The 126,305-nt window shown below is 37.3% G+C and overlaps 4 protein-coding genes, 2 long non-coding RNA genes and 1 pseudogene across 14 annotated transcripts; 4 read left to right on the forward strand and 3 right to left on the reverse strand.

Annotated features, from left to right (window-relative positions):
- Window positions 1–18,306: 18,306 nt before the first annotated feature.
- Window positions 18,307–19,234, forward strand: LOC126623359 (uncharacterized). The gene is made up of 5 exons (XR_007623737.1): window positions 18,307–18,336; window positions 18,473–18,504; window positions 18,598–18,700; window positions 18,843–18,951; window positions 19,068–19,234. It is a non-coding gene; the product is annotated as an uncharacterized LOC126623359 (long non-coding RNA).
- A 9,232-nt stretch (window positions 19,235–28,466) lies between these two features.
- LOC126622666 (uncharacterized mitochondrial protein AtMg00810-like) lies at window positions 28,467–28,916 on the reverse strand. The gene has a single exon (XM_050291416.1). The coding sequence runs from the start codon at window positions 28,914–28,916 to the stop codon at window positions 28,467–28,469; it is 450 nt and encodes a 149-aa protein (XP_050147373.1).
- A 17,979-nt stretch (window positions 28,917–46,895) lies between these two features.
- Window positions 46,896–54,863, reverse strand: LOC126623355 (beta-glucosidase 12-like; annotated as a pseudogene).
- A 15,186-nt stretch (window positions 54,864–70,049) lies between these two features.
- LOC126623360 (uncharacterized) lies at window positions 70,050–71,589 on the forward strand. Its single transcript, XR_007623738.1, has 4 exons — window positions 70,050–70,530; window positions 70,614–70,711; window positions 70,795–70,892; window positions 71,068–71,589. It is a non-coding gene; the product is annotated as an uncharacterized LOC126623360 (long non-coding RNA).
- A 2,245-nt stretch (window positions 71,590–73,834) lies between these two features.
- LOC126623356 (uncharacterized) lies at window positions 73,835–74,842 on the forward strand. Its single transcript, XM_050292224.1, has 2 exons — window positions 73,835–73,848; window positions 73,929–74,842. The coding sequence occupies exon 2, from the start codon at window positions 73,932–73,934 to the stop codon at window positions 74,580–74,582; it is 651 nt and encodes a 216-aa protein (XP_050148181.1). The 5' UTR covers window positions 73,835–73,848; window positions 73,929–73,931; the 3' UTR covers window positions 74,583–74,842.
- Window positions 74,843–84,333: 9,491 nt separating this feature from the next.
- Window positions 84,334–86,998, forward strand: LOC126623357 (uncharacterized). 7 transcript variants are annotated; one of them, XM_050292225.1, is made up of 5 exons: window positions 84,334–84,574; window positions 84,647–84,743; window positions 85,542–85,815; window positions 85,914–85,961; window positions 86,660–86,998. In XM_050292225.1, the coding sequence occupies exons 2-5, from the start codon at window positions 84,655–84,657 to the stop codon at window positions 86,885–86,887; spliced, it is 639 nt and encodes a 212-aa protein (XP_050148182.1). In that variant the 5' UTR covers window positions 84,334–84,574; window positions 84,647–84,654; the 3' UTR covers window positions 86,888–86,998. The 7 variants fall into 7 exon arrangements, with proteins under 7 accessions (XP_050148182.1, XP_050148186.1, XP_050148184.1 ...); XM_050292229.1 differs by having other exon boundaries at window positions 85,741–85,815; XM_050292227.1 differs by having other exon boundaries at window positions 84,661–84,743.
- A 3,160-nt stretch (window positions 86,999–90,158) lies between these two features.
- LOC126623354 (beta-glucosidase 12-like) lies at window positions 90,159–93,582 on the reverse strand. 3 transcript variants are annotated; one of them, XM_050292221.1, is made up of 13 exons: window positions 93,381–93,582; window positions 93,164–93,233; window positions 92,840–92,898; window positions 92,602–92,677; window positions 92,350–92,427; window positions 92,168–92,255; window positions 91,831–92,086; window positions 91,531–91,646; window positions 91,209–91,426; window positions 91,041–91,072; window positions 90,843–90,945; window positions 90,591–90,699; window positions 90,159–90,474 (listed from the first exon to the last, which is right to left on the reverse strand). In XM_050292221.1, exons 1-13 carry the CDS (start codon window positions 93,549–93,551, stop codon window positions 90,276–90,278), a joined length of 1,575 nt encoding a protein of 524 aa, XP_050148178.1. In that variant the 5' UTR covers window positions 93,552–93,582; the 3' UTR covers window positions 90,159–90,275. The 3 variants fall into 3 exon arrangements, with proteins under 3 accessions (XP_050148178.1, XP_050148180.1, XP_050148179.1); XM_050292223.1 differs by lacking the exon at window positions 92,840–92,898 and having other exon boundaries at window positions 93,398–93,521; XM_050292222.1 differs by lacking the exon at window positions 92,840–92,898 and having other exon boundaries at window positions 93,381–93,520.
- Window positions 93,583–126,305: the final 32,723 nt, after the last annotated feature.

Consider the following 126,305-nt stretch of genomic DNA (forward strand, 5'->3'; position numbering starts at 1 on the left):
GGTTACGGTTTTCGAATTGAGAATATTGGGTGGTGGTTTTCGATTGCTTATAGTTTCTTCTAATATCTGGTCACCTTCACACACACATACGCAAACACGTTCTTTTTTAGTTTTTCAATTGCTTATACTGCAAAGTGTTTTTACTGCTTAAAGACATTTTCTTTATATTTCATGTTGTTGTTTCTGTTTGCATATCTTAGACCATCTTCTAATTGTCTAAATAAATGGAAGCAGTGTCTGTCCAGCGCACCCATGTTTACTTTGGTTCTCTGGATGGATATGGTTTTGTTTACTTAGGATATATTTTCTATAGTTCTAGTATGGTAGTTATCTGCTTGGATATATTTTGGTTTACTTTGGTTCTTTGCTTGATTTCCAGTTCAGATAGATTGGTATTGTTTTGTTACTTTCTAGATTTTCTACATGCATACTACTTATGTTGAGGACCTAATTTTGTCAACGATGAAGTAAGACTAAGCTCATGAGCTTATTACAAGTTGATAGGATCTCCTTTTTTACACCCCCATGTTGATTGGTATGAATTTATCACAAATGCAATTTGTTCAGTTAGTATAGCTTCTTTCGCATCCTTATATCATCTTTTTACATAAAACTGTTCATTCATCTTTCCAATATTTGAATTTATTTAATTCATTTGTTAACAGCATTCCTAATAAAATTCAAATTTTGGGGGTGGAAGTCTTACTTTGGAAGTTGCAAAGTTTAGGCACTGAAATTTACATCACAACTAAAACTTATCACAAAACCTCTTAAAGCAACACTTGTTCTACTACTTTGATAGAGATTAGAGACGCAAGTTCAAAAGTTAAGGCCGAAAAGCAGTTCATTGGAAACTGCTCAAGTCACTATTTACAAATTAAATAATAAAATAGGAAATACTAAAGAAATCTGGAGCTAGTTTCATGGCAAGTATACAACAAATAGTACACTAATCTGTTCAACACTTTAACAATCAACAAATATATTATTTCCTACCAAACTGACTTCCATCTTTTTATTTCAAAAAGATGAGTGGTTTGAGAGAGAAAGAATGGAGATTGAGAGTGAAATGAAGCAGCAATCCAAGTTTAGGAGGATTTGTGTGTTTTGTGAGAGCAGCCAAGGGAAGAAAAGCAACTATCAGGATGTTGCCATTGAACTTGGCAAGGAACTGGTATAAAACAATGGCTTCTTATTTTCTTCTTTTAACAAACAATAGGATATCCATCTAAACTACGGGGGATGGGGATTCGACTTGTGTACAGAGCGAGAGCACATTTGGGTTCAAATATAGTTTTTTGGTGATTTTTTGACAGTTGGGTTCTTGGAAAAATTTTAAATTTTTGTTGTCCTTTGGATTTGAATGTGATTTTTTAGGATGTTTTTGTTTTTGTTTCTTGTTTGTATGGGATGGGTTTTGTTAGGAATTAGTTGGAGTTGCTAAAACTTGATCATCTTTATGTTTTTTATATTTTTCATGTTATGTGGCACTGCATTAAGAATTTCACCAAAATGACTTCCATCTTTTAATTTCAAAGGAAATTTGGTACACTGTGAGTAGCATTGCAAAAATATAGTCTTGTTAGAATTTTATGAAGGCCATATAATCTAATATAACCTCATATCATGTTTAGACTTTTTAGTTCTTTTATCTCAGGGTGTTACTTTTTCTTTATGATAACTTGTGCTAATGCATTTTGGTAATTCCTACGGTTGCCCATCTACCCTTGGTGCAAGTCGCAAGTCTCAAGGTACCTGCTCGAGAAAAGCATGTGAGGTCCCTTTTCCCTGAGAGAGAGAGAGAGAGAGAGAGAGAGAGAGAGAGAGAGAGAGAGAGAGAGAGAGAGAGAGAGAGAGAGAGAGAGAGAGAGAGAGAGAGAGAGAGAGAGAGAGAGAGAGAGAGAGAGAGAGAGAGAGAGAGAGAGAGAGAGAGAGAGCATTTTGCTTCAAGGTTAGGATATTTTTTTAGTATATCCAAACCAGATTAATTAGTTAATGCTAATCATTACGACTTCCTATTCATGATGTCTGCTACTTTTCTTAGCCATAATCTGTTCTCTCTAGCTTCCTGGCTATTAATAGGTCAAAGTAGTGGAATGTAACTTTTTTATTTATTATTTTTGTAGATGTTGAACTTAATTTCAAACCGCCAGACAGCTAGTAAGGTCAGTCAGACACCTACTCCAGCAAGTAATGCTGCCACCTCCCCACTTGATATGGGCAAAACAGGTGTACCTCCGGCCATGCCTATCGGTCCAACGGTGTCTACAGCTCCTGCGTCATCGACTTCTTCGGTGACGCATTCTGTACTAAGCGCCCGATAGACTCATCAACAACCCCGGAGTTCTAAGGAGGCTGAGTAGTCTGGTGAGGCTTCCTTTGCCCATGGAGAGGGGTCCTAAACAGGTAATGCATCTTTGTCATAGTATAATCGAAATTTTGAAAGTTTTTTTGGTTGTTGTGAAAATCGAAAGGCATGTCATACTCTGGAAACTTGGAGGACTAAGTTGAAAATGTATAATTCTGTAAAACCCTTGAAGGGTTTTGGGTACAGGGCAATTGGGGAAGAGGGTTTTGGTTGGAACATTGGATTGATGGGGAGGTAGGAGTAAACTTTTGAGAAACTTACTATATCCTCTTAGGTCCTTCTTTTGGTCCAGTCATATCCGACCCAATTGTTAAGGTGTGTTGTGTTGGACATTTCGTTATGTAAATGGCATGATTGATAAGGTTGCTTCTGGTTTCATGATGGTCAAAGCAACATTGACATTAGTTTTTAGGCATGCTTGAATCTTCAAAGCTGTCACATTCCCATTAATTAGAATGAACTTACTGAGAACTTCGCTTTGAGTGCTTTGCGCTAATTGTTGTGACTTCGTGTAATCCCACAAACATATACTCTTTATATTAGTAGAACCACTATTGTAGCCGATTTAAGTTGGCACACCTGGCCTTGGAAGTCAAAACTTGTTGCAGACTCGCAGTGTGAAGTCATATCAACAAGTTGTAAATTTTTTTTTAACGTCCCCAATTGGTATAAACTGCTTGAATTGTTGGGTGGATGTGTTGTTTTTGTTGTTATATTGTCTGCATGTTTTAGGAAATGTTATAGTATTAGGGGAGTTTCTGCTGAATTTTTGGTAGAAAATAGAATTTGTCTAATGTTTACTTTGTTTATTTGGTAGTTCAAAAAAAAAAAAAAAACTAGGGGACCATGCAGACTTCTGAAGACGTCACATACCACTCGCACCACGACCAATAAGATCACCATTATGTGGGATCCTCGAAATCGTGCGGCTGCAACAAAGGAGCAACATTATGCGTTAGCCAGCGACATTGGCTCAATTATCAGGAATCATTGCCCCTTCTTGTAAGAGTCATGGAAAGTTGTCCCACATGAAGTCAAGGAAGCCGTTCTTCATGAGTTATCAGTAAGTATTTTCAACCTCAAATACTAAATTTTTATTAAAGTATACAAATATTATAAATTTTAACTACTATTTTTTTTGTTGAGTTTTGCAGCATCATTATGAGCTCACGAACGTCAATGCCAATCGAAACCAGTATGGTGGAGAGGGGGCAGACGGTTCTAGAGGAGGTGGCTTCCCAGCTTCCCTCAGAAACCCCGATCGATGAGGTGTTTCCCTTTGAGGATGCCGGTTTTCAAATCATGACAGACACACTCGATCAAACCCTCGATTGTAAGCATGGGAATGTTCACCGGGGGCTTGGGAAAGCCCGCATTCGGACCCGTCTACCTTATCCTTCAAGCAGAGAACATAAGAGGTCGAATCGCTGACATCTAAAGTGGTGGATCTAAGAGCAAGTCCACCAGTGGTGGATTAGGCCAGCACCCAGCACAAAAAACAGGCTGGGACCCTGTCCATTCACTCTAGCCCACAAAACAGACTGGCACCCAGCCCAAGCTAGTCGCTGGGCCATTTGCTAACATTGGCCACGTGGCCGATCTTGGGCTCTTGGATTTGAATATTTTTTAAATCCAACGGTCCAGATTAATTAACTACATTTAAATTAATTAAAAATATAAAACAATACAGAATTTTTTTTAAATACAGTAAAATTTTAAAAAAGTTATTTTTTTTTCTATAAATACCTAACCCTCATCTTCCACCTTACACCACATTTCAATATTTTCTACACCTTCTACCAAAGCTTTCATATACTTTTTGTGTGAAAAAAAATACCAAAAAGCTGATCCTTAATTTATTTGATGAGTTTATGTAATTTTATTTTAGTGTGTTTTTTTTAAGTTTATTTGATGAATATGTAATTTTATTTTAGTATGTATTTTTTTTAAGTTTATTTGAAATTTTATCCGAAATTGGTTAAAAATCTTATCCGAAATAAACTTAAAAAAAAAAATACCAAATAAATGCGCTGCGTGCTAGCGCATTTTTTTAGGGGTGGAGATGCATTGGCCTATTACTGTTCACTCCAGTCTATTACTATTCACTTTAGTGGATAAATGCGCTGGGTGCTGGCACAAAGTCCTTAGGGGTGGACTTGCTCTAAAGGCGCAGATTGACGCCCAGCTTGCAACCCAAAGTAGTTTGATGAACCAAATTCGTCTCACCCTTCAAATCTCTGGTATTTGGTTCCTGGACGTTAAACCATTACCAAGAACGACCTCCCAACCCTTAGCCGTAGCAGCTACGACCTCTCAGCCCCTCGCCGCAGTAGCTACAACCTCCCAGCCGCCCAACACAACATCAACAACACCAACAGGCAATTGTGACATGGAAGACTACCAAATTTACTTTTTTTTTTTAAATTGTTTTCAAATTTAAAAATATTTTTTCCCATGTATGTACATTTTCAATAATTTTTAAATTCCATATTCTTCTTTACATTTTCTGTTTTTAATTTCATTAAATTAATTTATACATAAAACAATATTATCAACATTTAAAAGAAAAAACTAAATAATAAATAAATAAAATTTATTTAAAAAAATTATTTTAAAATCTTACTGCAACGGCCTCTATGTCCGTCACGCAAGGGTTTGGGGGTTGAACTCCGGTTTCGTCATGCGGAGTATCACACGCAATGAACATTGCTTTGTCGCTCTTCGTTTTGTGCAACGACCACCAATTCCATCACGCAACATTCATTTCGAGCGACGAAGCACTTTCCTCCGTTGTGCAATGTTTGAAGTCACGAGCTTTGCACGACATTGTGTTCGCCTCCCAAGGTTTCCCGCAACTGTATTTACCTTTGCGCGATAGTTTTCCCTTCGTAGCCTAAGCAATTATGCTTACTAGTGTTATATGCGTGCACATTGATGCAGTATATACATATATTGTACATATATCACATGACCACGTACTATTCGTCTCCCAACAAAGTGCATGGTTAGTAAAGAGGTTGGAGTTTAGGTATAGTTGTCCTCACGAAGAAAAGAATGAGGTGCTATTTGTACTTCTTTGAAATGAAGTAGCTAAAGTTTTCATATTACCAATCGATTAAATCACAGACCTGGATATTTGTGGGTGTAGGTATCCCATATGCTTGGTCCTCTTCCATCTTCTTTTACTGCACCTTCATACTGAAATATACACACATGCATGCACGTAAGAGTACTACTCCACACGCAAGGAAGATGTCAACATTATAATTCATGTATGGATGCTAACTGCATGTTTAAAATACACCACAATGGTAAAATAATCCCAGAAGATAATATATATATATATATATCTATACTTGCATCATTAATTTTAATTCATTAAATTCATTATGAATAATATTTTCATAAGTACTGATTTTGAATGGCACAAAATTCTTACTCACAGTTAGTTCATAGATTATCTCATATTCAAGGTAAATACCGAATTTTCCTTATTTGTTTATCATAATTGGTTTCAAATTTGCTATGGTTTTGATGATAATTATCCAATTCCATACTCATCTTATCAGTATGATCATTATTGTCCTCATTCTTACTGTCCTCATCAAACATTCCATCATTAGATAATTGCTTATAAGCCTTCTGCATCCACTTGGTATCAGAGCCAAGCGAGTGGTGATTGCATTAGCGTCTTTATAATCTACAAGTCAGCTTCATATTCAAGCTTTCAATTTACAGTTTATCTTATCTGTCGGTCCTCATAGTCATTTTTTCAACTCCCCAACCAACCAAACAGTAAGGCGTGTTCCAAACAATAAGACCCAGGAGAGGCATGAGCGGATCGCATGAGTGGGGAAAGGGTTTAGCTAGCGCACGAGGAAGGTGAATCAATATAAGTTTTCTGTATTTTGGTTGTTTGATTTGTGAACTTTATGAGTAGATTATTTAGATCTAATTCAATGGCCAGCACTAGCTCTAGGTCCAGTTTAAGCGCTATACCAAATATTGTTAATGAGGAACAAAAGCTTGATTTTCAAACTGATGAAAGTGTAGACTTTGGAGATTGGAATATCCCCAAGGTTTCAAGTAAAAATATTTACAAAAAGAAATGGTCAGTAGCCTCATTCAGAAGTGAACATCATGTCAAGACAGTTGAAAAGGCTTATGCTCTTAGTAAAGAACATGAGACTTGTCAATTGTTTTCCCCAGAACAAATAAAATCCCATAGGAAAGATGGTCATAACTACATTCACATTGGCTTAGTTCAAATAGCCGTAAAACCATTAACACGTAGAGGTCTTAACACCTCTATTCTGTTATGTCTCCGAGATGCTAGATTCACTAACTTTAGTGATAGCATACTTGGTATGATTGAGTCAAGTTTATACAATGGAGCTATCCATTTTGATTGCTTTCTAGATCTTACCATAAGTCTTTCAGACCCCCACATGCTGAAAGCACTCACATTAAACATCAAAACTTCAGGATATCAAGTCCTTGAAGGAACACAGCCCTTGGCCTTAATTTATCGAGTCTATTACAAAGTCACTGGCACAAATATGAACTTTCAGGCTTTAACCAAAAGTCCGAGAGATCATACATTTTTAATTCAAACTAATCAAGAAAATGCAAACATTAAAGTTCCTAGAACTATTAGGTGGTCAAATATTAGTCTACATTCAGACTGGTGTTTGATTAATGAAAGTCAGCCAGTAGTCATCCAAAACAGTCTAGTTAATTTAGACAACATAGAATAATACTTTGACGGGACTGTCAAAATCAATTTTGATCGACCGGCCAGAAGATCCTGTGAGTCAGTCCACTCACAAAAATCATTTGTTCCTAACAGAAATTCTTTTTCTGGATCCATGCCAACCGATAGGATAGGTCAAGATCAAGAGTTCATCAATTCATCTAGGAAATTAAAATCAATAGACACTAGTTCTTTTGTCACTCAACAAAAATTAATCAATGATTTGATTAATATTAAATTAAAATCAGTAGAAACAACTTCACAGGTTACACATCCAGTTTACCAACCTCAAACCCAAGATTAAGGAGGACATACTTCTCCTACAGAATTTGACTTTGACGCATGACATATTCATCATCAATTTCTAGTTTTAAACAAACCATTTAAAAAGAATCGCAAACGGCTCAATGCTGATATTGAAGCTAAAGAGAATATTCCACGGAAGAATATTTTTCGAAATAAATATAGACAAGAAGAAAAATCGATAATTTATAAAAAATGGAATGAATTTATGGAAACCCATACATTTGAAGTATTTTTCTTCGATTATGTTGAGAAGTACTACGAGTCTGATAAAAAACTCGAGGTAATAACCAAAGAAAATTGGCTTAAAGAAGACTAAACTATTGTCTCCTCCAACCATCCTCCCTAAGAAACAATCCTAATTACAAAGGGTACTACCCAAATTCTTGCAACTCCTTTCAAAATCCCCAAGGAAGATTTAGGAGTCAAACCTGTCATTGAACAAAACAATTTTACCAATCAAAGTCTTCACACTATTGGTAAACAATTAGATAAAATTGAAACTAAAATTGATAAACTTTCTCAGCCAAAGTCATTAATTAGGGAAAAATCCCTAATTAACTTCCCATAATCCTCTTCAAAGGCAATAGCCTTGAAATCAACTTCAACAAATCATAAAATAGATCAAATGTTATTAGAGTTAAAAAAGGAAAAAATAGTCCAGACCAAAAATCATCCTGAACAATCCCAATCAGAAATATCTCCTACATTGTCTGAGTCTGAAAGTAGTTCAGATTCCATTTGAAAAGTTGAGAAAGCTTTTCAAAACCTTGAACTCAAAAGGATTAATAACAAACGAGTTAATCCAACATCCCTCACTAAAAACCTGTGTTCTAAAAGTCGGTCTGGGCGGCCGCCTAGGCGCCGCCTAGGCGCTGGACGTTCGGTTGCCGTCGCGATTAGCTTCTAATCGGGCACAAAATCGGAAATATATTAGGCGGACGCTTGGGCGGGATTAGGCGGGACTAGGCGGAGTTATGACGGTCTGGGCGGTGTTGGGCAGAGGCTAGGCGGGCGTACGTAGAGCACGCTGGAATCTGGAAAAATTTGTTGCAGAGGCGCCGTGCAACTCAGCACGAGGAAGATGAAGATGATGCTTTAATTTATTTTATTTCTCCTTGGTTCATATGCTAGTTAATTAGTTTATCTATTTTTTCTCCTTGTTTCCTGTGCTTTTTAACTTGTTTATTTGTTTTTTATCTTGGTTTCTGCATAAGGCTAATTTGTTTATTACGATTATAACATATTTATTTTGTTTTTAATATTGTTTCTGTTTTTGTCTGGTTGTAAACATGGATCATTATTCAGTTTGCATGATTCAATTAAGATGGTCCCACCATCTTTTATCTAGGAAAAACATCTATTGCAGCCTGCACGTTTTCTTTGAATGGTCCTCACCATTTTTTTACTACTTTTTATAGCCTTTTCTTTTTCCACTTTAATCCCGTTATTACTTTCCATTCTTTTTTTATTTTTTTGTTGTAATGTTTTATTATTTTTTAAGACCATACCATATGTATTTTGATTATGTACTTAAAATGCTAAAGCTCTCGCTTAAAAAAGGAACATATTATTTAATGTTTAAAATTGATTATCTTATGATTCTAAATGAAATTATGTATATTTTAGATATGAACAAATACTTATTTATACGATATATAATAAATTTACTTAAATCCGTTAAATATGTGGTTTTAAATTGTGAGCTTGTTGTACATGTGTCATCTTACAATACTCCTCACTATGGTTATATGGCATTAAGCTTAATGTGTTTTTAAATTTTGGACTTGTTGGATACTCTTTTTGCATTTTATCATTTTTTTAGTATCTTATCCATGAATTTCATACAAGTATAATTTTTTATAAGTGTCAATATGCATTTATTTACAAGATATACAAGAAATTTACTTAAATCCGCCTCGGCCGCCTAGGCGCCCGCCTAGACCCCGCGTAGCCGCCTAGGCGCTAGGCGCTAGCTGACCGCCCGACTAGCGCCTAGCGTTTTTTAGAACCTTGCTAAAAACTGGTATCCCTCACCAACTCCTCCAGATATTCAATTTGCAGAAAGAAATATCCAAAATCAATTCTCAGTCTCATTTGATCAACTCTATGGATGGAATATAGATGGTTTGTCAGAACAAGAGCTTCTCAATAAACTCTAACATATCTCTATGGTTGCTAATAGTTATATTACCAATCATAATCTTAGCCAAACAACAGTTGTCGACCTTTTAGTCACTGGATTCACCGTAATGCTTCATTCCTGGTAGGAGAAACATCTCACTGAAGAATCCAGAAATGAAATTAAAAAATGCTGTTAAAAGAGATGAAGAAGGAATAGCCATCTTTGATGAACACATTGGACAAGGTGTCCCTGATGCAGTTAACACATTACTTTTCACAATCATAGAACATTTCATAGGAACACCTAGTAATGTCACCTCTAGAATTCACGACCAACTAAGTAGCTTAAGATGTCCAACCTTAAGTGACTTCAGATGGTATAAAGATGTTTTCATGTCTAGAGTCATGCTCCGAGAAGATAGTAATCAACCATTTTGGAAAGAAAAATTTATAAATGGATTACCAAATCTTTTTGCACACAAAATCAGAAATATTTTAGTAAACGAAAAAGGTATCATACCATATCATACCCTTACTTATGGAAACATAATTAATATTATTCAGAATGAAGGATTAAAAATGTGTATCGATATGAAAATTTCAAAACAAGTTAATAAAGATAAATCCATTGCCAAATATGAATTAGGGACATTATGTGAACAATATGGATTACCTCCTATTGCTCCCTCAAATAAAAGAAAAAGACAGATACCTACAACAAGTATCCAACCAAACACTTCAGTAGAAGACATCCTAAATACAACAAATATAAGAACAAAAATTTTGAAGCAAATAAATTTTATGAAAAACCAAGAAATTCTAAATGGAAGAAGAAATCTTCTAAGCAATTCAAAGACCAAACCCAAAAGGGTAAATGCTACAAGTGTGGCAAATTTGGTCATTATGCCAATAAATGTCGTGTTAAGAAAACTATTAATCAATTAAAGATCTCTGATGAAGAAAAACTTCAATTAATTCAAGTTTTGGAATTAAAAGACATAGACCATAGTCAGTCAGAAGGTGATTTAGAATTATCCTCTTCTGATAACAACTCGTCGAGCAATAGCTCATCTCTAGACATTAAGGTCGGATGTATCGATGCTTGTTGTAACAACAAAATCTCAGTCCTTAATAAGCAAGAAGAACAAGAGAATCTTCTCATCGAATTAATTAGCAAGGTCGATGACCCAGGACTAAAAACCTTTTACCTCCAGAAACTTAAGAAATTAGTTTCTTCAGAAGAACTAGGCACTAGCCGAACCCAATCAACCCCAAAAATCTCTCTTAGCACAACCTTGGAAAGGTTCTATAAGTTTAAGAAAGAAATCACAATTAAAGATCTTCAATTTGAAGTAAATAAAATTAAAGAAGAAATTAAACTTCTAAAATCTGAAAACTTAGAAGTCAGAACACTGCTCAGTTGAGTTTCAACACAATTATTAGTAAACTCTCATGAAGAAGAACTTGCCAGTTCTTCCTCCAGCTCTGAGTCAGGTTCTCAATCCACATAGAATCTAGTTTTAAGTCTTTTAGACAAGATAAGAATCCAAAAATGTTATTCTAAAATTAAGATAATTATTGAAGATTTTCACTTAGAAACAATTTCTTTAATAGATTCAGGTGCAGACTTGAATTGTATTCAAGAAGGGTTAATACCTACTAAGTATTTCCATAAGTCAACTGGAATACTTAGTGCTGCAAACCAATCGCCAATGCAATTAAAATATGAAATACATAAAGCACATGTTTGTCAAAACAATATTTGTTTTAAAACTCCATTTGTTTTAATAAAAAATATTTCTCATCCAGTTATATTAGGTCTCCCTTTTTTGGCACTCATATATCCTTTTAAGGTTCATCATAATCAGATTAATACCAGAGTCTTAGGACAAAAAGTCACGTTTGAGTTCTGCCTGGAAACAGACCTCAAAAAACTAAGACATTTGCAGAAAAACAATATTTCAAAAACTATTAGTATTATCACTAATAAGTCACAACACATTAATTTCTTAAAAGAAGAAATTAACCATAAACGAATTGAAGAACAGCTAACAAATAAATCTTTATTAGAAACTATTAATAATTTTCAAAAGAAACTTATTAATGATGTATGTTCTGTAATTCCCAATGCTTTTTGGCACCGAAAACAACATATTGTTAAACTTCTTTACATAAAAGAATTTAATGAGTCTAAGATACCTACTAAGGCTAGACCAATCCAAATGAGTCAAGAAGTCATGGAATTCTGCAAAATAGAAATCCAAGAACTTCTTAATAAAGGAATTATTAGGAAAAGTAAGTCACCATGGTCATGCCTTACATTTTATGTCCAGAAGAACGCAGAATTAGAACGAGGAACTCCCATATTAATTATTAACTATAAACCTTTGAATGAAGTTTTGGAATGGATTAGGTATCCAATCCCCAATAAAAGAGATTTGATAAAGAGACTTTCTCAAGCAGTTATTTTTTTTCAAAGTTTGATATGAAATCAGGTTTTTGGCAAATTCAAATACATGAATCTAACAAATACAAAACAGATTTTGTAACTCCTTTCAGACATTATGAATGGAATGTAATGCCTTTCGGCCTAAAAAATGCACCAAGTGAATTTCAAAATATTATGAATGAGATTTTTAATCAATATAGTCATTTTTCGATTGTTTATATTGATGATGTTCTTATTTATTCAAAGTTAATAGACGAACGTTGGAAACATTTACAGTTGTTTGCTAGAATTATTAAATCTAATGGATTAGTTGTTTCTGCTTCTAAGATCAATCTGTTTCAGACTAATGTTAGATTTTTAGGATACAATATCCACCAATCTACGATTCAACCCATAGATCGAGTCATTCAATTTGCTGATAAATTCTCAGATTAGATTACTGATAAAACCCAACTTCAAAGATTCCTTTTATCATTAAATTATGTTTCAGAATTTTATCCTCATCTTCGTCAACAGTGCAAACCATTGTTTGATCGTCTTAAAGACAATCCTCCAACATGGTCTACCATTCATACTTCCATTGTCAAACAGATTAAAACTCATGTTAAGACATTGCCCTGTCTTGGCATTCCAACTCCGAACTCTTTTAAGATAGTTGAAACTGATGCATCTAACGTTGGTTATGGAGGTATCCTCAAGCAAAATATTTCTTCCGATGCTCCTGAACAAATTGTTCGTTTCCATTCAAGAGTTTGGAATCCTGCACAAACTAATTATAGTACTATTAAAAAAGAGATATTATCTATCGTATTATGCATTAGTAAATTTCAAGATGATTTATTAAATCAAAAGTTTTTGGTCAGAGTCGATTGCAAATCTACAAAACATGTTTTACAAAAAGATGTTCAAAACATTGCATCCAAACAGATTTTTGCACGATGGCAAGCCGTATTAAGTATTTTTGATTTTGAAATTGAATACATTAAGGGCAGCCATAACTGCATTCCAGTTTTTTTTAACAAGAGAATTTCTGCAGAGGAAGAATGTCATGAAACAACAGTAGTCCAAGAAGGCTTTCAGTCTCTCTTCCACCTCCACCACTAGTAAAACAGGAATATATTCCCGATTCCTCATCGGCCTTAGCCATTATCAACAGATTCACTCCCTTAGGATCAATTGTTGGTCAATTCAGACCAAACTACCAAACGGCCTTAGCCAGTCCTTATGACCCATATTCATCAATGTCATCACCTTCAACCCAAATACCACCTAGCTTTGCTAAGACATCCCTCTATGTCAAGAAAAATCCTTTGGAATACCTTTTCTGCATCCCTAACTATAGTAATAAAATAGCCAAATCAATTTTACCCCTAAATTTCCATCATGTACCAACTGAATCTTTCAAAACCCTTCAGTATTACCAGGTAATTCTCCATGAGACCGAAAGCATTGCTATCAAACCCATCTACAACACTACCCATCAAAACAAAATCCTTTACCATTCCCTCCATATTGGAAGATTTCTTATCGAACAAGAATGGGGAATCCCCCTTTATCATACCAAACAACTTCATACCAAAAATGATATCATCCCAAACAACAAGTATAGTTATTTTGACTACATTTAAGCATGGACTAACATATTTCTTCACCAAACACCTGACTTTAGTCACTCTTGGTTCGTTACATTTGATAAAAGTTTTAGGTTAAACTTCCTAGCTTGATTTCCAAATTGGTGGTCAGCACACGGCCCAACAGCTAGTTTACTACCAGAAGATCTCATGCAATTTATTTCATCTGGTTTCCAGAAGCATTTTGACAGAAGCCATTTCGACGACAGAATCACTCTTCTTTCATTGTTCATGGAAAAATACAAGGTCCCTTGGATTTTTAAATGGAACTATGAATATGAAACAAGTCAAATTTATAGAGCCTGGTGGGTTAAATGGTGGGACAAATTCGATTACGGAAAAATTATCAGTTTAGTCTCATCGGAATTTCCAATTGAATATGTTCCAATGGTATCTCAACCAACAACATCAACACAGGCATTGCCAGAAATCTCATAAAATACCCAGTCTCTATCAGACATTAGTCCTTCATCGTCTTTCAAAGGAAAACAACATAAATCATCCAAGTCTTCCAAGACATCAAGTTTAAAGAAGAAAGGGAAATCTTTACAATTATTGAAAATGGCAGATAAGCTTATAGCAGAAGCGGCTTTACTGTGCAGTGAAGATGAAGATTCAAGTTTAGACTCATCGGACGCTTCGTCTCAACTAGCCAAGTGGACAGATTACCAAGATACCCAAGATCTGTTTAATTTGTAAAAATTCAAAATGTAATGATTTGTAATCATTTTGAGTTTTTACCCATGTAAATCCTACAGTAGAAGCCATGTGATTTTCACAGAAAAAGCAGCATCAGCAGTAGCAACAATCATTCCGATAGAACACTATTCATGAATAGTAAAAATCATTTTTTACTATTCACCCATCATTCTAGACAGCAGCAGCGTGAATCCACAGTAAAGGCATAATCATTCGCCAAAATTTACAGCCTTTGGCACATGCAAACGACAGACAGGAGCAGGATTCCCGAATCTCAATTATCAGATCTCTTCCTACAAAAGAAGAGCTAATTCACAGAAGAAGGGGACTCTAGTCAAATAGCTGAGACTTCTGTGAATTCTTTGAAAAACAAAAGTTATTTTTCAGCTCCATCCCACATCCAGCAAAATATCAAACACTTGTATTTTAATTTTCAATCAAGGATGTCTGTGCGCACCACTGTTTTCTCTATCAATCGTCAATAAATGAAATTGTAAGTTGGTTTTCAATTTGAAATAAAATTATTTTCAAATCTATACTTGCATCATTAATTTTAATTCATTAAATTCATTATGAAGAATTTTTTCATAACTACTGATTTTGAATGGCACAAAATTCTTACTCACAATCAGTTCATTGATTATCTCATATTCAAGGTAAATACCGATCAATCATTCATTGAATTTTTCTTATTTGTTTATCATAATTGGTTTCAAATTTGCTATGGTTCTGATGATAATAATCCAATTCCATACTATATATATATATATATATATATATATATATATATATATATATATATATATATATATATACTGACTTGGTAAGACCATTGTTCTAAAAAAACGGCCTAGGCGGCGCCTATGCGCTAGGCGGTGGTGAGCCGATGCATTTTCTTGCAAATCGGTTGGAAAAATCGGATCGGCTCTAGGCAGGGCTAGGCAGTTTTTTTTTTAATGAAATTAAAAAATAAAATAAAATAATCCTATCTAAGTCTAAGTGGTTTAAAATTGTGAACTTGTTGTACATTTAATACTCCTCACTATGGTTATATGGCATATATGCTTAATGTGTTTTTAAATTTTGGACTTGTTGGATACTCTTTTTGCATTTTATCATTTTTTTATTATTTTATCCATGGATTTCATACAAGTATAATTTTTTGTAAGTGTCAATATGCACTTATTTACAAGATATACAAGAAAATTACCTAAATCCGCCTAGCCGCCTAGGCGCTAGGCGCCAGCCCACCGCCCAACTAGAGCCTAGCGTTTTTTAGAACCTTGGGTAAGACGCATCACTTGTGCCAAATATGAACCCTGGTTCAAAACTGCTGCGATTGAGAAATTTGTAATGAACAGGTGGATCCATATTAGCATCTTTGCTATTTGTCAATGCAAAGCCAATGCGTAGCAGCACACTAGAGAGCAAAGATCGTGAATATTTCATTGCCATAACTTGGGAGTTTTGATATCGATCGAGATAATTAAGTTGTTTCTTCCTGGAATATATATTGCATGGGGTTTATATATATATATATATATATAGTGGAATATATAATGCATGGGGTTTATATATATATATATATATAGAGAGGAAGGGAGGAAGGGATATGGTGTCTACATACTTGCTCATGAGAATAGTAAAGGGTTAAAATTTGAAAAGAAAATTGGCTTTGAACATCCTAGTTTAAAGTCCAAGTCATGGTCTGTAGTTTAAAAGAAGGGAAAACTAAACAAAAGCCCCAAAAAAAGTTTCCTTTTAATCATTAGGACAAAATTTTTCAAAAATGACGATGCTACCCTTCAAAAATCTATACAAAATTGGCCCAGTCTTCTGCAAAGTTCATGTGGTCTTCACCAAAGAATACATCCAAAAGAGGAAAAAGGAGGATTGACACTTTCAAATAACATTTAAATGCAAAAGATAAGGTGGCAAAGCATGCAGCAGCCAAGCCAACATGGATTCACATGACCTTCATTAAAGCAAGGACAAGTCAATCAGCTTTTCGAAATAGTGTTGACAGCTTTCGGAAACAGTGTATTTGCACTATTCAAAAAAGTTGTAAATAGTTGAAAAATTATTTTGTTGTTTAGGGACTAGGTTTTGTATATAAGAGAGCTTTTCCTCCCATGCAGAACACGGAAAAACAACACAGCAGAGAAACACCATACCATCCTCTCAACCCCTCAACATACCAACACCTGAACACCATACTAAGCAGAGATAAAAGAACTTATTGACCTCATAGATAGTAAGCCTAAGCAAGTAGAACTTAGATCACTAGAAATAGTTGAGCAGTTAAAATTAGAAGTTCAAAAAATTCAATTAATGCAAAAAGAGTTGAGTGAACAAATAGATAAGTTGCATAATAAAATAGATAAGTTATTAGTTTAATGACCGATTCTAGAACTAGCAGAAAATATATCCAAGCTTTGAAAGAAATTAGTAAGCTAGATAAAGAACTAGTAGATTTAACAGATTTTTCAACACAAGTAGCCATTAGTAATATTCCCATTAGGAAAAATAATTTAATTATTCAATTAGTTTTAAGTTTGGCTGAAAAATTAGATCAAGTTGAAAAACAAATAGCAGAAATAAACCAAGTTTTACATAACATATCTTCATCATTTCCACCATCTTTGCTAGATAAATTAGAAATTTTAACTTTAAGTGCAAATAGTAATATTAGAAGACCTAAGCTAAATCCTTTTGATAATAGAAAATGGAACTCTTTAGGAAAATAAGGAAAAGAAGTAGTTAGAGCTAAAGATATTTATCCAAATGAAGAAGCACAAGAATTTATTCGAAGAGGTTTTAAGAGAACACAGAAAAATAAATATAACTTGTATCAATTAGGTTTATTTGAAAACATAAGTAGAATTATAAGTAGCATCAGTCAACATGAAGTTAGTTGTATTGATAAAGAAGTTACACTTAATTTAATTAGTAAAGAAGTAGTTACTCATTTGAGAAAATCACATTTTAGTCAGATACATATAGGAACAATATTAATTGGAATAACATGATTGACCAGAGCACAAGTAGGCACAAAAGTATTAGTATACATATATGATGATAGATGGGATAATCACCAACAAGCAACAATAGCAACAGCTGAAGTAGATTTAAGTTCAAACTTAGCAGTCATAGGTTGTATTCCAAATTATGTTATGACAATTAATGAATTTAGTAAATATATTAAAGTGAGCATAAGAACAAAAAATTACAATATGAAAGGAGAGTATAAAAATTTGTGTATTAGCTTAATGTATATTGGTAAAGTGTCTAATAAATATAATCATAAATTTAATTTAGAGTTTCAAAATTTAGTTCAAACATTTGATAGTAAACATGTAAATATGATAAAAGCAGAACCGGTAGATAATAGCTTTTTAGAATGAACTTAGTGGACGTTACGCAATTTACAAGTAGCAAGAAATAGACAACCAGATAAAGTACAAATATACGAAACTAGTATAGGTCAAGCAACAATTAGGTTTAGTAATTACAAGAAGCTAAAAAAAAATAGAAGAGAATGAGAGTGAAATCGAAAATGATGGTATACATATGGCTTTTGATGATTTAGATATTAATTTAGTTGAGAAATTTTTTGATCATATTGTAGATAAGCTTATAGAAGATATGGATCATTTAGATGATAAACAATATTTAGAAAAATATAAAACATATGATTTAGGACTACATAGAATTTCAGATGAAGAAATGAAAATTTTAATTTTAGAAATAGGAGTAGAACATATTTTAGGATCAAAAGAATATAATAATTTATTAGAATAAAGATGCTGCCTTACGATCTTTGGATTTTATGTTTGGATGGCAAGTGTCTTATTAAATTATATATCAACCCAATTACATGTTTTCTTATGAATTGAAACATTGATCCTACCTAGCTAGCAGTACTCTTTATTGTATAGCTTAAGTAGTGCACCTAAGAACAATTCACTACCGGCAAGCTACGTAACAGATCCTCTAGCTGATCTTACAAGTTAGTGCAAAAGGAAACTTAGTTTGAATAGCTTAAGTTCTTTGTACTTCTTGCCCTAGTTTAACTTCTTAATTACTTTAATTATATTCTAATATTTACACCAATTGTATTCTAATGCTTTTAAATATTGTGGCAGCTGAGCTTAATAGAGTACTTATTGGTCCACAGGTAAATATCAAATTTATCATTTTGAGCAATTTGCATTAGGAGGAGTAGTTTTTTTCCCCAACATTTACGTATTATGTTCAAATGGTGTTGCAGGCTGCTTCAGATTGGTTATATGTATATCCAAAAGGAATTCACGATCTTGTGCTCTACACAAAGGAAAAATAAAATGATCCACTCATTTATATTACTGAGAGTGGTATGTAATACATACTTTTAAGCCTTGATTAATTGCAAAAGTTTCGCATATTTATAGTGGTGTAAAATGAAACTACACGTTTTCTTTTAGTTTTAGAGGAAGAAACTAAATTTAATTTTTTTGTGGAATAATATGTACGTAGGTGTATCAGAGTTGAATAATCCAAAACTATCACTTGAAGAGGCCCTTCATGATACCAATAGAATTGACTACTACCATCGTCACCTGTGTTACCTTCAAGTGGCGATCAAGTAAGTAGTTATTAACAAAATGATTAAGGCCATATACTACCTAGCCTTCTTATGTTATGGTTATTTAATCATTATATTGACCTAACTCATTTGAACATTTGTGTGTGTGTGTGCAGAAATGGCGCGAAAGTGAAGGGATAGTTTCCATGGACATTGTTAGACGACTTTGAATGGAGTTCTGGATACACTGTCCGATTTGGTTTAAACTACGTGGATTATAACGATGGGCTGAAAAGACACCCAAAACTCTCAGCACACTGGTTCAAAAATTTGCTTAAGAAGAAATGAAGAAATTCAAAGAAAGCTACTGTTCCTTATAAACATTTAAGAGGATAATTTTTTTTTTATGTATTTATATTTCAATTCCTTTTGCATTTGTATTTCCTTGCAATAATGTAAACATTCTTTGAGATTCAATAATTCAATAAAAAGCTATAAGAGCTGTGAATACTACAATAAAACCCTTGTCTATAAAGGAAGGGTTGTTATGCAAAATAGTCCATGAGATCTGCATGATCAACATAAATGGTCTCTGAGATTGAAAATCAATAGAAATGGTCCTTGAGATTGTCCACCATCAATGATTTTGGTCATTCCGTTAAAAACTCTTTGGGCAAATTTCAAAGCTTTGTAACTCATTCGTTTCTTAACCCAATTCGACCCATAATATATCAAAATGAAGATAAGAAAGTGTACAATAAGATTATACCTATTTGGAAGCCCAATGGTTGCTGGCGATGACCGGAAAATAGCCTGAAAGGTGACTCGTTCGTTGGAAAACTGGAAAACTCGCCGGAAACTGGGTAAACTTTAAACGTTCATAACTTCTTCAATACTTAACCAAATTGAGTGATTCAAAAACGAAAATCATACTTCTTGACGAGATGAAGAGAATGGTACCTTTTTTGAAGGCTAACTCGCCTTGGTTTGGTCGAAAAATGGCTCGCAATTACCTAACCATTTTCGAGTTAGCCACTTTCGAGCCTTTTCCGGCCAAACCACGACCATTTAGCAGTAAAAGAAGATTCCATTCTCTTCATCTCATCAGGAAGTATTATTTTTGTTTTTGAATCACTCGATTTCGTTGAGTATTGAAGAAATTATGAACATTTAAAGTTTACCCAGTTTCCGGCGAGTTTTCCAGTTTTCCTGCGGACCAGTCACCTTTTAGGCTATTTTCCGGTCATCTCTGGCAATCATTGGGCTTCTACATAGGTATAACCTTGTTCTACACTTATCTTCATTTTGATATATTATGGGTCAAATTTGGTTAATAATCAATTGAGTTATGAAGCTTTGAAAATTGCCCAAAGAGTTTTTAACGGAATGACCAAAATCATGGATGGTGGGCAATCTCAGGGACCATTTCTATTGATTTTCAATCTCAGGGACCATTTCTATTGATCATGCAAATCTCATGGACTATTTTGTATAATAAGCCATAAAGGAATAACTTATTTGTAGTCATAAAAAGTTTAGGTCCTTGTTTGGGTTTAGGAATAAATTTCACATTGTAATAAGTTATCATTTTAATAGGTCCTTTTGTAAGAAAACTCAGTTCGACATAGTAGTAATTTTTAGTAGGGAACTTTAACGAAAAACTCTCGGTACTGTTCATTTTAACCAAAAACCACAATTTTACACTAAAATGTACCTGGTTCACCTTAAGTTGGGTTACAACCACGAGGGTAGATGAGTTCTTATTAATAATGAAGAGTTTACACAATACACACGTTCAAGCATGAAATTGGTTCCAAGTGGAATATCCTATAATTAAAATTCTATATATGCTTGACTGGCTAGTCATCTACACTAGTCAACTAAGATCACGTTTGTCAGTTAACCAGCAGCGGAAATAATCAATTTAAAAAACTAGGTTTACAGAAATGTCCCTAGTTAACTCAGGTCCAGTCTAGTATAAATGCAAACCTTGATGAGCTTAGATGCATGGACAAGTCTATATGCAAGTCAAGATGATCATGTATCACCTCTAGGGTTAAAAACAGGGGACTCTCCATTGAGTCCAATCCACTAGTGAAATCAAGATTCTTACAATGTATTCCTAATCTATGGAGCAACTTGTACATTTGTGCAACCTTCGCTTTCACGAGATGGATTCCTTCGGTCTTCATGAAGTGGCAGCTCCTCCTGAGCTCTTCATCTTATGACACCGAAATCAAATCAACTTATGCAAATGATGTTATGATGAAGTTGATGGCCAGTCAATTTCAGCAGTTAAACACTTGAAAGATGAAACTAATGTGTATCCAAAAAGCGGTCAGCTCAAAATTTGAAACTAGAAAAGCTTGACCTAAAACAAAGATCAAAATCACGAAAACTATGCTACCCTAATATGCAATGATCTGAATAATCAGAAAAATATAAATCTCCTAGCCAAGTTGAAAAGAACCCTAGATTAAATTTTTATAGTGGGCTTTGTTTTAGACAAGACAGAGGACAAGAAAAACCACGTTTCGTGTGTAAAAGCAAACTGGAAAGATCTAAGGCTGAAAAACCATTTTTGGTAAAAAGTAGTCAGATGGCTCATGTGGGTTGTCTTAAAGTGTGTGCCCAGCTCGCGTGATAGCAACAAGAAGTTTTGACGACACAGAACCACTAGACATAATGAACTGGAAATAATGACATGAAATACATATGAATGAACAAACCTTTGATGAGAGAAGTTAAGCTCTTAAAGTGATATTTCCAGCAGCATGATCCCAAAAGTTGCAATTTAACCCTAAATCTAAGTAGAACATGTGTGGTACAATTGATTACATTTAACAAGGGAAGCTAAACAATAAAACTAGACTTCACAAAGCACAGTCATTATGAGTGAGTTCTAATGACGAGTTTAAGTTCCACATATTATATCACCAAGGAGATTGTGATTTTATCTTTGCAAGTGAACAAATGTATTGTGATTTTAAATGGTTCAGACTTGATGCATTGAAAAAAAAGGCCCAACAGGAGGAAAGAAGGAAAGGGGGAAAATAAAAAAAGAATAAGAAAAAAGAGGGGGATTTTACAAAAAAAAAAAAAAAAAAAAAAAAAGAGAAAGTAGAAAAGAATAAAGACAAAAACGTTGGTTTTTTGTTTGAAGGCCCACACGGGCAGAAAGAAATATATAGTCTATTTGGTTGGATTTTTTTATTGTTTGTTTGGAAGTTGGTATTGGCATCAGCATTGGCATCGGCATCGGTATTGGTATTGGCATCGGCATCGGCATCGGCATCGGCATCGGCATCTGTATTGGCAGCGGCATCGGTATTGGCATCGGCATCGGCATCGGCATTGGTATTGACATCGGCATTAGCACTGGAATTTGGAGTTTTGCATCCACATCTACTTTGGCAAACCCATGTCGTGTACCGCCATGAGTTTGATGGGGGGTGTCGGAAAATATTTGTATTTTGGTTTATTTGAATGTTTGATTTTCTAGACTTAGCCCGTTAGCATTAGAGTTTCGGTTTCTTATCTTTTAGGGTTATAAATAGAGCACTCTGATATTCAACTGCATCAAGCATGAAGGTCGCCAATAAACAAATATTACTCCATTGTCGAGGAAATATATATCGCATCTGCTATTGAGCCTTGACATATATTATTGTGGGTTATGAAATAAGCTTTGATTAGGGAATCTAGTGTGTTCAACTACATTGGCCAATGCAAGAGTGACTTTCTTGTCAACTTTGTATGCTAGGTTTGAAGTATTGACAAAGTAGATTGTACGAAGGTTTAGTTAAGGGGGTACCGCTAAATTGTTATACATACTTTTATTCATTTTTATGTTTGATGTTTTCGGCCATTCCAGGCCACATAATAGGATCACTCATTCGATTCACCCTACCAGATCGAGCAAAGTTCATGCCATTACACTCAACAAAGGACTAAAGGCACCGCAGAAAGATGCAATAATTTACAGCGAATAATGGGAACAGGGAAAAATACTTGAATGAACAAATTACGGAACACTCACAGGAATGTGTTGAATTATAAGTCTTGTAGCTACAGGAAGAATGAAGAAATAGGATGTCTGGAATTTCAAGTTTCAGTTCTTAGAAATTAGAATTGGTGGTTTTTCAACTGAAAATGGCCCTCTACTACAGTGGGAGAGAAGAGTATTGCCCTTGCACCACGACGTGAGTTCTGTTGTAATTTGTGATTGGGTATTTCAAAATACATGTCCTCATTGATCATGTTTGTTGAAATGTCCCACATCAACCGTATCAATGAGAAAATAAGAGTTTAAATATCCTAACCCCACTCCAACTATTACCGAGACATTTTGTAATAAAACCCCACACTTAATGGATTGTGCAGGTGGTAATTACCATGTTGGGGACAATATCGGTGTTGTTGGAAGTGGATCGTATGGCCCGTCTCTCTGATAATTCTACATGGTATCAGAGCGGGTTCGATCCTTAGGGTTCAATCCGCTCTCGTTGGTATCAATTTGTTTGTATTAGTTTTGTTTCCATCATCTTCCGTTGTTTGTGTTTTCGTTTTAGATTTGTTAGTTGGTATTGATTGTTTGCAAGAAAAAAAAAAGGGAAAATAGAAAGGATCTTGCTGCTGCTGTTTGTTTGCACAGAAGAAAAAAAAAGGAAAACAGAAAGGTTCTGTTGTTTGTTCGCATAAAAGAAAAAAGAAAGAAAAATGGGAAGTAAGGAAAGGATAGAAAAAAAAAAGCAAAAAGAGAAGGAAAAAGAAAAACAATTGTTTGCTGTTTGTTTAAGGCCCACATGAGCAACAAAAAAAAATGGTTATCCTATTGTGAGGTCTTTGTTTTGAAGTTTGGGTATCTGCCGTTGCCGTTCGCAATGAATTCTCGAGTTGCTAGAATATTTTAACGTTGTTCGTTTGTTAGTACAATTGATATATGGAAATCTCGTTCGTTCAGTGACAGGTTCTCTCCATACTCTCAACACTAGCCAGTTTCAACCAGAACCAGTTTGCCAGTCAAGTCAAGAATCAAGTCAAGTTTGCCATTCAAGTCAAGTCAAGTCAAGTTTGCATGCCTGTCAGTCCGCCTAACGGAGCTAGTCCGCATCTGCTTGTTTACAAACTCATGTCGTATACCGCCATGAGTTTGACAGGGGGTGTTGGAATATATTAGTATTTTAGGTATTATTTTGTTTGAGTTTTCTTATAAGTTTGGTTTGGGCCTAGCCTATTAGCATTAGGGTTAGGGTTATAAATAGAGTGTTTTGTTATTTATTAGAAAACAAGCTAGTCACAATGTAGCTTATTAGGGTTTTGTAGCCGTTCCGACATTTTCGTTTGTTTAATAATATTCTTATTATTTTGTTAGGCTCTAATACTATGTACTGCCACGTGATGGGTGGGTCCCCTTGGCCCGCGTGATGATGGTGGGTCCCTTGGCCCCGCGTGTATGGTGAGTCCCCTTGGCTCCACGTGGTTGTGATTGTCGAAGTGTGGATCTCCCACATGTGACCCACTAATTGGGTCCCACATGAGGGGGCATGTTGAAATGTCCCACATCGACCGTATCAATGAGAAAATAAGAGTTTAAATATTCTAACCCCACTCCAACTATTATCGAGGCCTTTTGTAATAAAATCTCACACCTGACGGATTGTGCAGGTGGTAATTACCAAGTTGGGGACAGTATCGGTGTTATTGGAAGTGGGCCGTATGGCCCGTCTTTCTGATAATTGTACAATGTTAATATCATTCTTAATGATTTCTTTTAATCTTGATTTCAATTTTGTTTGCAAACCAAAAACTGATGCATTAAAGATGTTATAATATTGGTGCTATAAATTACATTTTCTCTTTGAATATGCCATCTTGATTAACCCATTAATTACGCAATTATATTGTGTAACGTTTTTAGACCATGCTTAATCATGTTTACCTTTCTCATGTTCTATATAAAAACAACTCTTCAAGCCGTAAGGATTATGTTGATCTTTACCTAGACTGCTCCTTTGCTATTGGACTTCAAATATTTTCTTTCCTACAAACCACACCTAATTAAAGGAGTCTCACCTTCCTCACATCTCTTGATTTATTGTATTCTCTCAAATGCTATTATAATTTCACCTCTCATATGCCAAAGGAAAATCGAGTTGTTCATACAATCCAAGTATTGCGAGTGTACGCTTACGATGATTATAGGTTGTTGCATCCTGTAGGGTAGGGTGCCATAACCTGTTATACTGAGAGATTATCTTAGAGGGGTGAAATCTACTCTTAAGGACAGTGACTACACGCCTCAACCTAAAATCTTGTTCTAATTGAGGATCGACGAAGAGCGTTCTCTACCTACAAAAGGTAAGTATTTTATCTTATTTGGTTTATTTTATTTAATAAATTGAGGTGATAAAATTGTGATATACTAATATTATTTTATGTGATTTTTTGTAGGAGAAGTAGCATCCGTATCGCAAATATTTCCAACAAGTTCAAACCCTGTCGGCTCCCTAATATAAAAAATCTAACGCAAGATTTTTTTGAACTTTAAGTTTGCAAAGTTTCTAATGGATGGTCACGATTATAACATCTAAATGGTGTAGATTTTGCCACATGTCTAGTTTTATAACTGATTTAATTTGCTCATGTGCAACTCATGTGCCCTTGTTATTGAGGTGTGATGCCTAGAAACAACTATATCACACGCTCTTCATGCTTTCTTTGTAACAGATTTTAGGAAGAGAGAGAATCCAATGTTAATATATTCTTGAGAGATTACATTGGTGACCTTCTTTCTTCCATTTCTCTGCAATCCAGCGATCACATTCTCAATGATTTCATTAGTTAAATCCTACTGGAAATTGAGTTCATCACCCCTAAACACACTAACATGGCCTCAGAGCTTGGTTCAAATTGAATCAAATGGCGTGATTTGTGAAATGTTCTTTGAGCTTTCAACCAAGAGCTCAAGTAAATTGAAGAACAAAATGTCTGGATCTGGAGCTGATCTTTGAGCTCCAGCCTTCATTGGTGTCAACTATGAGTTTTTGTGCATCAATGAAGACTATCTTCAATTCTCACAATCTGTTAGGTTGTGCTGAAAATGGCTATGAACTTCCCTCATATGAGAAGCAAATGGATGGGAAGCAATTGCTTGTAGCTCAGGATCTTATTTGCAGAGATGCAAAAGCCCTGAGATTAATTCAAAGTACAGTGAATGACAAATTTTTTTTCAAGATTGCAAATCAGAAGACATTTAACTAAGCTTGGGATGTGTTGAAGCAGGAATACAAAGGCGATTCTCAGGTGATGGTAGTGAAATTACAAGGTATTCGTCATGATTTTGAGTATGCTAGAATGAGTAATGTTGAATCTCTGTTTGATTATTTGACTAGGTTGTTGCTTTGGGCATATTACCAAAGATTGTAGGAGTAAAATGGTCCAGCTGGTTCATTATATCAAGGAGGGGGGAGAAGGCACTAGTATGTTCTTTGTTTGCGATTCCGCAACACCTGTCAAGAATGAACATGTTTGGTATATAGATAATGGATACAGCAATCACAGGACTTTACATGAGTCAATGTTGATTGATGAAGACAGAAATGTGACTACATGGTTTTTTTTTTTGTTTTTTTGAACAAGCGATATTATCTATACACTAAGGTGGAGGGAAGGTGTGCTTATCTTCACAATGGGCTAACAAAAATGATGTTCAAATTCACCATTGGCAAGAATCAAATCTAAGACCTCTCACTTACAAGCAAGGTTCTAAAAACGTTAGGCTCTAGTCGAGCAGCAAGCTGGAGCCTAGGGCCTAGGCGCCTAGGCAGGGTCTAAGCACCTTGGTGGACGAGGTGGATTTAAGTAATTGTATTTTGTCATAAAATATACAATTACTTAGATAAGCGCCTTAGTGGACTAGGTGGATTTTCATAATTTATGCGCCTTGGTGGACTTGGTGGACAATAATTGTATTTCGTCATAAATAAGTGTCCCGTTTACACTTAAAATATATATAATTTCATCATAAACTACAAAATAGAATGAAATATATATTATGAAGTATTGGAACATAGTGTAAACATAGGGAACAAGTATATAATGTGTTTTCATTTGACTATTAAGCAAGTCTCTTACAATTTATTGAAAAAAATAAAATACAAAATGAAAGTTATTTATTTTATGGAATTGTCATATTTTGTAGGTTTTTGGTCCCATTAACAAGTGGTGACTATCCACACACCATGCGATCAATTGTTGGGAAAACATTGCCCAAATTCACAAAAGAACAATCCAAGTTGCAAACGGATCATTTGATTTTCTTGGTACTTCTTGCCCTAGTTTAACTTCTTAATTACATTAATTATATTCCAATATTTACACCAATTGTATTCTAATGTTTGTAAATATTATGGCAGCTAAGCTTAATGGAGCACTTATTGGTCCACAGGTAAATATCACATTTATCATTTTGAGCTATTTGCATTTGAAGGATTAGTTTTTTTCCCCAACATTTACGTATTATCTTCAAATGGTGTTGCAGGCTGCTTCAGATTGGTTATATGTATATCCAAAAGGAATTCACGATCTTGTGCTCTACACAAAGGAAAAATATTATGATCCACTCATTTATATTACTAAGAATGGTATGTAATATATACTTTTAACCCTGATTAATTGCAAAAGTTTCACATATTTTTAGTGGTGTAAAATGAAACTACATGTTTTCTTTTAGTTTTAGAGGAAGAAACTATTTTTTTTTGTATAATAATATGTGCATAGGTGTATTAGAGTTTAATAATCCAGAACTATCACTTGAAGAGGCCCTTCATGATACTCATAACTCAGAGGAAGTTATGAAGGTATGAAGATATCTGAGATCGAGAGAAAAGAGAGAGAGAGAGAGAGAGAGAGAGAGAGAGAGAGAGAAAGCTAATCCAATATTGTGCAAGTCAGAATTACAAGCTCCTATCTAACTACCTAACTAATTCCTCTTTATAGTAGGCTTCCTAGTACTAGAATTACAACATTACCCTTTATCATAATCCCACTTATTTCTAACTAACTTGATCCATTTTTCCACCTTATAACACCTAATATCACATATATGCTATTGCCATTACTCCCTCCTCAAACTAAGCATGGCATTGCCAGGCTTAGGTTGCTGCCCTAATGTTGATGATGTCAAACCAAGATGTCTGCAATGCTTGATAAACACAGGACTGTGCAAACCTTTGGTAAACACATCTGCAACTTGATCTTGTTAGAATATAATGCACACTAATATCTCCCTTTTGCACTTTCTCACGCACATAATGATAATATGTGTCAAGATGCTTAATCTTTGAGTGAAATACAGGATTGGAACTCAAAGCTAAGGCTGACAGATTGTCACAATGCAGTGCAGGTGGCTTTGATAAAACTTGATAAGTATCTTTGAGCACAGATCGAACCCAAAACACATCTGCTGCACAATGAGCTAATGCTTTGTACTCGGCCTCTGTGGAGCTTCTTAAAATGGTTGATTGGTTCTTAGATTGCCATGAGATCAGATTAGACCCCAGATATACAACAAATCATGATATAGATCTTCTGGTATTGATATATGCAGCCCAATCAGAGTCTGAATATGCAACAATCTGAAAATCGGAGCTCTTTATATAGTGTAGGCCATGATCAATAGTCCCCTCATATCTGAGTATTCTTTTCACTAGATAATAATGACCATCTGTGGGTTGAGTCATATATTGACATACCATGTTGACAGAGTGTGCAGGATCAGGTCTAGTAAAAGTAAGGTACTCGAGAGCACCATCAATGCTCCTATAATGACTTGGATCAGACATCAAACTGCCTTCATCTGCAAGTAACTGAGTATGAGGTTTGGAAGGAGTTGAAGTTGGCTTGCAATTTTCCATTCCAGCTTTCTTTAACATATCCTTGGCATATTTAGATTGATGTATGAACAAAGAACCATCACTATTGTATTGTACATGCAGCCCCAAGAAATAAGAGAGTGGTCCCATGTCTTTAAGATCAAATACCTATGCCACGTTATTAATTACTTCATGGACTTTAACTGAACTGGATCCAGTGAGGATTATATCATCTACATAGAACAAAAGTAGAATAATGTCATCATTATCAACTTTGACAAACAAACTGGTATCTGAAAGTGATGTTTGAAAACCAAGAGCTGGAAGATAACTGGTAAACTTTGAATTCCATGCCCTTGCAGCTTGTTTCAACCCATATAGTGATTTGATCAGCTTGCAAACATGATCTGGATGTTCAAGATCGACAAAACCTTGGGGCTGTTTCATAAACACTTCATCTTCAAGATCACCATGCAAAAATGCATTCTTAATGTCTAGCTGTCTCAATGACTAACTAAATTATGCTGCCAATGCCAATATAAGTCGAACTGTGGTATGTCTAACCACTGGACTAAACGTCTCAGAATAATCGGGACCTCGTTCTTGAGTATACCCCTGTGCAACCAAGCGAGCTTTAAACCTTGATACAGACCCATCTGGATTCTTTTTTCACCTTATACACCCACTTACTCCCAATAATAGCTCTATTTGATGGAGGTGGTACCAAGACCCATGTTCCCTGTGCTTTTAAAGCATCAAATTCCTCCTGCATAGCTTGTTGCCATTCCACTTTATTGGAAGCACATTTAAAAGTCTTAGGCTCTTCTATATCAGTAATATTAGCCAAGAAGGAAAAACCAACAGAAGACTGATCTAATATTTGATTGTCAAAGATTGAATCCATGAGTTGTAGTGATGATAACTCAGGTAGTAATGCTAGAAAATTGGCATGGTTCTTCCTTTGGATTGCACCTGTTTGAAGTCTAGTTTGTACACCATGATGTCTTAGCTCAGATGAAATTGAACTAGAAGAATTAGAAAAGGGAAGAACTACCTGTAGTTGTGCAGGATCTAGGACAAGAAGCAAGGGAGGTGTATCATGATGAATGGAAAGAGTATAGCCAGGAGGTGATTCTGAATCTGGTGTTGAAGATTGATATGTTGATGAACTGTTATGAACCTGAGTACTTGATGTTGGTGAACTGATGGCATCCTGAGAGCAATGTTGAAACTGACCATTTACTCCAGATACTTGTGGTCCAGACTATGTTGAACCATGCATTGCTTCTGTACTTGTGGTCGATTGATTCTGTGACACTGGAGTGGAACAATAACTGGTGTGAAATGATGAGATTCTTTACTATGAGATACTGTCACTTATTGTGGTTTATACAATTTACTAGGAAATCTAGACTCATCAAATACCACATGTATAGAAATTATATATTTCCTTGTATGTAAGTTGAAACATATCACACCCTTATATGCCATTGAATATCCTAGAAACACACACATAGCAGACCTGGGCTAGAGCTTATTTGCATTATAGGGTCTTAACCAAGGAAAACTGCAGACCCAAAAATCTTCAATAACTTCAAATCTGGAGCCTTTTTATACAACAAGAAATAAGGTGAACTTATGGACAATGTTTTGCAATGCATTCAGTTAATCAGAAACACTGAATGTGCACAAGCAAAATACCAGAATTCAGATTGTAAACCAGCAGCATTAAGCAAAGTGATTGTAGTTTCAACTATGTGTCTATGTTTTCTCTCAGCCAATCCATTCTGTTGTGGAGTGTAAGGGCATGAAATTAGCTGGTTAACACCCTTACTTGCAAGAAAAGAAGTAAAACTCTTGCTAGTATATTCCCCTCCCACATCTGTTTGTAAAGCTTTAATGTGTATCCCAAACTGTATAAGAACAAAATTGTAGAATTTCACAAAAATTGCAAAGACATCTAATTTATTGCACATGGGAAAAATCCACACATATCTAGTATATTCATCAATCAGTGTTACATAATATCTATATCCCTTTATGGATTTTACAGGAGCTGGACCCCAAATATCAGTATGGATCTTGTCAAAAGGAGATGTACATTTAGCTGATCTAGATGGAAATGGAACTCTAGATATCTTTCCTTGAATACACGGGATACAGACACTATCACTACTGTGTACAGAAACTGAAATATTGGATTGTTGTAACATTGATGACAATATCTCAGAGGAATGAAGCCCCAACCTCTGATGCCAAACATCAAACTTTATTGTTTTACCTACTTATGCCACTGGATTCCTTGAACTACATTTCAACCCTTTTCCATACTTGACCACTGGAATCTAGAACAATTCTTCAGGCTTACTCTTTCCTTAATACACTATTTCCCTTGTCCTCTTGTCCTGCACAAAAAAAAAAAATCAATCTCATCACATATAAACCAGCTTTTATTATCAACACATAATTCCTTCACAGATAATAAACTTCTAGCAATGTGTGGAATATGTAAAACTTTATTAAGAATAAGAGAATGAGTATCAGTTTGCAATGTAGTCGAACCAATACTCTATATTGACAAACCAGTACCATTTTCGATTGTTATCTTCTCAAGACCATCAAATGGTGTAGCTTGAGACAAGGAACCAATATCAGCCGTCATGTGGTGCGATGCACCAGAATCAACAATCCATGAGTCTTGAGGAATGAATTGTGCAGTCTGTTGAGGAATGAATTGTACAGTCTGTTGAGCATTCATAACAGTCATTAAAGGCTTCTATCTTTAAATATTTCAACTTTATCATCTCTAAACATTAAGAAATATTCATGTTGTAGCATTTGACCTACACTTAGCAAGTTTTTATCTAAATCAGGAACAAGCATAACCTCTTTGATATGCCTTGTACTATTTTTAGTTTCAATCACCAAGGTTTCCATCCCTCGACAATATGTCCCTAGCCTCTGACCGAAAGTGTGGTCGAATGTCTCGGTAAGGATGTGAAAGCCTGCATCTTCGGGGGGATCCATATACTTGGTGTGTCCAAGTGAAGCTGGGAGGCGGACTCCTGAAGCAACGACTAACCCTTCTCCACCATAGTCTCCTGTGAAAAAACATGGATTATTAATAAAAAAAACAATTTGAAATAATTAGTATAAATCTTTAATGCCTAGGAAATCACTTACATGAAAGGACTCGGTCAACTCATCCCAGGCTAAACATAAACGTCAGCAAAGACGTCGATCTCCGGGAATTTTGAACCCTCATGAAATAGAAAAAGATAAGCAAAATGTTAGTACGAAAACATAAACAAAAATTATTAGCGACATTTTAAAATTTGAAATGAAAGTTGTAATATATACCTTCCGCGCATCTCCATCCTATATGAGAAAGGCTTTGAAACCGAATGGTGAAGAAGAGTCTTCTTCCAGATTGCCCTTATTTGTCTTCGCCTTCTTCTGTTATACGCAAAGTAAACATATTAGTTGTAATATTTAAAGAACATAAAAAAAATCATAATAAACATTAGTAAAAAATTTAAGAAGTAACATGAAATAAGTCCTAATTAAAAACGCACCACATAGCCCGGCTCCTGAAAATAACCGCAAAGCCAAACCCAACTATCTTGTCGGTCTTCAAGCTCATTTGGGCAACCTTCCTCGAGAGTGACCTGCGGATCACCAAACATCTCGAAATACTGGTGCAAGTCACTCTTCCACTGCTAGTAGCGTTCGGAGTAAAGCCAATTGAGGTACGCCAACATGTCCTCGTTGATGTCATCCAAATTGTAGTTTCTCTACAATGTAACAAATATTATGAAAGTATTAGTAATAAAAGACATTAATAAATATAAATATATAAATTTTACATGAAAAGCATTAAAAAGGCAAAAATACTTACCGACAAATGATTGCGCACCGTGTTCTTCACCTTCTCCGGCATCGCCTTCCAAGACTTCCACCGCATAGGGCAAAAGGTATGCACGACGTTCCCAATGTCGTGGGCCAATGCACTATGCTACTCCACTGTTGGTAATGGCCGATGTCGCTCATCATATCCAATTGTGATACGACCGTTAGTCACTCGGGTGACCTTCGTTGTCTTCAATTGCCGACAAGGTTCCCCCAGTGTTTTTCTTGGCTGCAAGGAAATGAAAAATTAACGTTAACCCAAAACTAATAACAAATCATACTAAATTTTGGCATAACCTCCCTATAATTAAAATATTTCCCAAAACATTGAAAATAATATAAACAATATACGTATCCAACACAATGATCACAATAGTTTAATAATAGATTCGGAACGATGACAACAATAAACAATATATATATATATGATAACTTTTTAATCCTTAAAGGACATAACTTAACAAAATGAACCTAAAATAACAAAACTAAGTTAACATGGGAATGAGGGAGTAAATTAGGATAGTATACTTGGCTGTGTACCCGAGGCATTGGTTGTGGATCCCGATTGCGACATCTGGTCTGGAGTGTGGGGGCACCGGTGAGTAGGCCTGGCAAACGGGTCGTGACTATCGTGTTCGTGTCGTTTTTGTGTAACACCTGTTTATCTTAACGGGTCGTGTCGTGTCACACCTGTTATCTTAACAGGTCCTTAACAGGTCAGGTCACTTTAGGGTCGTGTCGTGTCACACCTGTTATCTTAACAGGTCCTTGACAGGTCGGGTCACTTTAAAGTGACCTGACCCGTTATGACCCGTTAAAAAAAAAAAAAATTTCTAAAATTTGCACACTTTGGCACATAAATATTACTTCAAAACATTAAAACACATAATTTAATATATATATATATATATATATATATATATATATTATAATTATTTTAGTTTTTAGGGGTATAAAATTGTTAAATTAATATATATAATTATTATAGTTTATTCATATTATCAGTAAGTATAACATAAGATTTTGTGGTATCCACTAGTGTAATTTTTTAAATTGAAGATCGAATTCATTCATTGTATTCATATAGGGTCAAGGAGTGTAGCTGTAAAAAATCATCAAAATCGGAATTAAAATAACCATTAAATCATGATTTTTCGTTTTATAACCGTCGAAACGTTTTGTTCGGTTACTTAATCTCTGAATGTTTGTTTTTTGCAATTTTTGGCGTATACAATCTCGAAGTATATACAAACATGTTTGACGTTTGGATCGTTGAAACTAGTTTCGTAGAATGCGTATCCCATCAAAACAATAGATTCACTAACACTTAAGAGTGTATTCATACTTTCATTAAGTATAACATAAGATTTTGTGGTACCTACTAGTGTAAATATTTTAAATTGAAGATCGAATTCATTCATTGTATTCATATAGGGTCAAGGAGTGTAGCTTTAAAAAATCATCAAAATCGGAGTTATAATAACCGTTAAATCGTGATTTTTCGTTTTATAACCGTCGAAAAGTTTTGTTCGGTTACTTGATCTCTGAATGTTTTTTTTTTTTTTGCGATTCTTTAATGATGCGATCTCGAAGCATATACAAGCAAGTTTGACGGTTGGATCGTTGAAATTAGTTTCGAATAATTCGTATCACATCAAGTTCAATGGTATATATATATATATATATATTAAGTAGATTTAAATCTATTTATTTTGTACGTATAATTATTATAGTTTTTAGGGGTATAAAATTTAATTTAAAATTATATATATATATAATTTAATTTATATAATGCATTAACCATTTAATGTGTTTTACAAAAAAAGTTACAAATAAATTGCATTCATCTCGATCCGAACTATAATAGCTTTCACTTTCGTCACTATTATCATTTTTAGTGTCTCATTCTTCATCATCAATAGGTACGTCACCATTGTCGTTTATGCGCATTAGACCATCGTATCGTGGAAGATTACCGAGGTCAATTGTGATCAAATGAATTGGTATTTCGATTGAAGATACTCATTCTATCTGAAATGGTTCTTGGATAAGATTAGTATATCGGAGTGTTTTGAACACCAATTTCCATCGAAGATTCTAGACATTGGTCAGCAACATTGTCGATGTCGTTATCAATAAGGTTTTCTTCTGGTATAGCATACGCGTTCCTAAGATCCATCTTCTGAACAACTCTCCTACCCCTCTGGGCTTTAGGGTCATCTAGATACACAATTTGTTTTGCCATATTTGCTAAGATGTAAAGGTCGTCATCGTACCAAGTTTTGGTAGTGTTCACTGATAGTAATCCATGATCTCTTTTCACACTTCCCTGTCTATTTGGGTTTGTATCAGACCATCGACACTTAAATAGGATCACTTGACACCGGTCTTTGTAAAGCAATTGCACAACACTTGTTAGTTTGCCATAGAATTCAATGTTTGTACTTTCGCCTCCACTTGGGACATGAACACCGCTGCTTTGCATACACAACTTGTCATCTCATGCACCCGCTAAGAACTTGACACCGTTGACATGGCAACCCGAGTACAATTCAACTTGAATTGGTCATATAATTCTTCACTATAAGCCGGGGAATTCGATGCTTTCAATTGATTCACCTAATATTAGACAAACATTTAAATTTGTTAGTTCCAACAAAATAATTGGTACTATATATATGTCCAATACAAAACACTTGAAACTTAAATATTTGAGAAACCACCGCGAAAACAATTCACGGTGTTTCTTGACATACAAATGTGAAGGATGTGCCTGCTTTATCATATCTTCATGCTCGTCTACGTATAACAATGTCTTGTTAAAATTGTTGAGTATGAACCAATGTGCTACCTCCATGTCTCGTCATAATTGTCGAGCGATTTGGGCAAAAACTGAAAGTTTCTCCCTTCTCACACCCTCATCATTATTGCGAGAAGGACGATTGAAAGTTGTCTCAACATCCTTTAAATACATTCCACAAAATGTAAGCACCTCATGGTTGGGTTAAAACTTGAACTTTGGCTCAAGAAGGAGTTGGCCCAAAAGAAGCTCTGGAAAAGGGAAAAGCTCGAAGCCCAACCAAAGCCCAGAAGGCAGAAAAGGCCTTTCCCGACTAGGTGCAGATCATTTGCACCACTTGCTCACCTGCCTAGAGACCAAGTGGTACAGACCAGCCAACTAATCAGCCCAAAAGCACTTTACAATGGCAATACAAGTAAATAGCTGATGAGTCATTACCCTTCAAGCTGCATTCAGGCAAGATTACTGTTACAGGAGGCCAAGCCGAAGTGTCTATAAAAGAAGAAAGAGAAATCAGAACTAAAGACACTCAATCAAACAAACAAATACAAGCACAAACTCTGCTCAAAACCAGATTTGCCTTCAAATGAAGCTGTAGTCAGCCCAAGCCTTCATCCCTTTTGGGATAAACCTTCACCTAAAGCCTTTGTAATAGCTCTGCTACCTTGTCCTAAGCTTGCTGTAGTATCGATTTCTTTCTGTAAACTCATCTCCCTACCCCCCCTTTCTAAAGCTCTCAAACCCCTTGATAAACCATAAAGATAGGAAGTTGCAAGACGATCAGCCTTGCCCGACCCTCTTTGTTTTTGTCTTTTCATTCATTAGCCTAGCACTATGTTGTATACTTCCAGTTGTATTCAAGTTATTTCTAGAAGATGATGATTAAAAGACTCTCTCAGTTATTGAATCCAATTTGAATATGTCTTCACAGTTCAAACCAGATCTAAGTTCTAAGCTCTCGGGCATATAAGATTGATCATTCAAAAGTCCTTGGCCTCAAGGCATAAAAAAGAACCTTATGTGGACTTCACCCATCCACGACAAGCTTTGATAACAAGAAGTCCGAAGTTACTTAGGGCGCAAGTAATCGACCTATCTCTTAGTTTTATTTCTATTATATTATGATTATAGTAGAACGTTTGAATATAGAAGGAATTCTGATGGGAAGCCTTAAGGCCTATATCTAAGGCCCTACAAAGGCACATATTTGAGTTCATTCTGCTCTGCGAGCTTGGATAATCAGAAGTATAATGGTTATAACACTTCTACAAACAATAAAACAGACATCGTATATTTGAGTACTGGGTTAGTTCTTGATCGGAAGCCTCAAGGCTTACACCTAAGGCCCCACAAAGGCACCTGTCATAACTAACACAGCCTCTCGAGTACATGTACAACTAAAATTCAACATCCATTTTACATCTGCCATGCTAAAGATGGCAGTGGCACGCCTGAGCACTTAAAAAGTTAATCTTGATTGTGAGCCTCAAAGCCTATACCTAAGGCCCCACAAAGGCATCTTTCAAAGTTAACTCTGTCCTTCTCTTTCTGCCTTGCCCGACAAGCCCGCCAGTAAAGCAGAAGCCCGACAGAAAGCATCAACCGGCGCCAACCTCTCGGGGAGCTATGTGCTCGTCGGCTAGGAGACATCCCCGACAGAAATTCCAGCCACGAACACCTCATATGCCACCCAAGCTTGTATAATTGATCATTTGGGCTTCGCTTTGTTTCGTACACTTTCCTTCAAGTCTCCGAGAAGCCTGCCAAAATAAAACGATACGATACAAATTTTACTAATCGTAAGATATTGATTAAAAAATATGACGAGGAATAAATACCTTTCTATTGGATACATCCATCGAAAGTTGTCTAGTCCAACAAGCAATGCCTCATCCAGTAAGTGAACCATCGCGTAGATCATACTTGTGAAGAAAGCCGGAGGAAATATAATCTCAAACTTGCATAGAACTTGCACAATGTCATGGCGCAACTGATTAACATCCGTCTTTCGCAATGTTCTTGATGTCAATTGAGAAAAAAAACTGGACAACAACATAATTGGTTTCACCACATCATCTGCCAAGAGATGTCTAATACCAACAGGAAGTAGGCATTGCAGAACCACATGGCAGTCATAACTTTTTAGGCCAGCTAATTTACCCATGTCAATGTTCACGTAATGCGCGATATTTGAAGCATACCCATCGAGAAACTTTACAGACAACAAAAACTTTAAAAATTATTTTTTGTCATTCAGTTTCACAAAAAAAAAAAAAAAAAAAAAAAAAACTCAAGATCCCTTATGGCTTTATCATTGTCCCTATTCATCCATAAACCTCGTTGTATTCCCAATTGTTCCAAATCAAGACGAGCTTTGATCGTGTCCTTCGTCTTGCCCTCAATATCTAGAATTGTGCTAACCAATGTGTCAAATACATTTTTCTCAACATGCATAACATCAAGGTTGTGACTCAATTTTAGTTTTGACCAATACGGGAGCTCAAAAAACATAGACTTGTATGCCCAGTTCATAAGTGTAGAAGGTATGGTCCTACTGACATTTGTCCCGAACAGAGCAAAATCCTACCAGTTAAGCTATTCCAAAATCTAATCACCCGACCAGGATCCTCAGTTATCAATAGAGTCATCATCATTAATCTTTTTTTTCATACATTTCCATGGCGGCAAATTATACAAAAATACAAAAATCGGCCAAGTATTGTGGTGTTGGTTTAGAACCCCGAACGAATTGAATTCGTCAGTGGCAAGTCCCAATCTAATGTTCCAAGGATTAGCAACAAAACCAGGGAACATTCGATCAAACTCTTTCCATGCTTCTTCATCAGCAGGATGCCTCAGGACATCGTCATCTACCCACTTTTCGTTATGCCATCTCATGTCGGTGGCAGTATGTGTTGACATATATAACCGCTGCAACCTACGCTTCAAAGGTAAATAATGCATGACTTTTTGTGGAATCTTCATCAATCTATTCTGAGATGACATTTTGAACCTCGACTCATTGCATATAGGACATTTATCCAATGCTTCATTCTCCTTATAGAATAGTACACAATTGTTTTTGCAAGCGTGAATTTTTTTCATAACCCAATCAGAGACCATTCAACACCTTTTGAGCGTTTCTATGGTCTTTCAGCAAACAATTGTCCTTTGGTAGCATTCTCTTGATAAACCCCCAAAAAATAATCAAAACACTGGTTCAACATACGATACTTTATTTTTCCGTGCATTAGTTCCACAATAGTTGTGAGAATGGAAAATCCCTCACACCTTGGGTATAACTCTTGGTTGGCATTTTTTTAATAATTTTTCATATTCTTCAATTCTCCCTATCCATTGGTGTAGGCACGTCATCTTCCACTTCCTGATTGGTATTTGTCGACGCAAATGGAAAAACGTCATTTAAGATTTCCATGACTTGTTCATTAGGATCCATATTAGGTTCAACATGGCCCACTGTTGTCACGTTTGAAGACGAAGCATTGTGTAATTGTTTCCTGTGATGGTTCCAAATATTATAGGTCTTCACCATTCGATTCCTTACTAAATGAAATCGAACATTTTCAAAAGTTTCCCTTAACGTGTTGTTACACCCCTACAAGGATACCGGATTCTAGTTGCACCCATGTTGTGTGTACGTGCAAAGAATAAAATCCTCAATTCGTCCAAGTATTTGTTGGCGCATCAGTTCGGGTTATGCATCCACGTTTTGTCCATCATTCCTGCCACCACAATAACAGTGCAACAATCACAACAACATCTACATGATTTTCTCACCTTATGCCTCCGGTAAGGGCCCCATCCCATTCAGGAATGCAAAATTATGTCTTCGAATTAGATTTTAATGTGGAGAAATTTTGACAACATCTTTGTACAGTTCTTCAAGTGCACGACATAAATATGAAATACCTATGTGCCACCCGAAGAACGTACGGAGATGACACCAAAATTCCCATGATCGAAACCTAATCCTAACCGTAAACTACGCCGCGTAACTTTGCATTCCCAAACTGTCCAAATAATGGAACAATTCAAGCACGACATCCAACTAATCCTCAAACGGGAAACTAAGCCCCAGTTTGGGGTTGAGGTGATTTTAAAAAAAGCTCCTATGAAAAAAAGCTGGGAGTGTTTTTGGTGTTTAGTAAACTTAAAAAAAAAGGCTTATTTTGGAAGCTGCTGTGAGAATAAGCTGAAATCAAAGGAAAAAGCTGAAGCTGTAATTTGTAGCTTTGGAAAACTGGCTTTTTTTCAAAGCACATAGAACTACAGTGCTCCTTTAATGAAAAGATCCACTATCAGACTGCTTTTTTTTCCAAAAGCACTTTTACAAAAAAGTTTACCAAACACTGCTGATTTATTTCACAACCGCTTATTCTCACAGAACAGCCGCTTATTCTCATAGCAGCTTTTTTTCAAAGCACAGCAATACCAAACCAGCCCTAAGTTTTACTAAATAAAACAAGTACAAAGTTAATTACAATTAACTTTGTACATCACAACACATATTTGTATGTCAAATACAAATTTGTACATATACAATTCAACATTAAACATAATAATAACATAAAAATCAATATAATTTAGCAACTTAATATAAAAAAATTTCACAACATAATTTCAATATACTTTAACTAATTCATATATTTTTTAAATAAAATTAAAAGAATACCTTCCAAATCGTTATCCACCGAATGCTAGTCACACACAATATCCCTATACACAACGAATTTCACGGTGCTAGTATGAAGTGATATTGATAATTTTAAATGAAAATAAGAAAAAATAAAACCCTTACCAAACACAACGAAATACGTCGATCAACCTAGAGATTTAGATGGACAAAGTTTTAGAGGAAGAAATTGAGAGAAAATGGGACCGACGAATCCCAAATTGAAGAAAAACGAAGGGAAAAATTGCAGGGGAGAAATCTACATAAAACTGCAGTTTTCTCCTTCTGCAACTAACGTCAGGTTATCAAGATTACTTTTGGAAGAACCACTTTGTGCGACAAACACATAATTCGTTGCTGAAGTTTCCTTGGGCAAGTATCCTTTTTTTTTTTTTTGCAAAATTCTCTTTTTCATTTTTTTTATAATTTAATAATGTAATCTATTTGCGCGACGAACACTATATTCGTCTCGCAAGTTACTTTTTTTTTTCTGTTTTCTTTCTTAATGTAAATTTGTTTTTATCCAATTAAAATTATCAAACCAAATTATATATTACCAAAACATTTATTAAAACTAATTTATTAACTAAAATATATATTATAACTAATGTCAACTTGTGCGTGCTCTGCAGCCCTCTGTACATCTAACTTCCACTCCTGAAACTACTTCTTGAAAAGCTTGTCGACATACTTCCGTTGCTTCTCATCAGTTTCATCAACATCCCAAACAAAATGTAATTGCAATAAAATTAAATTAAATATTGCAAAAATGTTATTTTTAAACAAAACAATTACACATTCTTTAATATAAACTTATCGATAACTGCTGCACCATGAAGTTCTTCACGTCCACAGACACCATTTTCCAACATTTAAACTCGACACAACATTTCTCCCGCACCAATCCCCCTATATCGCAAATAAGTTCGCCGTAAGCTTCAGCTGAACTTTTGTTAGCAAACGAGCGCAAACGCTTACGTCAGTACCTCTATAATGTCACCACAGCTTTCTTCATTTTGTTTCCTACCACAAAAATTTAAAATGTAATAGCCTATTAAAACAATAATTTCAACCATATCAAATGTAAAACAATTAACTCAACAATAATTTTTTTTTTACCTTTCTCTTCACGAGAACCTTCTCCTTCCCAACCTTTCGTTGACTCTAAAGCCGAATAGGCCATCGTTTGATATAAAACCTTTGCAAAATAAGGTTCTAAAATTGGGTTTATATAAAACTCGACACATTTTGAGCGACGAATACTTGGTTGCGCTAGGTTGTTATAACTGCCCGCTGTAAATGCAAGCATTTAATGTGTGACTGACAGTCTGACCGTGTTAAGAACCCTTTGCGTGACGAATAGTAGTAGTCGTCATGCTAAGTGGTCTTGCGCGACGACAGACGATTACAGTTCTCCATCAACTTCATCAACTCTTCGTTCATATCATCATCAAGAGTATACTAACACTGTTACACATATATGCAAATAATTAATTCCAACATATAACAAAACAAAATTCACAAAATTAATTATTGATCCATCAACAACATACTTACTAATAATTCATCCATCACCACCTTCTTGACATTGTCGGGCACATATGTCCAAGAACGCCACTTAGCAGTAGGACAATTATTCCCCATGGCTACTACAATCGCATGCGCGAACTCCACATGTTGTCTCAAATCATACGGGTTGACGGGCACGCTCTCATCCCATTTTTTATCCTCCATCACAGCACGAACATAACTGTGAAGAATAAGGTTAGCATAAGGGCATATTTATAGGAAGGTTAGGGACTTTGCACGACGAATGCTGTGTCACACAAACATCTACACTAAATACAACATTGATTCCTCTAACAGTGACTTGCGTGACGAATCCTTCGTCACGTAAAGATTCACCCTTCGTCATGCATGTTTTTTGCACCAAAAATTTACCCGCGGTTTTTCTAATAGACGCGACAAGTGTATTGTTTTCGTCTAGCAAAGTTTATTTACGCAACAAAGTTATGCGTCGCGCAAAGCTGACATTTCTTGTGCGACTAAAATCCTCTTCCATCACGCAAAACTATCTTGCGCAACGATTTTTTCGTTGTCGCGCAAACGTTTGTCGTGCAAGTAGTTTTTTCTACTAGTGAGGTATATTGATGTGGCCATTTCCATCATAACTGCTTACATATTTTGTAGTAAACTTTTCTCTCCATTGTATGTCTCTACAGGTTTTTTATCTACATGCAATTGGCTTGCGACAAGCCTTTTCAACACCAGTCTTCAGAGGGAACTTAACCTCAAGGTAATAACGATGCTGAAAAATGCTTGGACTCGGAAGTTATTTGATCAGTTTATATAACTGATATAGCTTCCAAATGATTTCCTTAATTTCTGATCTGTATGAGAGACCGCTGCTACTTATGATAGAGATTTGCATTATCATTATCGCTAATTTCTTTATAATTGATAGAATCACAAATTTGTTACAATAGGATTCGCAGTTCTCCGCGTACACTTCAGGTTGGCAAACTGTACTGGTGACTCTAATGTCCCCACAGTATAAAGCATCAATGGTTGCAAAGGATGCTACCGTTAAAGGTATGGAGGTAATCTTTTAACTAAACCACGCCGTTGCTTTCTTCGTAGCATATTAGATCTTGGTATCCCTGCTTTTTCATGCGAATGTTAATGGACTGTCACCTATTTGCATATTTGAAATATGATCTATTGTATAAATAACATGGTAAATTGGTATGGTGATATGGATAATCATGACAGTGCTCTTATATTTTGCAGTCGTCGTTACGTTGGAACATTAAAGAAGGGAGGGACGTTGAATTAAGAAAAATGATTAAAGAATTGTTATTTTACAGGTTCATAGGTTATTTATCACTGTCATATTCCCCAAAGTTCATGTTTTGGACTGTTTAAATTGTTCGAGTTAACTGTAGTTGTGATCTTGTCAAATTTGGCCCATATTATATGGATTCAAAGGGAACAACAAGATTTACAAAAGTAAATGACCATAATCGAGACTAGGCAAAGTAATCTCGTCTGAATAGATAAAATCGAGATTTAAGAGCTTTATGAAAATTTGATATTTGTTGTTTGTACCATACTTCATCACTCACGAAACTAGCGAGCACCAGTTAGAAGCACACGAGTTCCTCTCCAAGAGACCAATCACAACGTAAAACGTGTCAACACCAGAATAAAACTCCTAGAGTCCCATATCAATCGCGAAAGGGAGCCGAAGACTCTCCTCAACTATACAAGGAGGTTATTCTCCTACAATTAATTCCTAATGTCATTATTGTACTTCAACTCGTAATTAGAACTCACTCATAATGATTGTGCTTTGTGAAGTCTAGTTTTATTGTTTGGCTTCCCTTGTTAAATGTAATCAATTGTACCACACATGTTCTCCTTAGATTTAGGGTTAAATTGCAACTTTTAGGATCATGCTGCTGGAAATATCACTTCAAGAGCTTAACTTCTCTCATCAAAGGTTTGTTCATTCATATGTATTTCATGTCATTATTTCCAGTTCATTCTGTCTAGTGGTTCTGTGTCGTCAAAACTTGTCGTTGCTATCACGCGAGCTGAGCACACACTTTAAGACAACCCACATGAGCCATCTGACTGCTTTTTACCGAAAATGGTTTTTCAGCCTTAGATCTTTCTAGTTTTCTTTTACACATGACACGTGCTTTTTCTTCTCCCTCGTCTTGTCTAAAACAAAGCCCACTATAAAAATTTAATCTAGGGTTTTTTCAACTTGGCTAGGAGATTTATATTTTCTGATTATCCAGATCATTGCATATTAGGGTAGCATTGTTTTCATGATTTTGATCTTTGTTTTAGGGAATTTTCTAGTTTTAAATCTTTGAGCTGACCGATTTTTGGATTCACATTAGTTTCATCTTTCAAGTGTTTGACTGCTAAAACTGACTAGCCATCAACTTCATCATAACATCATTTCCATAAGTTGATTTGATTTCGGTGCCATAAGATGAAGAGCTCAAAAGGAGCTGCCACTTCGTGAAGACCGAAGGAATCCATCTCGTGAAAGGGAAGGTTGCACAAAGGTACAAGTTGCTCCATAGATTAGGAACTAGGAATTGAGCTTGTGTGGTTATATTGTAAGAATCTTGATTTCACTAGTGGATTGGACTCAGTGGAGAGTCCCCTACTTTTAACCCTAGAGGTGATTTTTCTCCGGCCAAAAACATCTTGTGTGTACTATTGCCTTCCCTGGATTTATTTCTTACATCTTGTATATGATACATGATCATCTTGACTTGCATATAGACTTGTCCATGTATCTAAGCTTATCAAGGTTTGCATTTATACTAGACTGGACCTCAGTTAACTAGGGACATTTCTATAAACCTAGTTTTTAAATTGATTATTTCCGCTGATGGTTAACTGACAAGCGTGATCTTAGTTGACAAGGGTTGATGACTAGCCAGTCAAGCATATATAGAATTTTAATTATAGGATATTCCATTTGGAACCAATTTCATGCTTGAACGTGTGTATTGTGTAAACTCTTCACCATTAATAAGAACTCATTTACCCTCGTGGCTGTAACCCAACTTACGGTGAACCAGGTACATCTTCTGTTTACTTTCCTGTCTCTATATCTTTACATATTAGCCTCACTAGGTGACTGGAGTAACTTTGCCAAGGTGACGAATTTGACACTTTACGTCGTTTAAAAGTCTCACTTATTTTGTGCATCAACATTTTTTGTAAATAGTCTCTTACAAGCAATTGAGCCCACGTGATGCCATGAGTTTTAAAACTGTGTTAAACAGGTGGAATATATTAAAATCTATTAGCATCTTTATGTTCAACAAAGAATTAAAAATAGGTGTTTATAATACATAGCTAAAGTTTTAAAACTCTTAAATTCTTCTTTCTAAGTAAATTTGACAAATATGTACAATACAATCTTTGACCAATTCAAGCGTACACTTTTTCTTTTCTTCTATCAGAATTGTCATGTAACCCAAAGTCATATGCAAAGTCAACTAACTGAAAACATTTGTGTTCAGTTGTGCAAAAAGTTGAGTACGCTTTAATTGAAAAAATAATCATTAATACAATTAAGATGGGAAAGATGATTCTCCTGAGGAGTAAGAAATATTTTGAATTCAACAAGAAGATATTGACAAGGTTTTACATACATACCTGCAAGCTCAAAGCTATAGTATCATCTCCAATGTGGTTTTTATTTGTGGTCTAGCTTATTATTGTCCTTATTAACAAAGGAAAACTAATGAAAATGACTTGAAAACTTTGAGCTTTAAAGATAAGGACAAAATAACGGTAAAATGAATAGTACCAGGATTGACTTTTTAGTGTAAAATTGTGGTTTTTTTGTTAAAGTGAACAGTATCAGGAGTTTTTTGTTAAAGTTCCCTATTAACAATTACTACTATGTCGAACTGAGTTTCCTTACAGTAGGACCTATTAAAATGATAACTTATTACAATGTGAAATTTATTCCTAAACCCAAATAGGGACCAAAACTTTTTATGACTACAAATAAGTTATTCCTTTATGGCTTATTATACAAAATAGTCTCTGAGATTTGCATGATCAATAGAAATGGTCCCTGAGATTGAAAATCGATAGAAATGGTCTTTGAGATGGTCCACCATCCATGATTTTGGTCATTCCGTTAAAAACTCTTTGGGCAATTTTCAAAGCTTCATAACTCAATCGATGTTAAGCAAATTCGACCCATAATATATCAAAATGAAGATAAGAAAGTGCAGAAAAAGATTATACCTATGTCGAAGCCCAATGATTGCCGGAGATGGCCGGAAAATAGCTTGAAAGGTGACTAGTCCGCGGAAAAACTGAAAAACTCGCTGAAAACTAGGTAAACTTTAAACGTTCCTAACTTCTTCAATACTCAACGAAATCGAGTGATTCAAAAACAAAAAGCATACGTCCCAATGAGACGAAGAGAATGGAATCTTTCTTGATTGCTAAATGGCAGTGGTTTGGCCGAAAAACTGCTCAAAAGTGGCTAACTCGAAAATGGTTAGCCAATTTTGAGCCATTGTCCGACCAAAACACGGTCATTTAGCCTTCAAAAAAGGTAACATTCTCTTTATCTCATCAATAAGTATGATTTGGATTTTTGAATCACTCAATTTCGTTGAGTATTGAAGAAGTTATGAACGTTTAAAGTTTGCCCAGTTTCCGGCGAGTTTTCCAGTTTTCTCGCAGACGAGTCACCTTGCAGGCTATTTTCCAGCCATCTCCGGCAACCATTGGGCTTCCAAATAGGTATAATATTATTCTACACTTTCCTATCTTCATTTTTATATATTATGGGTCACATTTGGTTAAGAAACGATTGAGTTACAAAGCTTTGAACATTGCCCAAAGAGTTTTTAAAGGAAGGACCAAAAGCATGGATGATAGACAATCTCAGAGACTATTTCTATTGATTTTCAATCTCAGTGATCATTTCTATTGATTTTCAATCTCAGAGACCATTTCTATTGATCATGCAAATCTCATGGACTATTTTGTATAAGAACCCTTCCTTTATAGAGAGGGTTTTATTCTAACATTCACAGCTCTTCTAGCTTTTTATTGAATTATTGAATCTCAAAGAATGTTTACATTATTGCAAGGAAATACAAACGCATAAAGAATTGAAATATAAAAAAAAAATAAAAATAATCCACTTAAATGTTTATAATGAACATTAGCTTTCTTTGAATTTCTTCAATTCTTCTTAAGCATATTTTTGAACCAATGTGCTGAGAGTTTTGGGTGTCTTTTCAGCCCATCGTTATAATCCACGTAGTTTAAACCAAATCGGATAGTGTATCCAGAACTCCAATCAAAGTTGTCTAACAATGTCCATGGAAAGTATCCCTTCACTTTCGCACCATTTCTGCACACACACACAAATGTTCAAATGGGTTAGGTCAATATAATGATTAAATAACCATAACATAAGAACGCTAGGCAATATATAGCCTTAATCATTTTGTTAATAACTACTTACTTGATCACCACTTGAAGGTAACACATGTGACGATAGTAGTAGTCAATTCTACTGGTATCATGAAGGGCCTTTTCAAGTGATAGTTCTGGATTATTCAACTCTGATACACCTACGTACATATTATTACACAAAAAAGAAAACGTGTTGTTTCATTTTACACCACTATAAATATGTGAAACTTTTGCAATTAGTCAAGGCTTAAAAGTATGTATTACATACCATTCTCAGTAATATAAATGAGTGGATCATTCTATTTTTCCTTTGTGTAGGGCACAAGATCGTGAATTCCTTTTGGATATACATATAACCAATCTGAAGCAGCTTGCAACACCATTTGAAGATAATATGTAAATGTTGGAGAAAAAAACTACTCCTCCAAATGCAAATAGCTCAAAATGATATATTTGATATTTACCTGTGGACCAATAAGTACTCCATTAAGCTCAGCTGCCACAATATTTACAAACACTAGAATACAATTGGTGTAAATATTAGAATATAATTAAAGTAATTAAGAAGTTAAACTAGGGAAAGAAGTACAAAGAACTTAAGCTATTCAAACTAAGTTTCCTTTTGCACTCACTTGTAAGATCAGCCCGAGGATCTGTTACGTAGCTTGCCGGTAGTCAAATGTTCTTAGGTGCACTACTTGTGTATCTAGCGGTATAATAATTTATTCCAAGAAAGTCAAATGATCCGTTTAGCAACTTGGATTGTTCATTTGTGAATTTGGGTAATCTTTTCCCAGCAATTGATCGCATGGTGTGTGGATAGTCACCACTTGTTAATGGGTCCAAAAACCTACAAAACATGACAATTCCAGATATTTGCCCAATTATATTATTATATATAAAGAGTACTGCTAGCTAGGTAGTATCAATGTTTCAATTCATAAGTAAACATGTAATTGGATTGATATATAATTTAATAAGACACTTGCCATCCAAACATAAAATCCAAAGATCGTAAGGCACCAATGTTATCCCTATCAAGCCTTTTTGAGTTGCCTACACAAAAATATGAATTTTAGTTGAACAAATAGGAGCTATAGAAAAAGATACAACCTTTAGATTATCTCACTACAGAGAGTATTCCCTCGTATTACAACTCAAACATAATGATTCATATAGAATTCTCAATTAGGAGCCAATAATCTGACCCGAAAATAAAAAAGATAAAAAGTTATTGAACCTGATATCTATTTTTGTACAATTCTACAGCTGCTCCATGAGCAAGAAGAATGTGGTGTGTCACCAAGTATGGTTCAATGGCTGAATCTCCACCGGTGCAGTTTAGGTTTTGCCAAGAAGAGCATCGTCCCGGTGCATGAGCACCAACAGCATAACCCATGTTACTAAAAGTATATGGCTCATTTACCGTGAACCAGTGCTTGACTGGATCACCAAATTCCTTATAACAAAGTTCCGCATAGTCTTTAAAATGATCGTTGTAGATACACATTTATGTTACGAATATCAATATGTATTTTATCAAATTATCACTAAGAGAATAAATGTTGTTCACTTACACAATACGATGGCTTAAGAAACCACCATATTCATCTTCTAAAGCTTGGGGAACATCCCAATGAAAGAGTGTCACGAATGGCTTTAATCCTACATATTCATGATCAGTAAAATCAAATTAAAAGTCTGATTGAATGATGTTCTAAAAATTCATGTAATAATTGTTTAAGGTAGGATGATTAACCATTGCGTAGGAGTTCATCGATGAGATTGTTGTAATAATCAATTCTTTTTCTGTTAACACCACCACTAAACGTTCCATCTAATTAGAACAAAAATAACAAGAAAAATAAGGGTTATATAGTAGATAACTCGATCACATTAATTTAGTTAAAAGTATATAAAGAGAATAATTTTCTCGTAGGAAAAATAATTCTTATGCACAATTTATATGGCCATTATTGCACTTAAACTCGTCATTAGAACTCACTCATAATGATTGTGCTTTGTGAAGTCTAGTTCTATTGTTTGGCTTCCCTTGTTAAATGTAATCAATTGTACCACACATGTTCTCGTTAGATTTAGGGTTAAATTGCAACTTTTGGGATCATGCTGCTGGAAATATCACTTCAAGAGCTTAACTTCTCTCATCAAATATTTGTTCATTCATATATATTTCATGTCATTATGTCCAGTTCATTTTTCTACTGGTTCTGTGTTGTCAAAACTTCTCGTTGCTATCACGCGAGCTGGGCACACACTTTAAGACAACCCAAATGAGCCATATGACTACTTTTTATCGAAAATGGTTTTTCAGCCTTAGATCTTTCCAGTTTGCTTTTACACATGACGCGCGGTTTTTCTTGTCCCCCGTCTTGTCTAAAACAAAGCCCAACTATAAAAATTTAATGTAGGGTTTTTTCAACTTGGCTAGGAGATTTATATTTTCTGATTATCCAGATCATTGCATATTAATGTGGCATTGTTTTCGTGATTTTGATCTTTGTTTTGGGTCAAGCTTTTCTAGTTTCAAATCTTTGAGCTGACTACTTTTTGGATTCACGTTAGTTTCATCTTTCAAGTGTTTGACTGTTGAAACTGACTAGCCATCAACTTCATCATAACATCATTTGCATAAGTTGATTTGATTTCGGTGCCATAAGATGAAGAGCTCAGGAAGAGCTGCCACTTCCTGAAGACCGAAGGAATCCCTCTTGTGAAAGGGAAGGTTGCACAAGGGTACAAGTTGCTCCATAGATTAGGAACTAGGAATTGAACTTGTGTGGTTACATTGTAAGAATGTTGATTTCACTAGTGGATTGGACTCAGTGGAAAGTCCCCAGTTTTTAACCCTAGAGGTGACTTTTTTCCGGCCAAAAACATCCTGTGTGTATTATTGCTTTCCCTGGATTTATTTCTTTCATCTTGTGAATGATGATAGATGATCATCTTGACTTGCATATAGACTTGTCCATGCATCCAAGCTTATCAAGGTTTGCATTTATATTAGACTGGACCTCAGTTAACTAGGGACATTTCTGTAAACCTAGTTTTTAAATTGATTATTTCCGTTGCTGGTTAATTGACAAACGTGATCTTTGTTGACTAGTGTTGATGACTAGCCAGTCAAGCATATATAGAATTTTAATTACAGGATATTTCACTTGGAACCAATTTCATGCTTGAACGTGTGTATTGTGTAAATTCTTCACTATTAATTAGAACTCATCTCCCTCTATATCTTTACATATTATCCTCACTAGGTGACGGGACTAACTTTGAGAAGGTGACAAACTTGACACTTTACGTCGTTCCATAGTCTCACTTATTTTGTGCATCAACATTATTTGTAAATAGTCTCTTACAAGCAATTGAGCCCGCGTGATGCCATATGTTTTAAAACTGTGTTAAACAGGTGGAACATATTCAAATCTATTAGCATCCTTATGTTCAACAAAGAATTAAAAATAGGTGTTTATAATACATAGCAAAAGTTTTAAAACTCTTTAATTCTTCTTTCTAAGTAAATTTGATAAATATGTACAATACAATCTTCGACCAATTCAAGCGTACACTTTTTCTTTTCTTCTATCAAAATTGTCATGTAACCCAAAGTCATATGCAAAGTCAGCTAACTAAAAACATTTGTGTTCAGTTGTGTAAAAAGTAGAGTACGCTTTAATTGAAAAAATAATCATTAATACAATTAGGCAAGAAGGGAAAGATGATTCTCCTGAGGAGTTAGAAATATTTTGACTTCAACAAGAAGATATTGACAAGGTTTTACTTACGTACCTGTAAGCTCAAAGCTGCAGTATTATCTCAAAAAAAATTAATAAATAAATAAAATAAAATTATTCCATCTTAATATTTTATTTGTGGCGTAGCTTATTATTGTCCTTATTAACAAAGGAAAACTAATGAAAAAAGCTTGAAAACTTTGAGCTTTAACGATAACGACAAAATAAAAGGTAAAGTGAATAGCACCAGGATTGACATTTTAGTGTAAAATTGTGGTTTTTTGTTAAAGTGAACAGTACCAAGAGTTTTTCGTTAAAGTTCCCTATTAACAATTACTACTATGTCGAACTGAGTTTCCTTACAACAGGACCAATTAAAATGATAACTTATTACAATGTGAAATTTATTCCTAAACCCAAACAGGGACCAAAACTTTTTATGACTACAAATAAGTTATTCGTTTATAGAGAAAGGTTTTATTGTAGCATTCACAACACTTATAGCTTTATTGAATTATTGAATCTCAAAGAATGTTTACATTATTGCAAGGAAATACAAATGCATAAGGAATTGAAATATAAATACATCAAAAAAAAAAATTATCCACTCAAATGTTTATAATGAAATGTAGCTTTCTTTGAATTTATTCTTCTTAAGCAAATTTTTAAACCAGTGTGCTGAGAGTTTTGGGTATCTTTTCAGCCCATCTTTATAATCCACGTAGTTTAAACCAAATCGGACAGTGTATCCAGAAGTCCATTCAAAGTTGTCTAACAATGTCCATGCAAAGTATCCCTTCACTTTCGCGCCATTTCTGCACACACACACACACAAATGTACAAATGGGTTTGGTCAATATAATGATTAAATAACCATAACATAAGAAGGCTAGGCAGTATATAGCCTTAATCATTTTGTTAATAACTACTTACTTCATTGCCACTTGAAGGTAACACAGGTGACGATAGTAGTAATCAATTCTACTGGTATCATGAAGGGCCTCTTCAAGTGATAGTTCTGGATTATTCAACTCTGATACACCTATGTGCATATTATTACACAAAAAAAAATTAAATTTGGTTTCTTCCTCTAAAACTAAAAGAAAACGTGTAGTTTCATTTTACACCACTATAAATATGTGAAACTTTTGCAATTAATCAAGGCTTAAAAGTTTGTATTACATACCATTCTCAGTAATATAAATGAGTGGATCATTATATTTTTCCTTTGTGTAAAGCACAAGATCGTGAATTCCTTTTGGATATACATATAACCAATCCGAAGCAGCCTGCAACACCATTTGAAGATAATACATAAATGTTGGCGAAAAAAAACTACTCCTCCAAATGCAAATAGCTCAAAATGATAAATTTGATATTTACCTGTGGACCAATGAGTACTCAATTAAGCTCAGCTGCCACAATATTTACAAACATTAGAATACAATTGGTGTAAATATTAGAATATAATTAAAGTAAACAAGAAGTTAAACTAGGCAAAGAAGTACAAAGAACTTAAGCTATTCAAACTAAGTTTCCTTTTGCACTCACTTGTAAGATCAGCACGAGAATCTGTTACGTAGCTTGCCGGTAGTGAATTGTTCTTGGGTGCACTACTTGTGTATCTGGCAGTATAATAATTTATTCCAAGAAAATCAAATGATCCGTTTAGCAACTTGGATTGTTCTTTTGTGAATTTGGGCAATCGTTTCCCAACAATTGATCGCATGGTGTGTGGATAGTCACCACTTGTTAATGGGTCCAAAAACCTACAAAACATGACAATTCCGGATATTAGCCTAATTATGTTATTATATATAAAGAGTACTGCTAGCTAGGTAGTATCAATGTTTCAATTCATAAGTAAACATGTAATTGGGTTGATATGTAATTTAATAAGACACTTGCCATCCAAACATAAAATCCAAAGATCGTAAGGCAGCATCTTTATCTTGCTTTGAATCCGAAGCAGGCTCAAACCAGTCTGACATCAATGTTATCCCTATCAAGCCTTTTTGAGTTGCTTACACAAAAATATGAATTTTGGTTGAACAAATAGGAGTTGTGGAAAAAGATACAACCTATAGATTATCTCACTACCGAGAGTATTCCCTCTTGTATTACAACTCAATAATAATGATTCATATAGAATTCTCAATTAGGAGCCAATAATCTGACCCCAAAAAAAAAGAACAAAAGTTATAGAACCTGATATCTATTCTTGTACAATTCTACAGCTGCTCCATCAGCAAGAATAAGGTGGTGTGCCACCAAGTATGGTTCAATGGCTGAATCTCCACCGGTGCAGTTTAGGTTTTGCCAAGAAGAGCAGCGTCCCGGTACTTGAGTACCAACAGCATAACCCATGTAACTAAAAGTATATGGCTCATTTTCCGTGAACAAGTGCTTGACTCGATCACCAAATTCCTTATAACATAGTCTTTAAAATGATCGCTGTAGATACACATTTATGTTACGAATATCAGTATGTATTTTATCAAATTATCACTGAGAGAATAAATTGTGTTCACTTACACAATACGAGGGCTTAAGAAACCACCATATTCATCTTCTAAAGCTTGGGGAACATCCCCATGAAAGAGTGTCACAAATGGCTTTAATCCTATATATACATGATCAGTAAAATCAAATTAAAAGCCTGATTGAATGATGTTCTAAAAATTCATGTAATAATTGTTTAAGGTAGGATGATTAACCATTGCGTAGGAGTTCATCGATGAGATTGTTGTAATAATCAATTCCTTTTATGTTAACGCCACCACTTAACGTTCCATCTAATTCGAACAAAAATAACAAGAAAAATAAGGGTTATACAGTAGATAACTCGATCACATTAATTTAGTTAAAAGTATATAAAGAGAATAATTTTCTCGTAGGACAAATAATTCTTATGCACAATATATATTGACATTGGTCCCAACCAAATATGAGGATGTGGAGCAACTTACTTGGTAATAATCTGGACCATGAAATAGAGAATCGGTAAGCATCCAACTCCATATCCTTCATAATCCCCACATCTTCCTAGAATGACAAAAGGATATATATCATAATAAGAAAAAAGTTTAAAATTAAATATTGAGGATCTCATTATATTGTGCTTTTTATAAAGGCTCCAATTTAATATGTTAACATGTGCCCTTCAAGTATAAACGGTCAAGAGAACAAAGTGATGAGATTCTAGACCTTATAGCGGTGATATTGATCAATAGCAACGTCTCCGTTACTACCATCGGCGATTTTTTCTGCACGTATTCAAAAACATAATGGTGAAATCCATATCATATGCAAAGTACTTTATGTGCATGCGTATTGATGAAGTATATACATATATTGTACATATCATATGACCACGTACTATTTGTCTCCCAACAAATTGCATGGTTATCAGAGGGGTTGGAGTTTTTTAGGTATACTTGTCCTCATCAAGAAAAGAATGAGGTGCTAATTATACTCCTTTGAAATGAAGTAGCTAAAGTTTTCATATTACCAATTGATTAAAACACAGACCTGGATGTTTGTGGGTGTAGGTATCCCATATGCATGGTCCTCTTCCATCTTTTTTTACTGCACCTTCATACCGAAATATACATACATGCATATTCGTAAGTGTACTACCACACACGCAAGGAAGATGTCAACATTATAATTCATGCATGGATGCTAACTGCATGTATAAAATATACCAATAAAATGGTAAATAATCCCAGAAGATATATATATATAATACATATATATATTGACCTGGTAAGATGCAGAACCTGTGCCAAATATGAACCCTGTTTCAAAACTGTTGCGATTGAGAAATTCGCAATGAACAGGTGGATCCGTATTAGCAGCTTTGCTATTTGTCAATGCAAAGCCAATGAGTAGCAGCACACCAAAGAGCAAAGATCTTGAAGATTTCATTGCCATAACTTGGGAATTTTGATATCGATCGAGATAATTAAGTTGTCCCTTCCTGGAATATTGCATGGGGTTTATATAGAGGAAGGGAAGAAGGGATATGGTGTCTACGTACTTGCTCATGAGAATAGTAAAAAAGGTCGTACCCAATGCACAAGGCTCCCGCTTTACGTAGGGTCTGGGAGAGGTGAATGTCGGCTAGCCTTACCCCCATTTATGAGGAGGCTGCTCCCAAGTCTCGAACCCGAGACCTACCGCTCATGGGCGAAGGCACTTGTCATCGCACCAAATGTGACCTCTTGCTCATGAGAATAGTAAAGGGTTAAAATTCGAATTGAATTTTGAAGTCCTAGTTTAAAGACCAGGTCATGGTCTGCAGTTTAAAAGAAAGCACGTTTCATGGGAAAGGGATCCTCTCTGGTTCCCTTCCACCAAATTCACCAATCAGAACCCTTAAAATTTGATCCAACGGTTAAAGTTATTATAACTTTTAAAGGGGGCCCTGTTTTTAGTCGTTTGATCAAATTTCAAGAGTCCGGATTGGTGGAATTGGTGGAAGGGATCCGGAGAGAATCCCTTTCCCGTTTCATGAAACCAAAAGTTGCGTATGTACGTAAAAGAATGGATAATCCTTGCATTCCACCAACGAGGAATGCACATGTTCTACAAATTTTACATTGGGATGGTTCAGTTTCTTAATATTTATTTGAAGATCATCTAAACAAAAAGAATTAATCGAATTTAAGATCGTTTAGTCATCTAAATATATGAATCATATTCACGGTGTAGACACCAAGTAAAAGATTTATAATGAACTATTCATTATATTGATACATTTAGATGACTAAACAGTCTTCAATTTGAACAGTGTTTTGTCTATATGATATCCAAATTGAGATTCAGAATAGGTAGGACTTGTGATTATGTGAAAAGTAAGATAAAGTAGACAACTCTTCGATCGATCTCATCTTAATCTGAAATGATCAAATACCCTTGAGTTTTCCAACAAGAGAAAAATATTATCTGCGTTCGGAAACAAAGAGTCATTTATCTGCATTTTTATATTATGTCTGCCAACTGTTGAAAGCTTCAATACCCAATACCCATTCTGAAGGTCGATATAAAAAAGTTGAGTATGGACGAGTTTAATAATGTACTATGAGTCAACTTGAAGCCATAACTTCTGAAGGTCAATATGGACGATCAGTGATGAGATTTTTCGTATGCGCCAGGCTCCAGCTACAGAGACTTGTTCAACCAATAGAAAATTATTTGACCCAATAAAAAAGTAGAAATTTATGACCCGAATTCTTTACGTAAGTACATAACCGATAAGGTTGAAGAATTTAATCTTTGAATTAAATCCTGATCTTTTTCTTCTTGTTAGAGTTTTAATATTGAATGCGTCCTGTTATCAAGGGCGAACCTATTATGGCGCAAAGAGGACGGCCGCCCCTCTTCTAGCCGGAAAAGAAGCCCAGGAGTCTGATTTTCTGTGCTGCCACACCTCTGGTTCTATCGGAAATGAGGTATGGTTTGCTGAAGGAGGAGGAGCCTCCTTGTCCCAACGAAGAAGATGATGCAGAGAGACTCATTTTCTCTCTCCCTCGTGGCAAAGTAACATTTTTGTCTTCTTTGGTTGTCATCCTATGAGCTTCTGCCACCTTCAATACTATTCACTAAAGGCCTTATGAATTGGGAGATGATATATATATATATATATATGCCGACAAAAAAATCGGGAGGTGTGGCGCCAGATATATTACATCAGTTACCACTTGCATGTATACATCACTTAGCCTATGCTTTTTAGCTTTGGTCTGGAATTGTGATGTTTTTTTTTAAAAAAATATAGCTTATTAAAAAATTTAAAATATTAAATGTGTTTGACAAAACAAAAAAGAAATATTTTTTTATAAAAAATCTGTTTGGCAATGATTGTGAAAAAGTATAGAAAGGGAAAGTCTACCATGTTTCTAAAAGCAATGTCTTTTTTCAAAATATAGTGAGCTACTGCTTGAATTTTCATCTCATACAATCAAATTACTAAGACACTAATTAAAGCAAAAATTCTAACATTTTTATGTGTTGTATGTTAAATAAACCCAAACTCCTAATTTAAGTATAATTTTTTCATTGTAATTAGACACTTATTTATATAATATATAATAATTTATTTAAATCTGCCTAGTCCGCCTCCTCACCTAAGCGCTAATGCCCAATCAGGTGTCCAACTAGCACCTAACTTTGTTGTTGTTGCGCTCGACGTTTCTCTTTTATTCCCTGGAAAACCAACAAAACAACGCCATTTAGGTGTTTAATTAAAAACAAATAAATTATACCTCTTCACCCGTTTTCGTCTTTTAAACTCCACAAATTAGCGCACACCATGTGGTATGACTGTGACATGCAGGACGTTACTTTCAATTCATGCGTTTCGAAGAGGTAATACGAATTTATAGTCCTATGCCTTTCTAGAAATTAGTAGCAGGAAAACTATATTGCTAGCATACTCACTCAGGATTTCGGTTATTGTATGCGTTGTTATTCAATTTTGGTTTTGATAAATTGGAATTGGTGTAATAGGAATCATTATGTGATGATGTGCTTGATTATTGTGGATGCAAATTTCCGCTGTATGTTAATTTGACAAAAATGCACCTGCAAAATTATAACACCTTCGATTAAGGCCAAAAGCCTCACCCGCCCATGATGAACGGCAGGGCTTTGGCCGAAGAATCTCTCATACCAAAGTTATTATTTTTAAAAGAATGTATTTTTAGGAGTTTTTGGGCAGCAAAATGGTTTAGCATTTTAGTGGGATACGTGGGGTATTTATAGGAGGGTGACCGGCCATACACCTTCTTCATGGGATTATTTTTGTTCCTTCTCATTCAGGTTCAAATTCACTGAAAATGTCATGGCAATTGCATTTTCAGCTTTCTAGTCCCATACACCTTCTTCATCAAATATAACACTGTTTGACACAAAAACCTTCTTGATTGCTAAGTTACAAACTCTGTAACCTTTCACAACTTCACATAACCAACAGAGATCTCTTCACAGAAGTTTTATCCAGTTTTATCTCAGTTGTCCAGGAACATGATTGTAACAAATGCAGCCAAACACTCTGAGATGTTTTATTCTTGGCTTTCTACCACTAAATGCATCAAATGGATTCTTGTCCTACAAAGCTTTAGTTGACATTTATTTAGAAGATATACTGCAGTGTTAGAAGCTTTTCCCCAAAAATCAAAAGGTAGATTCTTATGAAGTAACATGCCTTTAGCCATTTCAATAATGGTCATGTTCTTCCTCTCAGCAACACCATTTTGTTTAGGGGAATAAGCCACTGTCAGTTGCCTTTCAAGGCCTAGATCATCACAGAAGCTTTGAAACTCTAGAGAAGTATATTCTCATCCTCAGTCACGTCTCGATTTGTGAATTTGATAACCACTTTCAAGCTAAACCATAGCTTTATAGCTTTTAAATACACATAATACGCCTGACTTAGGCTTCAAGAAATATAGTCAGCACATTCTGGTATGGTCATCAATAAATATCAGAAAGTGTCTATTTCCACCAAGTGTAGCGACCTGCATAGGACTACATACATCAGAGTGTATCAACTCCAATGGCTTATTTGCTCTCCAAGTCATTTCCTTATTGAATGCCTCTCAGTGATGTTTTCCTACAATGCATCCTTTAGAGACAACATTTGATTTCTTCAATTTAGATAGGCATAATACCATTTCCTTATTAGCCAACATATGCAAACTCTGAAAATTCAAGTGACCAAATCTTTTGTGCCACTCTCAAGAGTCTTCTTCAGCTATTGCTTTCAATGCAGATGGCATTATATCCTTCATGATGAGAGGAAAACATATGTTTCTTGTGATTTGTACGGCGACCACATGTCTTTCAAGGCTTCTATCTTTAAATATTTCAACTTTATCATCTCTAAACAATAAGAAATATTCATGCTCTAGCATTTGGCCTACACTTAGCAAGTTTTTATCTAAATCAGGAACAAGCATAACCTCTTTGATATGCCTCGTACTATTTTTGGTTTCAATCACCAAGGTTCCTTTTGCAATAGCTTGTAATATCTGTATGTTTCCCATCTTAAGCCATGCAGTGCCACTTAGTACTACAGTCTAGTGGTATTTCTCTTCACTTTTAACCATTATTCTTAAAATCCTCGCCTAGCGCCGCCTAGGCACTAGGCTGCTGGCCACCGCCCTGATTAATGCCTAAGCATTTGAAAATTAAGAAAGGGTGCCTAGACTTGATGAGGCACCCACCTAGACTACCTAGGCACCTACCAAGGTTGCGACTACTTAAACAGAAAATAGATAACTTTCATTTTCTATTTTACTTTTTTCAATAAATTGGAAGAGACTTGTTGAATAGTTAAATGAACAAACACTACATGCTTGTTTCCCATGTTTTCATTATGTTCTAATACTTCATAATTATATGTCATTCTATTTTGTAGTTTATGATGAAATTATATATATTTTAAGTGAAAACGGGACACTTATTTACACGAAATATAATAGATTTACTTAAATCCACCTAGGCACCTAGACAGCCTAGCCGCCTAGGCGCTAGACTCCAGCCCGACGCCCGACTAGAGCCTAACGTTTTTTAGAACCTTGCTTGTAAGTGAGAGGTCCTAGATTTGATTCTCGTCAAAGGTGAATTTGAACCTCATTATTGTTTGCCCATTCTGAAGATAAGAACATCTCATCCCCCTTAGTGTATAAATAATATCGGTTGTTTAAAAAAAAAAAAGTCATGTAGTCACATTTCTGTTTTCATCAATCAACATCGACTCATGTAAATTCATGTGATTGCTATATCCATTATCTATATACCAGACATGTTCATTCTTGACAGTTGTTACGGAATCGCAAGCAAAGAACATACTAGTGCCTTTTTCCCCCTCCTTGACATAATGAACCAGTTTGACCATTTTACTCCTACAATCTTTGGCAATATGCCCAAACTTATCACATTTGTGACACTTTGGATTTAAACCAGCAATCACCAAAATGTAAATTGGCACAAATCTTGCAATCTCCTTTACTACCATTGTTCTTTACAATCACATTTGGCTTCTCATTTTGTTTCACATAGTGTTTCTTCTACTACTTATTCTTCCAAGGCTTCTTGCCTTTATAACCACCAACTTGTGAGTTCTCTTTTGGTTGAATACTTAGGCTACTAAATGCTCTTTCATTCACTTTTCCATCTTTAGCATGTCTCATTCATCTTTGCTCAAAACCTTTGGGTGTTGTTGTAGACTCAGTTGGATCAATCTCACTGATTTTCTTTGTACCCTCAATAAAAGATACAATAGTAACATAAGTAGGAGTTAGGCTAATGTACAGCTTCTCTACCATAATTTTATTTAACAAATCCCCTCCGTGCATTTTCATTTGACTCACCCAAGCAAGCAATCTAGTCAAATAATCAAACAGAGATTCACCATTACTCATTCTAGCATTCTCAAAATCAAGACGAATACCTTGTAATTTCATTGCCATGACCTGATAATCGCCTTTGTATTCCTGCTTCAACATATCCCAAGCTTTGTTAAATGTCTCCTGATTTGCAATCCTGAAAAAAATCCCGTCACTCATTGTACTTTGAATTAACCTCAGGGCTTTTGCATATCTGGAAATAAGATCATGAGCAACAATCAGCTACTTCCCATCCATTTGCTTCTCATATGAGGGAAGTTCATAGCCATTTTCAGCATAACCCAAAAGATTGTGAGACTTGAATATAGTCATCATTCGACACACAAAAGTTATTGAAGATCAGATCCAGATCCAGACATTTTGTTCTTCAATTTACTTGAGCTCTTAGTTGAAAGCTCAAAGAACATTTCTCAGATCATGCCCCTTGATTCAATTCGAACCTAGCTCTGAGGCCATGTTAGTGTGTTTAGGGGTGATGAACTCGATTTTTAGTAGGATTTAACTCATGAAATCACTAAGAATGTGATCGCTGAATTGTAGAGAAATGGAAGAAAGAAGGTCACCAATGTAATCTATCAAGAATATATCTACATTGGATTCTCTCGTTCTCTAAAATCTGTTCAAAAGAGAGCATGAGGAGCGTGTGATATAGCTGTTTCTAGGCATCACACCTCAATAACAACGGCACACATGAGTTGCACATGATCAAATTAAATCAGTTATAAAACAAGACATGCGGCACAATCTACACCATTCAGATGTTATAATCGTGGCCATCCATTAGAAACTTTGCGAACTTAAACTTCAAAAAAAATCCTGAGATTTTTTTTTTGGTCAAACTATAGATTTGTTAGATTAGATGTTAGATTAAGGAGCCGACAGGGTTTGAACTTGTTGTAAATATTTGCGATAAGGATGCTACTTCTCCTACAACAAATCACATAAAATAATATTAGTATATCACAATTTTATCACCTCAATTTATTAAATAAAATAAACCAAATAAAATAAAATACTTAACTTTTGTAGGTAGAGAACGTTCTTTGTCGATCCTCAATTAGAATAAGATTTTAGGTTGAGGTGTGTAGTCACTGTCCTTAAGAGTAGATTTTGCCCCTCTAAGACAATGTCTCGGTGTAGCAGGTTATGACACCCTACCATCCACGATACAACAACCTATAATCATCGTAAGCGTACACTCGCAATACTTGGATCGTACGAACAACTTGATTTTCCTTTGGCATATGAGAGATGAAATTATAATAGCATTTGAGAGAATACAATAAATCAAGAAAGCAGAGGAAGGTGGGATTCCTTTAACTAGGTGAGGTTTGTAGGAAAGAAAATATTTGAAGTCCAATAGCAAAAGGAGTAGTCTAGGTAAAGATCAACATAATCCTTACAGCATGAAGAGTTGTTTTTATATAGAACATGAGAAAGGTAAACATGATCCTTGCGCAAAGGTCGTGAAAAAAGATCTCGTGTGACGAAGAAGTGCACATTCGTTGCATGAAAGGTATACGGACAAAGGCTTTCGTCGCATGATATAAAAGGGTACAAGCGTGCTTTGTGACGAGAATTTCTAGAGACGTCTAAAATTCGTCTCAAAAATCTTTGCGCGACGAAACATGTAACACGCGCATGGTTTTGCACGTCGACATGTCTGCGTCGCGCAAGTGTAATTTTTAATAAAAAATAATAATAATAAGTAGAATAAAAGGAATATTATTAAAAATATATATTTCATACAATTGACAAAAAAAAAAAACAAATTAATGAATAAAAAACAATTTTTTTATAATATAAATAAAAATATACATACAAATACAAAGTTTAAAAAGAAAGAGGGAACAAAAACTATGAAAAAAAATAAGGAATAATCTATAAGCAAGTCATTTAGAGGTGCTTGGTAATCTTGCTACTAGAAGAAGGTGGGGTAAGGGACGGGGTCGGAGGTCGACAGGCCTGATTGCTGTGTATGCACGGTGTGGAGGGGCTCTGATGGTGGTGGTGCAGAAAAAATGGGGAGACAGATCCCGGAGGAACTGAGGGCTGTACAAGCAATGACATTTAAGACATGTACGATGCAAGCTCACTCCTCATGCTAGCGACTTCCTGCGACAAATCCGTAACCTAGCCCTTCGACTGCGAGGATGAAGATTCTCTACTCCCCCGCCACCTAGCATTTCCCATCCCCCGACAATATGTCCCTTGCGTCCGACCAAAAGTGTGGTTAAACATCTCTGTAAGGATGTGAAACCCCACATCTTCAGGGGGATCCAGAGACTCGATTGGCCTGTCCAGGGGAAGCTAGGAGGTGAACTCCTGAAGCGACTAACCCTTCTCCACCATAGTCGCCTGTGAAAAAAACATGGATTATTAATAGAAAAATATTTGAAATAATTAGTATAAATCTTTAATGCATAAGAAATTGCATACATGAAGTGACTCGGTCAACTTATCCCAGGCCGAACATAAATGTTAGCAAAGACGTCGATCTCCAGGAATTTTGAACCTTCCTTAAATAGAAAAAGATAAGGAAAATTTTAGTACGAAAACAAACAAAAAAAATTATTAGCGACATCTTAAAATTGGAAATAAATGCTGTAATATATACCTTCCGCCACGCCTCCATCCTATATGAGAACGGCCTTGAACCCGAATGGTGGAAAATAGTCTTCTTCTCCCGATTGCCCTTGTTTGCCTTCGCCTTCTTCTATTATACACAAAATAAACATATTAGTTGTAATATTTAAAGAACATAAAAAATTTAAAAACAATCATAATAAACATTAGTAAAACATTTTAAAAGTAACATGAAAGAAGTCCTAATTAAAAATGCACCACATAGCCCGGCTCCTGAAAATAACCGCAAAGCCATCCCAATTATCTTGTCGGTCTTCAAGCTCGTTAAAGCAACCCTCCTCGAGAGTGACCTACGGATCACTAAACATCTCGAAATACTGGTGCAAGTCACTCTTCACTGCTTATAGCGTTCAGAGTATAGCCGATTGAGGTACGCCAACATGTCCTCGTTGATGTCATCCAAATTGTAGTTTGTCTACATGTAACAAATATTATGAAAGTATTAGTAATAAAAGACATTAATAAATACAAAATATATAAATTTTAGATGAAAAGCATTAAAAAGGCAAAAATACTTACTAACAATTGATTGCGCACCGTGTTCTTCACCTTCTCCAGCATTGCCTTCCAAGACTTCCATCGCATAGGGCAAAAGGTCCGCACGACGTGCCCAATGTCATGGGCCAATGCACTATGCTACTCCGTCGTTGGTGCTGTCCGATGTCGCTCATCATATCTGATTGTGATACGATCGTTGGTCAACCGGGTGACCTTCGCCGTCTTCATTTGCCGACAAGGTCCTCGGGTGTTTTTCTTGGCTGCGAAGAAATGAAAAATTAACGTCAACCCAAAACTAATAACAAATCATACTAAAATTTCTGCATAACCTCCCTATAATGAAAACATTTCCAAAACCCCGAAAATGACATAAACAATATACATATCCAACACAATGATCACAACAATTTAATAATAGGTTCGAAACGATGACAACAATAAACAATATATATATATAAGATAACTTTTTAATCCTTAAATGACATAAGATAACTTCGGATGGTCCCAATATATATATATATAAGATAACTTCGGATGGTCCCAATATAAAAGCTCCAAATAAAAAAAACAAGTGCTAATTGCCTAGTCTATAAGACTATAAAACTCCATGTGCCTCTATCCATTTGAACTGTAGAATAGTTAAAATTCAAGTAAAAATTGGAACTAGGCTGAAAGCATGCTATTCATATGCAGCATCACTGATGCAGCATCAGTAGGTGTAGCATCATTGATGCACCATCAGTAGGTGCATCATCAATAAATGCAGCATCAGTAAATGCAGCATCATAACAGGATGGCAAAATTATTTAATGGACAGAGTCAAAGAGAGTACAAACTACAAACCTCTTCGACCAAGAAGAAGAGGACCAGCGGCCAGCCTCCAGAGTATAGACCAGAGCTTTACACGAAGAAAAAAATGTAGATTTTCATCAGAGATATCGTCGACTCGTCGGCCCGCCCTTCGGTACAATAGTGAACAGAAACTAAAGTGCACCAGAGAGTTGATCGATGCTGTAAGGAAAAAGAGTGGGCCGAGCGGCAGACGATTAGGTATTATTGTTAAAGTGAAGATTCTGAATGCTGAAGGAGTTAATTGCTCTATCATGTGAGGGTTCTCATGTGACTCGTGAGTGAGGTTTTAAATTTTTTTAATGACTTGGCTCAAAACGAAGTCGTTTTGGACAAGTCATTTTGAAAAAAAATTGGCTTTCTTCTTTCTCCTCCTGAAATGCACAGCCTAATTGAGTTAATCTATTCAATTATTTAAAAACTCAAACAGGAATTAAAGCGTAATTGAGTCCGAATACATAACTTATAAAAAAAAACCTTAAATTTAAATAGTGTCCTCAAAAACAGAAATTTAAAACTACAATTTCGATGGTGCTCCATTCTGCTCGATGTCATAGCGCCATCAGTTGTAACCTCCCTCCAACGCCGCCTCCATCAACTTCACCAACTCTTCATTCGTATCGTCATCAAGAGTATACTTACACTGTTACACATATATGCAAACAATTCATTCCAACATATAACAAAAAAAATTCACAAAATTAATTATTGATCCATCAACAGTATAATTACTAATAATTCATCCATCACCACCTTCTGGACACTGTCGGGCACATATTTCCAAGAACGCCACTCAGCAGTAGGACAATTATTCCCCATGGCTACAACAATCGCATGCGTGAACTCCACATGTTGTCTCAAATCCTACGGGTTGGCGGGCATGCTCTCATCCTAGTTTTTATCCTCCATCACAACATGAACATAATTGTGAAGAATAAGGATAGTAGAATGGCATATATAAAGGAAGGTTAGGGACTTTGCACGACAAATGGCATATATATAGAAAGGTTAGGGACTTTGCACGACAAATGCTTTGTCGCACAAACATCGACACTAAATACAGTATTGATTCCTCTTATTCACATGCACTGAATTGTTAGGAAAAACTGACAGTGACTTACATGACGAGTCCTTCGTCACGTAAAGATTCACCCTTCATTTGCGCATGTTTTTCGCACCAAAAAATTGCTCGAGATTTTTCTTACTGACTTTGCACGACAATTGTATTGTTTTCGTCGGGCAAAGTTTGTTTGCGCGACAAAGTTTTACGTCGCGCAAAGCTGACCTTTCTTGTGTGACTAATATCCTCTTCCATCGCGCAAAACTATCTTGCGCGATGATTTTTTCATTGTCGCACAAGTAGTTTTTTCTACTAGCGAAGTATATTGATGTGGCCATTTCCATCATAACTACTTACATATTTTGTAGTAAACTTTTCTCTCTGTTGTATGTCTCTACAGGTTTTTAATCTACACACTAGTACAAAAACATGTTTGCACGACCGCAACTTGCGCGACGCAGCAAATTTTGTCGCGCAAAGTATGTTTGTGCGACGCTAAACAGAAAACGTTGCGCAACACCACTTTGCGCGATGAAGACTGGCGTCGCGCAAAGCAGTTTTGCACAACATAGGTGCACATTCATCGCGCAAAACTACTTTAAGCGACGCCAGTCTTCGTCGCACAAAGTGGCGTTGCGCAAAGGCCTTTTGCGCGACATTTTCTACGTCGCGCAAGATTTTAGCGCCAAACCAAGATGCTTTACCGTTTTTTTCCCAACTTTGCACGATGTAGGTGCATCTACGTCGCGCAAAATTTTTTCTTTTTTTTCTTTTGCTTTTAATTTTGGGGTTCTTGCATTGCCTTTTTCTTTTGTGATATCCACTTGTGTAAATGTTTTAAATTGACGATCAAATTAGTTCAATGTATTCATATAGGGTTAAGAAGTGTAACTGTAAAAAATCATCAAAATCGGAGTTAAAATAACCGTTAAATCGTGATTTTTCGTGTATCGTCGTCGAAAAGGTTTGTCCCGTTACTTGATATCTGAATGTTTGTTTTTTGCGATTTTTGGCGTATGCGATCTCGAAGCATATACAAACAAGTTTGACGGTTGGATCGTTGAAACTAGTTTCGTACAATGCGTATTGTTGATGCACAAAATCTGTGAGGACTTTGGACCAACAGAAAGTGTCAGGTTTTGTGACCTTCGCTTGGTTGCTTCGGTCACTAGTGAGGATAAGTACGTAAATGAATAGAGACAGAGAAGCAAACACAGGATGTACGTGGTTCGCCCAAATTAGCTACGTCCACGGAGTAGAGGAGTTCTTATTAGTAGTGAAGGGCTTACACAAGTACAAAGGATCAAGCTCTCAATTTAGTGAGTTCTTGTGAATGATTTAACACAAATGGCATTAGGCAATATTGTGGGGGAATGACCCCTATTTATAGAAAAACTTGTAGCTTTGTCACATTGACATGTGTCATGTTATGATTGGTTCTTGATGTCGACACGTGCTGCGCTCTGATTGGCTTCTAATCTTGACACGTGTCGAGTAATGATTGGCCTCCTGGTCGGAGGGGAACTCTTCTGGGTCCTTGACAGTATAGCGTTGGCCGGTGCTCGGTAGTTTCGGGATTGGTCAAGTATGGTACAAACAGTGCTCCCCTAAGTTCCCGAGTGAGGGAAACTCCTCGGTTGGGGACTTGCAAGATCCAATCCCTTGAGTAATCACGAAACTTCTAAGTACCGAAGTGTGGTCTGATCTTCATCTGCCCTTCTCTGGAAGTACCTTTCCTCCATCCGGGAATGGTGTATTTAGCTTATAGTAGGAGTCCCCCAAGTCGCCGAGCTAGGAGATCTGCCGAAAGAGGTGACAGACAAGGTAAGCAGTCAAACTTCCAAGTAAGCAACCCAGGATCAGAGGTTTGACTTCGGCTTCCGGTTGATTGTTCTCCTTCTCCTTGTCCCTCATTCAACTGCCAGGATAAGGAGAAGCAAATGGATAAGAGATGATATGAGATACTTTTGCTTTTGAAGAAGTAACTTTCCACAGGCTTATTCTTGAACTGTGCTGGAGGGTTTTCTGGTGCCCTTCAGAGTATAAGGCCGATTCAAAAATTTGAGGGTCAAAACAAGTCCATCAAATCTAGAGTACGTTCGACCTTGATGATATGGGATACTTTTGCTGTTGACGGAATAATGAATGTGGTATGGAAAGGTGTCGTGCTGTAGTGATCTGTTTCAGCTCACCGTTGAACCTTCTGCTTCAATCTTTTACATGGCAGAAGTGGTGTGCAACCTTTGCATTTAAATGGTCCTTCAGAACATTCCTTCATAGTGACTCATCCACGCTTGGTAGCTTCAGTGTAAAGAGCCAATATCTGATCAACTGTCATGAGGTATTTGCCGGTGGAATTCGTGACCTTGACAGCAGTTGAGGATGAGTACTCGAGAGCAATGCTAAGTAAGCAACCAGGCAAAGGCTCCAGGCAGTCAGTTCCAAATTGGAGGTTTGATTTCAGGTTCCGACTGACTGCTCTCTTTCTCCTTGTCCTGCAGGTGTGGACAAGGACAAAGACAAAGACAGGGAGAAAGCATGATATGGGATACTCTTGCTTTCGATCCTGATGATATGAGATACTCTTGTTCTTGGTGTGGCTTATTTGCTGAGGTATTATCGGGGGGAAATAAAGCTGAGTATTTCGAGAGGTTATGTTGAGGGTGCCTTTTCGAATGCGAGAAAGGGTTGAGCATTTTTGCAGGTTTGCCTGTCCGTTGAGGAGGGAGGTCAATGTATATAGGGATTTCCCAATAACAAGTAGTAATGCTATTCCTTTACCCTTCTTGGTCACAGCAATGTAGTGGGAGCTGCCAGCTTCACGTGTTTTAATTTTGTCAGAGCACTTTGAAAAAGTGGTATGTGGTATCTGGAAAGCTGATGTTACGTGTGAAGATTACAGACAAGCTTTATCTAAGGAAATCTGGCTCTCGAAGTTCTGAGAGTTGTGCCTCTTCGGTTTTCGAACAAGCAATCCCGTCGAGGATCTGACTCTCGAGATTCGGAAAGCGGTGCTACTCCGGTTTTTGAGAAAGTAATTATGTTGGGAGTCTTTTCTCGAATGTGAGTAAAGGTTGGACGTTCTTGCCAACCTGTCTTGCCGCAAAACACGGAGGTTGACACACATAGGGACTTTCCAGTTGTCAAGCAGTGGTGCTATTCCTTTACCCTTATGGGTAATAGTAGGGTAGCTGGAACTTCGAAATTCTCGTGCCTAAACTTTGTCAGAGATCTTTGACAAAGTTATATGTGGTACCCGAGGAGTTGATGGTGCATATGGAGAGCGGTGATTGAACAGTGAGATTCACGTGCTTTCTACTTCACCAAAAATCTTCGACAGATTGCCCGTAATTTCCGCAAAGCTGAGTGTGCATGTGACAGGTGCTGACGAGGCTGAAAAAACAGGTGCTTCTTCGATTTCTGAGATCGGCCCTCGTGGTCTCTGAGCAGCCCAGCTTTTGAGAAAGCAAACGCCTCTTCGATTTCTGAAGCTCCGTCGAGTGCAGATTTTTATAGAGGCTGGCATTAAGTTCCACAGCACACTTGAATCTCTACCAGTAGAAGCTCATTTCTTGCACTTCTAAGATCTTGATTTGTCTGACCTCTTCCCTCTTCAACACATTTGAAAATGTCTGGACCCTCCGACCGTCGTTTTGACTTGAACCTTGGAGAAGAGACAGCCACGCCTTCTCCAGACAACATATGGCGCCCATCCTTCATATCCCCTACTGGTCCTCTTACCGTTGGGGATTCTGTGATGAAGAATGATATGACCGCTGCAGTGGTGGCCAGGAACCTTCTCACTCCCAAAGATAACAGACTACTTTCCAAACGGTCTGATGAGTTGGCTGTTAAGGACTCTCTGGCTCTTAGTGTTCAGTGTGCAGGTTCTGTGTCTAATATGGCCCAACGCCTATTTGCTAGAACCCGCCAAGTTGAATCATTGGCTGCTGAAGTGATGAGTCTCAAACAGGAGATTAGAGGGCTCAAGCATGAGAATAAGCAGTTGCACCGGCTCGCCCATGACTATGCTACAAACATGAAGAGGAAGCTTGACCAGATGAAGGAATCTGATGGTAAAGTTTTACTTGATCATCAGCGGTTTGTGGGTTTGTTCCAAAGGCATTTATTGCCTTCGTCCTCTGGGGCTGTACCTGGTAATGAAGCTTCAAATGATGAACTTCCAATGCCTCCTCCTTCTGGGGTTTTGTCAAGTACTGAGGCTCCGGATAACCACCCTCCGGTGCTTTCTCTTTCTGGGGCTCCACCGACTGCTGAGACTTCCCCTAAGCAACCTTTGTGAAGGCTCCCTTTTGTTTGTTTATTTTGACTCATGTATATGTACATATTTGTGGCTTATCGAAAATATTAATAAATAAGCTTTGCTTCATTTCAACATATTGTGTTAAATACACCGAAGCCTTCTTCATAAAGTTCTTTGAATTTTTGCTTTTGTTGAAACCTGTATTGTTGAAGCTTTGTGAGTGAAGCATGTAGTTTGAGGTAGTGTTCCCTTAATTTCCCGAGTAAGGAAAACTTCTCGATTGGGGACTTGAAAAATCCAAGTCGATGAATAGTCACGAAACTCTTGAGTACCGAGGCTTAGTAGCATATGGCGGGAGTCCCCCAAGTCTCCAGTCGAGGGAGTTGACGAATGAGGTGTGTAATGTTTGTACAGATATCTATAATGTGGCCTTTGTCATGATTTTGGAGGATGGGTGTATTCGAATCCAATGAGGGGTAGGGTATGACTCATTATCATGTGCCATGATTTTGTCTTCCTTTAGCTTTTCTTTTGCTTTGCTTTACCATTTTTGCTGAAAAGGTTGTCATGGCCATTAACAATCAATATAACACCATTTTCTGTGGCTCAAATCGCAAAACCATCTTCATGAAAGTTGTTCCTTACCTCGTGAACTACAACATATCCGAATTGGAGATCCATCGGAGCAGTACAACTCCAGAAATTCAGGTATGATGAGTGATTGTTCGTCATTTGTATATCAACGCGTCAGACTTGTTGTGAGCTTCAAAAACTCCATTTTCTCTTGCTCAGATCAACATACTTTCTTCATCGAAGTTGTTCCTTAACTTGTGAACTACAACATATCCAAATTTGAGGTCCCTCGGAGCAGTATAACTCCAGAAATCCAGGTATGATGAGTGACTGTTTATCATTTGTCTGTCAACCCGTCAGATTTGTTGTGAGCTTTGAAACTCTATTTTCTCTTCCTCAGATCAGCATGCTTTCTTCATTGAAGTTGTTCCTCAGCTTGTGAACTACAAGATATCCAAATTTGAGATCCCTCGGAGCAGTATAACTCCAGAAATCCAGGTATGATGAATGACTGGTTATTATTTTTCTGTCAACCCGTCAGATTTGTTGTGAGCTTCGAAACTCCATTTTCTCTTGTTCAGATCGGTATGCTTTCTTCATTGAAGTTGTTCCTCAGCTCGTGAACTACAACATATTCAAAATTGAGATCCCTCGGAGCTGTATAACTCAAGAAATTCAGGTATGATGAATGACTGGTTATTATTTTTCTGTCAACCCGTCAGATTTGTTGTGAGCTTCGAAACTCCATTTTCTATTGTTTAGATCGGCATGCTTTCTTCATTGAAGTTGTTCCTCATCGACTGTTTCATAACATATCAAAAATTCAGGATGAACTAACGGTTAAATATTTCCAGATCTTCGAAACATCACAACAGCTTCGAAATCGACAAGAAGCCGACTATCATGTTTGGAGCTTCAACACTTTAATTTCCATCGCTCAAACAGAAACGATTCCTTCTTGAAAGTTGTTCATCTGCTCAAGAACTAGAGGGTGTCCAAAATTCAGCTCCATTGGAGAAAAGCAGCAGCTGCAAAAATTTGATAGAGGAAAGGAGGCGAAGCTTTGTTGGATTTCTAGTCTGGGGAAGATTCCAGTTTTTGTAGCAACTTCAGTACTGGTGAATTGCTTGTATTTTTGTCCATAACTAAATTTTGGACTTTGAATTATTATTTGATCTATTAGAATATGTTTGGAAACATATATATAATTGGAAGTCCGTTTATGGGAGGGACGTGGTTGATGTAAAACAAAAAATGTTTGTGTTTACCCACGTGTTTTTGTATACGTTTAAGAGTGGTTTTTGTGAACAAAATCCATTTCTTTGCCGCAAGGTTTTGTATTTGGAAAACTTGAATGGGTAAGGTTTTGTTTTAAATGAAGCTTTCTAGGTGAAGCTTTGATGGTGAAAGTATGTAGAGGGAGCTTTCTAGGTGAAGCTTTTTTAGGTGAAGCTTTGTAGGTGAAGCTTTTTTAAGTGAAGCTTTTCGGGTGAAGTTTTTTGGGTGAAGCTTTGTGGGTGAAGCTTTTTAGGTGAAGCTTTGTGGGTGAAGCTTTTTTAGGTGAAGCTTTTTGGGTGAAGCTTTTTAGGTGAAGCTTTGTGGGTGAAGTTTTTTTAGGTGAAGCTTTTTGGGTGAAGCTTTTTGGAGGTGAAGTTTTTTTTTTTTTGGTGAAGCTTTTTTAGGTGAAGCTTTTTGGGTGAAACTTTTTGGATGAAGCTTTTTGGGTGAAGTTTTGGAGGTGAAGCTTTTCAGGTGAAGCTTTTTGGAGGTGAAGTTTTTTTTTGGGTGAAGCTTTTTTAGGTGAAGCTTTTTGGGTGAAACTTTTTGGATGAAGCTTTTTGGGTGAAGTTTTGGAGGTGAAGCTTTTCGGGTGAAGCTTTTTGGATGAAGCTTTTTTTTTTTTTTTTTGGCGCTTGACACGATCTTCATTTGCTTGTTTTGTAGTGACTGTGGAAGACGGATTGCTTTCTGATTGAGAAGGGTTCCGGCATCGCTTTGCACCATCTTCATGTGGGTAATATAGGAACTTCCTTATTTTTTGATCATGCATGTAGTGATAGAATTTGTTTCTTCTTATTGTAGATGTCAGAGCCTGGAAGTTCTAATGATGAGGGCTCTTCTAGCTTTAGCTCTAAGTCTGAGTCTGCAATGTCGGAGTCTTCAGGGTCTTTGTTAGAGTCCTGTACTAGAGAAATATTGGATGATCTTCCCAACCGTCAAACTTTAGCTATTGCTAGTTCTTCCTCCATGGCGTTGGATGAGGGGGTTGTTTTTTATGCCATACCCATAGTTCGCTCTGAGTTCACAGCAGACCATCTAAAGAATAACTTGTTAGATAATGAGAAGCAGGTTGAGGCGCTAAGGCAGTCATGTAATATCCCTCGTAGTGTAGGGATACGTTTGGTACATGATGAAGAATGGCCTTCTGAGCCTCCCCAGGGTCATGTTATGTTCTACACCCAGATATTACTGACTTTAGGGGTGAGACTACCTTTACATCCGTGGTTGCAAAAGATGTTATCTTTGATCGGATATGCACCTGGGCAACTCAATCCTGGTTTCTGGGATACTTTGATTGGATTTTATATCATTTGGATGGAGTGTGGGTTGTGTGAGCCTTCCTTCCATCAGTGGCGTTACTGTTACAAGATGCGCCCAACAAAATCATGCACTGGTTATGCCGAGTGTGCATGTCGGAGTGAGAGAGAGCGTATTGTGTATGGTAAGAAAAAGGCATACTACACATGGAAAAACCGTTGGTGCTTTCTGTATAATGATTGGGAGTATGATAAGGGTGTCACGCCTGAGCGACGTGTGCTTACTCACTTCCAGACTGTAGGTTGTAACGTATCAACCGTTCGTACTATTTGCTATTTGTTGTGGTCTTTTCTTGCTTCTAACACTTTGCTTCATGTAGTGACGCGGGGCACCATCAAACTGTTTGGGCAGGAGCTATCTGACATAGAGAAGGTGTTGAGGGTGCCCAAAGAGGATAGACACTTAAGCAAGCTACGACCCTTATTTCGTCGGTACGGTTTCCAACCCTTAGTTTCCGAGAGCCAGGGACGATCGAGTAAGTTGTATCCTTCATGTAAACTTTGCTCTTTTCCTTACTTTATTTGGAAAGTTGTATTTCTTATTTTGATTTTCCTTATGCAGTGGAGAAGGTAAGCAAGAAAACAGGGACTAGCACCAATAAAAGGAAAGCAACAGTGTTAGTTCCTTCGGAAGACATCCTACCGCATAAGAAAATTCATAAGTTCTGAGGGGAACCATCCGTTAGACCTAAGTCCCAAGATGGGGTCCTCAAGGGGCCTGCCTTTAGGAAGACTGGAATCGAGGCCGTTGAAAATGCCGCTGCCGTAGTTGCAGGAGAAGGGAGCCGACTGTTGCCTCCTCCTCTTACTATGGAGCACACTGTCCAGGAAAGTGATCCTGGTTCCCGCCATGAGGGGAAAGGCAAGGAAAGAGCTGGCAGTGTCCCGTGGAAGGACTTGAGGGTTGCCACGCGGCCAAAGGATTTTGGGGATATCAACAATTGCTTGGTAGGGCGTCGATTCGCCTTCGATGAGCTCGGAGAGCCCTTAGCTAAGGATGAATCGGATTGCGACCGGATGTTGAAGCTGTCTTCATATGTGAGTGTTACTTTGTCATTTCCTTACTTTTTCCTCTTTATTATCATTATTTAGGTAGTGATGATCGTCTTGCCATGCAGGTCATGGCCGAGTATCACGACAGACTGCAAGAGGTTGAGCGGTACAAGGCAAAACTGAAGGAGAATAAGCAGCTTGTGGATGAGGCCCGAATGAATAAGGGACTTTTGACGCAGGCTCTCCAACTGAAGGACGAAACCATGGAGAGCTTGAAAAGGCGAAATGGTGAGAACCTAAGGCTTAAGAAATTGCTTGAGGCAACTAAAAAACAATTGGAGGTGGCTACCTTGGAGGTATCCAAGGTTAGGGGAGAATTGGATGGTGCCTTAGTTGAGATTTCTGAACTGGAGGAGAGCATTCCAACTGAAAGGGAGGCTGCTGTGCAAGAATACTTAAGTTCTTCGACCTTTCATCTTGCTATTAAACCCTACTGTGCTCAAGAAGCTCGCTTTGAAAAAAGGAAATGGATGGCCGTCCTTGATCGTTATGATGATGGGAGCATTCTTCGAAAATACCACGAAGATATAGATGAGCATCATCGAAAGGGCGAGACATTTGTCCTTGCTGTTGATCCTAGCAGCGAAGATGAGTCTGATAATGAAGGTAGTGCTGATGCACAGACTCAGCATGGTGAAGAGGATCTTGGGGATGCAGAGGATGATGGTAGGACGCGGAGTGATACTGCCAGGGGTTCGGCTTCAGATGAGAATGAATAGCAGTGTCTTTACTATCTGCATGTATTCTGGATGTAGTAGTCTGATGTGTGTATAACATGTGCCCATGTTATAAGCTTGAGAGTTTTGGATTTTAGGTGTTTATGAGTGTTTGCACTATTATTAATGCATGTTTGGCTATGTATGAATAGATCTATTGTTTGGATATAAGCCATTGTTTGGTTGTTCCTTTCTTTGTATAGTCTTGTCGACACATACTTAGATTTTGTTTCGTGTTGGATATATCTGCTTTGAGGTTTCAACACTTGAGTGTTCCATTGCTAGGAATGTAAAAGAGTGAGGGCTGAGTTGGCTAAATTACCTCTTTATTGAATTCATTGCCAAATGGCCTTCATTACATAGGATGCCGAACGGCTATAGCTCAACACTTGTACATCGTGAGTCTATTTGTAGTAGTACTTCAAGTGATCAGCGTTCCATGGATGGCCAAGGGTCTTGCCATCGGAGCTTCTAAGTGTGTAAGAGCCAGGGCGACTGATGCCAATGACTTCATACGGTCCATCCCAGTTTGGACTAAGTGTGCCTTCACTCGGGACTCTGTCGCAGAGTAATCTTTTCTTTAAGACCCAGTCTCCTATTTTGAAAGAACGAGGCTTGACCCTAGAGTCATAATAGTTGGAGATGCGCTGCTTGTAGGCAACATTCCTCAAGTGAGCTTGGTTTCTGTGTTCCTCGACTAAATCCAAGTTGAGGGTGAGTTGTTTGTCATTTTCACTTTGAATGTAGTTCTGGACTCGGAATGTTGCTTGCTCGAGCTCAACAGGGACAACCGCCTCTGTGCCAAAGGCAAGTGAGAATGGAGTTTCTCCTGTTGAAGTCCGATATGAAGTGCGATATGACCAAAGAACTTGGGGTACAAATTCTGGCCAACAGCCTTTAGCTTTGTCCAAGCTGGTTTTTAAAGTGCGCTTGATTATTTTGTTGATGGCCTCAACTTGTCCATTAGACTGGGGATGAGCTGGAGAGGCAAAGCATAAGTTGATGTTGAACTTAGAGCAGAACAACCTGAACTTCTTGTTGTCAAACTGTCGCCCATTGTCAGTGACTATCGCATTGGGAATGCCGAATCTACAAAGGATGTTCTTCCACACGAAGTCTTCTATCTTTGCCTCAGTAATGGTTGCCAAGGGTTCTACTTCGGCCCACTTTGTGAAGTAGTCCACTGCAACGACTGCGTAACAGACTTTGCCCTTCCCTGCCGGCATTGGGCCGATCAAATCAAATCCCCACTGGGCGAAGGGCCAAGGGCTGATCATAGGAGTAAGAGGCTCTGGAGGGGAATGAGGAATAGTCGCATATCGTTGACATTTGTCACATCAGCGGGATACTTTGATGGCATCCTGGTGGAGTGTTGGCCAGTAATATCCTTGGCGAAAAGTCTTGTGTGCTAGGGAGCGAGATCCAGCATGATCTCCACAGACTCCCTCATGTATTTCCCGAAGGACGATTTCCGCCTCGGCAGGCGTAAGACACCTTAAGTATGGCAGGCTAAAACCTCGCTTATAGAGTTGATCATTGATGATCAGGTAGCGGGTAGACTTGTATCGAATTTGCTTAGCCTGGACTTTATCATTTGGGAGGGTGCCATGAGCAAGGAAATTATAGATCGGGGTGATCCAACTATCCCCCTGTTGTAAGTTGCATACTTCTGCGGCCATGGTGCTTGGTGTTGCCAACAGTTCGACATGAATTTTTCTTCCAATCTTGTCCTCCACAGCTGAGGCGAGGCGAGCCAGGGCGTCTGCATGACTGTTTGCCGCTCGAGGAACTTGGGTGATCTGGTAGTGGAAATGCTTGAGCAAAAGTTGTGTTTGCGCAAGATATGCTGCCATGAAGCTGTCCTTAGCATCAAAGTTGTTGGTAACCTGGTTGACCACTAATTGGGAGTCACTGAAAATATCAATTTGTTTAACCCCGAGGTGTTTGGCCAAACGTAATCCTGCTAGAAGGGCTTCATACTCGGCCTCATTGTTTGATGCCTTGAATTTGAAACGAAGAGCATACTCCATTGCTACTTTGTCAGGCGTAGTCAAGACTAGTCCCGCTCCACAGCCCTGTTGGTTGGATGAGCCATCAACATACAGACTCCATGCTGGGGTTGTTGGTTCTATCTTCTGAGCTTCCGGGGGTAATGAAGCCACTGCTTCAGGTGTAGAAGCAATGTCAACTGGATATGTGAAGTCGGCAATGAAGTCTGCCACTGATTGGCCCTTCTCAGCTGGCTTTGGTTGGTAGGAGATGTCAAACTCACCCAACGCTATTGCCCATTTGATCATTCGCCCTGAAGTGTCAGGACTTTGGAGTATTTGTCGAAGAGGATAATTGGTAAGCACGATGATGGAGTGCGCTTGGAAGTAAGGGCGGAGTTTTCGAGCAGACATGACCAATGCTAGAGCTAATTTCTCAATGTTGGAGTATCGTGTCTCCGCATCTTGTAGGGCCTTGCTAGCGTAGTAAACGGGTCGTTCGACACCAATGTCCATTCGAATAAGAACAGAACTGACTGCTGAAGCCGAAACCGATAGATAGATGATGAGAGTGTCACCAACTTCTGGTTTGGAGAGCAGAGGGGCTTTACTCATGTACTCTTTGAGGTTCCTGAATGCCTTGGCACATTCCTCCGTCCATGTAATGTACTTCTTATTTCCCTTGAGTGCTTTGAAGAAAGGAGCACATCTGTCTGTGGCCTTAGAGATGAATCTGGTTAAGGCTGCCACCTTGCCAGTAAGGCTTTGGATGTCTTTTGAAGTTATTGGCTCTTTCATGTCGAGGATTGCTTTGATCTTTTCAGGGTTAGCTTCAATGCCTCGTTGGCTAATCATGAAGCCTAAGAATTTGCCAGAGCCCACGCCGAAGGCACATTTGTTGGGGTTCAACCTCATTCGATACCTCTTTAGAATGGTGAAAGTTTCAGATAGGTTGGTGATGTGTTGGTCAGCATGTTTGCTTTTGACTAGCATATCATCAACGTAAACTTCCATGTTCCTCCCAATTTGTTCGGCGAACATTGAATTGACCAGTCTCTGATAAGTTGCTCCTACATTCTTTAGGCCGAAAGGCATGACTTTATAGCAATATAGTCCCCTGTCAGTAGTGAAGGCCGTGTGTTCTTGGTCTGAGGGGTTCATGAGGATTTGGTTGTATCCTGAATAAGCGTCCATAAAGCTCAAGAGCTCACACCCTGCCGTAGAGTCTATAAGCCTGTCAATAAGAGGAAGAGGGAAACTATCTTTCGGACACCCTTTGTTTAGGTCGGTGTAGTCAACACACATCCTCCACAAGACCTTTTGAAGCAAAAGACTTTCTTTGGTCGGATTTTTCCTAACAAGGACCACATTTGCTGTTGGAAGTATGCCCACAAAGCCACTCATTTGATGTAATAGCTTTTTGGAATACTTATTGTGTTAAACTATTATATGTTTAATGGAGGGCAATCTTATTGTTAATCACTATTTATTTGTATCATGTGTTTAAGCAATAAGGGAATCCAAGGAATGTATTTGTTCTAAGAGATAAATGATCTAATGAGTTAGATTATCGAGACCTTTCTCTTATGTTCATTCCTAAAACGTTCCTAGCCATAGGATTGCTAATTGGGCATTGACAATCCGCTAAGGCTAGTATGTGTTATGTTGACTCAATCGTGAGTATAACTAGTCTCAAGTCATTTGGTGTTGGACACTAAGACAAACACATAGGTGCTCGAAAGAGTACTCGAGTACACTGAACTACGATCAAAAGAGAGTTCGAACATACATGTCATGTATGAACTCTAAGGTTGCAATATGCAAAGTAGTCCTTTGACCTGAGGCATCATCGATGTCTAATGGTTAGGTCCTTGATCTTTGATCCTGTCAACGGCATTCCTTTGGAGTGTCCACGACATTGTTGGGGTCAAGCTATCTAGTCATGTAGGCATATGAATGTACAACAAGGGATCTCTAACCTTCCATGGTGGAGGGAGAATACTCTAAGATATGATTCTAAAGTCTTTGGCCAAAGCAAATGAATATGACTTAGGAAGTTTGTTCCAAATCATATTCAAGGGAATCATATAGGAAAGTATCACATTGGATAGTAGACATGAAACCAACTATCACTTAAACAATGTGATTAAGAGTATTGTATTAGAGAATGACCGTATTGCATTGTAATTGTAACTGGATAGGTTCTCCAACCAATTCTACTTAGCTTGGGTAACCATGACATACTGCTAGGTGTCACTCATGGTTTGTGGAAGCCCAAATGATTAGGTAACACTAATCATTAAAGGGAGAATTGAAATGTGGTTTCAATTCACAATCGATAGTTAAGAGTAACATCGCCCACTGCCTCGCTAATTGGAACCTAATGGATCGTACACCGAGTAAGGATGTATGTGAAGAAATTATATGAAATGGATTAGCAATTAAATGGTTTAATTGAAGAATGGTCAAGATTAATTAATTAATTAGTTAATTAATTATACGAAAGGTTCGTATTGGGCTTATATGTTGGTTTTGGGTTACGGGGCCCAAAAGCGTTTTGGACCAAAAGGCCCATTATGTTTAAGTTGTATGACAACTAAAACAAAATGGGCAAATAGCCCAATAACAATAAGGAGGGCCGGCCATTAGGGTGAATTGCAAGTTTGCTTAATTGCAAGCTTGCCACTCACCAAAGAAATGAAGTATAAAAGGAATTTTATAGCTTTATTTTCATTAAGGTGTTTTCTAATTGAAATTGGGTGAAACGTTCTCTCCATTTTCTTCCAAGAGGGCAGCCACTAAAGGAAGGGACATCTAGCAATCTCTTCTTCCTTAAGTCATCCATATCATCCTCACAAAATACATCCTTGGTGTAGAGAATTAGAGACATCAAGCTTTTGGTGTTTTGGAGAACAAATCCTTATTTCTCAAATCTTCAAAGGAGCACCAAAGGGAGGAAAACACAAGGAGGATTCAAGGAGCTTGGAGGTGACTTGAAGGCCCTCCACTTGGGTGAATCCCTTGTGTAAACAAGGATGATCTTCAAGGGTAAAGAAACACTAAATCTTTACTTCTCTTTAATGTTGTTAAAGAGTTTATTTTGGTTCACCATATACTAGGCTTTGAAAGTCATGGGTTTTATGAATTGTTTTTGGATGCATGCCTACTTTAAAGTGTTAATTGCTAGCATATGTATTCAAATGTTCATACTTGTTCTTAGCTAGGACAAAATTTTTCCTTCATTTGCTACCCATGTCGGGTAATTGACTTCGCAGACAAAGCCTATGCCTTTGAGTTTTTCAACTTCTGCTTTCATTGCCTCGTATCGTTCAGCGTCATAAGATCTTCGCTTCTGTCTCACCGGCTTGATCTTGGGGTCAATACTCAAACGATGACAGATGACATCGGGAGAGATGCCTGGCATGTCCTCGTATGACCAGGCGAAGACTTTAGTGTTCTCTTTCAAAAAAGATATCAATGCTAATCGAAGGGGCGGTGACAATGTGGTGCCAATATTCACCATGCGGTCTGGATGGTCTTTGGAGATAGAGATCTTCTCTAACTCTTCAGCGGGTTATGCTTGCTGGGTGAATGAGTCATCTCGAGGGTCGTCGGGTTGACTGTTGCCATCCTGAAGACCCGAGTTGGATTCATCTGGACTGGTCTTTACGACTTGGTGATGTATAAAGAGAGTCTCCTTGGGGACAGGCAGGTGTTGTTGTTTGACTGAAGTGTTGTAACATGATCGAGCACTAAGTTGATCTCCCCTGATGTACCCATTGCCGAAAGGGGTTGGAAACTTCATCAACAACATATGTGTGGATACCATGGCCTTGAGATCATTGATGCCTGTGCGCCCAAAGATGACATTGTATGCCGTCGGGCAGTTGACCACTAGGAAGTTAGTGGTAATGGTAGCCGTGTAAGGGCCTGTACCAATAGTAAAGGGTAAATGTATGCTCCCTAAGGGTTGCACGATATCACCGGAGAAGCTTATCAGAGGAGAAATCGAGCGATCGAGCAAGTGTTCATCTACACTGAGTGCCCTGAAAGCTTCGGCAAACATGATATGTCTTTGCCTCGGCGGAGGCATGGTTATAAGCCTGCGCCATCACCTCATAGTAAGTCTTCCAAGTATTGGCATTGATCATGTATTTAAAGAAACAATCACGTAGGCCTGCCGTGAAGGCTTTGAGGGCAGTCTTGTCGTCTGCCTCGGCATACCGGGAGTATTCATGGCTGAAGCGGCCAGCATACATACGTAATGACTCGTCTGGCTTCTGGCGGATAGTGTACAAGTCATCTGCAGAGTGCAAGCGATCGGTTTGGAAAATGTGTTGGGAAACAAATAGTTTCCTCAATTCCTCAAATGAGTCTACCGTCTCAGGTGTAAGACGACAATACCAATTTAGAGCTCCACCAGAGAGGGTGGAGGGGAAGAGAAGACATCGCTCTTCGTCGGTGTGCATCCGGTATGCCATGGTGGACTCAAAGAGGTTAAGGTGCTCAATCGGGTCTTCTTTTCCAGTATAAAGTTGCAAGCCAAGCTTTTGCTTTGTCTTTGCTTGAAGGGGGGTGTTGAGGATCCTCCTTGTCAGAGGGCCAGGCCTGGGTTGGTTCCAGTCAGGTATTTCAGCCTGACGTTCAGCCTTCAACTTGTTTACTTCCTCAAGAAGTTGTAGGACAAGGGGGTCCTGAGCGGAGTTATGTGTCACTGGAGCTTTCTTTCGTAAATCTCCATCTCCTCTTGGAATTAGGAAGGTTTGATCAAGGCCATGTGATTTTTCCCTGGACTCGCTGTACTGGCTTCCAGGGTATGTCTGTCGGAACACCTCTGAGTCCCCTGTACCCTCATGTCTCTCTAGGACTTGTTGCCCCTTCCCCAAATTGGTGGCCGGCTTGGGCCGTGGCAGGGGACCGAGTCTCTCAGAAATCCTTGGGTCATTAATCTTTGAGCTTATATGGATGGAATTCTCTCGACGTTGCTTCAGGAAATCCCGACAATCGCGAAAGACGGCTTTCGATCCTTCTGCCCCTTCAGCAAAGAGGTGTCTCCCTCCACTTCTCATGGTTCAGGTCGAAGCAACTGGGTTAAGAGAAGCCTCATGTTGATTATCAAGTCGAGGGGTAATCTGTTCCCTATCAGGGATATCTATGTCGAATGCATGTGACCCTCCATGTTGGAGGGCACCCAGTTGATGGTTGACTTCCACGGGGGCAACAAGCTCGCGTGTCTGAGCTTGCCTAGCTTCGTGGAGTGTCTCGAAGAGCTTCTCATATTGCTCCTGGAGGACCTCATTCCTCATTGCTATCTTGTTGTTCTGAGCTTCCAACTCATCGACTTTAGCTTGAAGAAGAACTCGTTTTCCTTCCTTCTTTCGTTGTTTCGCACTATGTGCAAGGGGGGTGTCATTCTGTGTGCTGTGGCTTCCTTCGCTTCCCATGTTGGAGAGGGATGCCTGGTCAAAAGAAAGTGTACGAATGATAGAAACCAGCTTGACACAGCTGAAGAGAGTAGGAATAAGTGTCGTTTCCCACAGACGGCGCCAAATGTTGATGCACAAAATCTGTGAGGACTTTGGACCAACAGAAAGTGTCAGGTTTTGTGACCTTCGCTTGGTTGCTTCGGTCACTAGTGAGGATAAGTACGTAAATGAATAGAGACAGAGAAGCAAACACAGGATGTACGTGGTTCGCCCAAATTAGCTACGTCCACGGAGTAGAGGAGTTCTTATTAGTAGTGAAGGGCTTACACAAGTACAAAGGATCAAGCTCTCAATTTAGTGAGTTCTTGTGAATGATTTAACACAAATGGCATTAGGCAATATTGTGGGGGAATGACCCCTATTTATAGAAAAACTTGTAGCTTTGTCACATTGACATGTGTCATGTTATGATTGGTTCTTGATGTCGACACGTGCTGCGCTCTGATTGGCTTCTAATCTTGACACATGTCGAGTAGTGATTGGCCTCCTGGTCGGAGGGGAACTCTTCTGGGTCCTTGACAGTATAGCGTTGGCCGGTGCTCGGTAGTTTCGGGATTGGTCAAGTATGGTACAAACACGTATCCCATCAAAACAATAGATTCACTAATACTTAGAGTTTATTTATACTTTCATTAAGTATAACATAAGATTTTGTGATATCCACTAGTGTAAATATTTTAAATTGACAATCGAATTAGTTCATTGTATTCATATAAGATCAATGAGTGTAGCTGTAAAAAATCATCAAAATCGGAGTTAAAATAACCGTTAATTCGTGATTTTTTGTTTACAGCCGTCGCAAATGTTTGTCCCGTTACTTGATATCTGAATGTTTGTTTTTTACGATTTTTGGTGTATGCGATCTCAAAGCATATACAAACAAGTTTGACGGTTGGATAGTTGAAACTAGTTTTGTACAATGCGTTTCCCATCAAAATGATAGATTCACTAACACTTAGAGTTTATTTATACTTTCATTAAGTATAACATAAGATTTTGTGGTATCCACTTGTGTAAATATTTTAAATTGACAATCGAATTAGTTTATTGTATTCATATAGGATCCAGGAGTGTAGCTGTAAAAAACCATCAAAATCAGAGTTAAAACTACCGTTAAATCGTGATTTTTTTTTATAACCGTTGAAAAGTTTTATCCCGTTACTTGATTTTTGAATGTTTGTTTTTTATGATTTTTGTTGTATACGATCTCGAAGCATATACAAATAAGTTTGATGGTTCAATCGTTGAAACTAGTCTCACTTAATGCGAATCCCATCAAAACAATAAATTCACTAACACTTAAGAGTTTATTTATACTTTCATTTAGTATAACATAAAGATTTTGTAGTATCCACTAGTGTAAACATTTTAAATTGAAGATCGAATTCATTCATTGTATTCATATAGGGTCAAGGAGTGTAGCTATTAAAAATAATCCAAATCGGAGTTAAAACTATCGTTAAATTGTGATTTTTCGTTTATAATCGTAAAAAAATTTTGTCATGTTACTTGATTTCTGAATGTTTATTTTTTACGATTTTTGGTGTATGCTATCTCGAAGCATATACAAACTAGTTTGACGGTTTGATAATTGAAACTAGTATCGTAGAATGCGTATCCCATCAAAACAATAGATTCACTAACACTTAGAGTTTATTTATACTTTCATTTAGTAGAACATAATATTTTGTGGTATCTATAAGTGTAAATATTTTCAGTTGACGATCGAATTAGTTCATTGTATTCATATAAGGTCAAGAAGTGCAGATATAAAAAATCATCAAAATTGGAGTTAAAACTACCGTTAAATCAAGATTTTTCTTTTATATCCATCGAAAAGTTTTGTTCCATTACTTGATCTCTAAATGTTTATTGTTTGCAATTTTGATGTATGCGATCTCAAAGCATATACAAACAATTTTGATGGTTCAATCGTTGAAACTAGTCTTATAGAATGCGTATCCCATCAAGTTCAATAGTATACATATTTATTAAGTAGCTTTAATTTTATTTATTTTGTTATAATACTTAAGAGATTAAATGGTATATACATTTATTAAGTAACTTTAAATTTATTATTGTAGTTCGGATCGGGCTTTTATTAGAAAAATATATTATTGTGTTTTATGTTAAAAAAAAAGAATTTGAAAGAACTAAAGTCACATTTTCAATAAATTTTATAATATTTAAAAATAAATAAATAACTTGCGCAACGCAAGGATATGCGTCGCGCAAAGACACTTTTTGGCGGTACAATTGCAAATAATAGGTGCTTTTTTTATAAATTTTTGCAATTTTTTTTTATTGGACAAAACGTCGATCCTTTTGCTCTTATTCCACTCGGTCTCTCTTTTCACTCTCGCCCATCTACAAACAAATTTCCCTTTCTCCCTTTTTTCCTCCTAACAAATTTCTCACAAATTTGGGCAGTTTTCTTCACAAATTTTCACTAACTTTCTCATTTCAGTAAATCCGGTTTCTGGGAAGAATTGCCGGCGTTTTTGGGCAGTTTTCATCTCAGGTAATCCGGTTTGTCTTCTTCTCAGATTCAACTAAAGTTTCAATCTTTAATTTATATTTTTCCCCAATTTAGCTACTTGTATGAAGGAAACGAATCCTTTCGCTCATCTTGGTCTCTCTCTTCCCTCTTGCTCATCTCGTTCCTCTCTCACTCCGTCTCAATTCCAAAGGTCCCTTCACATCCATCTCTCTCAATGTTTTGCTTTTTTTTGCTTTAATCGTTCAACATATGATAATTAGGGTTTTATTTGGTCCAAATTTCAATTTTAGTTTGTGTATCAGATTTCAATTTTTAGTTTGTGTATCAGATTTCAGTTTTACTACCCCATTCTAGGTCCAAAGTGTGACTTGGGGGTTGCTGTAAATTTATGGGGTGGTAAAATTTATGAATTTCTGGGGTTGATGTAAATTTATGGTTTTTGGGGGTTGCTGTAGATTTATGGTTTTGTGGGGTTGTAGTAAATTTATGGGGTAATCTGAGTGAGTTGAGGGTAAAGGGTGAAAGAATTGGATTGCTTTGGATCATTTGTTGTTATCTCCGTGTAAGAGATATAAAGTTGACGAGGCTCATACTTGTTTGAGGGTTCTTGTATGTACAGATGTATTATTCGATTTTCTGAGTATTAGAATAACTATTAGCTGCATTTTAGTGCTGTGTTAAGAGACATAAAATAGATATTTTTTTCCTGGTTTTGTAGTAATTAATTGTTCCATTTACTTAAGCTTAGCTGGCTAGCTATGAGCTTTATGATGTTATCATGATATCAATCAATTTAATCATTGAATTACTACTTTTATTTGAAATGGTAGCTACAAGCCAACCTTATCTTCCATGTACTTAAGCTTTTAATTTGCTTTGAGAACTATTAAATGTAATGAACTTTGGTATTGCCTTTGTTCCCTTAATCTGTATATTGCATTTGTTTAAGTGAGAAATGACTCATTTCTTAAGTTTTATCACATGGCAGCTCATATTTCAGAACAAGAGGGCAGCTCATATCAAATGGCTCATTTCCTAAGTTTTATCACATGGTTTTTCTTTTTTATATGAAGTTTATGAAAAGAGGATTGTGGCTGAAGCTGGATGCTTCACTGTATCGTAAGAAGAGTCTGATGATAGTCATGTCAAATAGTCAAATATGTTTTGTATTGATCTGTCTTCTGCAGGGATTGGATGTCTTAAATATGCATATGTGTTATAATCTCCATTCATGTGCTACCCTTGGATCTCTTTCCAGATTGGTAAGTTCTGAGATTGTTCTCTCGTCGTTTGCTTGTATTGAGTTTGGGCATTAGTGAATCTATTTCTCTTTGTATGAGAGTCAAATTTCTTAATGCAGGTTCAATTGTTGCTGATCATGATTATCATGGATGAGAATGGGAAGAAGGTAACTTATCCAGCTTTCTTTTTCTTACACTTGTGCTTCTAATCTTTGTCTACGGGGTTTGTTGCCAACACTTTGCTTGTATGGACACTTATTTAAGATTGATAAATGATTTCTAACACGATGATTGTTCTCACATTTGTAGTTACAGTTTTTCTTTGTGCATAAGGACTGCGTATGTTTGTTTACTGATTAAGTCATGCTTCCCGTGCTGTATAATTAGTTGCATAAGGACTGTCTATGTTTGATGATTGATTTGTCCATGTCAGATAGGCCATGATAATTAAAGCTTTCTTAGTTAGATTGCAAGTATAGAATTTAATAACTGCACTAAGAATATTGTCAATGTGTTTGAAGATAGCTTTTGGATAGACATCAAGTATATGTCTACTTAGAATTGCCTTTTTACATGTATTTTACGACAAATAAAATTACGACAGATTAAATTGATTTTCATCATGTTAACTTGCGACCACAATAATCAAGATACACATAAACGGAACATCTGATCCCATTGGTTTAAAGTATAGTTGACATCTTTAATTAGTATTGTTTCTATAGTTGCACTACTGCTTTTTATATATATGTGAACAAATGCAAGAAAGGATATGATATTACTTTGGGTGCTAATTGATTAGTTTCAAATGCAAGAAATGATTAGTTTCTAATGTTATATTTTTATTGTTCGGTGTATGGGAAAGGCGCGGGTTTGTGAGACGGGTGCCTTCTCTTCCAGATTGACCACAGGAGAGGTCAATGCCTTGAAGGAGGAAGTGACAATCCTAAAAGGTCAACTTGCGGCTGAGGGCGAGCAGATGAGTATTATTGTATGGGCCTCACAGATGTTCCGTCTCCAAATCCCGATGCCAGCACTTGATCTTGCTCCACCTTCGACCTCCCAGTTCCTTTGCCCAACCGATACCAAGTAGCTTGATGTATAAAACCTAGAAGACTACTTCTTGTAGTTTTTTCTTTTTTGTTCGAACATTTTGTAGGTACATTTTCATATATTTTATAATTAAATACTTTTTCTTGGTTTATTAATTATTGTTTAGAATTTAATTACAATATTTATTAAAAATTAAATAAAAAATATTTTTGCCAAAAAAAAGGGGTTTGCGCGACGAAAGAGTAATATGCGTCGCGCAAAGAGATCCTTCGTCGCACAAAGTAGTTTTGCATTGTACTAGTGACATGCAATTGGCTTGCGACAAGCCTTTTCAACACCAGTATTTAGAGGGAACTTAACCTTAAGGTAATAACCATGCTGAAAAATGCTTGGACTCGGAAGTTATTTGAACACTTTATATAACTGACATAGCTTCCAAATCATTTCATTAATTTCTGATCTACATGAGAGATCGCTGCTACTTACGATAGAGATTTGCATTATCATTATCGCTAATTTCTTTATAAATGATAGAATCACAAATTTATTACAATGGCATTCGCAATTCTCCGCGTACACTTCAGGTTGGCAAACTGTCTACTGGTGACTCTAATGTCCCCACAGGATAAAGCATCAATGGTTGCAAAGAGTTACCATTAAAGGTACGGAGGTAATATTTTAACTAAACCACGTCGTTGCTTTCTTCGTAGCATATTAGATCTTGGTATCCCTACTTTTTCATGCCAAGGTTAATGGACTGTCACCTATTTGCATATTTGAAATCTAATCTATTGTGTAAATAACCTGGTAAATTGGTATGGTGATATGGATAATCATGACAGTGCTCTTGTATTTTGCAATCCTCGTTACCTTGGAACATTAAAGAAGGGAGGGACGTTGAATCAAGAGACCAATCATAACACAAAATGTGTCAACATCAAATAAAACTCGTAGAGTACCATATCAACCGCGAAAGGGAGCCAAAGACTCTCCTCAACTATAAAAGACGACCGTTCTCCTACAGTTAATTCCTAATGCCATTATTGTACTTAAACTCGTCATTACAACTCACTCATAATGATTGTGCTTTGTGAAGTCTAGTTTTATTGTTTGGCTTCCCTTGTTAAATGTAATCAATTGTACCACACATGTTCTCGTTATATTTAGGGTTAAATTGCAACTTTTGGGATCATGCTGCTGGAAATATCACTTCAAGAGCTTAACTTCTCTCATCAAAGGTTTGTTCATTCCTATGTATTTGATGTCATTATTTCCAGTTCATTTTGTCTAGTGGTTCTATGTCGTCAAAACTTCTCGTTGCTATCACGCGAGTTGGGCACACACTTTAAGACAACCCACATGAGCCATATGACTGCTTTTTATTGAAAATGATTTTTCAGCCTTAGATTTTTCCAGTTTGCTTGTACACATGACACGTGGTTTTTCTTGTCCCCCGTCTTGTCTAAAACAAAGCCCCACTATAAAAATTTAATCTAGGGTTCTTTTCAACTTGGCTAGGAGATTTATATTTTTCTGATTATCCAGATCATTGCATATTAGGGTGGCATTGTTTTCGTGATTTTGATCTTTGATTTAGGTCAAGCTTTTCTAGTTTCAAAGCTTTGAGCTGACTACTTTTTGGATTCACTTTAGTTTCATCTTTTGAAGTGTGTGACTGTTGAAACTGACTAGCCATCAACTTCATCATAACATCATTTGCATAAGTTGATTTGATTTCGGTGCCATAAGATGAAGAGCTCAGGAGGAGTTGCCACTTCCTGAAGACTGAAGGAATCCATCTCGTGAAAGGGAAGGTTGCACAAGGGTACAAGTTGCTCCATAGATTAGGAATTAGGAATTGAGCTTGTGTGGTTACATTGTAAGAATGTTGATTTCACTAGTGGATTGGACTCAATGGAAAGCCCCCAGTTTTTAACCCTAGAGGTGACTTTTTTCGAGCCAAAAACATCCTGTGTGTATTATTGATTTCCCTGGATTTATTTCTTACATCTTGTATATGATAGATGATCATCTTGACTTGCATATAGACTTGTCCATGCATCTAAGCTTATCAAGATTTGCATTTATACTAGACTGGACCTCAGTTAACTAGGGACATGTCTGTAAACCTAGTTTTTAAATTGATTATTTCCGTTGCTGGTTAATTAACAAACGTGATCTTTGTTGACTAGTGTTGATGACTAGCCAGTCAAGCATATATAGAATTTTAATTACAGGATATTTCACTTGGAACCAATTTCATGCTTGAACGTGTGTATTGTGTAAACTCTTCACTATTAATTAGAACTCATCTACCCTCTATATCTTTACATATTATCCTCACTAGGTGACGGGACTAACTTTGAGAAGGTAACAAACTTGACACTTTACGTCGTTCCATAGTCTCACTTATTTTGTGCATCAACATTATTTGTAAATAGTCTCTTACAAGCAATTGAGCCCGTGTGATGCCATCTGTTTTAAAACCGTGTTAAACAGGTGGAACATATTCAAATCTATTAGCATCCTTATGTTCAACAAAGAATTAAAAATAGGTGTTTATAATACATAGCAAAAGTTTTAAAACTCTTTAATTCTTCTTTCTAAGTAAATTTGACAAATACGTACAATACAATCTTCGACCAATTCAAGCGTACACTTTTTCTTTTCTTCTATCAAAATTGTCATGTAACCCAAAGTCATATGCAAAGTCAGCTAACTGAAAACATTTGTGTTCAGTTGTGTAAAAAGTAGAGTACGCTTTAATTGAAAAAATAATCATTAATACAATTAGGCAAGAAAGGCAAGATGATTCTCCTGAGGAGTTAGAAATATTTTGACTTCAACAAAAAGATATTAACAAGGTTTTACATACGTACCTGCAAGCTCAAAGCTGCAGTATTATCTCAAAAAAAATTAATAAATAAAAAAAATAAAATTATTCCATCTTAAATTTTATTTGTGGCGTAGCTTATTATTGTCCTTATTAACAAAGGAAAACTAATGAAAAAAACTTGAAAATTTTGAGTTTTAACGATAACGAAAAAATAAAAGGTAAAGTGAATAGTACCATGATTGACATTTTAGTGTAAAATTGTGGTTTTTTGTTAAAGTGAACAGTACCAGAACTTTTTCGTTAAAGTTCCCTATTAACAATTACTACTATGTCGAACTGAGTTTCCTTACAACAGGACCTATTAAAATGATAACTTATTACAATGTAAAATTTATTCCTAAACCCAAACAGGGACCAAAACTTTTTATGACTACAAATAAGTTATTCGTTTATAGAGAAAGGTTTGATTGTAGCATTCACAGGACTTATAGCTTTATTGAATCTCAAGAATGTTTACATTATTGCAAGGAAATACAAATGCATAAGGAATTGAAATATAAATACATAAAAAAAAAATTATCCACTCAAATGTTTATAATGAACTATAGCTTTCTTCGAATTTATTCTTCTTAAGCAAATTTTTGAACCAGTGTGCTGAGAGTTTTGGGTATCTTTTCAGCCCATCTTTATAATCCACGTAGTTTAAACCAAATCGGACAGTGTATCCAGAAGTCCATTCAAAGTTGTCTAACAATGTCCATGCAAAGTATCCCTTCACTTTCGCGCCATTTCTGCACACACACACACAAATGTACAAATGGGTTAGGTCAATATAATGATTAAATAACCATAACATAAGAAGGCTAGGCAGTATATAGCCTTAATCATTTTGTTAATAACTACTTACTTGATCGCCGCTTGAAGGTAACACAGGTGACGATAGTAGTAGTCAATTCTACTGGTATCATGAAGGGCCTCTTCAAGTGATAGTTCTGGATTATTCAACTCTGATACACCTATGTGCATATTATTACACACAAAAAATTAAATTTGGTTTCTTCCTCTAAAACTAAAAGAAAACGTGTAGTTTCATTTTACACCACTATAAATATGTGAAACTTTTGCAATTAATCAAGGCTTAAAAGTTTGTATTACATACCATTCTCAGTAATATAAATGAGTGGATCATTATATTTTTCCTTTGTGTAAAGCACAAGATCGTGAATTCCTTTTGGATATACATATAACCAATCCGAAGCAGCCTGCAACACCATTTGAAGATAATACGTAAATGTTGGGGAAAAAAACACTACTCCTCCAAATGCAAATAGCTCAAAATGATAAATTTGATATTTACCTGTGGACCAATGAGTACTCCATTAAGCTCAGCTGCCACAATATTTACAAACATTAGAATACAATTGGTGTAAATATTAGAATATAATTAAAGTAATTAAGAAGTTAAACTAGGCAAAGAAGTACAAAGAACTTAAGCTATTCAAACTAAGTTTCCTTTTGCACTCACTTGTAAGATCAGCACGAGAATCTGTTACGTAGCTTGCCGGTAGTGAATTGTTCTTGGGTGCACTACTTGTGTATCTAGCAGTATAATAATTTATTCCAAGAAAATCAAATGATCCGTTTAGCAACTTGGATTGTTCTTTTGTGAATTTGGGCAATCTTTTCCCAACAATTGATCGCATGGTGTGTGGATAGTCACCACTTGTTAATGGGTCCAAAAACCTACAAAACATGACAATTCCGGATATTAGCCTAATTATATTATTATATATAAAGAGTACTGCTAGCTAGGTATGGGTTGATATATAATTTAATAAGACACTTGCCATCCAAACATAAAATCCAAAGATCGTAAGGCAGCATCTTTATCTTGCTTTGAATCTGAAGCAGGCTCAAACCAGTCTGACACCAATGTTATCCCTATCAAGCCTTTTTGAGTTGCCTACACAAAAATATGAATTTTGGTTGAACAAATAGGAGCTGTGGAAAAAGATACAACCTTTAGATTATCTCACTACAGAGAGTATTCCCTCTTGTATTACAACTCAATAATAATGATTCATATAGAATTCTCAATTAGGAGCCAATAATCTGTCCCCAAAAAAAAAGAACAAAAGTTATAGAACCTGATATCTATTCTTGTACAATTCTACAGCTGCTCCATGAGCAAGAAGAAGGTGGTGTGCCACCAAGTATGGTTCACTGGCTGAATCTCCACCGGTGCAGTTTAGGTTTTGCCAAGAAGAGCAACGTCCCGGTACTTGAGTACCAACAGCATAACCCATGTAACTAAAAGTATATGGCTCATTTTCCGTGAACCAGTGCTTGACTCGATCACCAAATTCCTTATAACAAAGTTCCGCATAGTCTTTAAAATGTTCGCTGTAGATACACATTTATGTTACGAATATCAGTATGTATTTTATCAAATTATCACTGAGAGAATAAATTTTGTTCACTTACACAATACGAGGGCTTAAGAAACCACCATATTCATCTTCTAAAGCTTGGGGAACATCCCCATGAAAGAGTGTCACAAATGGCTTTAATCCTATATATACATGATCAGTAAAATCAAATTAAAAGTCTGATTGAATGATGTTCTAAAAATTCATGTAATAATTGTTTAAGGTAGGATGATTAACCATTGCGTAGGAGTTCATCGATGAGATTGTTGTAATAATCAATTCCTTTTATGTTAACGCCACCACTTAACGTTCCATCTAATTAGAACAAAAATAACAAGAAAAATAAGGGTTATACAGTAGATAACTCGATCACATTAATTTAGTTAAAAGTATATAAAGAGAATAATTTTCTCGTAGGACAAATAATTCTTATGCACAATATATATTGACATTGGTCCCAACCAAATATGAGGATGTGGAGCAACTTACTTGGTAATAATCTGGACCATGAAATAGAGAATCGGTAAGCATCCAACTCCATATCCTTCATAATCCCCACATCTTCCTAGAATGACAAAAGGATATATATCATAATAAGAAAAAAATTTAAAATTAAATATTGAGGATCTCATTATATTGTGTTTTTTATAAAGGCTCCAATTTAATATGTTAACATGTGCCCTTCAAGTATAAACGGTCAAGAGAATAAAGTGATGAGATTCTAGACCTTATAGCGGTGATATTGATCAATAGCAACGTCTCCGTTACTGCCATCGGTGATTTTTTCTGCACTTATTAAAAAACATAATGGTGAAATCCATATCATATGCAAAGTATTTTATGTGCGTGCGTATTGATGAAGTATATACATATACTGTACATATCACATGACCACGTACTATTTGTCTCCCAACAAAGTGCATGGTTATCAGAGGGGTTGGAGTTTTTTAGGTATACTTGTCCTCATGAAGAAAAGAATGAGGTGCTAATTATACTCCTTTGAAATGAAGTAGCTAAACTTTTCATATTACCAATTGATTAAAATACAGACCTGGATGTTTGTGGGTGTAGGTATCCCATATGCTTGGTCCTCTTCCATCTTCTTTTACTGCACCTTCATACTGAAATATACATACATGCGTATTTGTAAGTGTACTACCACACACGTAAGGAAGATGTCAACATTATAATTCATGCATGTATAAAATATACCAATAAAATGGTAAATAATCCCAGAAGATATATATATAATACATATATATATTGACCTGGTAAGATGCAGAACCTGTGCCAAATATGAACCCTGGTTCAAAACTGTTGCGATTGAGAAATTCACAATGAACAGGTGGATCCGTATTAGCAGCTTTGCTATTTGTCAATGCAAAGCCAATGAGTAGCAGCACACCAAAGAGCAAAGATCTTGAATATTTCATTGCCATAACTTGGGAATTTTGATATCGATCGTGATAATTAAGTTGTCTCTTCCAGGAATACTGCATGGGGTTTATATAGAGGAAGGGAGGAAGGGATATGGTGTCCACGTACTTGCTCATGAGAATAGTAAAGGGTTAAAATTCGAATTGAATTTTGAAGTCCTAGTTTAAAGACCAGGTCATGGTCTGCAGCTTAAAAGAAAGCACGTTTCATGGGAAAGGGATCCTCTCTGGTTCCCTTCCACCAAATCCACCAATCAGGACCCTTAAAATTTGATCAAACGGCTAAAGTTATTATAACTTTTAAAGGGGCCCTGTTTTTAGTCGTTTGATCAAATTTCAAGAGTCCGGATTGGTGGAATTGGTTGAAGGGATCCGGAGAGAATCCCTTTCCCGTTTCATGAACCCAAAAGTTGCGTATGTACGTAAAAGAATGGATAATCCTTGCATTCCACCAACGAGGAATGCACATGTTCTACAAATTTTACATTGGGATGGTTCAGTTTCTTAATATTTATTTGAAGATCATCTAAACAAAAAGAATTATTCGAATTTGAGATCATTTAGTCATCTAAATTTATGAATCATATTGACGGTTTAGACACCAAGTAAAAGATTTATAATGAACTATTCATTATATTGATACATTTAGATGACTAAACAGTCTTCAATTTGAACAGTGTTTTGTCTATATGATATCCAAATTGAGATTAAGAATAGGTAGGACTTGTGATTATGTTAAAAGTAAGATAAAGTAGACAACTCTTCGATCGATCTCATCTTAATCTGAAATGATCAAATACCCTTGAGTTTTCCAACAAGAGAAAAATATTATCTGCGTTCGGAAAGAAAGAGTCATTTATCTGCATTTTTATATTATGTCTGCGAACTGTTGAAGGCTTCAATACCCAATACCCATTCTGAAGGTCAATATAAAAAAGTTGAGTATGGACGAGTTTAATAATGTAATATGAGTCAACTTGAAGCCATAACTTCTGAAGGTCAATATTGACGATCAGTGATGAGATTTTTCGTATGCGCCAGGCTCCAGCTAGCTACAGAGACTTGTTCAAACAGTAGAAAATTATTTGACCCAATAAAAAAGTAGAAATTTATGACCTGAATTCTTTACGTAAGTACATAACCGATAAGGTTGAAGAATTTAATCTTTGAATTAAATCCTGATCTTTTTCTTCTTGTTAGAGTTTTAATATTGAAAGCGTCCTGTTATCAAGGGCGAACCTATTATGGCGCAAAGAGGACGGCCGCCCCTCTTCTAGCCGGAAAGAAGCCTAGGAGTCTGATATTCTGTGCTGCCACACCTCTAGTTCTATCGGAAATGAGGTCTGGTTTGCTGAAGGAGGAGCAGCCTCCTTGTCCCAACGAAGAAGATGATGCAGAGAGACTCATTTTCTCTCTCCCTCGTGGCAAAGTAAAATTTTTGTCTTCTTTGGTTGTCATCCTATGAGCTTCTGCCACCTTTAATACTATTCACTAAAGCCCTTATGAATTGGGAGGTGATATATATATATATATATATATATATATATATATATATATATATATGCCGACAACAAAATCGGGAGGTGTGGCACCAAATATATTACATCAGTCACCACTTGCATGTCTACATCACTTAGCCTATGCTTTTTAGCTTTGGTCTGGAATTGTGATGTTTTTTTTTTTTTTAAATATAGCTTATTAAAAAATTAAAATATTAAATGTGTTTGATAAAACAATAAAGAAATATTTTTTTATACAAAATTTGTTGGCAATGATTGTGAAAAAGTATAGAAAGGAAAAGTCTACTATGTTTCTAAAAGCAATGTCTTTTTTCAAAATATAGTGAGCTACTACTTGAATTTTCATTTCATACCATCAAATTACTAAGACACTAATTAAAGCAAAAATTCTAACATTTTTATATGTTGTATGTTAAATAAACCCAAACTCCTAATTTAGGTATAATTTTTTCATTGTAATTAGACACTAATTTATATAATATATAATAATTTACTTAAATCTGCCTAGTCCGCCTATGCCTCACATAGGCACTAATGCCCAATCAGGTGTCCAACTAGCACCCAACAAAGCAACGCCATTTAGGTGTTTAATTAAAAACAAATAAATTATACCTCTTCAGTCTTCACCTGTTTCCCTCTTTTAAACTCCACAAATTAGCACACACCTTGTGGTATGACTGTGACATGCAGGACGTTACTTTTTCATGCGTTTCGAAGAGGTAGTACGAATTTATAGTCATATGCCTTTCTAGGAATTAGTAGCAGGAAAACTATATTGCTAGCATACTCACTCTGGATTTCGGTTATTGTATGCGTTGTTATTCAATTTTGGTTTTGATAAATTGGAATTGGTGTAATAGGAATCATTATGTGATGATGTGCTTGATTATACTATTGTGGATGCAAATTTCCGCTGTATGTTAATTTGACAAAAATGCACCTACAAAATTATAACACCTTCGATTAAGGCCAAAAGCCTCACGCGCCCACGATGAACGGCAAGGCTTTGGCCGAAGAATCTCTGATACCAAAGTTATTATTTTTAAAAGAATGTATTCTTAGGAGTTTTTGGGCAGCAAAATGGTTTAGCATTTTAGTGGGATGCGTGGGGTATTTATAGGAGGGTGACCGGCCATACACCTTCTTCATGGGATTATTTTTGTTCCTTCTCATTCAGGTTCAAATTCACTGAAAATGTCATGGCAATTGCATTTTCAGCTTTCTAGTCCCATACACATTCTTCATCAAATATAACATTGTTTGACACAAAAGCCTTCTTGATTACTAAGTTACAAACACTGTAACCTTTCACAACTTCGCATAACCAACAGAGATCTCTTTCACAGAAGCTTTATCCAGTTTTATCTCAGTTGTCCAGGAACATGATTGTAACAAATGCAGCCAAACACTCTGAGATGTTTTATTCTTGGCTTTCTACCACTAAATGCATCAAATGGATTCTTGTCCTGCAAAGCTTTAGTTGGCATCTATTTAGAAGATATACTGTAGTGTTAGAAGCTTTTCCCCAAAAATCATAAGGTAGATTCTTATCAAGTAACATGCCTTTAGCCATTTCAATAATGGTCATGTTCTTCCTCTCAGCAAGACCATTTTATTTAGGGGAATAAGCCACTGTCAGTTGCCTTTCAAGGCCTAGATCATCACAGAAGCTTTGAAACTCTAGAGAAATATATTCTCATCCTCAATCACGTCTCGATTTGTGAATTTGATAACCACTTTCAAGCTGAACCATAGCTTTAAAGCTTTTAAATACACATAATATGCCTGACTTAGGCTTCAAGAAATATAGTCAGCACATTCTGATATGGTCATGAATAAATATCAGAAAGTGTCTATTTCCACCAAGTGTAGCGACCTGCATAGGACTACATACATCAGAGTGTATCAACTCCAATGGCTTATTTGCTCTCCAAGTCATTTCGTTATTGAATGCCTCTCAGTGATGTTTTCCTACGATGCATCCTTCAGAGACAACATTTGATTTCTTCAATTTAGATAGGCATAATACCATTTCCTTATCAGCCAACATATGCAAACTCTGAAAATTCAAGTGACCAAATCTTTTGTGCCACTCTAGAGAGTCTTCTTCAGCTATTGCTTTCAATGCAGATGGCATTATATCCTTCATGATGAGAGGAAAACATATGTTTCCTGTCATTTGTATTGCGACCACATGTCTTTCAAGGCTTCTATCTTTAAATATTTCAACTTTATCATCTCTAAACAATAAGAAATATTCATGCTCCAGCATTTCGCCTACACTTAGCAAGTTTTTATCTAAATCAGGAACAAGCATAACCTCTTTGATATGCCTCGTACTATTTTTGGTTCAATCACCAAGGTTCCTTTTGCAATCGCTTGTTTTGTAATATCTGTATGTTTCCTATCTTAAGCCATGCAGTGCCACTTAGTACTGCAGTCTAGTGGTATTTCTCTTCACTTTTAACCACTATTCTTAAAATCTTCGCCTAGCGCCGCCTAGGCACTAGGTTGTTGGCCACCGCCCTGATTAATGCCTAAGCATTTGAAAATTAAGAAAGGGTGCCTAGACCTGATGAGGCACCCACCTAGACTACCTAGGCACCTGCCTAGGTTGCAACTACTTAAACAGAAAATAGATAACTTTCATTTTCTATTTTACTCTTTTCAATAAATTGGAAGAGACTTGTTGAATAGTTAAATGAACAAACACTACATGTTTGTTCCTCATGTTTTCATTATGTTCCAATACTTCATAATTATATGTCATTATATTTTGGAGTTTATGATGAAATTATATATATTTTAAGTGCAAACGGGACACTTATTTACACGAAACATAATAGATTTACTTAAATCCACCTAGTTCGCCTAGGCACCTAGACCGCCTAGTCACCTAATAGAAGCATATTTATGCGACTGAGTTAGCTTGTTCTCATGCATTTATGTTGTTATTTCTTAGTTAATTATGTATTTTAAGCTATTTTCGTGTGTTTGTAGGTCCAAAGGGTTAATGTGGCAAAGAAGTGCATTTTGGAGCATTTTTTGGCATGGAATGGATAGCTTATGCTTGGAGCAAAAGGAATGGACGAAATTTGAAGTTTGTGCATCATCATCTCCCTATAAATAACCATTTTAGCACACTCATTTCACCCAACACATCCACTCATTTCTACCACCCAACACATTCACCTACCACTACATCCACTCATTTCACCCAACACATCCACTCCTTTCAACCACCCAACACATTCACCTACCACTACATCCACTCATAACCACCACCCACTACATCCTCTCCCTAGCCTATAAATACATCCACCCTTCACCATAACAAGGGAGAAAAAAATCCATCCAAAACACACACACATCATCTACACAATTCTCCACTCTTTGCCGCATTCAATACAACATTCATCCAAACACATCCATTCATCTTCACATCCATTCCTCCATACAAACAAACCTTCAAACACTTACCAACACCTTGTGCCGTAGCAAAGGAAGGGAAGGAAAGTGCTTGGACGTGCTTGCTATCCAACTTGGATCGTTGGAGTGTTTAGGTGTTTTCTTTCTTTTGTTTCCAATGTTTAAATTCATTTTCTTTTGTTTTGTTGTGAATATGAGTGGCTAAACCCCTCTTGGCTAGGGGTGATTTCAAAGCCATGATTATGTATGCAATATAATTTGATAAATTCCAATTATGAACTCTTGAATGGTGAATACAGTTGGCTTAACTATTTGATTGATAACTTATTTGTATTTGTTAATTAAGGGTCGACACTTAATTGGCATGCATAAATCCGTTGCTAGAATATAAGGAAGTTTCACATAATCATTACAAACTTATATTCACATGTAGTGAAGGTCGCTTATAAACGATCGCGTTAAGTTCAATTCCTAGCATGAGTGACATGATGTCATAGTTGCAATTGCTTTGTCAATGCTTATGATTTTCATTAAACATAATGATCTTTTATTGTATCTCTATTATGATGTCATGTAGGGAACTTTAGAAGAATGTTTTGGGTTGTCGAATGATGTCATCCAATCCAATAAAACAAGGAAAATCTGAGAGTTAACTAGTGATGTCACGGTTAATTTGGAGCATTGTCGTTCATAATTCAATGAAGTAGTAACTGGAAATCGAGTTATTTGCATACATGTCATGTGTGGAGAAAAAGCCTCTAGCTATCCCATCCATCATCTTATTTCTCAAATTTGTTTTACAATCTGTCTAGTTTTTCATACTTGTTTGTTTGTTTCAACTTCGTCCAAAACTCAATTCCCATTTACTTTAGTGTGTCTAATTAGTTAGAATCTATTTTAATTTGTGTTTTTAAGTGTTTTGATTCAAGTAAAAGTCAATTTTCGTCCAAAGTGATTCCTAGTGTCTAGTTTAAGTTTAGTTGGTTGTTTTAAGCTGTTTTGAGTATTTTAAGTTTTCTTTGAGTCTTGAGAGTCTTATTAAGTGTTTTTAAGTTTAGTTTTATGTTTTTGAGTCAGTTTGGAGGTTATTAGCAAGCCCTCCTAATCCCCGGTCCAGAACGATCCCTACTTACATTCTTTACTACAATTAATAAAAGAGGGTTAAATTTGTATGATTATATATTTCGCATCAAGCTTTTGGCGCCGTTGTCGGGGATTAGCAACTTTGCTAATCCCTTATTATTTCTTTTTATTTATTTTCATGTGTTTTTTTTCCTAGTTGCTGATTTTACTTGTTTTCTTGTTTTAGGTGGTTTATGACTCGAAGTTCTCAACCTGTTCATAAGCACATCTTTGACTTTGACGACAATTTTGAACGAACTTTGAGACGAGCGAGGAATCAACAAGAACCCCAATCATCTCAACCTGCACCAGATCCTGAAGAAGACAAAGTAGAAGAGCAAGAGGAGGCCACGATAAGGACTTTTGAAGAAGTCCAAGATATGGCAGTAGACAATCGAACAATCAAGGAGCTTTCCGCTTCAGGATTGGACAATGCTCTGCCTTTATGCATTCAATATCCAAGGGAGGCCCAAAACAAGACCGACGAGTTCGAATTAAAGTCTAGTTTATTGCACCATATTCCTAAGTTCCATGGGTTGTCCATGGAAGATCCTAATAAACATTTGAAGGAGTTCGAGGTTGTTTGTTCGAGCATGACCCCTGTGAATGTTGATGGGAGCATTCTGAAAATGAAGGCTTTTCCCTTTTTTCTCTTGGAAAAGGCTAAAGATTGGTTGTATGAGCTAGCCATCGGAACTGTCACATCATGGGAGAGTATGAAACGGGCATTTTTGGAGAAGTTTTTCCCAACTTCTCGAGTCATTCTACTACGCAAAAGGATTAGTGGCATTCAGCAAAACCAAGGTGAATCCTTTCCCACTTACTATGAGCGTTTTAAAACCCTTGTTGCTTCATGTCCACAGCACCAGATGAAGGAGGATCTTCTTCTGTAATATTTCTACGAAGGGCTTCTACCAATTGAACGCTAAATGTTGGATGCCTCAGCAAGAGGAGCTTTGGTGGACAAAACACCCATGGCTGCCAAGACCTTAATTGCTAATCGAGCATTGAATGCTCAACAATATGAAGGCGTTGGTCAAAGAGACAACCCACAGCAGCAAAAAGTTAATGAGGTAAGTGCTATTTCCGAACTTCAAAATCAAATGGCTAATCTTACTACTCTTCTTTCACAGGTGGTTGAAAAACCAAAAGAACAAAGTGTAACTGCTTATGGCGTGTGCTCAATGAATGGACATCTCACGGATAAGTGCCCTCAATTGATCGAGAATGGAGGGTGGGAATCTGCCAACGCCGTGGGTTTTGGGAGTCAAAACCAACCAAGGAATGATCCGTTCTCGAATACATACAATCTAGGTTGGTGAGATCATCCAAATTTCAAATTGAGGGAACCCCAACAAATCCAACAACAAAGTGCATTCAGACAGCAACCTCCGGGATTCTATCAAAGGCCGTATACACCCACACAACCCCAAACACAACCTGCCCAAAATAACTCAGGTTCGTCTTTTGATAATGCTCAAGTTATTCAGTTACTAACTACATTGGCGAAGGGTCAGGAAAATCAAGCCAAAGATATGCACAATTACGCCAAGGAAGTGTAAAACCAAGCTCGAGAGGTGACTGAATTGAAGAGACAGATGGGACAAATGGCTGAGTTCATGGGCCAATTTAGTAGAGAGCCAGGTAAGTTACCTAGTTCGACAGATGTGAATCCAAAGGGAGGCTTCCAATCTGCCAAAGCCATCACCTTGCGAAGTGGACAAGAAGTTAGATCTGATCTCAGCCCATCTAAATCCAATCAAACGGAGGACGAAAAGATGCAATCTGAGGAGAAAGAACAAGGCCTTCCCTCGGTAAGGATTGAGCAATCTTTGCCGCAAACACCTACACACCTTAATTCGACCACCTAAGGTAAGTTGGGTTCAAATTCCATGACTTCTAATTCCATTCCAACCAATGCACCCTTTCCTCGCAGGTTTATGCAATCAAAGAAGGATGAGAGTGACAAAGACATCCTTGACACATTCAGAAAGGTGCAAGTCAACATTCCACTTCTAGATGCAATTAAACAAGTCCCCAAGTATGCTAAGTTCCTGAAGGAGCTGTGCACTACAAGGAAGAGGGCTTCGAACAAAGAGGTGGTAAGGGTAAGTGAGAATGTCTCAGTTGTGTTGCAACAAAAATTACCTCCTAAGTGCAAAGATCCAGGCAGTTTTACAATTCCTTGTGTTATAGGAAATACTCGTTTTGAATCTGCCATGTTAGATCTAGGTGCATCAATAAATGCCATGCCTTATTCAATATATGCATCTATTAACTTGGGAGAATTAAAAAATGATGGAGTGATCATTCAACTGGCCGATAGATCTAATGCGTATCCAAAAGGTGTTTTGGATGATGTTTTAGTGCAGGTGAATCACCTAGTCTTTCCGGCGGACTTCTACGTGCTTAAAATGGAAGACTCGAACCATTCCTCTCAATTACCAATATTACTTGGCCGACCATTCATGAAGACTGCCCGTACAAAGATAGATGTATTCAAGGGAACATTGACCATGGAATTTAATGGGGAAGTTATTGATTTCAATATTTCTGATGCTATGAGATATCCTCATGATGGTCACTCTTGTTTCTCTATTGATGTGATTGACTTTTGGGCGCAGGAATTCCTTGATGATTTGAGTGAGGATGCACTTGAAAAGACTCTCACGCAAAGCATTGGACTAAAAAATGAAGGGTTAGCACTTAGGCATGCACATGGCAACAACAAGGAACATCTTGTTGTGCCTATCCAAGAAGAATTAGTGGACATGGTTGCTGCCCTAAAGTCAAATCCAAGGCATACTGGTAAGTCTCCTAACCTAATTTCAATTCCCAATTCGACTAACAAGTTGCTTCCTTCTGTAATGTAGCCCCCTTCCTTAGAGCTTAAACCATTATCGAGCCATTTGAATTATGTTTTTCGGAGAACAAGAGACGCTGCCCGTCATCATCTCTTCTTCACTCACTGTACAAGAGGATGACAAGTTGGTGAGGGTGCTTCGGGAATACAGAACTGCCATTGGGTGGACATTGGCCGATATCAAGGGAATTAGCCCTACCACTTGCATGCATCGAATACTCTTGGAAGAAGAAGCCAAACCATCTAGAGAAGCACAACGCCGGCTCAATCCACCCATGATGGACGTTGTGAAGAAGGAAATCATCAAGCTACTAGATTGTGGAGTGATTTACCCAATTTCTGATAGCCATTGGGTCTCGCCGGTCCAAGTTGTTCCTAAGAAGTCCAGAGTCACTGTGGTAAAAAATGAAGATAATGAGCTTGTTCTCACCCGAATCCAAACCGGATGGAGAGTTTGTATTGACTATCGGAAGCTCAACGCTAGGACAAGAAAAGATCACTTCCCGCTGCCATTTATTGATCAAATGCTGGAAAGGTTAGCTGGTCATTCATTTTATTGTTTTCTTGATGGCTGTTCAGGTTATAATCAGATTGTGATAACTCCCGATGACCAAGAAAAGACTACCTTCACATGTCCCTTTGGTACCTTTGCTTATCAGCGCATGCCATTTGGGCTATGCAACGCACCAACCACATTCCAAATGTGTATGGTAAGTATTTTGTCAGATTTTGTGGAAAAGATCATTGAAGTATTTATGGATGACTTTAGTGTCTTTGGTGACTCATTTGATGCATGCTTGAATAATCTTACTCTGATCTTACAACGATGCATCGAAACTAATCTTGTCTTGAATTGGGAAAAGTGCCATTTTATGGTAAAACAAGGTATAGTTTTGGGGCATATCATATCAGAAAAAGGGATTGAGGTTGATAAATCTAAAATAGATCTTGTACGTCACTTACCCTCTCCCACTTCGGTGAGGGAGGTTCGTTCTTTTCTTGGCCATGCAGGATTTTATAGGAGATTCATCAAGGATTTCTCAAAAATTGCCCAACCCCTTTGCCGTTTACTCCAAAAGGAAGTAGCCTTCGAGTTCAACAAGGAGTGTGAGACCGCTTTCAAAACCCTCAAGGACATGTTGACTTCAGCCCCCATCATCATGCCACCAGATTGGAGCCTTCCATTTGAGCTAATGTGTGATGCATCCGATTATGCCATTGGTGCTGTTTTAGGCCAAAGAAGGAACAAACAGCCCCACGTCATCCACTACGCTTCCCGGACCCTAAACGATGCTCAATTGAATTATTCTACCACTGAGAAAGAACTTCTTGCAGTTGTATTTGCTTTAGATAAATTTCATTCATACTTACTTGGCACTAAAGTGATTGTATATTCTGACCATGCAGCGTTGAATTATCTTCTCACCAAGAAGGAGGCCAAACCAAGGCTGATTCGTTGGATGCTCCTACTTCAAGAGTTCAACATTGAAATAAGAGATAAAAAGGGGAGTGAAAATGTGGTGGCTGACCACCTCAGCCGTTTGGTGCACGAGGAGGACTCCTTACCCATTCTAGAAACCTTCCCTGAGCAATTGCTGTCCCTAGACGTAAGTGAGCCCTGGTATGCTGATTTGGTCAATTATTTGGTCACAAAACAAGTTCCTAGCACTCTAGATAAGTACAAGCGTGATAAACTTAGAAATGATGCACGATTTTATGTGTGGGATGATCCATATTTATGGAAGTATTGTCCTGACCAGATTATTCATAGATGTGTGCACAATTCCGAGTTTAATTCAATTCTTGCATTTTTGCCATAGTTATGCATGTGGGGGTCATTTTGGCACCCAAAGGACAGCTCTTAAGGTTTAGAGAGTGGTTTCTATTGGCCTACATTGTTTAAGGATGCTAGAACATTTTGTATAACTTGTGATAGATGTCAAAGAACAGGTACAATAGGTGCCAAGGACCAAATGCCGCAAACACCCATCTTTAATGTGGAGATCTTTGATGTATGGGGTATGGATTTCATGGGACCCTTTCCGCCCTCATATGGTTTTACTTATGTTCTGCTAGCCGTTGATTATGTGTCAAAATGGGTGGAAGCCAAAGCCACCTATACTAACGATTCTAAAGTGATGGCAGATTTTATCAAGGCTAACATTTTTCCAGATTTGGCATGCCGAGGGTGTTCATAAGTGATGGAAGCTCCCACTTTTGCAATCGCACCATTGAGGCGCTGTTTAAAAAGTAAAATGTGAAGCATCGAGTTTCCACGCCATACTACCCTCAAACAAGTGGCCAAGCCGAAGTCTCAAATAGAGAAATCAAGCAAATCTTGGAGAAGACTGTTGGGCCAAACAGGAAGGATTGGAGCTTGTGTTTAGAAGATGCACAGTGGGCATATCACACTGCCTACAAAACACCTATAGGGATGTCTCCATTTCGACTAATCTACGGCAAGCCGTGTCACCTACCTGTGGAACTAGAGCACAAAGCGCACTGGGCTGTGAAAACATTCAATTTGGACTTAAATGCTGCTGGAATGAATAGGAAGCTCCAACTGAATGAACTTGAGGAGATACAGAACAAAGCCTATGAGAATGCGCGAATTTACAAGGAGAAAACAAAGGCGTTTCATGACAAAATGATTCTGGGAAAAACATTCTCAATTGGACAGAAAGTGCTACTATTTAATTCTCGTCTACGATTGTTCCCTGGTAAGTTACAGTCTAAGTGGATTTGGCCATTTGTTGTCACTAATGTTTTTCCCCATGGTGCAGTCCAAGTTAAAAGCTTAAGGAACAGCGATGAATTCAAAGTGAACGGGCATCGTTTGAAGCTATACTATGAGAGTGATTTGGGGCAGATTATGGAAGAAATCCCACTTAGTGCCGTGGCTGCAAGACGTTAAAGCAAGCGCTTCTTGGGAGGCAACCCATGTTTTGCATTCCTAAAAACCTTCCATTTCTGCAATTTTATTTTGCCATAATTGTCATTTTTATTTGTTGCTTGTTTAATTGTTTTTGGTGTGAGTTTATTTTTGAAACATTGACAGATATGCAAGGTATTTTACATTAAAATTTGTTGAAAATGAACAGGAGGCAAAAAAATACAAGAGGAAGCCTTCACAAAGGCTGCTTAGGAGAAGTCTCAGTGGTCGGCGAAGCATCAGCAGTCGGCAGAGCCATAGAAGGAGGAAGTATCAGAGGTTGATCATTTGGAGCTTCACTACGTGGTACAGCCCCAGAAGACGAAGGCAAATGCTATTGGAACAAACCCGTAAACCTCTGATGATCAAGTAAAATTTGACCATCAGATTCCTGCATCTGGTCAATCTTCCTCTTCATGTTTGTAGCATAGTTATGTGTAAGCTTGTGCAACTGTTTATTCTCATGCTTGAGCCCTCTAATCTCCTGTTTGAGACTCATCACTTCAGCCGCCAATGATTCAACTTGACAAGTTCGAGCAAATAGACATTGGGCCATATTGGACACAGAAACTGCACACTGCACACTGAGAGCCAGAGAATCCTTAACAGCCAACTCATCAGATCGTTTGGAAAGAAGTTTGTTATCTTTGGGAGTGACAAGGTTTCGGGCGACCACCGCGGCGGTCATATCATTTTTCATCACCGAATCCCCAACGGTAAGAGGACCAATAAGGGATATGAATTATGGGCACCATATGTTGTCTGGAGAAGGCGGGACTACCTCTTCACCAAGGTTCAAGTCAAAACGACGGTCGGAGGGGCCAGACATTTTCAGATGTGTTAAAGAAAGAAGAGGTCGGACAAGTCAAGATCGTAGAAATGCAAGAAGGGGGTTTCTACAGGCAGAAATTCAAGTGTGCTTTGAACGTCCTGCATACCTCTATAAAAATCAGCCCTCGACGGGGATTTCAGAGATCGAAGAGGCGAGCTCAGAAATCAAAGAGGCCAACTCAAAAATCGAAGAGGTGCTAGCTTTCTCAAAAGCTGGGCTTGCTCAGATATCGGAGAGGCATCTGCATTTCCAGATGTGTTAGCATCTGCCACATGTAGAGTCAGCTTTGCGAAAATCACGGCAAGTTTGTCGAAGCGCCGATTCCAGATATCGAAGAGATACTTACTTTTCCAAACATGTCAGCGCCTGTCACATACACACTCAGCCTTGCGAAAATTACGGGCAATCTATTGAAGATTTCTGGTGACGTAGAAAGCACGTGAAGAATTACTATTCAATCATCCAACGGTTGCCGAAAAGAGTGAAAGAATAGTACCGTCTATTAATTCATATAAATATCGACCTTTACCCTCCCTTGCAATGCAGACATACATAACCCTTCTTCTCCGAGAATGCCTTCCCAACAAAGCCTCTCGAGTCACTCAGTGTTCCTTATTCCCTAGGATACCTCTGCAAACAACTCATCCAAAGAAAAAGTATTTCATATCATGAAGGTAGAAAGCAAGAGGTGGGCACTTGGAAAGATTGAAGAAAGAAACAGACCATCACCTCTACCTCGTGCCTACCTACCGTGTAGAAGAAACAACAAAGAAGAATGTAGACTGCACAACCAAGGAACTCTAATATTCCTTGCTCAGAATTCCAAACTAGTTCAAGATAAACGCTGTGGAAAGTCAACAAGATCATCTATCTCCAAAACCAGATTTGCGTTCTTAAACTATACTCTGTCTGGTTTTTACTTTGCTATACTTGTCATGTTTATTCATTGTTTGTTTGTTTGCTTGTTTTTGTGTGAGTTTATGCTTAAAACATTGAGGACAATGTTTGATTGAAGTGTGGGGGGTAACTATTGTTTTGCATGAAATTCGTAGGAGTTTATCACCCATTACTTCTAGTGTTGTTCCTTGCTATTTTTAAGTGTTTTTAAGCTGTTTTGGAGTGTTTTAGTGTGTTTTGACATAAAAATCCGAAAATCTCATAAAAATTTGAAAAATTGTTTTGAAAAACCCAAAAAGAGTTGTTTTTGTGTGTCTACTTGTGTCTTAGGGTACCTTCCAACACAATGATGATGATTTGGTTTTTAATTACATGACTGTTAAAGAGAATTATAAACATGGATAAAAATTTGATTTACTCTTTGGTGTATGCTTGGTTGTGGTTATAATTTATGAATTCACATACAATCATAAAGGAGAAATCAGTTTTTGTAACATGCTTGAAGGAAGGAACTCAAATGAATGCTACAACCTTGTGAGACTTGAGCCTAAACGTTTATTTGGAGAGTTAATAATCTGTACATCATTGTTTTCTAAAGTCGTTGCATGATCTCATTATTCTTTGCTTGGTTGCTACTTAGAAGGTGATTCATCATTTAGTTCCAAATGCTAGAACTCATGCCTATTTCATTCAAAGCATGCTATTGATTTGCATAACACATATTCAAGATGAAGTTGTGTAGGGACCACCAAAGCCAAATTGCCGTGCCCTTATTTCTTTATGTGTTTAAGTTTAACCCTATTAAAGCCTTGTTAAGCCTACGTTCTTTGTTAATCCACGCTATCCTTACCTAGCCTAGTTTTAGGACCATCCATACCCTTGTTCTTGAAGCATAGTAAAGCATGACTTAAAATGAACTTTTTTTTTTTTTATCAATGTATTGCAGAAAGCAAGTGTGGGGGAAGTGATTCTTGTGTGTGTGTGTGCCAAAGTCCTTAATAAGGCATGGGTAAAAAAAAAAAAGAAAGAAAATAAGAGTGAAAAGAAAAATAAAATAAAATAAAATAAGAGTGAAAAGAAAAAAAAAGTTTGTTAAAAAAAAAAAGGGTCCAAAACATTGAATTCGGCCCTAAGTGTTGCATGAATCTTCCCTTTGTATTTAAAAGTTGATTTCTACATTCTAAAGTGAATTCTAAGTTTCAATTTCATTACTTTGCTTGCTATTTCTTTAAGAACGTTTGTTATCCCTATCCTTTCTTTGTTAGCCATTACTTTTAGCCCCGTTACAACCTTTGACTTCTATCTTGAGTGTTATGTGTTTCAATTTGTGGAGTTTAAAGTTGGTATGAGCATATGGTGTCACTGGTTCTCGCATCTTAGTAGTAGCATTCCATTCATGAGATCATTACTAAACATGCTTAATAACTCCAGAAAATTGTTTTCTTTGTTATAACACATGTGAGTCCTAGTCTTTCGTGTTTACATTAATCTTCTCACATTTACTAGTGTAGGGTGTGTAGTCATAAAATGTGTGTGAAAATAGAGAGTATCTTGTAAGAAATTGAGCAAATTCTCTAAGGCATGTTACAACATTCAAAACATCGTTTTAATTGGTTAATTCTGAACTAGTAAGTGGTGACTGTGATTAAGTATGTGCTCAAGTGTAAAGATGACCAAAATATGTGGGAATGATGATTTTTAACATGTCATGTTTCATTAAAAATCCCTGAGGCAAATGTTGGAAGGTCTAGGTTGTGTTTTGTTTGTTTCATTTGTTTTGTTTTGCTCGAGGACTAGCAAAAGCTAAGTGTGGGGGAATTTGATAGAAGCATATTTATGCGACTGAGTTAGCTTGTTCTCATGCATTTATGTTGTTATTTCTTAGTTAATTATGTATTTTAAGCTATTTTCGTGTGTTTGTAGGTCCAAAGGGTTAATGTGGCAAAGAAATGCATTTTGGAGAATTTTGGAGCATTTTTGGGCATGGAATGGATACCTTATGCTTGGAGCAAAAGGAATGGATGAAATTTGAAGTTTGGGCATCATCATCTCCCTATAAATAACCATTTTAGCACACTCATTTCACCAAACACATTCACCTACCATTACATCCACTCATTTCACCCAACACGTCCACTCCTTTCAACCACCCAACACATTCACCTACCACTACATCCACTTATTTCACCCAACACATTCACCTACCACTACATCCACTCATTTCACCCAACACATCCACTCCTTTCAACCACCCAACACATTCACCTACCACTACATCCACTCATAACCACCACCCACTACATCCTCTCCCTAGCCTATAAATACATCCACCCTTCACCATAACAAGGGAGAAAAAAATCCATCCAAAACACACACACATCATCTACACAATTCTCCACTCTTTGCCGCATTCAATACAACCTTCATCCAAACACATCCATTCATCTTCACATCCATTCCTCCATACAAACAAACCTTCAAACACTTACCAACACCTTGTGCCGTAGCAAAGGAAGGGAAGGAAAGTGCTTGGATGTGCTTAATGTCCAACTTGGATCGTTGGAGCGTTTAGGTGTTTTCTTTCTTTTGTTTCCAATGTTTAAATTCATTTTCTTTTGTTTTGTTGTGAATATGAGTGGCTAAACCCCTCTTGGCTAGGGGTGATTTCAAAGGCATGATTATGTGTGCAATATAATTTGATAAATTCTAGTTATGAACTCTTGAATGGTGAATGCAGTTGGCTTAACTATTTGATTGATAACTTATTTGTATTTGTTAATTAAGGGTCGACACTTAATTGGCATGCACAAGTCTAGTTGTGGTCGAGGTTGACCAGAAAAATGGTTTGAAAGTGACTAAATGGCCACGGTTCTTGTATGAAAAACTTCGGGTTCTCCTTCTTCTCGAGTTTCTAGCTAAAACCACACGTTCAAAACACAAACAAAGGATCAATAACAACCCATAGAAGTGAAATGAAGGTTCTAAGGGTTTCTCAAGGCTTACCTTAGCCATGCATGGCTTGAAAACCGTAGTATCGAACTCGCCGAGTCGGACCTTCCGAGTTGGACGTTCAAAACTCGGTCAACACGCAAACCAGGGGTATGGTCATGATCGTGGGGCTGAGATGAGCATGATGATGTAGTTTGTTTGTTCGATCTATGAGGTTTGGAGCTCGTTCATGGAGTTGCAGAGGGAGAGAGAGCTCACGGGAGAGAGAGAGGAAAAAGAGAGAGGTTTTCAAATTTTCTTTGCTTTTTCTGATAGAGGGGGGACAGAACGTATAGAAAAGATGGGATGGAATAGCTGAAAGTGGAGTGATGCAGAAAGTGCACAAGATGGGTTTAAAAGGAATCCAAGGGGTAGATTTCTAGATTTCCTACAGTAAAAGGAAATTGAAATCTATCCGAAGTAGATATTTTTACACTTTAAAATCTACGTCTACTCTTACTAGCGTGTACAATTTAAATGTGATAACGAGAAATAAAATGGAAAACGATAAGAATAAGTCCACTTCACTTGCCAATAAGGCATAATCGTCAATACACATACTCGGGGATAAATTACATAGGAAAATTAGGAACGGGTCGTCACAATCTACCCCCTTATAAAAATTTCGTCCCCGAAATTTCAATACTAACTACTATCAAGGCTATAAAATAGACGTGGATACATATCTCACATACGCTCTTCTGTCTCCCAAGTGGCTTCCTCCACTGAGTGGTTCCTCCACAAAACCTTCACCATCCGCACGGTCTTGTTCCTAAGAACCTTATCCTTCCAATCAAGGATAGTCACTGGAACCTCGTCATAGGTCAAATCTGGATTGATCTCCAGAGGTTGAGGAGGGATTACGTGTGACAGATCAGAAACGTACCTCCGTAGCATCGATACATGAAACACATTGTGCACTCTCGCCAACTCTGGTGGCAAGGCAAGTCGATAAGCAACTTCACCGACTCGTTCAACGATCTGGTACGGTCCGATGTACCTAGGGCTGAGTTTCCCTTTCTTTCCAAATCGCACAACACCTTTCCACGGCGATAACTTCAAGAATACTCAATCACTAACCTTATAAACTCTGTCAGTACAATGTCTGTAGGCGATACTCTTCTACCGATCCTGGGCAGCTTTCAAGTTAGACTTTATCACTTGAAAGTTCAGTGTCGTCTCCTCCACGATCTCAGGCCCCACTAAAACTCACTCGCCGACCTCGAACCAACAAAGTGGAGTACGGCACAGTTTCCCATACAACGCTTCAAATGGTGCCATACCAATACTAGAATGGAAGTTATTGTTGTACGCAAACTCTATCAACGGTAAGCGCTTGTGCCAAACGTCTCCAAACTGTAGAACTGACGATCTCAACATATCTTCCAAAGTGTGGATAATTCCCTCTGACTGCCCATCTGTTTGGGGATGATAAGCGGTGCTGTAGAGTAATCTCGATCCCAAAGCTTCCTGAAAAGCTACCCAGAACTTCGAAGTGAATCTAGGATCCCGGTCTGAAATGATACTAATTTGGACTCCATGGTACCTAACCACTTCAGAGACAAACCATTCGGCCAACTGATTCAACGAGTAATTCTCACGAACGGGTATGAAGTACGCTGACTTAGTAAGTTGATCAACTACTACCCAGATACCATCGTAACCATTTCGAGTACGAGGTAACTTGTACACAAAATCCATTGTAATATCTTCCCATTTCCACTGAGGTATCGGGAGCGGTTGCAGCAATCCAAACGGCTTTTTCCTTTCTGCCTTAACCTGCTGGTAAATTGCACAACGACTAACATACTCTGCAATCTCTCTTTTCATACCTGGCCAATAATAGAAGTGTCGGATGGTATGATACATCTTGGTGCTCCCTGGATGCATCGCATAAGCAGAGATATGCGCTTCATCCAATATGTCTTTCTTTAATTCCTCAACATTCGGTACAAACATCCGATCACCTTGCATAAGCATGCCGTCAAGATCCCTAATCCATAGGTTCTTTTTTCTCCCATCTAACACTGCCTGTATCAATTCCTGAGATTCTGTATTGTTCCTCTGGGCTTCGAGAACACGATCCAATAGAACTGGTCTGACCTGAAAACTGGCAATTAGGGCCCCCCGACGACCCTCTTTCAATGCTACTCTAGTGGATCTTAGGTCAATCAAAAGAGGAATGCGGCTAGCATAAAGAGCATTAAGTTGGCCATGAGACTTTCTACTAAGAGCATTAGCTACTGAATTAGCACGACCTGGGTGATACTCAATGGGGCAGTCATAATCACTAAGTAACTCTACCCACCTCCGCTGCCGGAGATTGAGGTTCGGCTGATTGAAGACGCATTTACAGCTCTTATGATCAGTGAAGATCGTACACTTTTCCCCATAAAGATAGTGCCTTCAAATTTTCAAAGCAAAGATGATCGCTCCCAACTCGAGGTCGTGAATAGGATAGTTCTTCTCATGGGGCTTTAACTGTTGCGATGCATAAGCAATCACTTTATCATGCTGCATTAACACACAACCAAGACCATTCAAAGACGCATCACTGTAGATCTCAAAGTTCCCACCATCATCGGGAAGTGCTAAAACAGGTGCATGAGTGAGAAGATACTTCAACTGCTGGAAACTCTGTTCACACTCACTACTCCACACAAAAGGAACATCTTTTCTAGTCAATTCTATCAGAGGTAGTGCTATGGTCGAAAAGTCTTTCACGAAGCATCGATAATAACCAGCAAGACCAAGAAAGCTTCGAACTTCTGTAACTGTCCGAGGTCGTTCCCAATTTTCCACAGCTATTATTTTCTGAAGATCCACAAGCACACCCTGAGCTGATACCACGTGCCCTAAAAATGACACTTGATCCAGCCAAAACTGACATTTACTGAACTTAGAATACAATCGATTTACCCTTAACGTCTTTAGAACCAAACGCAGATGCCTGGCATGATCAGTTTCATTCTTAGAATACACCAAAATATCATCTATGAAAACAATGACGAACCTATCGAGATATGAATGGAATACTCGATTCATCAGGTTCATGAAAGCTGATGGTGCATTAGTCAATCCAAATGGCATCAATAGGAACTCGTAATGACCGTATCGAGTTCTGAAAGCTGTCTTTGGAATGTCGTCGCTTCTGATCTTCAATTGGTAGTAACCAGACCTCAGATCAATCTTCGAGAACACACAAGCACCTTTGAGCTGATCAAAGAAGTCATCAATACGAGGTAATAGATAACTGTTTTTAATCGTCACCCGATTCAACTGCCTGTAATCGATGCATAACCTCAAGGTTCCATTTTTCTTCCATACAAATAGAACTAGAGCTCCCCACGGGGAAGTGCTTAGTTGAATGAAACCCTTATCAACCAACTCTTGCAACTGGGTTTTAAGTTCTTTCAACTCTGCAGAAGCCATACGGTAAGGTGTAAGAGAAATAGGATTAGTACCTGGAAGTAGATCGATGGTGAACTCCACTTCACGATCTGGGGGTAAGCCAGGTAATTCCTCGGGAAAAACATCAGGAAAGTGTCTAACTACTCTGATGCCTACCACCGATGCAGTAGTCTCCTTCGCTAGCACAACATGAGCTAAGTAACCTTGACAACCTTTACTCAACAATCGTCTCGCCCTCATGGCAGTGATAACTCCGTGCTTTATACCACCACGCTCACCGATAAACGTGACAGTAGACATGCCCGGTCGGTGAAAAGTAACAACTTTCTCATAACAGTCCAACCTGGCATGATTGCAGTGTAACCAAACCATGCCTAAGATAACGTCAAAATCAACAATATCCAAAGGAACAAGATTAGCCGGCATGACTACATCTTCAACAAGGATGGGACATCCTGATGCGAAAATTTTCTTAACACACAAATTAAACCCTCTTGTTGTCAAATTGTAGTATAAATCCAAGTAGGGATCGTTCTAAACCGGGGATTAGGAGGGCTTGCTAAAACCTCTAAACTAACTCAAAAACATAAAAACAAAGTTAAAAATGTTTGAATAGACTTAAAGGAGTCAAACAGGTTCACAAGCCTCAAAACAACTTAAAAACACTCAAAACTGCCTAAAAACACAAACTAGGCAGTTTCTGACTCTGACACAACTTTAGACAAAATTTGGGTTTTGACTTGACTCAAAACACTCTAAAACACAAACAAAACAGATTTTAAACACTTTGTAACAAGAAAGTAAAAGGGGGATTTTAGTTTTGATGAATTTGAAACAAACAAACAAGTTATAAAACTAGGCAGATTGTAAAACGAATTTAAGAAATAAGATAATGGATGGATTAGTTAGAGGTCCATTCCTCACACATGACACACTTGTATATGAATCGATTTCCAATTGCTTTTCAATAAACTATGATGCTCAACACCCCTGATTAACCGTGATGCACAAATTAACCCTCAGATTTTCCTTTAGTCATTGAATTGGATGAATGCATGCGACAACCCAAATCATTCTCTAAAAGTCCCCTATATGAATGCATAATAGAGATACAATCAGAGATCATTACGTTCAATGAAAATCATAAGTGTTGACGAGGCAATTATAACTATGAATGCATGATACAATTGCTAAGAATTCAATTAACGCGATTGTGATAAACAACCCTCACTACTCATGAATACAAACTTGTAACGATTAGGTGAAACTCATTTATTTTGTCTGTTTGAAGGTCCAAAGGGTTAATGTGGCAAAGAAGTGCATTTTGGAGCATTTTGGAGCATTTTTGGGCATGGAATGGATAGCATATGCTTGGAGCAAAAGGAATGGACGAAATTTGAAGTTTATGCATCATCCTATCCCTATAAATAACCATTTTAACACACTCATTTCACCCAACACATTCACCTACCACTACATCCACTCATTTCACCCAACACATCCATTCTCCAAACATCCATCCACTACACCCATTACATCCACTCATTACCAAACACTCATCCACTACACCCATTACATCCACCCACTACACCCATTACATCCACTCATTACCAAATACTCATCCACTACACCCATTACATCCACTCATTACCACAACACTCACCTACTACACCTATTACATCCACTCATTACAACTTCATACACTCCTCTCCCTAGCCTATAAATACATCCAACCTTCACCATAATTTGGGGGCCATCATCCAAAGACACCACATCATCTACACAACTCTCCACCCTTCACCATAACTCACCTATATCCATCCACCACCACAAGAGACCATCCATTCACCACTCACACCTTGGTGCTGCATATTTGCAAGGAATGAGGATTGCTTGGAGTTGTGCTAGTCATTCAATTTGGATTGCTGGAGCATTCTAGGTTTATTCTACTTTGGTTTTCAATGTTTAATTTCAATTGTTTCTGTTTAATTGCAAGTATGAGGAACTAAACCTCTTTTAGCTAGAAGAGAATTCGAAACCATGAATATATTTGCAATATGAATTGATTTCTTCCAATTGTGATTTAATAAGTTGTGATTGCAATTCAATTATCTATTTTATTCATAACGGATTTGTGTATGTTTATTAAGGATGCTACGATATAAATAAGTTTCACCTAATCGTTACAAGTTTATATTCATGAGTAGTGAAGGTTGCTTGTCACAATCGCATTAATTGAATTCTTGGCAAATGTATCATGCATTCATAGTTACAATTGCCTCGTCAACGCTTATGATTTTCATGGAACTTAATGATCTTTAATTGTATCTCTATTATGCATTCATATAGGGGACTTTTAGAGAATGATTTGGGTTGTCGCATGCATTCATCCAATTCAATGAGTAAAGGAAAATCTGAGGGTTAATTTGTGCATCAAGGTTAATCTGGGGTGTTGAGCATCATAGTTTATTGAAAAGCAATTGGAGAATGATTTGTATGCAAGTGTGTCATGTGTGGAGAAAGACCTTCTAGCTAGCCCATCATCCATCCAAAACAACCAATTTCGTGCAAATCTGTTTAGTTCTAGTTTCTGTTTTGTTTTACTTTATTATCGTCGAAAACCCAATCCCCATTTACTTTAGTGTGTCTAATTAGTTAGAATCTTTTTTAGTTTGTGTTTTTTTTAAGTGTTTTAAGTCTATAGAGTCTAGTTAAGTGTTTTTAAGTTTCTTTTTGTAAGTCATTTTAGTTTAGATTAGCAATCCCTCCTAATCCCCGGTCCAGAACGATCCCTACTTATACATATACTACAATTGTCAAAAGAGGGTTTAATTTGAGTGCTTAACTTTCATCGCATCAAATTTTGGCACTGTTGCTGGGGATTAGCAATTTTGTTAATCCCTTGTTATTTCTTTTTGTTTATTTTTATGTGTATTTGTTCCTAGTTGATGACTTTACTTGTTTTCTTGTTTTAGGTGGTTTATGACTTGAAGTTCTCAACCTATTCATAAGCACATCCGTGACTTTGACGACGATTTTGAACGAACTTTGAGACGAGCAAGGAATCAACAAGAACCCCAACCATCTCAACCTGCACATTATCTTGGAAAAGACAAAGTAGAAGAGCAAGAGGAGCCCACGTCACAAGTTGTAGAGGAAGATCCCAACATGGCAGCAGACAATCGAACAATCAAGGTGCTTTCCGCTTCAGGATTGGACAATGCCGCTCCCCTATGCATCCAATACCCCATGGCTGCCCTAGGAAAGATGGATGAGTTCGAATTGAAATCAAGTTTGTTGCATCACATTCCTAAGTTCCACGGGATGTCCATGGAAGATCCTAATAAACACTTGAAGGAGTTTGAGGTTATTTGCTCGAGCATGACCCCTGTGAACGTTGATGGGAGCATTCTAAAAATGAAGGCTTTTCCCTTTTCTCTCTTAGAAAAGGCTAAAGATTGGTTGTATAAGCTAACCTCCGGAACTGTCACATCATGGGAGAGTATGAAACGGGCATTTTTGGAGAAGTTTTTCCCAACCTCTCAAGTCATTTTACTACGCAAAAGGATTAGTGGCATTCAGCAAAACCAAGGTGAATCATTTCCCACTTAGTATGAGCGTTTTAAAACCCTTATTGCTTCATGTCCACAACACCAGATGAAAGAGGAGCTTCTTCTTCAATATTTCTACGAAGGGCTTCTACCAATTGAACGCCAAATGCTAGACGTCTCAGCGGGATGAGCTTTGGTGGACAAAACACTCATGGCTACCAAGACTTTAATTGCTAACTGAGCATTAAATGCTCAACAATATGAAGGCGTTGGTCAAGGGGACACCCCACGGCAGCAAGTGAATGAGGTAAGTTTCACATCCGACATTCAATCGCAATTAGCTAATCTTACTTCCATTGTGTCTCAGATGGCCGAAAGAATGAGGATGAAAGAACCAAATGTATGTGGTGTGTGTTCTATCCAAGGACATGCCTCTGAAAAGTGCTCGCAATTGATTGAAAATGGTGGATGGGAAAGTACCAATGCAATTGGATTTCAAGGCCAAAACCAACCAAGGAACGATCCATATTCTAATACGTACAATCCAGGTTGGAAAAACCATCCAAATTTCAGGTGGAGAGAGCCCCAACAACCCCAACAACAAGGAGGCTTTAGGCAGCAACCTCCGGGCTTCTATACCAAGCAATACACACCAACACAAGTCCCACAACAACCTTCCTAAAATACCTCAGGTACATCTTTAGATAATGAGACACTTCTTAAGTTACTCACCAATTTGTCTCAGGGGCAAAAAAATCAAGCCAAAGCAATGCAAAACCAAGAAAAAAGGGTGGACCAAATGGAGAAGCAAATTGGGCAGATTGCGGAGTTTGTAGGACAGTTCAGAGAGCAAGGTAAGTTGCCTAGTTCAACCGTTGTCAACCCGAAGGGAGGATTCGAATCTGCAAAAGCCATAAATTTACGAAGTGGAAAACAAGTTGGATCTAATCCCCAACCGTCCAATTCACGTTCCAATGAGGTTGAAGAGTTGATAATTGAAAAGGAGGAGCAAAGCACCCCCATGGAAATGGTGGAAAAACACCTTTGCCGCAGGCCCCAAAAGCTCCTAAACCATCCAATTCGGCCAACAAAGGTAAGGAAGTTCCAATTTTGATTAATTCTAATGTTGTTCCTCCAAATGTACCCTTTCCTCGTAGGTTTATGCAATCAAAGAAGGAGGAGGCTGAAAAGGATATTTTGGAAACGTTTAGAAAAGTTCAAGTTAATATACCACTTTTGGATGCAATTAAGCAAGTTCCAAGGTATGCCAAGTTTTTAAAAGAACTTTTCACAACTAGGAAGAGAATTTTGAGCAAGAGGTTGTCAAGGTAAGTGAAAATGTCTCAACTGTTTTACAACGTAAACTGCCCACTAAATGCAAGGATCCGGGAAGTTTTACCATTCCTTGTGTAATTGGTAATACTCGTTTTGAATCGGCCATGTTAGACTTAGGTGCATCTATAAATATCATGCCTTATTCAATCTATGCATCTATGCACTTAGGCGAATTGAAAAATGATGGTGTGATTATACAATTGGCCGATCGTTCTAATGCCTATCCAAAGGGAGTTTTGGAAGATGTTTTAGTGCAGGTCAATCACTTAATCTTTCCGACGGATTTCTACGTGCTTGAAATGGATGAGTCGGACCACTCCCCTACATTGCCCATCCTCCTTGGACGGCCATTCATGAAAACGGCTCAAACCAAGATTGATATAGCCAAAGGATCAGTAACTATGGCATTTGGTGGTAATATGATTAGCTTTAATATTCTTGAATCTGTTGAGAATACTAATGATGTTCGTTTTTGTTGTGCCATTAATGTGATTGAAAATATAGGGCAGAAATGTTCAACACTAATAAAAAAGAAAGTACCTCGAACCACCATCGAGGAGGAAATTGGAGTGAACAACAAAGAGTGCACAACCATACCTCTCAAAACCCCAATTCTGACCGAGAGCAATCCTTGTGCATTTATTGATAGTGCTGCCACTTCATTGTAGCACATTGGTACGTCACCTAACCCAATTTCAATTCCCATTTCAACTAATAGGTTGTTACCTTCTATGGTCCAGGTACCTAATCGAATGCAAGGTAGTAGGGAATGTTACATCGATTCTTGGAAGCAACACACCAAAATCAGGAAGGACTACTATCTCGTTCCGTTCAAGGATTCAATGTGTGAGCACTTTGAGGAGCATGTCATGGAGAATGTACCCCTCCATGCCGTGAGCCCTGTACAAGCTTAAATGGAGGTATCGTCCGGCTGGAAGACGTTAAAGCAAGCGCTTTTTGGGAGGCAACCCATGTATTCAAATAAGGAAGATTTTTTAATCGCTCCACAATCAGTTTTGTGTTTCTAAAAACCTTCCCTTTTCTGCAGTTTTATTTTGCCATGATTATCATTTTTATTTGTTGCTTGTTTAATTGTTTTTGGTGTGGGTTTATTTTTGAAACACTGACAATTATGCAAGGTATTTTTACATTCATAAAAAAGAAAGGAACATTAAGCAGATAAATACAAGAAGGAGCCTTCACAAAGGTTGTTTAGGAGAAGTCTCAATAGTCGGCGGAGCCTCAGCAGTCGGAGGAGCCCCAGAAGGAGAAGGGATCGGAGGTTGATCATTTAGAGCTTCATTACGCGGTACAACCCTAGAAGACGAAGGCAAATGTTGTTGGAACAAACCCACAAACTTCTGATGATCAAGTAAAATCTGACCATCAGATTCCTACATCTGGTCAATCTTTCTCTTCATATTTGTAGCATAGTTATGTGCGAGCTTGTGCAACTGTTTATTCTCATGCTTAAGCCCTCTAATCTCCTGCTTGAGACTCATCACTTCAGCTGCCAATGATTCAACTTGACGGGTTCGGGCAAATAGGCTTTGGGCCATATTAGACACAGAACCTACGCACTGCACACCGAGAGCCAGAGAATCCTTAACAGACAACTCATTAGACCGTTTGGTAAGTAGTTTGTTATCTTTGGGAGTGACAAGGTTTCTGGCCACCACCGCAGCTGTCATATCATTCTTCATCACCGAATCCCCAACGGTAAGGGGACCAGTAGGGGATATGAAGGATTGGCGCCATATGTTGTCTGGAGAAGGCGGGACTACCTCTTCACCAAGGTTCAAGTCAAAACGACGGTCGGAGGGGCCAGACATTTTCAAATGTGTTAAAGAAAGAAGAGGTCGAACAAGTCAAGATTGTAGAAGTGCAAGAAGGGAGTTTTTACAGGCAGAAATTCAAGTGTGCTTTGAACGTCCTGCGTACCTCTATAAAAATCAGCATGCGATGGGATTTCAGAGATCGAAGAGGTGAGCTCAGAAATCGAAGAGGCGAGCTCAAAAATCGAAGAGGCGCTAGCTTTCTCAAAAGTTGGGCTTGCTCAAAAACCACGGGTCATCCTCTGTTCCAGATTTTTCTGCACTCGTCACATGCAACCTCTACACTCGACTGAGCTCAGAACTCGAAGAGGCAAGCTCAGAAATCGGATAGCCATCTGCTTTTCCAAACATGTTAGCATCTCTCACATGCATGCTCAGCTTTGCAGAAATCACGGGCAGTTTGTCGAAGCGCCGATTCCAGATATCGAAGACGCATCTGCTTTATCCACACGTGTCAGCATCTGTCACATGCACGCTCAGCTTTACGGAAATCACGGGCAATCTGTCAAAGATTTCTGGTGAAGTAGAAAGCATGTGAAGTTTACTGTTCAATCATCTAACGGTTGCCGACAAGAGTGAAAGAATAGTACCGGTTATTATTTCCTATAAATTTCGACCTTCACCCTCCATAGCAAGACAGACATACATAACCGTCCGTCATCTCCGAGAATGCCTTCCCAACGAAGCCTCTCGAGTCACTCAGTGTACCTTATTCCTTGGGGTACCTCTGCAAACAACTTATCCAAAGCAAAAGTATTTCATATCATGAAGGTTGAAAGCAAGAGTATCTCATATCATGCTTTCTCCTGTCCTTCTCCTTGTCGTTGTTTTCATCTGCGGGACAAGGAGAAAGAGAGCAATCAGCCAGCACTTGGTATCAATCTTCCGATCTGGAACTGACTGCCTGGAACCCCTTCCTGATTGCTTACCTAGCCCTGCTCTCGAGTACTCATCTTCAACATCTTATGCTTCCTCTTCGTCAACCACATCTGCCTGGGGAACAGATAAGGGAAGTGAAAATGATACCTCGAAGCATATGGAGATAAGGTACTAATTCATCATCAGCTAGGGACAAGGAGAAAGAAAGCAAGAGGTGGGCACTTGGAAAGATTGAAGAAAGAAACAGACCAACACCTCTACCTCGTGCCTGCCCGCCGTGCAGAAGAAACAAGCAGAGAAGAATGCAGACTGCACAATCAAATCAACCCAGCAGAAGGAGTCTGATTTGAAACCAAGGAACTCTCATATTCCTCGCTCAGAATTCCAAACCAGTTCGAGATCAAAGCTGTGGAAAGATAACAAGATCATCTATATCCAAAACCAGATTTGCGTTCTTAAACTCTACTATGTCTAATTTTTACTTTGCCATACTTGTCATGTTTATTCGTTATTTGTTTGTATGAGTTTATGCTTGAAGCATTGAGGAAAATGTTTGATTTAAGTGTGAGGGGGTAACCAAGTTGTTTTGCATGAAATTCGTAGGAGTTATCACCCATTACTTCTAGTGTTGTTCCTTGCTGTTTTTAAGTGTTTTTAAGCTGTTTTGGAGTGTTTCAATGTGTTTTGACATAAAAATCCGAAAATCTCATAAAAATTTGAAATATTGTTTTGAAAACCCTAAAAAGAGTTGTTTTTGTATGTTTATTTATGTCTTAGGGTACCTTCCAACACAATGATGAGGATTTGGTTTTTAATTACATGATTGTTAAAGAGAGTTATAAACATGTATGAAAATTTGATTTACTCTTTGGTGTATGCTTGGTTGTGGTTATAATTTATGAATTCACATGCAATCATAAAGGAAAAATCAATTTTTGTAACATGCTTGAAGGAAGGTACTCAAATGAACGCTACAACCTTGTGAGACTTGAGCCTAAACGTTTATTTGGAGAGTTAATAATATGTGCACTATTGTTTTCTAAAGTCGTTGCATGATCTCATTATTCTTTGCTTGGTTGCTACTTAGAAGGCGTTTCATCATTTAGTTCCAAATGCTAGAACTCATGCCTATTTCATTCAAAGCATGCTATTGATTTGCATAACACATATTCAAGATGAAGTTGTGTAGTGACCACCACAGCCAAATTGCCGTGCCCTATTTCATTATGTGTTTAAGTTTAACCTCGTTGAGCCTTTTGTAGCCTATGTTCTTTGTTAACCCACACTATCCTCACCTAGCCTAGATTAGGACCATCCATACCCTTGTTCTTGAAGCATAGTAAAACATGATTTAGAAGGAATTCCTTTTGTTGAACTTTTGCATAAAAACAAGTGTGGGGGAAGTGATTCTTGTGTATGTGTGTGTGTGTGTGTGTGTGTGTGTGTGTCAAAGTCCTTAGTAAGGCACGGGTAGAAAAGAAAAAGAAAAAAGAAACATTCGTGGAAAATAGAATGAAAAGAAGAAAAGTTGTGAAAAGAGTGAAAAAGAGTTGAAAAATATGTGAAAAAAGAGCTCTAAAGTGTTGTTTGTTGAAGAAAGGGTCCAAAACATTGATTTCGGCCCTAAGTGTTGCTTGAATCTTCCGTTTGTGTTTAAAAGTTAATTTCTGCATTATTAAGTGAATTCCAAGTGTCTATTTCATTACTTTGCTTGCTATTGCTTTCAGAACGTTTGTTATCCTTATCCTTTTTTTGTTAGCCATTACCCTTAACCCCCGTTACAACCCTTAACTTTATCTTGAGTGTTATGCGTTTCAATATGTGGAGTTTGGAATTGGTTTGAGCATATGGTGTCACTGGTTCTTACATCTAAGTAGTAGCATTCCATTCATGAGATCATATCTAAACATGCTGAATAACTCCAGAAAATTGCCCTCTTTGTTATACATATATGTGAGTGTTCGTTTTCATGTTTATATCAATCTTCTCACATATAACTAGTGTAGGGTGTGTAGTCAGAAAATGTGTGTGAAAATAGAGAGTATCTAGTAAGGAATTGAGTAAATTCTCGAAAGCATGTTACTACATTCAAAACATCGTTTTAATTGGTTAATTGTGAACTAGTAAGTGGTGACTCTAAGTATGTGCTCAAGCGTAAGGATGACCAAAAACTGTGAGAATGATGATTTTTAACATATCATGTTTCATTAAAAATCCCTGAGGCAATTGTTGGAAGGTCTAGGTTGTGTTTTGTTTTGTTTTGTTTTGTTTTGTTTGTTTTGTTTTGCTTGAGGACTTGCAAAAGCTAAGTGTGGGAGAATTTGATAGGAGCATATTTATGTGACTTAGTTAGCTTGTTTCTTGGCATTTATGTTGTTAGTTCGTAGTTATTTTAGTATTTTAAGCTATTTTCGTGTGTTTGTAGGTCCAAATGGTTAATGTGGCAAAGAAGTGCATTTTGGAGCATTTTGGAGCATTTTTGGGCATGGAATGGATAACATATGCTTGGAGCAAAAGGAATGGACGAAATTTGAAGTTTGTACATCATCCTCTCCCTATAAATAACCATTTTAGCACACTCATTTCACCCACCACATTCACCTACCACTACATCCACTCATTTCACCCAACACATCCATTCTCCAAACATCCATCCACTACACCCATTACATCCACTCATTACCAAACACTCATCCACTACACCCATTACATCCACCCACTACACCCATTACATCCACTCATTACCAAACACTCATCCACTACACCCATTACATCCACTCATTACCACAACACTCACCCATTACACCCATTACATCCACTCATTACAACTCCATACACTCATCTCCCTAGCCTATAAATACATCCACCCTTCACCATAATTTGGGGGCCATCATCCAAAGACACCACATCATCTACACAACTCTCCACCCTTCACCATAACTCATCTATATCCATCCACCACCACAAGAGACCATTCATTCACCACTCACACCTTGGTGCCGCATATTTGCAAGGAATGAGGATTGCTTGGAGTTGTGCTAGTCATTCAATTCGGATTGCTGGAGCATTCTAGGTGTATTCTACTTTGGTTTTCAATGTTTAATTTCAATTGTTTCTGCTTAATTGCAAGTATGAGGAACTAAACCTCTTTTGGCTAGAGGAGAATTCAAAACCATGAATATATTTGCAATATGAATTGATTTCTTCCAATTGTGATTTAATAAGTTGTGATTGCAATTCAATTATCTATTTTATTCATAACGGATTTGTGTATGTTTATTAAGGATGCATACTTAGTTTTCATGCATGAATTTGATGCTACGATATAAATAAGTTTCACCTAATCGTTACAAGTTTATATTCATGAGTAGTGAAGGTTGCTTGTCACAATCGCGTTAATTAAATTCTTGGCAAACGTATCATGCATTCATAGTTACAATTGCCTCGTCAACGCTTATGATTTTCATGGAACTTAATGATCTTTAATTGTATCTCTATTATGCATTCATATAGGGGACTTTTAGAGAATGATTTGGGTTGTCGCATGCATTCATCCAATTCAATGAGTAAAGGAAAATCTGAGGGTTAATTTGTGCATCAGGGTTAATCTGGGGTGTTGAGCATCATAGTTTATTGAAAAGCAATTGGAGATTGATTTGTATGCAAGTGTGTCATGTGTGGAGAAAGACCTTCTAGCTAGCCCATCATCCATCCAAAACAACCAATTTCGTGCAAATCTGTTTAGTTCTAGTTTCTGTTTTGTTTTACTTTATTTTCGTCCAAAACCCAATCCCCCTTTACTTTAGTGTGTCTAATTAGTTAGAATCTGTTTTAGTTTGTGTTTTTAAGTGTTTTAAGTCTATAGAATCTAGTTAAGTGTTTTTAAGTTTCTTTTTGTAAGTCAATTTAGTTTAGATTAGCAATCCCTCCTAATCCCCGGTCCAGAACGATCCCTACTTATACATATACTACAATTGTCAAAAGAGGGTTTAATTTAAGTGCTTAACTTTCATCGCATCACATCCTTGATACACCCAACTAACATAACAGATTTCACCCCTAGGCATCGAGAACTCCAACTCATAGTCGAGTGAAGTAGGATGTGCTTGAGTCGTTTAAGTAAACTTATGGGAAATAACTGAATGTGTAGCACCAGAATCAATTAAAACTTTAGCAAAATGGCCTAGAACATTCAACGTACCCATGATCAAGTCCGGATTAGCCTGAGCATCCTAAAGGGTGATGTTGTTAACTCTTCCCTGAACTTGTTGTCTGCCTCCACGACCCATGTTTGCTTGAACCTGATTACCTCGGGCCTGCTGGGGTGGAATTGCCTGTCTGCCTGAACCTCCATTGCTAGACGCTACGTCTAGGTTCTGATACTACCCTCCAATATATATATGTGCTCTGCCGCCTTGATTCGGCGTATAATCTCCCTGGAACTGTGGATAGCCTCCCTGAGTCTGCTGATAGCCTCCCTAGTAGTAGGGAACCTCAGGTGTATACTGGTATGGTCCTCCCTAATTCGAAACTACGCCCCCTTAGTAGTGGAAGGCTCCACCGTGGCCTAACTGCTGACGGTTGCCAAGTGCTGGAAGTTGCTATAGGGGGACTGTCAGTGGTAGAATAGGCTAATTCTTCTGATTCTGAGGACAATTATAAGCCATATGCCCTGTTTGTCCACAAGTGAAACATCCTCTGTTTCCCCTCTTACACTTGCCATAATGACGGGTGTTACACCTGCGACAAAACTAAACACCTAAACTGCTGGAGTTTCCTGAAAATGAGAACCACCAGTGGACCTGCCTCCTCTCTGAGGTGTACCGGAGTTAGAACCCCTGCTGGAGGATCTAGAGCTATTTCCACTCTTTTTAAAATTTTAAGCCCTTCTCGGGCCAAGAGATGATCGCCCTCTGTTATTGTACCTCTGGACATTCCTGCCAACACCATCATTCTCATCATCATGAGCATTATCCAAATCTTCAATCCAAAGCAAGACCTTGAAGAACTCCTGGTAAGTAGCACAAGGAATAGCAGTTGCTATATTGCGCCATTTCTTGCAAGTTCCCCTCTTAAACAAACGAAGCATCTCCCAGGGATTAGCAACAGTCTCGGGGCAATAACGGGATAAATCAATAAACCTTCGATGATACTCAGTGGCTG

Source organism: Malus sylvestris, chromosome 5, assembly GCF_916048215.2.
Source record: "Malus sylvestris chromosome 5, drMalSylv7.2, whole genome shotgun sequence".
In the NCBI taxonomy this organism is placed as follows: Eukaryota; Viridiplantae; Streptophyta; class Magnoliopsida; order Rosales; family Rosaceae; genus Malus; species Malus sylvestris.

Bases quoted from the DNA above. Each gene is read 5' to 3' on its own strand.
- LOC126622666 (XM_050291416.1), bottom strand. From the start codon at position 28,916: ATGGGACCACTCTCTTATTTCTTGGGGCTGCATGTACAATACAATAGT.
- LOC126623356 (XM_050292224.1), top strand. From the start codon at position 73,932: ATGGCCGAGTATCACGACAGACTGCAAGAGGTTGAGCGGTACAAGGCA.
- LOC126623354 (XM_050292221.1), bottom strand. From the start codon at position 93,551: ATGGCAATGAAATATTCAAGATCTTTGCTCTTTGGTGTGCTGCTACTC. The intron at 93,234-93,380 runs GTCAATATATAT...TGTATATTTCAG, and splicing joins CAGGTTCTGCATCTTACCAG to TATGAAGGTGCAGTAAAAGA. The intron at 92,428-92,601 runs GTAAGTTGCTCC...TGTTCTAATTAG, and splicing joins ATGGTCCAGATTATTACCAA to ATGGAACGTTAAGTGGTGGC.
- LOC126623357 (XM_050292225.1), top strand. From the start codon at position 84,655: ATGAAGGAAACGAATCCTTTCGCTCATCTTGGTCTCTCTCTTCCCTCT. The intron at 84,744-85,541 runs GTCCCTTCACAT...ATCACATGGCAG, and splicing joins ACTCCGTCTCAATTCCAAAG to CTCATATTTCAGAACAAGAG. The intron at 85,962-86,659 runs GTAACTTATCCA...TGTATGGGAAAG, and splicing joins TGGATGAGAATGGGAAGAAG to GCGCGGGTTTGTGAGACGGG.